The following is a 141,876-nucleotide window of genomic DNA, read 5'->3' as shown; positions in this document are numbered from 1 at the left end:
ATGTTCGCAATCAATGTGATAAACTGACATTTTATAAATGGAAATCGTGTAGTTAATGTCAATATGGAATTTTAAACTGTGACAAGGCTGGAAGCTTTGTGTTAAAAAGGATATCTCCAAAGCAGGTTTGATGTTTCCATTCAAGACTCATTATTAATTTTTAGTTACCTGGAATTTTTTTTTCATGAAATCAGTAGCAGGTAGGATATTTAAGCCTTTTTGTGATTTTCTAGACAGTACACTAAGGCTAAGATGCTAGATGCAAGGGCATTGTATGTACACACAGACACACATGCACACACTTGGCCACCAACATGCTCTATTGTGTATGTATCACGCTTCTCTACATGTTGAACACTACAACATCTGTTGTCATGCATAATTATCCAGTAATTTGTGATAACATTCATTTTAAGTGAGAGGTAGTTTCTGGCTTTTGAAATATTTTAATTGTCTAACACCTGTTACTTAATGTGACAAGGACAATATAAGAAGTATATTGAGTTTCATTTTCACTGTTGTTTTGATAATTTAGGAACAAAGCTAATTATCAATTTTTTTACTATATTAAAATTTTTAAATTTGAAAAATAAAAATATAATAATAATAAAAGAAGGATAGCTAACTGCTGATTTTTGACTTGAGATTTTTCAGAATTGCCAAATTCAAATGGTTTCTTCATTATTGAAGCAAATGGTGAGTTAAACTAGCAACGTATATCGGTACATTATAAATATGTTTCGGTATGATGGTTTTAGCAATTTGAAAATTAAGAACACTTCTCCTCTCTACCCCACCATAAATGAAGAAACAAGCTGAAAATATTGGTGCCAAGTATCTATATATGTAGGATATCCCTGGTTAGGAAATGGCTCTGTACAATAGTCTTATGTTTTCCAATGCGTGTTAGTTTGGATGCAATTATGCATCAGGGATATGTTTGTTTATAGTTATGCAGTAGCATTTTTGAATTATATTAAAGAATGTTTTCAAGCATTTTCCTAGGGTTTAGGGTGTCTTTTTTTGCTTAATTTTGCCACAAATATCTCAGTTATGATGCTTAATTTTCATGCAATCTGATAGTTTCTCTCCCTTTTCTTTTGCTCCTTAGTTCTCAAGATTGGAAAGCAAGGTTAAATGTACCCCCTCCTAATACCTGCTTTGAAGGAAAGGTATGCTTTCTATGCTTTCGTTATATTGTCTACATTCTCCATGCTTCTTTGAAGCTATATCAAGAGAAGCTAATTTCAGGTTTTATATCTTTAATTTCTATATTTGAGTTGTTTCTATCATATCATTTAGTATCCTTCACCAGTATGGTCAAAGCATGCTTAATTTGTTTTTCCTTTGTCACACCTGCTGCCCTTCTTTTCCTATTTTGGATTGTAGTGCATCATTATTTGTTCTGTGGATAATTATTGTTGAATTAAATTTTCTTCGGGAGGTTGTAACATGTTGTATGGCATGGTATTTTTATATATAAATAAACATAACCTTAGAATAAATAGATGTCAATACACATCATTTTTTGTTTTTCAACATATTTTTTTATATAAATATTAAATTTATCACTTATAAAAGATTTATTATATTGATGTTTTTACTTGATAAGGTTTTTAGATGTCCATTATATTATATATATATATATATATATATATATATATATTATGTACTCTTTTTCTTTTCAATACAAAAATGTAACAAAAATTCTCCTGCATATATCTTTTAATTAAAATAACAAGTTAATACCATTTACACAGATTAAAATAATTTTCATTTTAAATAATATCATGACTAAAAAAGCATGGTATATTAGATAATATATACTATTTATATATAATATTAAATTAATCTAATAAAAAAATCAACATGTAAAGAGCTATTGAAAAAAAGATAAGGACAGCTACAAGTTTACAATATCCCATTAAGAAATATGTTATGGTTTTATGTGTATGCATATAAATTGAATTTTAAAATAAATTAAAAAAATCAAATATTTTTACTAAATCTTTTATCAAATATACCAGCATGTATATATATATATATATATATATAATATGATACTGATTTGATCCAATATGTATAAAAAAATAAATGTAAAATGAAGAAATAATTTATGTTTTGATGTGTATATAAATATGTGCATACAATATATATATATATATATATATATATATATGATTTTCAAAGTAAATTAAAAAAAATAAATATTTTTGTTGAATATTTTATCATATGTGAGATGTAGTAAATTTTTTCACTTTAAATAATAAATAAATTTCTGTTAAATGGGCTGGACTTTTTTGTTAATAAATAATGGATTGGACTTACTCCAACTATTGCTTTGCATTAGCCTTTTATCTTTTATCTATTACGTTAATTAAAATCCTTGAATGTTCCATCACATATTTAATCTTCAACAGTTGCCATACTGGTGAGATCCACATTTTATGTTTCTTTTTTTATTTTGCCATACAGGTGTCAGGGGTTGTGGTATGGCATGCATTATAGTTATGATGACTTACAGTATGGTAAGGATGGAGTTGGTGTACTTTATACAAAATTTTGGACTTCATTATTGTACTTCAGAAAGGATTTTGACTTACTATGTAAGTAAAAATTTTGATTTATAATATTTTAAAGCCTATTTTCTTGGTTTTCAGTATTTAAATGCCATTGGCTTTTTTTCTTTTCTATTTTTTTTTTTTGTTTTTATTTTCAGCTTTTCTCTCCCCCTACTCTCTTTATCAGTGACGACAAAGAACCTGAGGATTGTGTTATTCACTACAAAATTGGTAACTTTAATTTTTTCCGTTCCTTTGTCTTACTACTTAATTTCCTCGTGCATTTCAATTCTTCTGTGAGTTCATGAATTTTGTTGTGCATGGATCTTTGTATTTTTCATTGCTTTTGTGTGCACATGCATATGATTTATATTTCAGTTCTTCACCCAATATCACATATTGATATATGAAAAACCAACATGTATTTATGTTAACAAAAGGACTAGCTTGTCTACATAGATTATCTCAAACATCCATTTTTTAAGAGCTCTAACAACTACCAGAGCATCCGTGTTCCTCATTCTATAGTCTTCCCTTATTGCATTATTTGTTTTAGAAATTGCAAAATGAAATGTAGCATATTCAACAACCAACCAAAATCTAAATAATAAAACTTTTTATGAACACCATGTAAAAAACAACTCAATATAAATTGTTGGCTACAAAATTTTCACACTTGCTCAAGTGGTGGTCCTTAAAATTAAAATAAGCTTTCCCTTTTGGCATTCTCCTACCCATCATGTCTCTTTCCCACACGTGTTAAAGACTTTCATTTTTTTGTTTTTTTTTTTTTTTTTGTCATACCCATTGTTTTTTTTTTTCTTTTTTAAATCATTAAACCAAAAGCTTTTTAATTAAGTAGAGCAAAAGTTGAGTACCCTCTACCCATGCCCAAAAACACACATCAATTCTTCTTCTTCTTCTTTTTCCCCTTTTTTTTCCCCATTATTATACTAAAACCATACTTAAATAAATGTTCTTAGCATTCACATAACATCTAATCATTTTAAAAAGAACCACCTTCAAAAACCTTGCTTTAAGATTATTCTCTTGTTCTATCCTTAAACCCCACACCATCAAACAAACATAACTATACAAGAATAATAAAACCCATTTTCAGAATTGAACAATATAATTTAACTAACCCCAACATTCATTAAAGCTCTAAACTCATAATTAACAAAACAATCCCTTTATCGGGTGGGAAAAAAAATAAAAAAAAAACAGTAAAAAAAAAAGAAAAAAGAAAAAGTAGTAGGAGAGCATGCAATCCCACAAGAGATCGTGATGGTCATTGTTTTTTTTTTCTCTCAGTCTAAAAAATAAATAAATAGTCAATGACTATGTCATCTATAATTTGGTTTATTTGATTCATAGTGATTTTATTTTATGTTTTTCTAAAATATAATATAGTAAAATGGTTAGAGAAGTAAAGCTAATCAAGGATATTCAAGCTCAACAAAGAGGTTGGACAGTAAAAGTGGTGGTTATTGAGAAAGCAATGCCACGAGTTTCTAAATCAAGTCCAAACAAATATCAAAGGTTAATCTTAGCTGATGAAGAAGTAAGTTTGTTTTGATAATATATTTATTTTGTATAATTTGTTTCATATATAACTCAATTTTAAGTCTCTTGTTGCTTTTCTTATATAGGGTAATAAGATCCAGGCTACAATATATGGTGGAAACATTCACATCTTCCGAGACACACTCATAATTGGAAAAAATTATTATATTTCTAATGCTTGGGTTAAAGAAATTGGTGCACAATATCAGATTGTTCAAAATAATTTGTAATGGACTATAAATGGTCGAACCATTGTGGAAGAAATGACTGGACATTCAGAGATAATTGTGCCTGCTGTTTACAGCTTTGTTCCGTTCTCATGACTACACACTTATATTAATTCTCTATCCCACGTCAGTATGTTTGTCTATATAGTCAATTTGTTCAGCTATATTTTTATAACTTTTCATTTATATTTAATTCATCATGTGGACAAATTTCTAATGATCTATAATATTTTAATTAAGTTTTGAATTTGTTTATCATCAGATGTGATTGGAATAGCGATTGAAATCAAGCCAAAAAAGGAGATAATCACGAATGATGGTTTAGAGATTGTCCAAGATATGACTTTGATGAATGATAAGTAAGTACTCCAAAAAAATAAAAATAATTATTAATTATTAATTATTAAATAAGTTAATAAACATTTTTCTGAATTTTGATTTTAATTTTATGGACAGTATGGATACTGTGATGCTTACCATGTGGAACCAATTTGTGAACAATAAATGTACTCAAATTTTGAATATTATGAATAGAAAACCAATCATAATTGGGTGTCGACTTAAAGTTAGCTCATATAATGGTATGTTTCCTTAATGACTACACTACAATTGATGTTATTTTTGAACAATTTTTATGTAATTAAAATAGTCAGCAATTTTCTAAATTAGTTTTTATTAATTCAATTTTTTACATGCATATTTGTATTATTTATATCATACAGGTATCTCACTTTCAACCAAATCCTCCAGTTCATTTGTTATTGAACCGGAGATACCACAAGCAGCTGCTTTATCAATTTGGTAAACTAATATTGGAGTTTAAATTTAGAAGAATTTTTCTTGTATAAAAAATAAAAATAGCAATAATTAATTTGAGCAATTACAGGTATAATGCTAATGCTGAAAAAGCCATGGACATAATATGTGGAAGGATTGGTCTTGAGACAAAGTCATTATCTACACTTCCTTCTGTTGAGGACATCGTTACCATTAAGATGATCGATAATCAACTTAATACGGTAAATTTCTTGACTATTATTTTGTTTATAATTATTAACAACTATAATATTAAGATATGTTTGTACTTTTCATTATGTAAACAGAGGAGAAGTTTTTGGATCAATGGTCACATCAAAGTGACAAATTTGATTCAACTTTTTGATACTTAAGCTATGAAAAATGCACAAAAGCAACTGGATATGAATTTGAACAGAGGTTTAACTGCCTGTATTGCAGACATGATCAAGTTAAAGCTATGCCAAGGTATGCACACAAATATTTGGTATTATTATTTTTGTTGTTATTGTTATTATCATCCAATTATGCAATCATCATTATATGATAGTAACTTACAACTACTGGATTTTTTTCCCTATTAAAAACACACTAATTAACTATGCATGAAAAATTTATAATCAATGATATTATATTTTTCATCTCAGGTGTGAAACATAAGATAAAGCTTTGATCTAAATGAATAGGACAAGAATAAAACAGAAAAAAGATATGATTATACCTTTCACTGATCGATTTGTACATTTGTTGAGCCCCATAGCAATCACCCCATTCTACAACTATCAAATATCTTTTTGGGGGGGGGAAGAAATTCAGCATACTTATAATCTTAGGAATTTTCATTTATAGTTTAGTAAGCAAAATATAGAACTCCATAAATTTTTGTTCTCTAAATACTTAGCTTATCTTTGTCATATAGATTATTACGTCATCACCTTTTGTTGTAATCCATTAGGTTAATGCCTCAATCTTTGCCTCTGCTCTCTCCACCCAGTGCCACTTCAATTTTGTATAATATGAAATACTTTATTCAGTTATTGTATAAGACATTTCATATTATTTATTTTATGATTAATTATAACCTCTAACTGGTAATTCTTCTTTTATTCAGGTGCCAAGTCATTGTTGATTTGATAGATGAGTCTTCATCTTTGAATGCTACATCGTTCGGAAATCAAGCTGAAAAATTTCTTGGTTGCACTGCATATGAGTTGATGAATAAATCTGATGGGGTAATATAATTCTTTTCATATGTGTTTGTGGAAATGACTGGTTAGTTTTAACTTGTTCTTTGAAAAAACATATATAAATATGTAAATGCTTATGTGAGTACTAACTGTGAATCTTTCTTTTTTTTAGGATTCTATTAAAGATATTGAAAAAATTGCCACATTATCCAGTAGTCATAAGCTTCTAATTCAAGTTAAAGCATCTAAACATGAATATAGTGATATTACAATATGGAAATACACAATCCTTTCTATTTGTGATACTATTTCAAAAGAAATCAACACATTAACACAAACGGATACTTCAAATGATGCTGAAGTTAGTCAAGTTTTAGAAATTGTTGAAGAGCAAAGTGGAAAATCATTAGGCATAACGAAATTGAGAGGTATGAACATGTTTGATACATTATATCCTAAGTGAAATTACATGAGCTTTTATTTAATGTTCTAATGCATATATATTACAACTTTCAAAATCAGATATATCTGGAAGTGTTGATAATGCTAAGATAAAGCAAATAAGCAATGAAGATAAAGTCCTAGCTGATTTGGTTTCAAAGCCTACTGCAAGAAACAATGCAACAAAGAAACTAAAACTGATGATTTCCAAAAGTGCAGGTGAGGCAGATCCAATAGCGCTGAATGTTGAAAGTTCTCATTTAGAATTTGGTGAAGGGGGTAGGAAGCAGTTTGCCGAGCTTAAAGACAATGCTTAATTTGTTATCATGGAACCATCTTTTTGTTAATGTGGACATGATAGATTACTATCAGTTCATAAGTAGATTATTATCAGTCTTTTTTGAACTTATAGCATATTTAGACTATACTATGATAGTAACACTAATATTATTATTTTGTACATTGCAAGATGTAATAGAAAATTGATTTAGGTATAACCTAATACATTTCTATTAAATCTTGCAATTTATCGTAGGAAAATAGCAATGATGCTAAGATAAATTCATCTATGACACAAGTACTTTATGAAAATTTTTTGTTTAACGAAAGTAAAATAGTAATTATGAGTTTTTATGATTGTACTTATATTTCCTATGATCACTTTTTATTTTTTGTGTTTCTTTTAGTTAATATAGAAATCCATGAATAAATTAAATTTCATGATAATGGACTAGAATCAAAATAAATTGTTTATGTTTTAATTAGTTTTAAAACTAATTTATTCTCACTAAATATCTAAAACATCTCAATATTGATTGGTGTATAAAAAAAAAATAAAAAATTGAAAGGCTGAAGCTAGAATCTAATTACGAACAATAATGGTTTTTGTTTTTTCAAATTTTCTGCTTTACTAGATTTTTTGTTCATCTAAGAGTTGGAAGTATTCTTACTTCAAAATTATATGATGCGATTTGGATATTAAATTTATGAAAAACTTGGGATAAAATGATTAATTTCTTTATGTTTGTTAATAATTTAAGATTAAATCCTTCTAAAAAAATTGAAAAATATTAATTAAAAAAACTAATTTAACCACTTTTTAATTCAAACTTTTCCATATTACTTAAAAGCTATTAAACATTCAAATTTTAATCCAAACCACGTGCATCGCACGTGGCCATACCTAGTACACTTGAAAAAAGAGAAGCGAAAAATAGGTTTTGGTTTTTAGAGTCTGCCTCCAAAAAAATATAAATAAATAGAAAAAGCAGAGAGAGAGAATAAAACAAATGTTTTAGGACTGATATATATATATATATACAACGGCTATAAATCCATTTGGAAAATATTTCTAAAGATTATAAATCATAATTAATTAAGATAGTCTAATTTTAAATGTTCGGAGATTGCCATATGTGCAATTCTATTTATGTGTAGTGGCTTTGTGCGCTCAAATGGTTTTGCAAGATTCTCTCTTTTAATTGTGCTATGAGATCGAGGGCTTCATTCAACGTTGTCCTCACATAGACAAAGTAAGACTTGATTTATTAATTAATCAATTTGGCCCCAGTTAATCCTTATAGAAACAATAGTTAGGAGCTTTATCTACATATATTTTTTGCCAAAATATAATCCATGTAGTTTTGACAAAACCCAAGAATGATAGGTGTATTTTGGGTATTTTGTCTAATTATTTTATATATACGCCCACTTGGTTCATGTCAAATTTGGTGGAAAAATTAAAATTTACGTTATTGACCTCGTAGATGTTATTATGTTGTTTCTCAATTCCCAATGAAAATTTCATCACAAGTTTGATACGTAAAAAGTAGGATGGGTTCGGTGTGGTTTGGTTTGGTTTTATGGATTTTTTTAAATCGAACCAATCAATTCGATTTGAGTTGGATACAAAATCTAACCGAACTGACTGTCATGTTCAATCCAAACCGATAGTCATTAGTCGGTTTGGGTTGGGTTAATGGTTTGGATCTCATATTGGGTTTTGGTCTAAATTTTTTTATTTATGCTATTTTGAGATAGAAATTGTAAACATTGGGTTCAAAATTGTATAAAAAAATTTTAGGCTTTTTTAATTATCAATTTTCAATCATATTCATGCATTATATTTTAAATTAAATATTTTTTTAAGCTATTATCTAAACTAAATAATATCTAAATTAAATAATTTTAACATATATTCACCTAGCAAAAATACCAAATAAACTAAATATTAACTACAATACAACATGAAACTATACAACTACAATACAAGTAAAATAATACAACATAAAACCATACAACTACAATATAAGTCTACAACTACAACCTAATTATACAAATACATCATATACCAACAAATAAATTCTACAACAAATTTACAACCATTATTAATTATAAAATAGAATACAACCCATATTTGAAATCTTAAATTTTAAAATGAACTTATAATTAAATAAACTAACAATACATAAAAATAAAAATTATTTTAAAAAGTTTTTTTCCATACTCTTCAATCCCATTCTCACAATAAATAAAATAATAGTTTTATTTTATAATTATATACTATATTTATATATAAAAATAAAATAAAATATTAGTTTAATTAATGATCGGTTTCGTGTGGGTTGGATTGGATAAAATTTCATCCAACCCACAACCCGAACGGATCGTTTCGGTTTTTTTATATATTTAACCAAACCAAACCAATTAATAAGTTAAAACTAATCTAAACCAAACCAAATATGTCGATTTGGTCAATTTGATCGATGCGATATAGTTTTTACCCACCTCTAATAAAACGCTTGCACACCTTTTGATTCGGACTAGTTTAGTTTCTATAGGGAAAGAAAAATCCAAACTAGTTGACTATATTAATACACTCCAGGCTAATTTGGGCAATGATTTTTAAGTTGAAAATCTCCTACACAATCTTTTTCGGATTAGCTCTTATTTATGTAAAATGTTTAATAGTTAAAAAGAAAATCAGAATAGAGAATATCAAGTACGAAAACGAGAAATTTCAAACTATCACACCTACTTAACTCACGAAAATCTTATAAAATTAAGATTTCCTAAAAAAAAAACGAATAACCAGTGATGGAATTCATAACATAATTTTTTTCTTAATTTTTAATTTTTAACAATGGGCTCAAACTCGAATAATTGTTAAAAACAAATAATGACTTTTTATTTCATCACTAGACAATCTACGTACGGATAAAGATAACATAATTGAGAAACCAGTGTGTATACATGAGACAAATAAATAAATGTAAATACAATCAAGTAATTATTTTCATTAATTAGTATAATATTAATATAAACTTTATTAATCTGACAAGATCCTTACCATATCAAATTTATATATATACTTATAAAAACTATAGAAATTAAACTTCAGTAACCTTTAATTTGTAGCTTGCTCGTTATGCTTTTACCCTAGATACGTAAGAATCGTAGATGAAAGAAGAACTCGTCTGGTTACTTCAAACTATCCATGCAGATGTACTTTAATTATTATTATTATTATTTTTTTTTTTTTTTTTTTGCCCTTTTTGTTGATATTAAACCACAATCACCGTTATTCTGAAAAGCTCAAATTTGTAAACAGTGGATCGTGGGGCTAGAACATGAAGTGTACCCTTCAATAGCGGGCTCATTATCTGAAACCCACATGTACTGGCACTTCCCGAACATGACAGAACCCACAAAGAAGGCTCAAACCTGAAAGGGGATTTTTAATTTTTGAAAATATGTAGAGATAGAGATTAAAACTAAAACGCTGTGCCACTTGTTTTAAAAGATCGAACTTGTAATAAGAAGTGATCAAAATTGGATTATATACTTTACAAATTAAGATGAAAATTCAATATTAGGATCTTTTACCAATGTTATTAAATAGGTTAATTACACTTGAGTACTCTCAACTTTTAAAGTTTTGTAATTTGATCTTCAATTTTTCAATTAACAATTTAGATTCTTAAGTTTTCAATTTGTTATAATGTTAAATCCAACTACAGGGTTTAATAAATATTTCATGTGATTAATATTAAAATATATCAATTTTCAAACAAAAAGGTATTACAGTTTAAAATTATTTTTAAAATTTTACATTTTAATTACTTTTATTTTTAAGAAAAAATTGATATAGGTCTCCTAAATGGTGTTAAACTATAATGGAATTCAAATTAGATGATACTAAAAGTATATATTTTTAAAACTAGTATAAAAATGTTGCACTTTATTATCTTATACTAATAATTCAAAACGGTTTAAATTGCAACAAATTGAAAAATAAATATCCTAAAATACTAAATCGAAAAAGTAAATCTAAAATTGTAAAATCTTAAAAATAAAAAAATATAAACATGCAATTAACCCTTATTAAATTGTCATTTGGTGAGATGAGACCACATACGACATATAAAAGGGAAAAAAAATTTAAGAATTTGATTGTGCTTACTTTTTTTTTTTTTTTTTTTTTTTGGATGAAAAAGAAATCATATATAGATCTTATGGTAAAAAAACGCCATTAGAGATTTAAGAAATTGATTGTGCTTACATTTATTTTTTTATGAAAAAATGAACCATATATATAGATTTTGGTTTTTTTTTTTAATTTTTTTTTTAACTATCTCCAATGAAGATGTGGTTTGTAAAAATATACACACCAAATAAGTAAAACATACAGTGATTAAAAAAAAATTCTCTCCAATAACAATGTTTATAATGAATGTTAAGCTAATATGGTTTAAATATTGTCGAGATAAATGTTTATTTTAAAATTTCTATGAGACATTTTTAAATTTCTTTTAAAAGCAAAATTATCCTTAAAAATTTATTTTTTTTAAAAAATAAAAAAATTATAAAATGTAATATTTATTAATTAATAGCTATAAATAATATTCTACACAAAATTATTAAAAGATAATTTTAAAATTGATTGTAGATTTATGGCACTTAAATTTATATAATATCAATTTTTATGGTAAACAAGTAATAACCTATATTTATCATTGAAGATCTTCTTATTTTAAAACTTTTGTATTCTAGAAGACAACTTTTGCCGGAATAGTAGTTTTGTCCTTGGAATACGGTAATTCAATACTCAATTACCATGTTAAAAAAAATATTTTAAGACCCGCAAAGCTCGTCCTAAAAATCTATATACAGGCAATGATCATAAACTATCATCATCATAAATATGACTTTCACATTGGTTAGAAACGGCTGAAAAAAACAAGTGCTATTTACAGTGAGCTTTTTTCACTAATTACAATGAGCTTCTTTCACTAATTATAATGAACTATTGAAAAAGCTCGTTGTATGTGCGAAATGTTATTTATTTATTTATTTATTTTGGATAAAGTATATCTAAAATGTTGAAATGAAGATGACGAGGAAGGATAAAGAGGAAGGACCGGACTAATAAGTCTTTAAAACCAAAAATTCAGTCTCTTCAAAACTCAATTTTGTTATAATGAATTAGTAAGTATCATAACAATAACACTAATTTAACTTTTTTTACAGAGCTCCTCGTATAATTAGGATGAAGATCGTGACTCGTGAGGAGTGTGAGGAATTAAATCTTCATAACTTACTCATGTAGACAGCTATATATGAAAAGCAATAATCTATTAGGAACAATTTCCAATTTCCAATATAAAATGAGAACGTGTTAATATGTTAAATGTTAATACTACCATATTGATTAATGATTTAAAACTAAAGCTTTAGTTGGATAAATAACATTAGCAATTTTCACGTCAATAATGCTAATATAAAGTAACTATATTTCTAAAACTCCTCTTTCTATATTTATAATAATTTTCTACAAGGCAATGTGGAATGTCTTATGTTGCTATATTCATGTCCAATTAATCTATTCATGTGATTGATCAAAAGAAAAAAATTAATCTATTCATGTGAAAGTTATTGTTCTCTCATAATTTAAAAATTATTGACATCAAATATAAAATAGACCACATCGGACAATAGAATAAAATTTTATATATATATATATATATATATACACAAAGTGATCATTAGCACTTAATTATATATGGAATATTTGAAGATGAGTTAACTCTTAATTTTGTCTCTCTGTATGTATATATCAGACAATAACCAAACAATCATATATAAAACAAAAATAGTGCCCTGGCATAAGCGTGAATAACCAGCAACTTACCAACAAGAAAAAATTTGGATCTCATATAAAAATTTGGATCTCATATTTATGGTCAAGATTATGATCGGTTTAATTAGAAAGAGTTTGCATGTCTAAGTTGTCAATTTCTTTAACTCCTTCCTTAACAGCATGTATGAAAAAATTTAAGTCAACAACATTTTGGATTTATATATAAATTTATATAGATGTATGCGACTTTACAACAAAACACACACCCATTTAAATCCGTGAATTAATAATTAATCCTTTTGAAGATTTCATTCCATGATTAAAACCCTCTTATAATTATCACAACGAAAAGGAGCACTTGGCCGCCTAACTAGTTAAGATCAAAATTTAAAAAAATAAAATAAAAAGCAAAACAAAACAAAAAAAAAAAAAAGGGGGGGAGAAAAACTCACTCTTTGACAAATCTAAGCCTTTTCTTATGTATCATAACTAGCGTAACCTTAATTGTCTTTTTGTCTGATTCAATGAGTGTGATTGATTTTTCTCATAAACATGGCACATATTGATGTAATCAATAGCACCAAACTCACCTCCAAATTGGGCACTTACTTCTAATTATATTTGTATTTATTTTTCCAAGTCTTGCTTGAATTTGGGGAGTGGTCAATATTAATAACGGACCTAGTTGAGTTCATGATCATAATAAAACTTGGATTAGCAGCTAATTTACCTTTGTGTTCACTGATTAGCCATGTTGACCAGAATAATTTTGATATTGTTGCACTGCTACTCAAGTCCAAAGCTTCTGAAGATGATGTGAGAGTCATCCCTTAACCGAACTATAGATGCTAGCTATATTAGTAGATAAACAAAAATAGTAATAGTTAGATTGAAAATTTCAACTGTAAATTTTATAATGTTTATTTTTAATAAAGATATAGCTATAGGTGAATTTGGTTTATTTTGTATTTGAAATATTATATATATATATATATATATATATATATATATGTAGCTTCATAGACATGATAGGCCATTTGGTCTGATAATTTTGACTCAAATTTTTATTTCAAAATATTATGTTTCTATTCACCACATATATAAGTGTCCCCTTTTGTACGGGTCAAATATATTTTAATTGTTAGGAGGTAAATTTTGTTTTTTTTTTTTTTTTGTTTTTTGCTAACAATTGAAATTAAAAGATGTTATATACTTAAATAAAAAATCATGAGTGACAGGAGAAGGGCCAGGTGTTATTATGATTTACCCTTTTTATGCAATTAATTATATAATGTTAATTTCAACACGACATGGAACCACTTTTTATATAAACAGCTTAACCTTACCTACTACCACATATAAATCAAAATTTAACCCTGCAACTGCAACATGCTCTCATAATCATAATCAGATCGTGAAATTTAATGTTTGGAATATAGTGAAAAACTTAATTTGGCCATTAAGGTAAAAGATGGGAATATCTAATTTAATCATGAAAATAACATGCCGTGTGATTTAGATGCTTTGATTAATGATTAATTAGAGGGTTAGAGACTTTATTAATGACCCTAATCATTTCTATCCCTGTCTTCGTCAAAGACAGACAGACAGACACACACAAATCAATATTTATGGTACATATCCATCTTTCTTAACATATAAGAGTTTGGTACTCGCAAAAACTAGTGGGGATCCAAAAAACGATAATTAATCACTTGGTTGATTAAAATTTTTATTGAAAATGAAAATGCCATATTCTCCAAACACTCTGCAAGATTCCAATTGAACTAAAGGTGAACAGAAATATCTGATCAAGATATATGGTTTTAGCAAAATTAATATGAGATCCTGATGGGTCTCGATTTATTTATTTATTTTTGCAGCTATTTGATGAGAAAACATAAAGATAAACAGAAAATTAATTTTTTTATTTTTATTCTTTTTGGATAAGTCGGAATAGAAACCAGATCTTGTTTAAAAGATTCTCTATCTTCGTACTAATTGAAAACCCATAGCCCAATAAAAAAAAAATAAAAATAAAAATAAAAACTAATAAAGAGCCTTCTTTAGTTTTTGAAGAAGAAGATGGAAAAACCCTTATAATTATGCATATTAATTTTATTAATTATTGATCAGGTCTCTAGAGTCTACTACGAACAAAATTTGATTTTAACGAAAAAAAAAAGAAAAAAAAGAAAAGGAATATGGAAAGAAAAAAGCCCAACATATAAACAGGACCGGTAGGAATACATGTACCCAGATGTAGCTAAATTGGACCTCGATTAGGGACTAGGTCATTGTGACATTGTGGACCATAGTAGCCCAACCCAATGGTAAGAAAACTGAGCAATACTGTCAAACCCATTCAAAGTAAAAATAAAAATAAAATAAAACAATAAAACGAATTTCTAGTATTATTTGATTGAATTTTAGAATTTGCTAAGGTTTAAGATGAATTGCAAGTAATTTAAAGGTTTTACATCAACTACACCCCCTATCACAAAATTAAGGTTTTATAGAACTCTAACTTAATTCACTACGTACCTTCATATTTGTAATATCCAATTAATGTACCAAACTTTGAGGAAATAGTACCATATTTGAATTTGGGCTTTTATTTTGCATGCAATTTTTCCTTTCTTTTTTATATTGGAGAAATGGATATCGAACTTATGATTATAATGTTTGAAAAAAAAAAAAAATACTTCACAGTTAAGCTAATTAATCCATAGACACTATATGCAAAAAATCATATAATATATATCATACTTGTAGGATAAACATCTTAGAAATAAGAAACAACTTAATTGGAGGAACTTCTTTTCATGATCATGTCGTCGACAATAATATTTTTACTTTGTCCCCTTTGAAACAGCCTAGTAGTAATGTTTAATATTGGCAAATTTTTTTAGTTCAAATTACCCACAATATAAATAATTGGTCCAAAAAATTAAGAGAATAAAAATTAAGATTTTTGTAAGGACAAAGAGACCAACTTATATCCAAAGAGGATGTACTATATAATTTAGTTGAAGTGAAGAAGGGGGTCCATATATACGATGAGGATTGAAGCTGGGGTTAAGAGGGATCACCAAATGAGGAAAAAAGAGGTCCATATGAAGATTCATGTAGGGTAGAGTGCCAAGATATGATATGCATATATGTCTTATACATATATATAAATATAGATAAAATTAATAATTTTTTTGATAGAATATAATAATTAAGAGAGAGAAAGCATATAATATATGGAAAAAAAATAAAAATAAAAACAAGGACCACATTTAAGTAAAGAGATTATGGTAAAGAGACATTTCATCCATGACTTATTGAGTTAACCAACCATGCTTATGAAGGCAAAGTCCCTATATCTTTTCTCACTAATCACTACTCAAAAACCCCATTTGGTAGGCCCAAAATGCCACTCCATTGCTCCTCCTTAAAGCTAAGAATAATCATTTCTCCTTTTCAATTCCTGCTAAAGGTCTTTTTTATAAATCATTTGTATATTACTTTCAAAGTTTTAGCTTGCGATCCATCCAAGCAAAAGTCACTTCCCTAATCTTCACATCAAATATGGTGGATCATTTCCATCATTCTACAGAAACCCCTTCGCTTTCCCTCTATCACTACATCTCTTTCTCTTTCTCTATCTATCTATCTATATTTTTTATTTCTATCTACGTATATTCATATATATCAACGTTAAAACACCATCTTATTCAACTATATATATATATATATATATATACAAGAAATTGATTAATTATGCTCATATATATATATATATATATATATATATATATATATACATATATTTGTGTTTCTAACTAATCCCTGGATTCATTACAAGTTAGACAATGACCCTTTGTTTCTGTACCACGTATTCAAATATAAACTAACTAATATATTATATTTGTACATATCTTAATTAAAAACTGTTATACAATAGCATATATGCCTACGGATTCGTATGTACATTATACATGTTGATAATGACAGAACCATGTTAAGTCAACAATTTCTAATATAAGATTACTCTAGCTATAGTACCAAACTTCACTAGGGGCATCCAAACTGGTTATTAAAACAAGTATTAATAGCATGCCATAAATTACTAACTAAATTCTGCTAGGATTAATATAAAAGAAAGGAAAATGCTAGAAATCCTAAATTTTGGGTTTCACATTTTATTTCTTTTCCAAATGACATGGCAATGCTATAATTATCATTTCACTGTATATCTAAGTTTTTAGTTTTTAATCATGTATTGAAGTGACAACAGCCTACAATTCATCTTCAAGATTTTGAAAGATGAAATTTGGGATCCTACTATCTTTCTAAAAGAAACCACAAACACCCCATTGCATGTCAAAATTATTAAATGGCAGCATCACAATAATTTATAAAGTTATTATTCTACTTTTTGATTAGTTAATAAGTTAATAGTTTATGTTCCAAGTAATTTATTAACAAAAAGGCAACTTAAATTAAGTCCAAGTGATTGGATATTACTAATGCCTATATCCAATGGAAAAGTTAGGATAAATTTGATATATGATTAATTTTTAAGGCATGTAATGGTCAAAAAAAAAAAAAAAATACATGTATGATTGGGTCTGATCAAGAAGTTGTTGTAGAACAAAGGCCCAATTGGGTTCGGTGATAAATGTCAAGCATGGTACGTATAAACGTCATTCATACACAAAGAGAAATTAATTAAATTATTAATTTCTTGTTAATTAAGTAAAGGCATATATATAAAGAAAACAGTCAAACAAAATTATAAGTAGTGGATTGGAATCACTGTGCTTTTTATTTACTTTCTTTTAAATTATGTAACAACAAACTATACATTTGTCTTTCTCAATGTCGACCAAAGATAAAGGATTCTTTTGGAAGACATCAGGAAAACTCACACACACACACACATTTTCTAATTTTAAATTGACAAATAACGTGTTGCAAACTCATGGTAATACTACCAAAATTAATGATATAAAAAAAAATGATATCAAAATTTATTAGAATGACATCATATAGCCACAGGCTAATGAACAGTTCAATTAATTCGTTTATACACATGAAGAATTTTTAAGAAAATGGAAAATTAATTAATTAAAATTAATTGACATTATATATATAATATAATTGATATTCGATTTCACTTTCATGATGCATACAAATGTTCCCTAACTATATGAAACATATCTCATGCTAACTACAAATCATTCTTCAGTTATGAACATTTTGTATTCCATATATTTCAGAATAACATACATACTTTAATCTACAAAAGTTAAGCAAGTTGGTGATTTGGGAAAAAGGCTTTGAGCAATTAAATCATATGTAGCTTGGTAGCTTGTAGTTGAAAGATCAAAGAGTAACAGCATGAATTAACAGTTTGTGAAAAGAACTGTGAAACACGATTAGAATTCATAAAATAATTTCAAATATAATTATTGGATCATTATCTTTACAACTAGCAGTATTACATATATAAATAATTAATATTGGGGAAAAAGTAGAAGGGCAAAACATCCCTTTTTTGCTCTTTTTTTATTTATTTATTTATTGGAAACTGTATTGGACTCTAGAAAACATAATTAACCTAAAAAAGAACAATAATTCATATTAGCAAGTTCGTCTATATAGAGTAGCTTGAGTTATCAACCAAGTTAACTGGTTCTTTGAATGTCCTTTAACATTTCGTTTTATTTATTAAAGATTGTTATATATATATATATATATATATATATATAATATCAGAGTGAAAAAATTTGAATTCAGAAATATTATTTGAAAAAATAGTAGTTTTACTATACATTGTTTGGAAAACTAAAATTATATCATAACATGCTATATAGTCTTCTTATAAGCATATTATATATAATTGATACCCATTAATATTCTCTATAATTGGTGGTTAACAATTTTAATTAAGCATGAAAAACCAAATTCAACACCCTTTGTTTTATACGTACACTTGTAACTAACATATATAAAAACATAGATTATAAAACTCTAAGTAACAATATTTCAAATAGCAAATAAATAAAAAAAAATCTAAAATTGACATATGAAAATTTTTACAAGGGAAATATCAGATTCCAAATCAAAAGTCCAAACATACATGCATCTGGATATATATAAGATTTATATATAATGATGATGAGACTCAAGACCCACCAAGAACGTCATATTACTAAAGTTTCCCAATTAGCAGATAATTGATCTTCTCAGCTTCTTTTATTTTTTTGTTTAATGATGAAGTTTTCTATATGTTACATTAATTTTGATCCACTGACTGATCACACAGAAGCTGTGAAGCGACAGGAGAGGGAAAAGATTGGGATTCACAATGCCCCTTTCGCTCTCCCAATTATTTTGTCCCAAATATCATAATACTATATTATTCTATGTTTTCGAACTGTCAAAACATGACGTGTCATAATGTGACTGGTCTAGTAAACTAGACGATAAAATTTACATGGCAAACAAAAAAATTTGAAAAAGAAAAAAAAAAAGATTTTTACAAAGAAGAAGAACAAGCAGGATACAAGTGTGTAAAACCACAGGCATGGAATTTAATTTTTTTAATTTTTTTTTAAATTTTTTTAATTTTTAATTTTTGGATACGTGGTTAGAGTTGGTTCCACAATACAAATGTACGTAGAAAATAGTAAAAAAGCTTTGGAAGAAAGTTTGATGGAATGTCGTTTTAGGGTTAGATGGAGAAGTGGGATCCACTTTATATGGACCCCATGTTCCGGTTGTAAATGTCGGCTCGTTTTGCTACTTTGCATTACATTTATAAGAGAGGAATAGAGAGATCCAATTAGCTCTCTTGCAATGCCCAATCTCTATTAATTATTCTCTCAGAAGAGCAAATTATTATACTAGCTACGACACAAAATCAAACAAATTAAGCAGAGAGAGAAAGCTTGATCAGCTTGAGGGCTTCAATATGGGTCACCATTCTTGCTGCAACCAACAGAAGGTAAAGAGAGGTCTTTGGTCTCCTGAAGAAGATGAAAAGCTCATTAGATACATCACCACCCATGGCTATGGCTGTTGGAGTGAAGTCCCTGAAAAAGCTGGTAAAAATTTAAGTAATTAATTAGTTAATTAACTTAGTATAATCTCACTCTCTCTCTTTTCTGACCATTTAACATATATATATATATAGCTCTTATATAGTTTCATGGTTTAATTTCAGGGTTTTTTTTTTCTTTTTTTTTTTTTAAAGAAAAAATTAATTTTAATTTTAGTTTTTTTTAATTCCAGGGCTTCAAAGGTGTGGAAAGAGTTGTCGTCTGAGATGGATTAATTATTTGAGGCCTGATATTAGAAGAGGCAGATTTACTCCTGAGGAAGAGAAACTGATTATTAGCCTCCATGGAGTTGTAGGAAACAGGTTTAATTAACCATCTATTTAATCATATATATAAATATATATATATATATATATATATATATTATATTAAATTAACTATTGCATTGCATTTCATCCTAGTTCTTTAATTAACTACAACTTACAATTTCCAAAATTAATCTTCTCAAAAAACTTGTTTTTTGGGGTTTTGGGGAAAATTTACTTAAAAAAAGGAAAAAGAATTGGTGAAACATTTTTTTCAATTTCTTTTTTCTACTCTCGAATTAAATCACGTGGGAATTTGGATTTCCACAAATTAAATACAAGGAAGAAAAGGTGTTTTTGGAAACAACGGAAGTGAAAATGGACTTCTAGCTAACCGAAAGAAAAAATATATATATATATTTTTCTCATTTATTAATATTATTATTATTATTTTTCCAAACAGAAACTTTAATATAAAGTTTTCTCGATACTTGTCGGGATATGTTTTCAAAATAGGCAGCCAACAATAATCAATCTTAATCACTGTTAAAAGTAATTCCCGAAAGCTGCAATTCCACCAACATATAAAATCTTCTTCTATTTTTATTCCAATATTTTTGAGCTTCTAATTAACAATAATTAATTAATTTTGTCAAATTCTTTTGCTCAATTTTTTTTTTTTTTTTTTAATAATAGATGGGCACATATAGCAAGTCATTTGCCTGGTAGAACAGACAATGAGATAAAGAACTATTGGAATTCATGGATCAAAAAGAAAATACGAAAACCATCTTCTACTTCTTCTTCAACAACTACAACTACTGCACCTAATAGCTCTGATCATCATCCCCAAATGTGTTACACTTCCAACCAACTAGATTTCGTAAATCAAGATTTGACGACCACGACAACCATGTCCAAGTCTTCGTCCCAAGACCATTCACTATTTTCTTCATCATGCCCTTTGTTCATGTTTGATACTGGTACCATCGAAGGTGCGGCTGAAAGCAACAATGTACGTCCGGAGCTATTTCAAGAAGTAGGTTTGAGCACCGAGGCATGGAATTTGAACCATCATCACCAAGTTCAAGCACTTCCTCAAGCGTTTTCGAACGGAATGGACACCAACTATTTGCCACCGTTGATAGAGAACATGGTTAATCCTGGTCATCATCATCATGGTCATGATCATCATCAACAAATACAATCATGTAGTATGGATGAAGAAGGAGATCAAATGGCAGGTTTGGAATGCTTTCAGAGACAGGAATTGAATGAATGGGTTGAATCACAGCAACAATGTTCGAATTTCCTTTTCTGGGACAATGTCATGGAAGGACAGCTTGTTGGTGGAGAAATTGCACCAACTTCTTCTTCTTCAAGTATGGGAGTGATTAACAATCTCTCTTCTTTTCCTTCCTCTTTATAAGATATTTTAACGGCAAGGAAAAATCTTTCTCTTCTCTTTCCTTTTTTTTTTTTAAATTTTTTTTAGCAAGAGTTTCGAAAATGGTCCATTAAGGGTTTTGAAAAAAACGTATACAAAGAAGTTTGTTTTGTTTATTTTGATGGGTGAGATTGTGAAAATATGAGGAGCGAAAAAAAAAAAAAAAAAAAGAAAATAAAAGCACGGATATGCATGCAAATGTTTATTGTTTTGGGGATTTTTTTTTTTTTTTTTTTTTTGGGGGGAGATGTTTGGAAATTAACATAAAGACAGGAAAAAAGAATAAAAGGCAACGTAAGCCCACCACAGCCACACAGCAGCTATTTTGGAAAGTTGATTATGAGATTCCCCCTACAATCATGGTTTCGAATGTTTGTCACACATGGTGTTGAATTATAGTCAAAGTTTTTTTTTTTTCCTTAATTTTTTTTTTATATGCCTTTTTGGATCTACCAAGCTTAATGTATAATGGGCCAAGACTTCTGATTTTTTTAATATATATTTATTTTCTTTTTCTCCTTTTCTTGTGCAAGATCTTTTTACTGTGCTGCTTGGCATCCATTTATATATAGTTGACGAGATATTTCATTCCAATTATATATAATCAGATCTATTTATATGTAATTGACGAATTGTATATAATCAGGCACCAGATATTCAACAAGATAAAATTTGCACTTGTTGAGTAATATATTATATCATATGAGTAATATGTTAATAGAGAGAAATATAAAAATTATGAAATAATATAAATGGGAAAAACTTAATTAAGGCCAACCCGGCCATATAATATGTAGATATATGATCTCTAAATATTATTTCTGGATTCTTGAAGCATCTATAAGAGAAATTGATAATATTAAATATTTCATGTTTCTTAAAACGAATGTTACTAATAAGCAGCTATCCAAACATGCATTTCTTTATTTTAATCTTGAAATCATACATATATATATATATATATATATATATATATATATATATATATATATTTATATATAAATATAAATTGTCGTCCTTTTTAATTTCCTGCACTGTCATTGGATCATAATCTCTATCAGTAAAAGGACAGAAAATATATTGTTGGGACAAAATGTAGACGTATAGCTTATGATCATAAAATTGTTGCAAAGCTTTGCATGCACAAGATTTAGGTACTACGTAGCCTTTAAAAAGCTGATGATAAAACATGTTTCTTACACATACGTCAACCTTTAGATGATAACTTCATAAACTATATATATATATATATATATTGGACTTTGATATATGCAATACTAATGTACCCCTTTTTTTATTTATTTATTTTTACTGTGAGAGTGACATATGGTTTTTGATAAATGTAGTGTGTATACACACACGCACACACACACTATATGTCGAACATCCAATAGTAATAGATCTCTCTCTCTCCCAAATTGAAGATTTTCTCTTGGATGATATCAAATAAAATGTTCGATTTTAATTAAAAAACTATATACATATATATATATATATATATATATTATATTATCATGAAATTCTGCTTTTCAAGTTTCAATTACCTCCATCCTTTGAAAGCCTAAGGACCATATGGTTTTCCACGTATTTTCTTCAGAAACTATTGGGACACAGTTGAGAGCCAGATCATCAAAATGGTTCAGAACTAAAACTATCACAAAAGGAATCAACAAGACCATGTTGGTTCTTATTCTAAAAACTAAAAATACAGTTGATTTTAATCATTTCCACCCTATCAGTCTATGCAATTTTGGCTACCAAATAATGGCTAAAATTATTGCTTCAAGATTAAGACCTTTGCTGGACAGAATTGTATCTCCTAACCAAAAGGCATTTGTTGAGGGAAGATGGATAGCAGAAAACATAGTGGTTGCCCAGGAAGTAGCACATAAAATCCGGAATCATAAAGGAAAAAATGGGCTAATGCTGATCAAGATAGATATGAAAAAAGCCTTTGACAGATTGGAATAGACTTTTATTACTAAAAATCTGAAGCTGTGGGGATTCTCTGGGGATTTCAAAAGGTTAAGAGGGATGTATTCAATTTAGAGTTTGATGGATTTAAAATGAATTATAGACTTTAAAGAATTTGATGGATTGTTATGGAATTCTACAGACTCCATAAAGATTTTGTAAGAATCCAATGAAATCTTTAGATTTAAAGGTGGATTTCATATTGAGAATTTTCTTCACAATTTTCCTGTTAAAATCATTTCAAATCCATTATTTTTTAAAGTCTTCTAAAATCAATGACTTTTTAAATACCACCAGATTTTAAAAGAATTCTATAAAGTCCTAATTGAATATATCTAGATTTTAATGGACTTTTATAAAATTCATCAAAATCTGAATTGAATATCATTAGATTTGTATGGACTCTTTTAAAATCTAAATCGAATACCTCAAAATTTTAAAAAACTTTTAAAATCCTTTAAATTCTAAATTAAATACACCCCCTAATTTTCAGCTGTATAAGCTCAATGGTATTCAATATTCTTATCACTAGCAGCAGAATGGATTCGGTCACTCTAGAAAGAGGGATTCATCAAGGAGACCCCCTCTCCCCTTTTATTTTCATTCACTACTTTGAAATTTTTTTAAGACTTGTGGAAAATAATGCCAACATTCAAGAGGTCAAAATCTGTAGAAGAGCACCAGCAGTCTCTCACCTCCTCTATGCAGATGAGAAAATTGGAGATTATATTTTGGGGTAATCTATTTTTTGGTTGCCCCTTTTTTGTGCTTAATGCAGGTTTATTTACCAAAAAACTTAGCAACTGATCAATAAATATCCTATGTAAATTAGAGATTCCAATTTAATGAGACTCAGTAAATTAATGAGATTTGGAAACCCAAAAAAAAAAAAAAAAAGCCTTGGGTCTTGAGAGTTGAAATTTTCCAACCATCCTGATATTTAAAGAAAAATAAATAGACAATAAATAAAAATAATAAATTAAAGGACAAGTATGGAGACCAATGTCCATGGGCCTAAGCTGAAAGAGAGAGAGAGAGAGAGAGTTTTAGAAGCCCAAACGAAGCCCAAAATCCAACGCTAACCCAGGATATAAACGTAACTAGGCTTTTAGGTTTTCCTCAGCAGGCGATAAAGAGTGAGTTTGTGTGTGTGGGGGAAAGAAGGCTTAAGATTTTCCGTTTGCCGCCGCCAACTCCTATCGCCGTCTCATTGTTTTCGCAACCATGGTACTTACTATCTCTCTTCCTCTCAATCTTCTTTCACCTTCTGTTTGTTTCCTGAGAAAACAGAGGAAAAGGAAAAAGAAAATGCCTCCTTAGATCTCGTTTTCTATTTTTTTTTTATTTTTTATTTTTCAGTCAGCTTTGATTTGTTTATTTATTTAGTTATTTATTTGTTTCTATTTCAGATCATTCCAGAGAAGAACCGCCGTGAGATCTCCAAGTACCTCTTCCAAGGTAAGTTGCGAAATTATCTTCAATTTAAAAAAAAACAAATTGAATTTGTTAGGTTTTTAAATTTTCTGATTAAATTTCGTAACCGTTAAATGAAAATCAGAGGGAGTTTGCTATGCAAAGAAAGATTACAATCTGGCCAAACACCCAGAAATCGACGTGCCGAATCTGCAGGTGATAAAGCTGATGCAGAGCTTTAAGTCGAAGGAGTATGTGCGAGAGACTTTTGCTTGGATGCATTACTACTGGTACCTCACCAATGATGGTATCGAGTTTCTTAGGAACTACCTCAACCTTCCTTCTGAGATCGTCCCTGCTACTTTGAAGAAGCAGGCTAAGCCCGCTGGCAGGTCCTTGGGAGGCCCACCAGGAGATCGTCCACGGTAAAGATTATTCTTTTGCTTATTTCTTTGTAACTGGTTTACATGAATTCATTGGTTTTTGTTTATAGAAAAACAATGAATATGTTCATTTTTTATTATGGTTTTTTTTTTAATTTTTTTTTTTTTGTATTGTATTTGAATTTGTATATATTTCATATTAATTTAGTATTCCTGGGTTGTGAAACAGTGGTCCACCTCGCTTTGATGGTGAGCGCAGATTTGGTGACCGGGATGGGTACCGTGGAGGTCCCCGCGGTCCTGGTGGTGACTTTGGTGATAAAGGTGGAGCTCCTGCTGACTACAGGCCTTCTTTCGGGGTAGGTTTACTTGGAATGCTCTTTTGGTTTCGGCACATTATGTTTTGTTGCTTTTATGGCGTTTGCTTGTTATGGGCATTGTACTAGTCTCTTGTTTATTTCATAACAAGAATGTCATACAAATTGGTTTGGCTTGGGAAGCTGGTAAATTGTCACATTTCTGTTGCACTGACATAATTGCCATTGCTGCTCTTTTCCCAATGACAATGAAATCTTGATATGAAATAAAGAATTATATAATATGGTAAATTAAAAGAGAATTCGAATTAAGCTTTGCTTCTTTTCTTCAGAGATGGAGGTATTGGGAATTCTGTATTTTTGCTTTTTGTATTATTTGGTTTTGACGTTTTGTTGAAAGAGTGAGTTTAGTTCACGAAATTGGTATACATGATAATCAGGCCATAAAATCTTGTTTGATAGTTTTAATCTTTGGTTGAAATTTATGTGTATTGGTATCAAATTGTTTTGAGTACAATTTGAAAGTCTCTTGCTCGCACCAAGTGGCTTCTTGTAGGTTTTGAGTGCGTGGCTTTAGTATGCAGCTAGTAGCTTGTTTTCAATTTATATCGAGCATGGTGGTTGGTTAGAAGCTGTATGCATTCATGTGTGATTAAGCATTGTGGTTAGGGGAGGGCATCATGATTCTAAGATCATGTGTGGGCATGACATGTATGTTTATAACTTGTTCTAATTCTAAGATCATTCATCTGTAAGCCATCAACTCGATTTCCTTTGCTTTGATGCATTGTGGTTCTGGAAAGTTGGAGATGCCTGATATAATCTTTTCTATGTTCGGTTGTTTGCTTGTTAATATTGGGCGGTGTCTCAATTGCATTGTTCAACCATATTATCTTTGTTAATAAAGTTGCATCAATATATGGAAGCATTCCTGATACTCTAATTTAGACAGAGGAAGAGAGAGAGACTTCTCTAGTCTGCAGTCTTTTATCTTACCTCATTTAAATTTGTAGGGTCCTGGTGGAAGACCTGGCTTTGGTCGTGGAGCCGGTGGTTTTGGTGCTGGACCAGCTAGCTCAAATCAATCTTAAGGAGTTAATGGCTGTCATACTGGTTCATTTTTTCAGATTTCATGTCCCACTAGGGGTTTAATAGCAGTTTTGTTTTCACCGTCGAAATGTAAGAGAGTTGTGGAATTCTGTTTAAATTTTTTTATTGTACTTTGGTTTTGTCGAATTGAAACTTTTAGGGCAAATTTCTACTTCCAGCGTTTATATATATCTAATCAAATATGGGTGCTCTATCGTCTCCAGTGCCATACTTTTAAGGGTGTTTGCTAGGTGCTTAAACGATTCGGTGCATGGTTGATCGCAAATGATTCTGAACTTGTTTCTGAGGTAATGATACAACATATTTAAATTGGGAGATTTATGGTATTGAGGCAGTCGTGCAAAATTGAGTATGGGTTTTCCTGTTTCGATTAAAATATGGGATTTCCTGTTTCGCTTAAAATTATATTTCATTTCGAGGACTTGGACCAAATTCAAATGTTTCAAATTAACGGTATAGCGAGCTGTCTCGTTCGTTAATGGATGTATTGTATTGCAGACAATTTTCGATCAAGTTTATTATAAAATTCAAAGAAAAAATATTTGGTAGGTTTCGTATTAGCAAGGCAAGGCCTCAAATCGGTATGCCAAGGCAGTTTGAGTCTTAGAATGGTTATCCTGTTACTTTTAGGTATCTAGTTTGCATCAATCACAAAGTGTTGATGAAATGGTAGGTTTTAGAATGCTGGTTGTGTTGTCACTTTTAGGCATCTAGTTTAAATCTACAAATGGTTTTTTGGTTTTTAATAATCATAAGCATGGATGAAATAGAGTTTTATATTATATCTGATCTGATATTTCATTGATATTTTCTTTCGGTATTGGAAAACTCTCTACATCAAACCTGCAAAAGCTACAAACCAGATCATATCTAATCTATTGCACTCCTTAATATCAGAAAACTTTTATACAAGATCTGACCTCATATGTCACTGATATTTTCTTTCGGTATTAGAAAACACCACCTGAAAAAGCTACAAACCAGAACCAAGGCAAATAACATACTACACTCCTTAATACCAGAAAAGTTTATAAAGTGACCGTGTAGACATTCAATGCTGCCTTTACTGTGCCTCTCTCTTCTCAGTCAACTTCCTCCATCTTGCTCTCCTCATTCCCAGCCTCCTCCAGTGGTGGCATATCTGCATCATCGTCTCCCGTCTCATCTTCAATGCTCAGACCCAGTTTCAGCATCCTGTGAATTCTTGAGGCAAAGGTGTTCGGATCATCTAGGCTAAAACCAGAAGTCAGTAGGGCAGTCTCGTAGAGGAGGAGGACCAGGTCCTTTACAGACTTATCATTCTTATCAACTTCAGCCCTCTTCCTGAGCTCCTCTATGATTCCATTGTCAGGATTGATTTCCATTGTCTTCTTGCTGGACATGTAAGCGCTCATACTGGTGTCCCTCAAGGCTTGAGCTTTCATGATTCTTTCCATGTTGGCTGTCCAACCATATTCGCCAGTCACCAAGCAACAAGGGGAGTTTACAATTCTCTCGGATACCACCACCTTCTCCACCCTATCTCCTAGAATGTCTTTCATGGTCTTGCACAAGTTCTCAAATGATTTCCTCTTTTCCTCCTTTTTCTTCTGCTCCTCCTCGGACTCCTCATCCAGCTTAAGCCCTTCCTTGGTTGCAGATACGAGTTTCTTCCCATCATATTCTTTCAGTTGCCCCACAGCATATTCATCTATGGCATCAACCATGAAGAGCACTTCATAATCTTTCTTCTTGAGCCTTTCCAGAAATGGAGAATTCTCAACTGCTTTCTTGCTTTCACCACTTATGTAGTAGATGCCCTTCTGGCCCTCTTTCATCCTTGTAACATAGTCCTTCAAGCTGGTCATTTCGTCACCACTCTTGGTTGAATAGTACCTGAGAAGATCAGCTAACTTTGCCCTATTCTGGCTATCTTCATGAATGCCCAGCTTAATATTCTTAGCAAAAGCCTCATAGAATTTGGCATAGTCCTCTTTGTTTTCGGCGATCTCATTGAACAGCTCAATGCACTTCTTAACCAAATTCTTCCTGATCACCTTGAGAATCTTGTTCTGCTGTAGCATTTCACGAGAGATATTGAGCGGGAGATCATCCGAATCCACAACACCCTTCACGAATCCAAGATACTCAGGGATCAGTTCCTCATAATTGTCCGTGATAAACACCCTGCGGACATAGAGCTTGATGTTGTTCATCTTTTTCCTGGTATCAAAAAGATCAAATGGAGCTCGCTTTGGAACGAAAAGGATGGCCTTAAATTCCAGCTGCCCTTCAACAGAGAAGTGCTTCCATGCAAGTGGATCCTCCCAGTCATTGGTAAGGCTCTTGTAGAAAGATGAATACTCCTCCTTTGAGATCTCCTCGGGCTTTCTCAACCAAATTGGTTTCTGCCTGTTGATGAGTTCCCACTCATGAGTCACCTCCTTGACCTTCTTCTTCTTGGGCTTCTTTTCTTTGTCCTCGTCAACATCCTGAACGTCACCCTCCTCTTCCTTCTTAGCTTCCTCATCCTCATCGTCGCTGATCTCCTTCTCAATGGTTTTCTCAGTCCAGAGATAAATGGGGTAGCTGATAAATTCAGAATGCTTCTTCACAAGGTCCTTCAGTCTCCTCTCCTCCAAGAACTCCAACTAGATCAATAGCAAGGACAAAATAAGCTACGATAATAATAATTATAATTATATTAAAAAAAACAAAAAAACATGTCTAATTACCGGCTTAGGCACGTTATTCTCACCTGGTCTTCCTTGAGGAATAGGGTAATCTTGGTTCCTCTGCCCAATGGCTCTCCATTGACATCCTTGGTGACAGTGAAAGAACCACCAGCCTGAGACTCCCAAACATACTGGTCATCATCATTGTGCTTGGTTGTGACAATAACTTTCTCAGCAACCAGATAAGAAGAATAGAAACCAACACCGAACTGACCAATCATGCTCACATCAGCCCCAGCCTGCAGGGCCTCCATAAACTCCTTAGTTCCAGACCTTGCTATAGTCCCCAAATTGTTCACCAAATCTAACACAAAACCATCAATTGATTTTCAAAGAAAAACTCAAACATCCGATTAAAAATGGTTAAAATTAAGCAAGATAGGTAACATACCTGCTTTGGTCATACCGACACCACTGTCAATGATTGATAGGGTCTTGTTGACCTTGTCAGGGGCTATCTTGATAAAAAGCTCAGGCTGAGTATCAAGCTTGCTCTTATCAGTCAAGCTCTCAAACCTGATTTTGTCCAGTGCCTACAAAATCAAGTACAGAAACTTCAATTATTTTCCCCAGTTATATTTCTCTCTACAGTTTTTTGAATTATTTCTCCAACCTCTATCATGCTTTTCAAACGCCGAATAAACCATTCGAATCCAAATCTGCTTCCCAAATATACATATATATACAAACATATGCAATATATGCATGCATCTATATGTGTTTGTGTGTTCGTAAAAGCTCAAAGAAAATGAAAAATTCTAACTCAAAAACAAGAAAAAAATAAAACCCAAAGCCTATTTATCTATCGGATTTCCTTTTTCAAAATCTATCTAAGCAACCAGAAGGAGCAGAATGAGATAATATGCAAGTTAAGAAAAGAGTCTTTAACATACATCAGAGGAATTGCTAATGAGCTCACGAAGGAAGATTTCTTTGTTGCTGTAGAAGGTGTTGATGATGAGGCTGAGAAGCTGATTGATCTCAGCCTGGAATGCGAATGTCTCGCTGTCAATCATATGAGTTTCCTCCATTGATGGATTCTGCTTACAAAAGCTTCCTCGTAAATCTTGATTGAAAAAGCAATAAGCAAATAAAGCAAAACTAAAAGTATCCAAACGGTGAAAAAGAGAGAACAAAAGCTAGAGCGCTATGTAGCAGCAATTTGCACCAACTATTCCTTTTGTTAGTGTTATGGACAGGTGGAGATTTGAAGAATACTTATAGTGTAAGTGAGGTGGTGAGGTGCTGAGGTGGAGGGTTTCTCTCTCTCTCTCTCTCTCTATCTAGACGATTCCTCTTTATGCCAGGTACTTCCAGAGGACCTTGGACACTGTGTCATGGCGGTTAACCAATTTTTGGCGGCTCCAGATTATTCCTCTTTTAATAATAATAATAATAATAATTTTTAAAAAAATATAAAATAAAAATTAATTGATTTCTTTTTTGTCTCCCTGTGGAGATTTCGCGAATTTATATTTGAATGAATATTAATATATTTTTATTTACTATTTAAAATATTTTATTTATATTTTATATTTTATATAACTTGTTATACGTGTTAGACATATTTTAATTAAATGATTTTTTTAAATTCAATAAATAACCCGTTTCAAAAAAAAAAAAATAATAAATAACCTAAAAAAAATAATAATAATTATTTAGTAGTATATTCATTACTCGATATTCCACATTTTTCGCCTTTTTTTAAATGATTTTTAAGATCTTTATACCATGCTTTGCTCTTCCTATGTACTTTCTATATCCAGAATTTTCCTAGTTTTCAGTGTATCTAGCATGTTTATGAATGTTGTTTTAGCTGAAAGTAGGATGAATTAGAGATTGCCTTTAGAAAATCCAAACATTTCATGGAATTCACCGTTTTCTTCCTTTTTTTTAATTTTTCTTTTTAGATGCAGAAAATATGTTACTTGCTAGGATTATTCTCTCCTCAGCTTTTCGGAACAAAATTCTACAAGATATAAAGTCTGACTGTCAAATTCCATTTTTTTTTTTTCTGATTTGTAATTAAATATAGTTTAGCTAATAGAATTTTATTATGTATAGAAATTTTTAATATGATCAGAAGAATTACTGTAGTGTTAGCATTAAGGATATTTGCCATGTACCATGACTTAACCATTAAGAGATCACATCGAAATTATTGTACACTTGTCAGTTTTAACATTTAAGCTTGACTCTTGGAAGATGCTCATTGGATAATAAAAGGACATTTAAGCTTGAATCTTGGAAGATGCTCATTGGAAAATAAAAAGGATATAATAATTTTCTTCATAGAACCATAAAAGATATACACTGTTTTTCAACTCTTGTGTTGTAAAACATCGAAGGAAAAACTAGACAACCATCAAAATTACACGGACCAACAGCTAAAACAAAAACATACTGACACCACGAAAGAAACAGGCAACACGGACCCACTAACAATGACTCAAAAACAGAACCATTCACAGCAGACTCATAGCAACCTGTTGGCACAGTTTTTGCTTTTGTATAGCCATTCCCATTTTAATCCACTTCCTCCATCTTGCTCTCTTCGTTTCCATCCTCCTCCAGTGGTGGCATATCAGCATCATCACCTCCAGTCTCATCCTCATCAATGCTCAGGCCCAATTTCAGCATCCTGTGAATCCTCGAGGCAAATGTGTTAGGATCATCGAGGCTGAAACCAGAAGTCAGCAAGGCAGTCTCGAAGAGCAGAAGCACCAGGTCCTTCACTGACTTATCGTTTTTGTCGACTTCAGCTCTCTTCCTGAGCTCCTCCATGATTCCGTTGTCAGGGTTAATCTCCATCGTCTTCTTGCTGGACATATAAGAGCTCATGCTGTTGTCTCTCAACGCCTGAGCTTTCATAATCCTTTCCATGTTGGCGGTCCATCCGTACTCCCCCGTGACCAAGCAACATGGCGAATCCACAATTCTTTCCGATATCACCACCTTCTCCACCCTATCTCCAAGAATGTCTTTTATCGTCTTGCATAAGTTCTCAAATGACTTCTTCTTTTCCTCCTTTTTCTTCTTCTCTTCCTCTGTTTCATCATCAAGCTTAAGCCCTTCCTTGGTTGCAGACACTAGCTTCTTCCCATCGTATTCCTTCAATTGCCCAACTGCGTATTCATCAATGGCATCAACCAGGAAGAGCACTTCGTAGCCTTTCTTCTTAAGCCTTTCCAAGAATGGTGAATTCTCGACAGCCTTCTTGCTCTCTCCGGTTATGTAGTAGATGTCCTTCTGGCCCTCCTTCATCCTTGTAACATAGTCTTTCAAGCTGGTCATCTCATCGCCGCTCTTGGTCGAGTGGTACCTGAGAAGGTCTGCCAATTTAGCCCTGTTCTGGCTGTCTTCATGAATACCCAACTTAATATTCTTTGCGAAAGCTTCGTAGAACTTGGCATAATCGTCTTTGTTCTCAGCAATCTCATTGAACATCTCAATGCACTTCTTGACCAGATTCTTCCTGATCACCTTGAGAATCTTGTTCTGCTGCAGCGTTTCACGAGAGATGTTGAGTGGGAGGTCATCAGAATCCACAACACCCTTAACGAATCCAAGATACTCAGGAATGAGCTCTTCACAATTGTCCATGATAAACACTCTGCGCACATAGAGCTTAATGTTGTTCATCTTCTTCCTGGTATCAAACAAATCGAATGGGGCTCTCTTGGGAACAAACAGAATGGCTTTGAATTCCAGCTGCCCTTCAACAGAGAAGTGCTTAACAGCAAGATGATCCTCCCAGTCATTGGTTAGGCTCTTGTAGAAGGATGCATACTCCTCCTTTGTGATCTCTTCAGGCTTTCTCAGCCAAATTGGTTTCTGTTTGTTGATGAGTTGCCACTCATGGGTCACCTCCTTAACCTTCTTCTTCTTAGACTTGTCCTTCTTCTCCTCATCAACTTCCTCAACATCACCCTCCTCCTCTTTCTTGGTTTCCTCATCTTCATCGTCACTGATTTCTTTCTCAGTGGTCTTCTCAGTCCAGAGGTAAATGGGGTAGCTGATAAACTCTGAGTGCTTCTTTACAAGATCCTTCAATCTCCTCTCCTCCAAGTACTCCAACTACACAAAGACAATTACAACAAAAAAAAAAAAAAAAAAAAAAAAAAAGGTTAGCAGCAAGTCATTAATCTACAATTCTCAGAGCATGTATAATTAGACCAATATTCATGAGCAAATAAGTTTCCAAAAAGTTAAACACTTTGTTTGACATAATGTGCTAAAATCTATTACTATTTCATCCTTAGATTTATGATTCTCACCTGGTCATCCTTCAGGAAGAGGGTGATCTTCGTTCCACGGCCCAATGGCTCTCCATTGACATCCCTTGTGACGGTGAAAGATCCACCAGCTTGAGACTCCCAGATGTATTGCTCATCGTCATTGTGCTTGGTAGTCACAATGACCTTCTCAGCAACCAAGTAAGCAGAGTAAAACCCAACACCAAACTGGCCAATCATGCTCACATCAGCCCCAGCCTGCAATGCCTCCATAAACTCCTTGGTTCCAGACCTCGCAATAGTCCCCAAATTGTTCACCAAATCTGAAATGCAGCCACAAATTCAATATCCATTAGAACCAAAAATGACAATGTGACTAAATTTAGTTGCTGTGTCAGAGTAGCATATATTGCATTAAAACAGGATGAGTAAATAAAATCGTACATACCTGCTTTGGTCATGCCGATTCCACTGTCAATGATAGACAGGGTCTTGTTGGCCTTGTCAGGAACAAGCCTGATGAAAAGCTCTGGCTGAGCCTCAAGCTTGCTCTTATCTGTCAAGCTCTCGAACCTGATCTTATCCAATGCCTATTAAAAAAAAAAAAAAGAAAAAGGATTCAGAAACTTCAATCCACAATCTAAAATTGAATCCAATTACAGCAATTTTATCAACATATACATCTAAAACCAATTTCTATCCCTCTTCGGAATCAAAGAAAACAAAATGTATACATACAGCTTCAAATATATTGCAGATCATGTTGTCCATCATTCTAAATCAAAGAAAATCCTCAACCTCAAACTAGAACAACTTGATTACTAAATTATATTTATAGAAGAAACAATCATCAACGGCAGTGATAATGTAACTAAAATCAAATTTCCATGTTTCTGTTTGGAATCTAAGAAAACAGAATACATAAATCGCCAAAAACAAAGAAAAATCGTTAAATCGTGTATGACGTCATTCCACATTCTTGAAAGTCCTTAATCACTACATATATATATATATATATATATATATATATATATCTATATAGATATATATATATATATGCAGAAGAAACAGACCTCAATAGCAGTGATCAAAGAAATAGATAAAAATACGATAACGTACATCAGAGGAGTTGCTGATAAGCTCACGAAGGAAGATCTCCTTGTTGCTGTAGAAAGTATTGATGATGAGGCTGAGAAGCTGATTGATCTCTGCCTGGAATGCGAATGTCTCCACGTCTCCCATGTTAACGTCCGCCATTGATTCCCCGACCACCTTCAGAAAAATCACAAACCACCAAAAACGTACACAAAAAGACTCCGAGAGCGAAAGTGAGAGAGAAAGAGCTCTAGATTTGCTTGTTTTGGAAATCGCAGATATCGAATTATGATTGGACTGAGAATAATAGGAAGGACGTAGAATTTTTATAGTGGAAGTGAAGAGGGTTAACAGAGGCTTATTCCAGGAGCTTCTCGTGGCTTCTTTTGCCAGCCGTTACCGTTTCTTTTTTTGAGCAACAAAATGCTGTTAGGAGTCGAATAATTTCGCGGTTCTAGACTCTTCCTTCTTTCCTTTTTTGCCCTTTTACTTGTTTATTAATTAATTAGTAAATCCTTTATCCAGAATTTTCTTTTTCTTTCTGGTAATAAATAATAATTCAAAAAAAAAAAAAAGACTAAAAAGTTCTTTTCGGGTATGTTTGAGTTAACTCTCAAACCAATCCAATGCTTCGCTCATCTACACATAATACCAATCACTTAAATAAAATTCTTAAAAAATAATAATAATATTAAAAAACAAATCTTCTAAAAAAGTCTTTTCCTTCCTTTCAATTGGATTTGAAATTCATTAAATTTTTTTCCAAACTCCATTGTGAAATAAATACTTTTTTTTTTTTTTCTTAGGGTGCAGAGTATTGTGCGATGGAGGGAATGCCAACATTTTTGCTCTTGAAAGAAGGCAAAGTGGTGGACAATTTTGGAGATTTTTTTTTCTTTTTTTTTTTTTTTTTTTTGGGTTAACATGGATGTTTAGTTGGTTGTGGCAAAGCATGCAACTGTAATTCTATTATTGACCTAAACTGTCAATGCTAAGAAAGTGGTGTTACCAAAATTTTCAATTTATCTAGGGGCTAATGGTTCTAATATAATATTGAGTTATTAGTTGGATCTTTTATCATCTTCAATGAGGTGTATTTTCTTGATTGTTGTTTGAGGAAATTTTCCTAAAAAAATGGCAACTCTTTGAAATTTTAATGTGAGTGGATTAGTATAATATATATGTACTTGTCTACCTGATTTTATCAAATGTGGTTGTCCAAAGTTTCATAGGATGAATTAGCTTTGGGTATTTTTGTGTAGGAGAAGTATTGGGAGGATCATTTCTAGTTTACCAAATCTCCTCTAGTTGATTGGGTTGCTTATAAATAGAATAAGTTATGATTGACCTTAAAATTTATTCTTATCTAACTCTTGTCCCTTGAAAATTATGCCAAGACTAAAGGAAATAAAAAAAATAAAAAATAAAGAAATATATATACATGCATATATTTATAAAGCCAAAATAAACAAAAAAAAGAAAAAAGAAAAAAGAAAAAAAAGAAAAAATCATAATAACCAAAAATAATAAATTATCAATGCATAATAGAAAACCAAATGATACGTTTTATCGGTAATTTTTTTAAATAATACTCTCTAAAAAAATTATCAAAGTCTATAATCGTGATTCTAAATGATATATTTGGTAATTTTCTTGTCAATTGTAGTGTATTTGTATATATATGCATTTGTGCTTGTTTTGTTTATACTCCATGATATTACCATTATTTATCTTGTGTGTATCACCATTAAAATTATATAGATACATTCAATTAGAACTTAAGGAAATAAACCAAGGAGAATATAAAAAAATAAAAAAATAAAAACATAACAGCTAAGAATAATAAATTACCAATGCATCATTGGTTTTTTCAAATACTCATTAGAAAATTTATTGTGCAAAAAATTATTGATGGGCATATCGTGATTCCCGATGGCATAATTGTTAATTTCCTTACCAATTCTTTAAGCAAAAAATAAATAAATAAATAAATAAATAAATTTCCTTACCAATTCGTTTTATGTATAAATATAACTTTTGTATATATATATATATATATACTCACTTATTTATGCTGTGTGTGCCATCATTAAAGTTATATTAATACATTCAATTAGAACTTAAAAAAAATAAAATAAACAAAAGGAAAAAGATATAATATATATATATATATATTGAACATAATAATCAAGAATAATAAACTACCAATATGTTATTGAGAATCACAATATGTATCATTAATAATTATTTTTGCCAATTTGTATATATATGTTAATTTTTTTAAAGTAAATTTATTATGGTAATGTTAATATGGTGGACCTTTATGCTGTAATAATTTTATTAAATCTAGGGTCACTGAGTCTCTATTTCAAATATGCTAATTTCTACCAACCAAGAACAACAATGTTTAGGTGCCAAAAGAATGATGTACTTATTCGACTAAATACAATATATTTTGAAACTGCTTTTACATGCAATTCTACACGTTCCATAGTTTTATTTAGAAAATAATATTATTCTAGAAAATTTATTTTTGTTCTTTTTCCAAAACCATGCTATCGAGAATACCAAGTACCAGTCAGTAATTGTGGTTAGGTAGCTAATTATGCATTGAACTTCTATGAACAACTGCATTTACCGATGGAGATTTAAGATTCTCAATGGAAGTCTTCCGGTAATTTTTTTTGCATAACTTTTGAAAATACCAAGTGAGTTTCCAATAACTTTTGAAATTGTTGGATGCTTTGGTAATTTGTTCAAGTAGTTCGTGCGTTGGAATTTTGTTCAAGGGGTTGGTTGAGGATGCTGGTGGCGTGTGTTCAGTTCATGATCCATTTGTTTGAGATTGCAGGTTTTGTTTGTTTTTTATTGTAGATGAATAGGAAGAGCCTTTGAGGGGGTTTAAATCAACAGTGGGTTTTATCTTATTTTTAATTTGAAGGCTATGATGGCGTCATGGTGGAGTTTGAGGTTGGCCAGGCCCAAGTAGAGAGCCTGGAGGAGAAAATTTTGAGTGCTATTCCAAAGGATCACTCTAGTGAAATAAAAAATAAAAATAAAAGAAGAAGAACAAAAAGTGTGTTAGTTGCATTACAGACATATTTCTATATGCACGTCCATAATTTTTAAATTTGAATAATATCCTTATTAAATGTTTTTTATTTTTTATTTTCTTGACTAAGCTTACGGCGTTCTTGCGGCACCAACAGCATAGCAACTAGTTTGAAATGATAAAAAAGAATAAAACCAAAATAAAATTTGAATTTTAAAAACTAAAAAACAGGAAAATACATTATAGATATTTCAATCATTTTAAATAATTATGGAACTGTTTTTTCATTGCCCAAAAAAAAAAAAAAAGCTACTAAAAAAAATGTTTTTTTGACTAATTTTTTCCTTTTATTAAAATGGTTTTTTATTATATATAAAAAAATAAAAAATAAAAAATAAAAAAGCACAAAAAACAGGGGCCAAATTTATCTCAAGCTTTGGGGTATCTGTGGTGCTGGCTTCGTTTGATAGCAATGGGCCAAATTCTCAAAAAATGTTGAACTTCACTCATTATAATGGGCTGGATCTAAACTTTTTTCAGCTTCTCTCATCAGAGCCCAGACTAAAAATTAGTGGGCTTCGTTGGCCAGTTTAGGCATAGATAGCCTACAACAAGAATAGATTGGATTATATATTGGATCATCTTTACTCACCAATGATCCAAAAAATAAAAATAAAAAAATAAATGCACCAAGAATCCAAGATCACTATGCTATTGATTTTGTTTAAATGAAAAAATATGTACAATAGCGTGTATGAATTTGACTTTATATAATATATATGGAACTAAAATTAAAATTTTTGCTTATGACATAACACATCCAATTGGCCAAAATGTATTTCTTGTCAAGTCATTGGTTGTGTTCACAGTTTTTTTTTTTTTTTTTTAATAATTTTAGGAAACACTAACAAGCAAAAAGTTTATTTAATTGCTTTCCCATTCTATTATTAAGCACAGACTTACAGAAATAATCACCAACATGAAACCGAGTCAAAAAAGATGCACAACTAAATGAACAACTTGATGTTTTTTAAACTAATTTATCACTTTAAACTTTATAAGATTGAAATTAGTTAGGCCATTTTGAGGAGGATAAAAAACTTGTTATTGAAAGAGTACAAATGGCTATTGAGTCAATAATCCAATGGCCTAAATAAACGTCAATAGAATAGTGAGAGTTGCTTGATAATTGTTCCTAGTGAGGGAAAAAAAATAAATTTAAAAAAAATAAAAAATGGAGGATTTGGATTGTTGGTGGTTTATTATTGAGAATAGACACTGGCAATGGGGTCCCTAGCAATTTTCTACAAGGTACTTCTTATTTTGACAATTGTGGTCTCCTTTTTATTTTGGTCCTCAATTGTGGTTCTTGTTCTAGCCCTTAAGTCTCTCAAAACAGTAATTGTTTTTATTTTATTTTTTTTGGGGTTTCAAGTATGTGTGGATATTTTTATTAATTTTGTTTTGAGATTTTTGAAAAGGGTGATAGATCTATTGATGTGCATATTTTTGTGGAAAATTTTAATTTTTGATTTTTCATTTGGTTACTCTATTGACTATAAGAGGATCTGGAAAGGGTGTGAGACTGAGTATTATTTGAAAAATGTTAATTAAATGTTTTGTTTTACTTAGAATTATGGTTTTCAATCACCAGGTTGTCTAAAAATTGAGAAAAAAACTTTTTATACAAATTCAATAAAATGTCACCACACATCCCATCACGTATACAAAATCTTCTTGACTTTCTATTCCCTGTTCCATTAAAAGGACAAACTCTAAGTCTCTTCTTCTACGTACTCATTCAGTTACTCCCCAAAGAAAGAAAGAAAAAAACTAAATAGTTTGTTTCCTATGTCTTATTAGGTGATTTGGCAATTCAATTGACTCTTAGTATGTATTTATTTTTCAATATAAATATTTGATTTTAGACAATTGACTGTTGGTATCTATTTATTTTCCAATATAAATTTTTAATTATAAACAAATTAAATAAATAAATAAAAGATTAATTGTTTGGCACAAGTCCAGAAAAGCATTGGAACAGTCTTAAACCATGAATGGATGGAACTAAGCATCGAGAAGCTTGCGTGCAATTTGGTGTGAATGACAATCACAAACATGAATTTAAAGAGAAGAGCCTTGTAGAAGCCCTTCATATTTCCCGTGACCTCACAACTACCAATTCCCTTTTTTTTTTTTTTTTAAAAAAAAAAAAAAAAAAAAAGGGCGGTTCCACATCCTAAGCTATACATGTATTTATTTTAATTATGTGTACATATAATTACATATCCATCCTTTGTTAATAAGATAATATTTTTTGAGAAAGAGGAATTAAACCATAATATTGTAAGCGACTAATCTAAAAGTTTTTTGCTCAAAAGTATTTTTTCTTTAATTTATAATATAAATATTGAGAGAAAGATATCTAAAAGCCCAAATAAATAAATAAAAGGAATTAGCGAGAAAATATAAAGATAAATAAAAAGCATTCAAAGACAATGGAAATACCGTGAGAAAAATCACTGAAATGATGGTGACCTTTTTTTGGGTGAATTGGATGCATGAGGGAAAGAGGATAGATTGATAAAAGTTGTGGTGAAGAAAGAGACTATAAAATGGGTGAGAGGGACATTGATGAGAAATGGGTTTCTACCAAAAACTGCTTTTAATCAAGTTATATCATGAGGAGCTTTAGTCTTAAAGATATAGAAAAATGTAGGTAAAGATTGGGAACAACTATATAATTATTATTTATTTGAGTAGTTGGATGGTACACGGATGGTTATGGAAAATGTTCTATCTTGGTCAAATGAAAATGAAAACTAAAATGAAAAATGTAAAATTGTTCTTTTCGCTTTTGATAAAACAACAAGAAGTTTTTGACCATGTTATGCATTGAACTTTTTGAGTGACTGACAATCACAAGGCCATTGATTGGAAGGGGTTTATTACCATATGGCCCAAAATAGTTGAAAAATTCAGCAAGATAATTTATTGGAAAGATCACTTTTTAAATAATTAAGAGAAGCATAATCTGTTATATTATTATAAGCTGCATATGCTATTAACCATAAAACCATGTACTTGTTCTATATGTTTATTTAGTTTACCTTTTCAGTCATAGCTTTGTTCAAAGCATGTGGTGGCTAACAATTTTGAAACTTTGAGAAATTCTAAGCAAAATGGAAGGCAATGAATGCCATTTGAAATTTTGGCAGCTTATTTGGTCGTCTTTCCACTCACATGGTCAAAATATTAGGACAAAAAACACATAGATTTATTACGTGCAAGAATTAAGGAGTAAAAATATTATTAAAGAAACGAGAGCTGGTATGGCGATTTTCCTTCAAACAAATGTAGAGTGAAAACGCGGTTTCAAGAAGCGCTTTTGATTTATGGTCTTCTAAATCTCTATTGCATTTCTCGAATTTGGCAAATGGAAATTGATACTAGACTCGTGTGATGAGTAACAGGCTTGCACAGAGGTAACCGTAAGACCAATTACCAGCCCTCCCAATAAAAAGCTTCATTTATTACAAAATTTAATTATTTATCATTATTATTTATTATTATTTTTTAGATTTTATTTTTCGTGTGGAAGGAAAAGTCTGCTTTCATTTCACGGATATTCAAACCGTTTTCAGATCAAAAAGTTTTGGTAAAAAGGTGGATTGAAGCGGGAGTGAGTGGCATATGGGCATGCAAAGTTTCACAGAAAACCCATTAATGGTTTATCCAAATTACTGACAATGGTCTGCCCACATACAGCGAAAGCTCTGCTAAATTTGTTCCCCAAAAAAAACAAAAAATCACAAAACAAACAGCCCCTTTAAACCCAATACAAACCCACTCGAGGGTTTTCTTCTTCAAACCCCAGAAGAGACCAAAAAAGGAAAAAGCATATCTTGGGCTGCTTTGATTTTCGGTCATGGCTGCCAAGGAGTCAAGCTCTGCTTCTTCAGGGGATAGTAAAGTTAAGGGGGTGTTCACCCATGGTGGTCGATACGTTCAGTATAACGTCTATGGTAACTTGTTTGAGGTCTCCAGCAAGTACGTGCCTCCCATCCGCCCAATCGGCAGAGGTGCTTATGGCATTGTTTGGTAAGTTTAATATTTTCAGAGCTTTTTGTATTCTTGGGTTTACTTCTTTTATTGGTTTTTTGTTTTTTTTTTTGGGGAAATTTCTGGGTTTTTTTCATTTTGTCTTTTTCTGCCACCTGCTCTATTTGTTTTGTTAAAAAATGATATTATAGAGTGGTTTTTGGTTATTGCAAAGTATAAAAGACAAAATATGTTATTCTAATCTGATGCAATATTTTTCTTCTTCAAGCGAGTTGAAATTTAAGCTTGTAAAACGGAAAACACGTACAGTATAGTTACCAAGAGCAGTAATATGTTATTTTGAGCTTATTCTGTTGATAAGTATTTTTATTTATTTATTTATTTTATTACTGGCTTAAAAGTTAATTGATTGTGTCAACAGGGATTTGGGGTTTTGATGTTTAATTTGGCTTAATTGTGAGTATTATGTGGAGGGTAAGAGGGGCCTGTCATGCGCATAGGAGAGTTTCTTTTCAATTTATTAAACCATGATTGCTTGATCCCAGCATATGCTTTTCTGTAAACTCTGATATCTATTCAGTAAATCCTACTTATATGCGAACATGTGGATAAATATTATATAGTACTTCATAGAAGGTTTGAATTTTGTTCGTGTTGAATCTGGTATCTATCTTTGTAAGCTTTACTTGGATCCTTGAGAAGTTAATATAACCGGGTTAGATGGATGATTGTTCTCTTTTTATGCTCTTAAGATCGGATAATGTATTTTCTAAGTGTCTGATTTGAATATTTTGTAGTTCTTATTTACTAGACAAATTTGAGAGTAGGAAAACAGAATTTTGGGTAACACAGTTTCTTCCTTTTCCAGTGCTGCTGTTAATTCAGAGACACATGAGGAAGTTGCCATTAAGAAGATTGGTAATGCATTCGACAACAGGATAGATGCTAAAAGGACATTGAGAGAAATCAAGCTCCTCCGCCACATGAATCATGAAAATGTAAGTTTTGGTTCATAATAGTAAGCATTACTGGAAGCACACTTTCTGGATTTACCAGAGGCTTATGACATGAAATTTGATGCACTTTCTTGCTACTAAAGTTTTTTGGTATCATGTGTTAAGAGTAGGGATAATATTGGGTTCCATGATCTGCTATATTAAGTGCCTCATACTTAGAACTCAGTAAATATATTGTATGAATTAATGAGCACATTTTATACTTATGACATAGCACACTTTGATTGCTTAGTAAAGTAGTTACTTTTTCCCCTTCTCCGTGTATGTCTCTTACTTGCATTGATCTATAGAGAGTTCTCAATTTCCTGCTCTTTTTTTGTACTTTAAGTATTGATCTAGTCATGTTTCAGAACCAGAAAACCAGACCATGCTCTTTTATCGATTAATCTTCAGTTAGTTCCTATTTTTGTCTTGGTGTGCTTGATTTTTCCCTCCGCAGGTTATTGCCATCAAGGACATCATTCGACCTCCAAAAAAGGAGACCTTCAATGATGTATACATTGTTTATGAATTGATGGACACTGATCTCCATCAAATTATTCGTTCTGACCAACAACTAACAGATGATCATTGCCAGGTATGCTAGCAACTATATATCACTGGAGATTTTTACTGTGGCATTGTGAATTGTAATTGTTTATTTCAAAATTTCAACTTTTTTTTTTCTTTTTAATTTTCCTTGCTAACATAATAATCAATCTATGTAATGCATAATTGGGGTGATTTAGCCGCTCTAATGTATACAACAAAGCAACAATGTCTTTTCACCATTTCCAAATACGTAGAGTTGCAATTATTTTATTCTTAGTTGGCCTTTTTCTTGATTAATGATCTGATAAAAAGGGATGGATGAGGATATATGTATGTTATTTGAGAATGTTCTTTCTTTTATGACTGTATGATGTTAAGAGAAATCAGATTTCATGATTTTAAATGTTTTTTTCTCCATGATTTTAAATTTTACTGCTACTATACTATGTTTAAAATTTTTGATTTGTGAGATATGTAGTTTTTTTATTTGTATTCTGCTGGATTTGTAATTGTTCATAAAATTTATATTTCATGGAACTCTTGCAGTACTTTCTGTATCAGCTGTTACGAGGACTAAAATATGTACACTCTGCTAATGTCTTGCACCGTGATCTTAAGCCCAGTAATTTGCTTCTAAATTCTAATTGTGACCTTAAAATCGGAGATTTTGGATTGGCAAGGACCACATCAGAGACTGATTTCATGACTGAGTATGTTGTCACTCGTTGGTACCGTGCACCTGAGTTACTCCTTAATTGTTCAGAATACACTGCAGCAATTGATGTTTGGTCTGTTGGTTGCATACTTGGTGAAATTATGACCAGAGAACCTCTGTTCCCTGGGAAGGATTATGTTCATCAGCTGAGGCTTATAACAGAGGTACTAACTTTTGGACTCCCAGCAAAATTGAATTCTTCTGAGATCGCTATTACAGGATAGGATAGTACTAAATCCCCCTAAAAAAGAAGAAAAAAGGCCAACCTAGTTTATAAACTGTTAAATGCCCTTGCCGCATACTGAATTGGTTGTAATGTGCTTATCACAGCTTAGCATCTAACTTATGGTTCTGCTAGAATTGAATTTCTGATATCATCTTTGTTAGACTTTGGTTTTTGAGGATCTTATACTCTCTTGCATGGTCTCTTGATCCCCCATTATTCTTTGTTGCCTTGATTGATTAATATAGTTATCTTAAATGTCTCTTTCTTATATTTAGAATGGTTTGTTATCTACGTATTTGTTAGATCTAACATTATAATGTTGCTGTTTTTTTTGGGTAAAGTTAATAGGGTCACCGGATGATGCTAGCCTTGGATTTCTTCGAAGTGATAATGCCCGTAGGTATGTGAAACAGCTTCCACAATGCAGGAAGCAACAATTTGCTGCTAGATTCCCTAATATATCTTCTGGGGCTGTGGATCTGCTTGAGAAAATGCTTGTTTTTGATCCCAACAAACGCATTACAGGTATGAAAAAATGTCCCCAACTTTTCAAGCTAAGAGTTCTGATGTGCACTCTTATATTGTGAGATTTTTTTTTTCTTTATTTTTTTTTTAATTCTAACTTTGTCTTTTTTCAGTTGATGAGGCACTTTGTCACCCATACTTGTCATCCCTTCATGATATCAATGACGAGCCTGTATGCCCCAGGCCATTCAGCTTTGATTTTGAGCATCCATCATGCAGTGAAGAGCACATCAAAGAGCTCATCTGGAGGGAATCGATTAAGTTCAATCCAGACCCCCAATCCATTAGGATATAATGATTTTACATATGCTGTAGAAATATATGGTGGACAAGCTTTTCCCTTGTATGCGGTGTATCATTCCCCGGATGATAGGAATAGATCCTGAAAAAAACATGTTTACTTGCAACTTGAGGTCATTAATGTGCAATGAACTGAAGGATTTGGTATTTGACTGAAATCAGCATGTCCCAAGTGGATGGTCAATGGTTCTTATATTGAGCTATATTTAGGTTCCAAAAGGGATGTTGATGCCCAAAACAAAAGTTGAAATCAGCGAAAAGATTGGTGCTGATCTTTTCATTGATTTACAACTTGGCATAATTGCAATGTTGCATTGCTGATGAATATGTATTTGTTCTTCTTAACAATCAAATAAAAAGGGTCTGGTGAAAGCTATTTCTGGTTCCTTTTGCTGTCTGAAATCTTAAGCATCTTAAATGAAAGCCTGCTTCTGTGCTTGTTTTTCCATCTTTTACAGTAGTTAATTGAGAATTTGCTGCATTATAAAATGGTAGTTTTTGCTAGGGATGGGCAAAATCCAATCTAACCTGTTTAATCCGTCTAATCTAATCTATTTTTAACTATTTGGATTGGATTTTTACATCAATTGGATTGGATTGAGTTTAAAATATTATAAATTGTATGGATTGTATTGGTTATGGAGTGGAAATATAAATTCAATACAATCCAAATAATATATTATATAATTAAAAAATTATATATTTTTTATTTTTTTCATTTTTATATATTAATTTTTAACTTTGTTTTTCATTTTTATATATCAATTTTTAATATATATATTTTTTTATATCCCCAAATCCCAAATCGATTTTTGAGTGAATGAATTTAGATGAATGTATTATTTTATATTATTTGTTCTAATAATTTTAATTTGATTTTGTAGGAGTGAGATGATGATATTAATGCTTGCTACTTGATAAATGCATGATGTGTATCATTTGCTATATTTTTTTCTTTATTTTCCATTGTAGACTATGTTGTATTATTTTAATTGTATTTTATGTTTATATAATTATAATTTATTATTTATATTTTATATTTGTATTATATATTTATAAATTAGTAAGATTGATCAACCAAACCAATCATAAATTATTTGGTTTAGTTTGAATTTAACGTTTTAATAATTTGATTTGAATTGCATATTAAAAAAATCAATAAGTATGCACTGGATTATATTTTAGTCCAAAACTAAACTAATCCAATTCATGCCCATCCTTAGTTTATGCTTAAAGTGCCAAAACCTCGTAACTTATCTGGCCCCGTTTATGGTTGTCTTAAACAACTGAGGAAAACTTTCCTCAAATCTGGAGCTTGAAAGTGTTGTGGTTCTCTGACCACTTTAGAGAAGAAATATGAGAAGAAAATAAAAGAATTCTATTAATCTCTTAAAAATAGAATACAAAAATAAAAACTTCTCTCATGGAGGATTCTCTCTTGGAACCTCTCTCTTCACTCTCCAATTCTCTCTGGAATTGCTCACTCTTCTCTCAAGTTCTCTCTGGAACTTAAACAACTCTCTCTCTTGGAGTTTTCTCTTGCTCTCTTGGCTTTATTTTCATGGAACGGGAAGGAGCCTATTTATAGGCAAGCATGGCCACAATCTTCAACAACTTAGCCCACAATTGTTGATCGGTGCAGCATGTCAACAATGGTGGCTGTCAACAATGGTGGCTGTGGTTGGTGCGGTTGGTGAGGTTGTGGGTTGGTGCGGCTGGACTTCACAATTCTCCCCCTCCAGCCGCATTTAAAACTGATGGTCATCTGCCATCTATTCCAGCTATGTCTCTGCATAGCTTCAGCTTCTCTTGAGCAACAACTTTTGTTAGCATATCTGCTGGATTCTCTTTTGTGTGGATCTTCATCAGTTTCAGCAACTGTTGATCTATTACTTCGCGTATCCAATGATAGCGGATGTCAATGTGCTTTGTACGGGAATGATACATTGAGTTTTTGCTCAAATCCATGGCACTTTGGTTATCACAATGTATCTTGTAGTCTTCTTGCTTGATGCCCAATTCTGTGAGAAAACGCTTTAACCACAACATTTCCTTACCCGCTTCCGCTGCGGCAATGTACTCTGCTTCAGTAGTGGATAAAGCAACACACTTCTGCAATCTTGACTGCCATGACACAGCTCCCCCTGCAAAAGTGTAGAGATAACCTGATGTAGACTTTCTATTATCAGGGTCTCCGGCCATATCTGTATCTGTATAGCCTTCTAAGATTGGATCACCTCCCCCGTAGCACAAGCACAGCTTCGATGTACCTTTAAGATACCTGAGAATCCATTTGACTGCTTCCCAGTGTTTCTTTCCAGGATTTGAAAGAAATCTGCTCACAACACCTACTGCATGAGCAATGTCTGGTCTGGTACACACCATTGCATACATCAGACTTCCTACCGCTGAAGAATATGGTACTGAAACCATCTCCTCTATCTCTTCTTTGGATGAGGGGCACATTCTCTTACTCAACTTAAAATGATTTGCAAGTGGAATGCTGACCGGTTTGGCTTTATCCATGTTGAATCTCTTTATCACCCGTTCAACATACTTCTCTTGAGATAGCCATAACCTTCTATTCTTCCTGTCTCAGATTATTTGCATTCCCAAAATTTGTTGAGCTGATCCTAAGTCTTTCATATCAAAAGACTTAGACAATTCTTTCTTCAGCTGACTAATCTTCATTGCATCTTGTCCAACGATCAACATGTCGTCCACATATAGCAAAAGTGCAATGAAGTTTCCACCTGAAAATTTTTGAATATAAACACACTGGTCTGCTGCAGTCCTTTTATAACCTTGACTTACCATAAACGAGTCAAACTTCTTGTACCATTGTCTTGGTGCTTGCTTGAGGCCATACAAGCTCTTCTTTAGCTTGCATACGAGGTTTTCTTTCCCTGAAACCTCAAATCCTTCTGGCTGCTCCATGTAGATTTCTTCATGTAAATCACCGTGAAGAAATGCTGTCTTCACATCCATCTGTTCAAGCTCTAGGTTTAGACTTGCTACTAAACCAAAAATGACTCGAATTGAAGTCATTTTTACCACTGGTGAAAAAATCTCATCAAAGTCAATTCCTTTCTTCTGAAGAAATCCTTTGACCACCAATCGGGCTTTGTGTTTCACCACCCTTCCGCTGCCATCTTTCTTGAGCTTGAACACCCATTTATTCTTTAGTGCCTTCTTTCCTGTTGGAAGCTCAACCAACTCATAAGTATGATTTTTCTGCAAGGATTCCATCTCATCTTGCATTGCTTGCAGCCACTTTTCCTTCTCTTGATGAGAAACAGCTTCCTGGAAACTCTCTGGCTCCCCTTCTTCAGTAAGCAGAATATACTCAGATTCTGGAAATCTCTTTGATGGAATTCGGCCTCGCTCAGATCTCCGAACTTGTAAACCACTGGTTTCAGGAGGTGTACCATCATCTGACCGCTGTGATGGCCCTGCAGCTGCTTGAGAGGATTGAGTCTCCCCCTGCTCATTATCCCCTTCTTCCTCCTGGTCTGCTTCTGGTATATCTTCATGCACCTCATTATCCTCTGTGGCTATTTGTGCTGGTGCTGGATTAGGACAAAAATTCTCGGCACTAGAACTACAATTAGGAGACATTCTGGGCTTTGCAATGTCTTCCATTTTCTGGTTTTCATGGAATACTACATCCCTGCTTCTAATAACCTTCTTGGTTTTCGGGTCCCAAAACCTGTATCCGAATTCTTCGTCTCCATATCCTATAAAGATGCATGGAGTAGATCTTGCATCGAGCTTCTGTCTGAGCTCCTTGGATACATGTACATAAGCTATACAACCAAACACTCTTAAATGAGAGTAGGAGGGAATCTTACCCGACCACACTTTCTCCGGAATTTCAAAATTCAACGGTACTGACGGTGATCTGTTGATTAAATAGCGGGCGGCACGAACAGCTTCTCCCCAGAATGGCTTTGGCAGCTTAGCCATACTGAGCATACTTCTGACCTTTTCCATAATGGTTCGGTTCATTCTTTCGGCTATTCCATTATGTTGTGGGGTACGAGGGACCGTCTTCTCATGTCGAATGCCGTGTCTTCTGCAGTAGGCATCGAACTCCTTGGAAGTATACTCGCCTCCATTATCTGAGCGGAGACATTTCAGCTTCTTTCCTGTTTCACGCTCTACCATGGTATGAAACAGTTTGAAGTAATCCAATACCTGGTCCTTTGTCTTCAAGAAATATACCCACACCTTCCGTGAAGCATCATCAATGAAGGTCAGGAAATACTTGTTGCCACCTAATGATTCCACCTCCATGGGACCACAAACATCAGAGTGCACCAGACTAAGCAACTCTGATCTTCTCAATGCAGAGGAACTGAAGGAGACTCTATGTTGCTTACCAAACAAGCAGTGATTACAAGGATCTAGCGCAGCATCCTTGCAAACAGTGATAAGCTTCTTCCTTGCCAAAGTGGACAATCCTTTTTCACTCATGTGACCGAGTCTCTGGTGCCACAGATTTTGAGACGCCTCTCCTTCTGCAATATTGAGGCTGTCTGCACATATCTTCACATGAGTCTTGTACAACGTTCCACAAATATGTCCTCGGGCGACAACTATGGCACCTTTCGTCATTTTCCATGTGCCTTTGCTGAAGTAGTTGTCATAGCCTTGCTTGTCTAAAGCTACTCCCGAAAGTAGATTAAGCCGAAGATCTGGAACATGACGGACATCCTTCAAAATGATTGTACAACCAACATTCGTTTTTATCTGAATATCACCAGTTCCCATAATCTTTGCGAAACTGGAATTTCCCATCTTTACCGTACCAAAGTCTCCTGCTTTGTACGTTTTAAAGAAATCTCTGTGTGGAGTGACATGGTAGGATGCTGCAGTATCGACTACCCACTCAACATCTTGGGTTGATATATGAAGGCATGTCTCTTCTTCGGTGGAGCAGAGCGCCACTTCTCCTGTACAAGTGACTAGTGTCTCTCCATCCTTCTTCGGCTGATTACCTTGGAGTCTCTGCTCTCTCAACAACTTTCTGCAGTTCTTCTTCATGTGACCCTCCAGGCCACAATGATAGCACTTATACGATGATTTTCTACCGTCTGTAGATCTGCCTCTGCTCTTGCTCCTGCCTCTCCCCCTATCTCGACCACCTCTTTGCTGTCTTCCTCTCTCTGTGACGAGGGCATGTGACTGATCCATGCCAATGTCCTTTCTCCTGGCCTCTTCATTAAATAGGGCATCCTTAACCATAGACAGAGTAAGTTTGCCATTCGGGGCCGAATTGCTGAGAGAGACTACCAATGTCTCCCAACTGTCTGGAAGAGAGCTTAGAAGTAGGAGGGCCTGATCCTCATCCCCTAGTTGGTAATCCACAGCAGATAGTTGATTTACCAAGCTCTGGAACTCACTGGTATGCTCGGCTACAGAAGTTCCACTCTGTAATGTTAGATGTACCAATCGCTTAAGCAACAGGGCTTTGTTCCGAGCAGTCTTGGCCTGGTACATGTCCTCCAATTTTGTCCAGAGGGCATATGCATCCGTTTCCTTCGCTACATGATGGAAGACACTGTGGTCGATCCATTGCCTGATCTGACCGATCGTTTTCTTGTTTAATTTCTTCAATTCTGCTACTTTGCTGGGATCGGGGTTTTCGCCTTTAGCTTCTATAGGATCAAACAGATCCTTACAATTGAGGAGATCTTCCATCCGAGGTCTCCAAAGTGTATAATTTGTGGCAGTGAGCTTAACCATAGCTCCCGAAGATGATTCTTCCATTGACATTATGGCTTGACCAAAATTGGAGCTGAATTTGGCAAAACGGAGTTAACCGTTGCGTCCGGAACGGCCGAAAATGGTGGACTTGACTCTTCCGGGGTCAAAATATAATTACCAGAAATTTTGGGGCAAAACTGTAATTTCACAAAATTTCTGGGTCAACCTGCAAATACAGAAACTTCAGGGGTCAATCTGTAATTTCCAATAGTTCAGGGGCTTCACCGTAATTTCAGAAAACTACAGGGGTCACTCTGTAATTTCCAATAATTCAGGGCTGTTCCGTAATTTCCGAAACTTCAGGGGCTGTTCCGTAATTTCAGAAAATATTGCTGACGTGGCAGATGGTGCTGACGTGGCACCACGTGGCAGATGACGTGGCGACACGTGGCAGATGACGTGTCGGCTGGTGTGGCAGATGACGTGGCAGGTGTGCTGACGTGGCTGCTGACGTGGCTGATGACGTGGTCGTCTTCAACCTCCAGACGGCGCGTGCGGCGCGTGGGCGCGTGAACAGTTGCAGAAAAATTTCAGGCGGCGCGTGCGGGCGCGTGGGAGGTCCGTTTTCTCTCCGGCGAACTTCGTTGTTCTCCTCTCGTCGGGTACTTTCACCTGGGATTGTCAAATTAATTATTTGAGCAACTTTCCGAAACACCAACTTGAAGAACAATGGCTCTGTTTCTTCAAATTTTGAACCCAAGCTCTCGATCTGGGGCTCTGATACCACTTGTTGTGGTTCTCTGACCACTTTAGAGAAGAAATATGAGAAGAAAATAAAAGAATTCTATTAATCTCTTAAAAATAGAATACAAAAATAAAAACTTCTCTCATGGAGGATTCTCTCTTGGAACCTCTCTCTTCACTCTCCAATTCTCTCTGGAATTGCTCACTCTTCTCTCAAGTTCTCTCTGGAACTTAAACAACTCTCTCTCTTGGAGTTTTCTCTTGCTCTCTTGGCTTTATTTTCATGGAACGGGAAGGAGCCTATTTATAGGCAAGCATGGCCACAATCTTCAACAACTTAGCCCACAATTGTTGATCGGTGCAGCATGTCAACAATGGTGGCTGTCAACAATGGTGGCTGTGGTTGGTGCGGTTGGTGAGGTTGTGGGTTGGTGCGGCTGGACTTCACAGAAAGCCATATTTTTCCTTAAAAATAACAGAAGAAAAAGAAAGAAAGTGGGTGCCCAAAAAGTGTTCCATGTCTCACCAAACGGTTCATTGTCATTTTTCATTGACAATTTTTTCTTGGTTTTCTAGAACTTGTGGTTTTACAAACATATTTGTTATATATATTTCCTCCTGAAAGAGCAAGACTGGACTTCAACATCATCAATAGGCGGTTTATCCTCTGGAAAATCACAAGCTGCTATCTTCTCTGGACCTTGATCTGGAAGGAGATGACAAGGCTTAGGAGTCGCTGCACTTGAAATCCCAGCAATATCAGTACAATTCCATGGCACTTTCTTTGCGTTCTTGGCTAGTTCAATAGTGACATTAGAAATGCAAATGCCGGTAAATGGATCACCAGGAATTCCCTCTAATCTAGCTGCCATTGTTACATTCTCAGCAACCATATCACGATAATTTATGTTCTGGATCACTGGGAGCGCATTAGGATCGAAGTTATTATCTGCATGAGAACCGTAATTTCCTGTCATCCAAAATGCCCATTTCATGGTCTTCATGGTCATCCCTCTTACATATATATCTTTCACAAAACCTCCTCTTCCTATAGCAGTTTTGATCCTGACTCCTGATTCTGAATCAATGGCAACAATGTCCTCTGCCCTCACATCCTGAATCCCACCGGACATCTCACTTCCCAGTGCAATCACAGCACTAAACGGAGAAATGCAGGTGAGCCTTCTGATCACAAGCTGCTTGGTTGGCATTCCAAAAGCAATACCATACTCATCCCAACCACTCTTCACAGCTACACAGTCATCTCCAGAGACGATGTAACAATCTTCGATCCTGGTATTCGTGCAAGAATCTATACAAGATAACATAAACAGAAAACAAGGCATTATAACAGAAGAATTGTGTGTATGGCTTTCAATGCTAAGAAGTTGAAACATGTTGAGCTCTGAAAAGCAGTAAATGTATATATATATATATATATATAAACAATGCTTACCAGGGTTGATCCCATCAGTGTTTGGAGATGTTACAGGAGCTAAGATAGTGAGGCTTTGAACAATAACATTGCTGCATTTCATTTTGGAATTAAAAAAAAAAAAAAAAGGTCAAATTCCATCCATTCTCACTGAGAAAAGTCTCTAAGCAGTAAATGCACCACAGAACAAAATGGAATTGGTAAGTAGTAAAACCTGCTGTAAACAGGATGGACATTCCATGATGGAGAATTCATCAAAGTGAGATTAGATATTTGAACTCTATCGGAGAACATGATTTCGATCAGGTATGGCCTGGTATAATTAAGCTCTCCCTTGTGGAATTTTTGCCACCATACTTCACCTTGCCCATCAATGGTGCCATTGTCCCCTAAGTGCAGAGCAATTTCATATGTTTATGTATCATAACTTTTAGTAACTTTTCTCTATAATATTTGGTTCAAGTTCAATTGAAATTTTCGCAATTAGTTTACCTGTTATTACAACATCGGTGAGATTGGTTCCAAATATAAGACTGCTGAATCTTCCACCTTCTGTGTCCCTTCCTCGACCATATGATGGTAGTGGGTCAATCAATGGCCATTCATTCTCATCCTGCAAAAATAGTGAATTTGCTGGAAGAAATAAATACGCATAATGTATGATTCTAGCACACATTAGCTCATTTTCATGTTTATCCAAAAAAAAAAAAAAAAATCATTTTCATGGAATAAGCAAAGTTCTTTAGAGCATAATCATCAATACTAGGAAGCTTACTGAAATACAAGAAGTTGAACTACACCTGTCAGAATTCATCTTATTCTGTTCAAATTATGAATTCAGTATAGAAATTCCACATGATTTTATTGGTTGCTTAAGGTTTTATTTACAATATCAATCTCCTTGATCATTTCAAGCTAAATCGGACTCTATTCCTAAGAAGGAGTGACGAACTACTGATAGAAAAGGATCTCCAGCCAAAAATGCCATAGAAAATGGTATACTAAAATGCAGTAAAAGCACACATATTTGGCCATATACTTCGGAACAATTTTTTTCGTTTAAAAACATAGAATTGTTCCTTAAAGGATGGTTCTCTGATTTTTTTCAAGAACCATTATTTTATGGCCATGGTATTACTTTTACGAACAATAATAAATAATATCAAAATAAAATATATAGATTTTTCAAAATAGTTATTAAATATTTAATTATGAATATATATAGTTTATCACATTGGATTTTTTCTGTAGTGCATATGATCTGCATGTAAATGTATTAAAAATTGATATTTTTTGAACGAAAATATCGATTTTGTTGTACATTGTACATATTAAAATTTTATGTTTTTATTCAAAAAATATCAATTTTGAATACGATCCGTATGTGGATCATTTACATGTAGAATTCTCCTGTATTAGCTATGCAAATACATATTGAATAATAATAAATAATATTGATAAAAATAAAAAAGTAATAATAAGGTTTTTCCTCCTATAGATCTAGAATCCTGATAGTCACACTCAAAACTGAACTTTACACGTTCGGACAGATCTATATTCACGAGATGGTTAATATCACATTAAAACAAAAAGTGGGACCCATCACAAGAATGAACTATTCAACATTTCCATCTCACTTCTTTAGTTGCATTATCAAAACAATAAAAAAATAAATAAAAAAAGACTTCTCTAATTGCCACTTTCCAAAGCAGAAAAACAAATCTGAATAGACCCATTTATTTAGAGTTTTTTTCTCACATGACTTGGCCTAGAAAACAAAAGCAAGTTTCAATTTCACCAAAAACAAAAACAAAAAACAACAAAAGCATATTTCATAGTTTTCAGTGCAATTACAAACATACTACTATAAAATTCTTAAAACGATTTTTTCTAAAAAACATATATATATATATACATTATTAGTTCATTAAAATTTTGCCAAAAAATGCAATAGATAATAAATTTAATTTACAAAATTATTATCAACCATGGATTGATAATGCAATTTTTTATTTATTTATTTTTTTTTTAATGATGCAGGATTGATGCATAGTGTAGCAGAGTTATAATTTGTCATTCTATAATATTCATGAGAAAGGGGTAAAAGTAATTTGTGAGGCTTTTTTAGTAACCTGAGAAGCAAGGAGGACAGCATTTTTATGGAGATAAAGAGTGAAATGGCTGGTGAGATTGAAACTGCCAGTCAACCATTTTCCAGGAGGAACAAATAGCTCAGACCCACCAAATGATGAAAACTGGCTTAGATGATCGATCGCTGTCTTAAAAGCCTTCGTGTTAGAAGTAGTTCCATCACCAACTCCTCCAAAATCTGTCAAAGATGCTCCATGTGCTCTGCAACTTATGGCGGAGTATTCAAAGTGGTTCCCAAATTTGGCTTTTCTGCTTTCTGCTCCGTTTGCGCTTATGAGCAACACAACTATCGCTAGCACTTCTACTACCATCTCTACTATTATATATCTACCTGGAGTTAAAAGTATAAAAACAGAGTCAGAGAGAAAGAGAGTGAAAGCAGTTTTTTTTTTTTTTTTTTTTTTGAAATGAAGGAATTGATTGATTCTTATATGGAAGAAAGATGAAATGGGTGAGTTTAGTAATTTTCCCTAGAAAAATGGATCAAAATAAGGAATTTTCATGTAAAACTGAATTAATCAAGAAAAAATAAATCAATAAATAAAGAATGACAAAACCCAAGAAAGAAAAGATGTCAAAAATCTATCTTTTTTACTAGTAGAAAAAAAAAAATAGATTGAAGATCAATGGGGTATAAATGGTGTGATAAGAGTCCTCTAATGGAGTTGAGAGGATAGGAGAGATTAAAAATGGAAGAGGAAGTTACCTGAGGAGTTTGGAGAGAAAGAGGGAGGAAATCTTCTGTTCGGCAGGAAAGATGATCAACTATATATATACATATAGCTTTGAGTTTTGGGTACTGTACTATCATCGGTTTATTTACTTATTTATTTTGAACAATTAACCACTTTTTTTTTTAATGATTTAAGAAAAAATAATTAGCTCTGATTTACAGTCTACACCCATTTTCTTAAAAACAACATTTTGATTGCTTGGGATTAAAAAAAAAAAAAAAAAAAAAAGGTTACATGGAATATATGAAAGTCCTTTTTTTTTTTTTTTTTTTTTTTTGGGGGGATGAATTGTGCAATATATGAAAAGTCATGATCTGTTTGTCCTTGTGGGTAGAAGTTTTTGACCTTGTGACAATCTAAAGCACTTTTAATTTACACAGACTTCATTTTCTATTTTGGTCTTCAGTAATTTGCCCAACCAGGGTAGTTGGAATATATGTCTCAGCTCTCAACCATATTTTATTTTGAACATCGTCAAGCGCCGCTGGGATTAAGTCAGCCTTGACCTTTTCAATATGCACTTTCGGTGAAAACAAAAAAAAAAAAATATATATATATATATATATATATATTAAAAAAGAAAAAAGAATGATATGCTACAGTGTGGAGGGATTTGATAGCTAACGGCAATCTTGAATTTACACAAAAACAAAAAATTAGGTGTATATGGAAAGGAAGTCCAACTGCATTCTAAAACTAGGTGTAAACAATGGAGGCCAAATGGGAAAGAAGAAGATATGTTTACCATTTGTAAAGGTGACCAATAAAAATACAAAGTGCGCTTCAAAGTAAGCATTTCCACATGGTGGGTTTCATCTTCTCTGTCTCTCTTATGTTGCCCAATTGATAAAGATATTCTATTTTTCCTTACCAACTTTTTTTTTTTTTTCCAAAAAGGAAAAAAAAATATTATATTTTCCCAAAATTTTGTTAAAAGCCCTGATGAGGAAAATTGTTTGAGAGTAAGCAATTCCATAGGAGGGCACATGCAAGGTTTAAATTGTTAGTCAAATTTTGAAGGTAGGACTAGTAAAGGTAGGTCTAGTACACTATTTTTTTTTTTTTTTCTCTTTTTTCTGTTTATTGTTGGAGAGAAGCCGCCTTGATTCTCTCCTCAATTTCGGATGATCCCAAAATTTTTGTTTTCTGTTACTTTCATTGAAATATTAAATCACAATGATCAGTTAATATCTACATATCTTTGATGCATTTAAAAAAGTTTTTTTTTCTCCAATGTTCTATAGGCTATCCTTAATCGGAATTTGAACTTATTAAATAAATTATTACATTACATATATGATTTACATAACCTTCTTAATCCTGGTTTTATAGATTTAATTGAAATTTGCAATATCATTCAAACTTGTTTATTATTGTTGTTGAAATGAATAAAACTAAGATATCCTCACCATGAAGAAGTGATCTAAATATTCTCTGCAATATATATATTTTGTATGGGACAATCTGAGAATGTTGACAACTTTTGGTGATTGGTAATAAATAAAAAAGAACAAAATGGAAGCAATAAAGTTGAGGTCTTTTTTCATTTTTTTTTTTTTTTTTTTAGCAAAAAAGTTGAGGCCTCTTTGGGGGCAGTCAGAGACTGATCAGCCAGTGGAAATGGACAGTAGGGAATGCTTGTGTTCCATAAAACACACACCATAAAAAAATAATAATAATAAATAAATAAAATAAAATTTAAAAAACAAAAATTAAATAAAAATATGTGATTATTATTATTATTATTTTTTTTGGGAAAGATAAAAATATGTGAGTTGGGCTAATGGATACACTAAAGAAACCAAAAACCTAAGGTTGAGAAGTGGATTTGGTTTGATTGAGATTGTGGAATGTTAAAATGGGGAAAAGAGGGGCCACATTTTCAATGTAGCTTGTCAGAACTTGCAAGCCATTTTGCCACCCGTGACCAAATTTTCTCTCTCTGTCACGGGCTATGCATTAACAATTTATTTCACAACAATAATATTCATTCTACTCTTTTGTTTTTCTTTCCACTTATAAGCCAAAAACAATAATTATTATAATAATACAAATACAAAACAAAACAAAACCATCACTTATATTGTACAGGTTGTGAAACTTGCCACAGAAAATTGCAGCTTTTAGGTAGCCAACAAGAGATAGAGATATATGAAATTAGCGGTGGTATTATTATTTTTGAGAAAATGACATTAATTTAATTAAGATGAATATGTTTGTTAGTGCATTTCCACGAATCCCCCACTTGGGTAGTTAATGGGATTTGCAGACATGAAGTTAATGGGTCATAATCCCCTACTACTGCCTTCTTTATTGGTCCAGCTGTGTTAAGCGTATTGACGTCTGATGAATGGGTTTCATATCAATCAGATTTGAAATTTGGGCTTTACCCATCTCATGCATATATATATATATGATTTATAATAATTTTTTGCCATTTGATATTTGGAATCTAACTTTATAAATATGAAAGTGAATGATTTTGATTGTCCAATCAAAATCATTTGATCGTATCTCATGCTTAATGCTTAACGTTACATGTGTTTGGATTTATTTTTGGCCTACCTAATTAAACATAATGATCCAATGGATCAAGCACTAATACATTTTTTTATATTATTTGGTATCGGTTTTAAAGTGTTTTTAAAAAAGAGTAGCTCTTCTAATCAAATATAGCAATGTTTCTAAAGTATCAAAACATATTTTTTTAATATATTTTTTTTAGTATTTGATGAAGTTGGATAAACCCCAAGCCTAGCCCAAAAAAAAAAAAAAAAAACGCTTCAAAAATCCAAATTGGGCTTAATGAGTGTAAAGCTCCAACTGACAGTCTCGGAGAGGTCCGAGAATAAACCCAAAATACCGCATGTTTTTATGGCATATGCATAGGTTTCCACAATCGAAAACTTCCCACACGCATACATGAAAAGAGTTTACCATCTTGTTAAGCTTATAAATGCATTATTTGTATATAAAATAAGTGAAAAAAATGCACCCCAAAAAAAAAAAAAAGTTAAAAATGATTTACATGTCACTTCATAATTGTTTGGTATAACGGCAATGAGGTTGCTTGAATAGAACAAACACACACAAATGCAAACATTTGTTGAGGAATTTTGTGTTTATTATTATTATTATTTTAATTTCAATTACCCTTCTTATAACTTCTTTCTAGTCCTCACAAATGTTTTTCATGGTTTTACATAGTTTGTTAGATAAAAAGTATAAAGGGTTAATTGTATTTCTATAACTTGTGACTTATAGAATTTTATAATTCACATACACAATTTTTTAAATAATGAAAAAAAGAAAAAAAAAAAAAAAGCAGCCACATAGACCAAATTGTTATTAATTGTTTGGCCAAATTAGGAATTAAGTCAAAAACCTTAAGTACCAATTAATATTTCGTATTATATATCGGTAACTTGATCGATACTAGCCAAGGTATATGCTATGTATATAAAAGTATATAAAAGTAGCACCACGTAATTAATTTGAGTCATGATGTTTTTGAAGCAATATTAAAGTCATTATATTTAGGGTTGAGGAAATTTTACTTAGATCAAAATTTAAACTTTAAACATGAATATGTATTTTCAATAATTTTATCATTTGACTAAACCTAAGAATATAATTCAAGTCATGAGATAAATAAAATTTCTTTGTCCCTGATTAGCTGATTATATATATGGTTGACCTCCATACGAAACAAATTAATATGGGGCCTGAGCTAACTCTATATATATTTATAAGAGAGATATAGTCATATAATAATATTGCTAAAGAATACCTATCATATCAATTTCTTTAAAGTTTTAATTTTAGAAGATAGGTTTAATCCAATTAAATAATATATCCCAAAAAATTACAATAAGAGATCTTAATTTAATATTATGGGGTTGACAAGAAAATGGTTATGTATATGTGTATACTCTATATATATATATATATATATATATATATAAGCAATTAAGAATGAGAAAATGTACCCTAGAGTAGAGGATAATTTGCCATAAGTAGGTCCTCGGTTTTTTTATCATACTTTTTTTTTTTTTGTTTGATTTGTTTAAAAATTTCCCTTAATTAAATACCACAAAGGGGAAGAAAAAACTTCTTTGGCAACGGCTTCAAAGATAAAGACTGTTTCCAATTAAAAAAATCTTTTAAAAATAAACGGTCATATAAAATAGGGAAACAAAGATTAATTAAGGCAGTGAAAATTTTGTTGCTTTTCTAGGTCATCCTAGCAAAAAAGCAAACTTGCAACAAATGAAACAACTTAATCAAGCACTAATATATATAGGTTCTAAGAACTAACTTCTATACATATATATAATTGAACAGACCTTATTACTTTCACTGCTTTATATGGACTTCTTCATCATTGAAGAGAGCGAATCAGCTTATATAGTTAACGTTTTTCTAAGATTAAGAAGAACTGTATCGGCAAGTAAAAAACCACTTCTTACATCTATATATTTCACACATGAAAAAGGCTTAATTGCCCAAACTTCAATTTATAAGCATTAATTGTAAACATGCATGCATTTAACAAAAAGTTCCAGACTAGAACAAACAATATGTAATTTGCATAAATTATGTATCATATGTATAGTCTATAGTAGCAAAGATCAATGTTGATGTGCTGTGCTTTAATTTAAACATTAAATTTCTTTACATAAGAAGTTTTGTTTATTCATTTAACTTAATTTTCAAACTTTTATAATCGATTCTATTAAGTCCCAACAGATAATAATCTTTGTATAATTAGCTTTCGTTACAGATAACAAATTTTTAAAGGCTATTTGGATAAGAACAAGTACACTCCATAGTTAAGCTGTACTTATAAGCAATACATGGAATCATCTCTTTTTTTTAAATATTAGTCCAAATAGTCCTTTTAATCTGGTGTGGTCTACAAATTTTGTATTTCTATACGGTACTTTTTTATATATGAACAAGGAAGAAAAAGAGAATCTATAGAAGAAAAATAAAAATATGAATAGATATGTACATATATTATCCTCTAGTATACTTAGTTTATGATTTTGAACACTGGATTTGAAATGGTTAAAGAAAATAAAAGGAAAAAATATATATATATGGACATGAAAACAAACCATAATAATCAATTGAAAATTGTAAAACAAATGCATAAATACATAGAAAGAGAGTAATATTCTATTGAAAATATATTTTCAACATAAGATGAAAACTTATTAATATATCCAATATTAAGGATACCACTTCAGTTAATAATTTAATACTAAAACTATAATAACATAAAAACTTGCCTCATTAATCCTTATTTTTGTATATATATAAAGGCATTTAGATAACCAAACAATGAGCAACTATAGTTTAATTCTTATTGTGATCTCTAGAGACAGTTCCACACAAACGACACACAGAAACAGAAATTAATAAAGAAAAAAAATGCAGAAATTAAGAGAAGTAGCGTTTCAATATTTATATTAATGATAAGAAAGGTATCCTCCAAACTAATGCTGGAAACTGTAAAGTTTATATGACTTTCCAAAATTTTGGTTATATATTGAAAGCTAAACCAGATGGAAAAAAACGTACCACAGAGATAACTGGAATAAAATCATACAATGATCATAAAAATCCATTTTTTATTATATAATCAATCTAGCTAAGACAAACTTAATTAGCACAAACACCATATAATGCCAGAAAGACCATTACAAATCCACCATATACGTATATATTCATAAATACATATAGGTGGGAACCCTGAATCCCTTATTAAACATTTCTTCCCTAATCCACACAAAAATATGTCCTTATTTCTTCAGGTTTAGATAACATAACACAGCCAACTATGCTTAATTTGAGTGTTCAGATTGGGAGATCGGAAAAAAAAAAAAAAAAAGGCATATCACTTATCACCAAACAAGTATCCAAGCGATGAATCTCCTCCTGGAACTGATTTAACTTTTGTTGATGGACGATCCTGATCAAGTATTACAAATTAACATATAGTACTATTAATTATATTTGGTTAAAGATCATATATAATAAGGTGCAAATTACTAAAAACACATCCAAGTAGTATATATGAACTTACAGTAACAAAGTTGCCCAAATTTTGGCCTTGAGCTCGCTGATAGTTGTTGGAAGCTTTTTGTTTGCCAGAAGAAGAAGAACCACTCTCCGGAGGCTTATCTATGCTGGTTTCAATTCCATATGGAGGCTCGATTTTCGGCAAAGATGGCGGTGCACTTGGTTTCTCATCTGACCCAAAAAGGTAGCCCAATGAGCTCTGCCCTCCACCATAGCTTCCACCTCTACTCATGGCTACTTTAGCTGCTTAATCAATTGGTTTCAGAATCTGTTTGTCAAGTAATTGCAGTCAAGGAGTGTAATGAAGGAGAACCCTTGTGTGTATTATATATATATGATCCATGAAAGTGTATGTATATATAGAGAGAGATCATGGAGATCTGTTTTCACCATTTTGGATGTTGATGAGGGTTATTCAGAATACCTAATTGACCTTTTTTGTTGAACAGTCAGACCAACTTTATGGATGGTTTATATTTATTTTCAAATTATATAAAAGGGGTATCCAATGGATGGATTAATTAATTAATTTGGTTCGACCGACAGTAATGTATGTTTGTATGTATATATTCATGTATGTATGGTATAATTAAACTGATCATATCATGATCAACATAAATCTCAGCCAAAAAAAACAAAATGTCATGAACATGAAAAAGTCACATATGGTAATCACCGTCCCTATATGTAGCTGGTAGTACCCATGATCATGTATTAGACGGTGACATATTCTAAATCAACTTTTCCTTTCTTCAACCCTAAATTATGCAAATAGAAGTTTATTTCCCTAGTCTCCTAAAACTATTACACGATAATTATATGAAAAGCTAGCTTCGGAAAAATAATTCATACTACTTTGAACAAAATAAATAAAAGAAAAAAAGATGTAAATTAAGACATTTTTCTGATAAATATAAAGTTTAAATGCACTTTACTACCTTTGGCTAAAGTTCATATTGGGGTCTCTAGAATTTTTTCATTTTTTCATTTGATACACACACACACACACACACACACACACACACACACATATATATATATATATATATATATATATATATATATATATATATTATATAAATTTGAGATATATGATGGATTTCAGTACACCAGATGCTGAACCTTTAAGTTCCAAAAGTTACATGCATATTAATGGTCATAAAACCAATTAATGTTAATGGAAACCTACTGGTTTAGTCATTTTTAACCTTAAATTTATTTTTTTCATTTTCTTTTTATTTTATGATCATTAATCCATCCCATATAATCCAAAAACTCATCAATTATTAAACAAAAAAAAAAGAATTAAAATTTAGGTTAAAAAAATGTATTTAAACCGTTAAAGTTCCATCTTATTTCACAGTTTTGTTATTAATTTGTAACATTTTGAAATTTAAAGGATATCAAATACATGCCTATATATATTTATATAAACATAAATTGATCATATAAAGGATAGTAAATGCATTTAACCCTAAATATAATCAAGTAAAAACCTACAGATATATATAAACTTTTACTTACGGACATATATAAACAATGATATTTGTTAAAAGTTTTTACTTTGTTAAATATCTTATTTCATGGAATACTGTTTTCAAAATATTGATAAAACAAAATTAAATTAACATCGATTAAAATTGAATATACAATTATTAATTAAGTTCTTACGATAAAGAGAATATAAGTTGGTTAGATGTCAAAATCAAGTTGGTTTGAAGTTTTAATGGCAAACTTCGTGAACAACAATGTTACTAACCATGATTAATGATTAGTGGTTTTTGATTAATCCACATTAGTAGGCAGTTTGTTGTGACAAACTATTGTTTGGGATGAGAGTTAATTAGCTATTCCCCACTCCTATTCCTAGCTACTAATAACTCTTTTTTCTTTCTTTTAAGCAAAAAAGAATGTCTTTTTCTTTGATTGGTTATTATAACCTAATAAGACAGTGAGACACATAATTATTAACTAAACAGAGGGGAACATTTTACTTACACCTGGCTACCTAGGACTTGGCGATCATTCAACACGAAACCCAAAAATATCAAGAGAGTTGATTTACATCGTACAAAATTGATGCTACCTGTCACTGTAAAAAGTACAAGAAAGTTAATTCTTATGGGCAATAAACGCTGTAACTTATGATTTTAACTGTGATCAATCTCGACAACCTCATGTGGCTTGGGCCTAAACCCAACATTATTATAGCTAAAGCAATGCTTAATTGGTGTTAAATCAATATTAACAAAATCAATGTAAAAGTGCTGAGAAATAATGGCTTTCTTGCAAAATGGACCCATATGAATCATCTCGTCATCCTCAAAATTCAAAAATAAAAAAAAAATAGTGGGCACAAGGAAAGAAAGGAAAGTTTTTGCTTATTTTATAATATAATACAATTCGCAATAACAATACTACAGAAAAAAGTTTCCAGTTATTTACCAAAAAAAAAGAAAAAAGTTTCCAGTTTGTGATAGATATAGTGTGGTTGGACAGGATCTTGTAGGCCACAAGGAATCCATCAAACCAATTATGGTAATAAGTGGTACCTGATATTCTCTGGCTCTAGCTAGTTTAGAGATAAGGAAAATATGTGACCGATCTTCATCATCCTTTTCTCTTTCTTTTTCTTGTTTTTTTTTTTTTGTTTTTTTTGGGGGGGGGTAATTTTTCATCATCCTTTACTTCTTGTAAACAGTTTGTGTCATTCGAGCTTTTGGTTCCAGATAAAGGAAAAAATAATAATAATAAATTGCTCGAAGAAACGATCAATAACCATAACTAACAACTAAGTTAGAATCCTGGAATGTTGGCAGAGATTGAACATATGGATATCATGTAGAGCGTCTTTATGTTAAATCTTTTGCAATAGTTGATGGAGCAAAAAATGATATCAATGGCCCTCAACACACTGCAAAAAGCTGATAATCTTGGAGGACATGAACAGAAAAAAAGCCATATCCTAATAAAGCATTCAATCGGTACTTTCCATAGGGTAAACCCTCTTTTGAAACAATGGTTTTTGTGGTGATGGGATTTGCCTTTAATGTCAAGCTTGCTACTTTTGGATATGAAAATATATATATATATATATATTATATTCTTCTTCTAGTTAATAATATAGTATATAATGCATGCCAACTCACTGGAATATTAGAAGACCAGATGAGACAACTACAAAGGTATTGAAGAATAATAGAATATTGCTCATAGTCATATTGGTTATAAGTTTATAATAGCCAGCTACTTTCATCATCATATAGTTTTTGAGTTAGAATTTCAGTAAACGGTTTAGGTTACATATTTTTTTCAAGCACATTGAGCACAAAGATGGATGGGTTTGAATTTGGATCAAATTGAACTCTAAAAGTAACTTGCTATGTATATGTTAGGTTAATATATATTTTATCCACATGACTTCTTATTAGCTTAGTTGTTGACAGTAAGATATATGCTAAGTTAACATATATAATTGCTGACAGGAAGATCGTGTATTAGAATTTTGATGCTCTTATTCATGTTAAGTAATTATTGAATACATCTAAGACCCAATTTATGCCATTTGTTAATAAGTGAGCCTATATATTAGAGGAGAAATAGAGAGTCGATGTAAGTCATGTATTAACTGTTAGGGCTGATACACAAATTAAATCAAATTAATTATACAAAACATATAGATCAATAAACAACAACACTATAGCACTATACTCCTTGGATCTATACACAATCAAAATACTGTATTTCAATTAGAAATATTTATATATTAAATTTACTAACTTTTAAAATACAGCAATTGATTTATCAGATCCTTTAAACTTTTTAATCTGCAATATAAAATACAAGATTAATGTCTAATGAGCACACTTCTCTTTAACCTTTCTTCTTTTGGTTTTTATCAAACACACAACATTAACGTCTTAATCTTTCTATTGTATGTATAGTACTAACTAACTGATAGCTTGTTCTCCAATTTATACATATGTATATTAATAATTAAAAATAATAATATTAATATATAATATAATAACATAATAATAAAAATAATAAAATAAAAAATAAGTGAACTGGACTTTAAGAGAGAATAAATCCTTCAGTCCAATGAATCAACTAAAATATTATAGAAAATGTATGTCCAACAACCCCTACTATAAAAATTAGTAAATAAGTCAGTCTTATTATTAGTATAAATAAATCCTATAAGTGAATTATATGATTATGACTAATCCACACAAAATACCTAGTATTAACTTTATATTCTTAACAAACTCCATATTTGATTGATATGACCAATATTATCATGTCACCCATTGAAAATGGTATTTTCCAAACTAATCATTAAAGCAGGTTTGTCTTTTGAACAAAAACTAATTAACGCCCGTTTACTTGCTTTCAAGACCCTACACCTATCTATATTATATGTGTAATTAACAAAATGTTTTAGCTTCATGTCTCCAGTATTAGCCATTAACAAAGTAAGTAGCCAAAAGTAGATGTAGAAATGTTTTTCTATACAAACTGATATAGCTCTTGATATGGGCAATTCGGATATAAATTTGTATATGTATAGAAAATTAATCTCATATGCATGCGCAAGGATTAGGTAAGGACATGAAATGAAAGTGATAGAAAATGTCAGAAAATATGTGGCTATGCAGGTAGGAATATCAATTGCAATGGAAGAAATTGAAGAGATTGAAAGAGGGAATTATGGAGAGGAACAAAATAAAAAGGGTTGTTATGTATGTGAAGGTGTAACCTCTTTATTGGACATGCGCGTAAAAATATGAAATGGGTCCAATTTAAGCAGAAAATGGAGCCCTTCTTAAGAGCAAGTACTGCAACATGATGGAGACCTTGGAAAAGATTGGACACACCCTTATTTTACTCTCCCACTTTGTAAAAATAAGACAAATTTACCTGTTTATCGACACTGACTCAACATTGTCCAATTGGAAATATGACTAAGATCACACATACATTATAGTTTAATCATGGTCAGCACTTTCATTGTCCCGGAAGATCATATTTGCGTGCATTAAACCAAACAGTTTGTATTTACCAAAATAAAATCAAACATTTTTTTTTTTTTTAATGAATCATCTAATTTACAAATTATTAAAAATCCCTCATCATCCCGTGTGATTCCACCCGATACTCTTATGTACAGAAATAAGATAATTACTAAAATTACCACCTTAATAAAAAATGAAAAATCAAACAGTTTGTATGTACTTTGTTTGCAATGGGCAAGGCTGGTCGTGCCCCTTACTTAACTACAGCCTAGCAATAATTCGTTAGGCCCTGTAATGTTTTAGCAACCAGCCCATTAGAGGACAATGACACAGGTGACCTGGTGCTCTTTATGGGCCGTGACCAAGTAACATTCTGGATCGTCATATTTAACTTTCTTATGGGCTCTCATTGGACCAATAGTTTGTTCTTGGTAAATAAATTCTTTGTTGATATCAATGCATTTAAGTTTATTAAATTATTAGCCATTAAAATATTGTCACGTTAATTGATTTCTAAACTTTTTTCCCCAAAAAAAAATAAAAAAAATTGATTTCTAAACTTTAATAAACATATTCAATAAATATAGCACGTACTTTTTTCAATACTAGGGACAAAAGGGTTTGTACTCCTTGCTCTTTATTCTTATTCTTATTATTATTATTACTATTATTATTATTAGTATTATTTTTTGCTAAAACTGACAGCACTAAAATTACAAAACGGGTATACACATCTTCTTATAACAGCAAAAGGACATATTTTAGGCCAAAAGGGATAAAGCTGAATCAATGTTCTTGAATATGAATCAGCCAAAGACCACAAAAAATCAGCAATTGAATTGCAAATCCTTGGCACTTGCTGTATATTATAATAACCAAAGTTAGATAGCTTTTTGTAAATATCCTGCAGCGCCAAAATACATTTTTAATGGTGGGTGATATACTTAGCTGATAATACTGCATTAATCACAACTTGAACCAACTTCCTCCAATTTTGAGAAACTTTCATATCAATAGCCCACTCTTAAGTATAACATTGAGCAAGAGCAACATTAGAGCTTGAAATTTTCTTGTACCACATCTTCAGAGCATTTCCCCAGTTATCCTTGGCCACCACTCCAATAGCTGAAGCATCTTAGCTTTTGTAGATAAAAAGAAATGACTTTATCATTTTTGGTATGTAATAGAAGATAACTTTCATATAAAAGTACATGCTACTTGTATTTGTCAACATTTTGGATATGAATTGCTATATATTATTGTTTGCATAATTAACGTCACACTTCATTCATTTCTTGGTAATGAGATTGTTGTCATTTGTCGGTTTTTGGCTCCTGGATCTTAGGGAGGAGAGAAATAGCCGAAGGGAGTGTCGAATGGACACCACTTTTGGCTCCATTAAAACCTTAGAGGATGACCTCTGTGTTGTGGCCAAACAATATATATATATATATATATATATACATATTTTGCTTAAAATTGGGGTTTTATAAACCAAAAAGGTGATGACCAGGCCATTGGCAAACAAGGCGGGCATCTCTATTAACACTCTTCCAAATCCAATCAAAGGAAATAGAATCAAAAGCAAGACAAAGATGTAAAATACAAGGACAAAAGTTTTCTGCAGACCAATCTAGAAAATTACAGCTTCGGTTGTTTTAAGCTTTAAATAACAGCTTTCGAATCCCTTTCGCAAGAAACTTGTCTCCAATCCTCGTTGATGGTCAAAGGATATCGTTATGTAATAGATTCTCAATTTATTTCTTAAGCTATACTTTTATTCTAGTTTATTTTCGCATACCATAATTTAGGTTGAATTACTCTATCAATTAACCAAAAAAAAAAAAAAAAACCATAAACTAAAATATACCTCTTAATTCTTTCTTCTTCTTATTATCATAACTAAAGGAAAGATTTTTACCAAATCAAAATACATTTTCAATAGTTTTTACCATTGAACCTACAAGGACAAAGTATGCCTCATATTTTGTAATAGCTCATGTAGCAATATAATAGTTTAAAATAAAAATTTAAACCTAAAATCTTAGTTAAATTAGAAATCATGGATAATTTATCTCACCTAAATATTTTATTATATGCCAACATTTTTTTAGTTTCGTCCCTTTTGAATATTGTTTACACGTGTTACGTACTGGTGTACACACCTGCCAAAAAATCTTCCTATAGTAAAAGGAAAACATTTATTTCTATATACGAGCCTATATTGACGCGTGCATCACATGATTTAACTTTTATCATGAAATTAATGCTCATGAGCAGCCGTTGCTTACTTCTTAGTTTCCTCCTCCTAACACTAGCCTTGTTAATAATAGACGAATTGAATACTGTCTCAATTCATTAAAAAAATAATAATAAACAATCTTAGAGATTTTTTTTTTTTTTTTTTTTTGTGGTTTGTTAATATGGATGATATTATCTGTGAAGTTTATATATCATGTGATAATTTTATTAATTAACCAAAAAAATTACTTTTAATTTGAAAAGTTAAAACATAATTAAACATTGTCAATTATCAATTATAAATATTAAAAAAGAATAATATTTAAGCTATTAAATTTTTTACTCAAAATTATATGATGATGTGAAAGCTAGAGTCATGTTTGTTAAAAATGGATTGAGGCTGATAGAAGAAATTTCTATATGAGTAGTTTTAATTGGAGAAACAATGTCTATCCAATGAGATGAAAATCGTTGCCTACTTTCTATTCTAGTTAATAAATGATGGGGACTGACTACTAGTTAGACATTTTCATTTTAGGCTAATCATTATCAGTTTATCACACGCGATTTGTTTTTCTATTTCACCAATCAACTTAGATGCATAGAGTCCATATGATAGAGATCACATTATTAATGTTTTGAGAGCCTCTCTTTCTACGCAGATACCTATCTCTTTTATGTAGTCAATATTTATTTATTTTCTTTTTTTTTGGGAAAGTAAAGAAAGTATTTCTTTCAAGGAGTTTCAATCTATGGTTTCCTTATATGGAAAATTAAGTTTCATAAATATTCATCCCATAAATGCAATAATTCAAAATTTGTTTAAGACTTTTTTTTATGAATGAAAAAAATAAAATAACCGTATATACTTTAAGAAAAAGAAACAGACAACCAACTTTCACTTACAGTGATATCACTCTACAGTCTAGACCTGATAGCTGTGCAAGAGCCGAACGTCAAATGGAGTAAAATTTCCAAATCACTTTCCCACGGCCAGATCTTGTTTATATTTATGACAGGTCGTTTTTTTCCAACTTTTTATGCTTTAGTAATGCTTCTCTGCTCCTGATAACCTTCGTTTTTCAGAAACTTCTTTCAAAGCCAAAGACTCTCTCTCTCTCTCTCTCTTTTTCTCTTTCTCGGAACCCCAATAACCTTGGGGTTTGGTGACTATATATATACATGCATAAATATATATATATATATATATATATATAGGTTAATTTGAGCTTAAACCTGAGTCCATGGAGACCGGAGTTTCAGCAGCTTCAGGAGCTTTAAAATGCAGTTTTAGCCGAAGAAATCGCACGGCTTCAAAACCCATATCTAAACCAACCCTTTACTTAGTTTTAACATCTGCAAAAACCCATCAGTGGAGGAGTTGTAATACTCATGCGAAAAACAGAGGAAAACGAACCACATGTTTATCTGCCGTGGACAAGAAAACAGAGGATACCGTACAAATTCTGAAATCGAAAGACACCAATGAATCCGAGACTCGGATTATAATTCCAAAAGCGGCAGAGAGATTGGCAAGAAAGAAATCGGAAAGATACACCTATCTTGTTGCTGCAATCATGTCTAGCCTTGGAGTTACTTCGGCTGCTATTATGGCTGTTTATTATAGGTTTTCTTGGCAAATGGAGGTAAATTATAAAATTTAGAACATTTTCTTTTCTGGGTCTGAAATGTAATTTACCATTTTTATATTTTTGCTATACCTTGTTAATGCAAAAAATTTATCAAAACAGGGCGGTGAATTCCCACTTGTTGAAATGTTGGGTACATTTTTTCTCTCTGTTGGTTCTGCTGTAAGTCTCTTTAATTTCTCTCTAATCTCTATAACAATCCGAATTCATTCATTTTTTTTTTTTGTGTTTAACTTTCAATTATAATTAGAATTCTGGGTGTTTTGCAGGTGGGTATGGAGTTTTGGGCAAGGTGGGCACACAGAGCTCTGTGGCATGCTTCATTATGGCACATGCATAAGGTATAAACCTCGCCATTGAAGACCTCTTTTAAGCTAATTTCCAAAGGCTAAAGGCAGTGTTTGTTTGGCAAATTTTTGCAGTCTCACCACCGACCCAGAGATGGTCCATTCGAGCTCAACGATGTGTTTGCGATAACGAACGCGGTGCCAGCAATAGCTCTGCTATCGTACGGCTTCTTCACCAAGGGTTTGGTTGCAGGACTCTGTTTCGGTGCCGTGAGTAATTCAACCTCTCTGTTTTATAATCCGATAATACTCTACTTATCATATCATTACTAAATCATGTATAAGATAACATAATAATAATTTGATTTATTTATTTTTTAATTTACTTTTTATTTAAAAATTCACTTTTTCACATTAATATATTTATTAATAATATTTCAATATTTATTATTTATTAAATTAATTTTGATAAATATTTTAATACTTATTATATCACTCCATAAAATATTTTCTTTTTTTTTTTTCAGTTTGTTTTAATTTCACATTTTTCCTTGCATGTGGTGATGACGTGGCTTGAGGAAATTGGTCAACACCAAAATGAAAGAAATTAATTTTGTTTTTATTCCTCAATTAATTGAGTTTTGGTTGATTTTTGGAACAGGGATTGGGAATTACGGTGTTTGGGATGGCGTATATGTTTGTACACGATGGTTTGGTCCATCGACGATTCCCAGTGGGTCCAATTGCGAATGTGCCTTATTTACGAAGAGTTGCTTCAGCACACCATGTGATTTAATTTTCACGTTTCTTTCATTAACCTTGCTTTGTAATTATGTATATCTAACTTTTATGATTCTCTTGAATTTTTATTTTTTTTTGCAGCTTCATCACTCGGACATATTTGATGGAGTGCCATATGGGTTGTTCTTGGGACCTATGGTAAGCCTACATTTATTTATTTATTTATTATATTTAATTGACTTTGTGTTTTTCTATTATTTTAAGTTTCAAGAAATTTGTATTTTATTTCAATTTCTTATGCCCATTCATTACAGGAATTAGAGGAAGTTGGTGGCAAAGAAGAACTGGAAAAGGAGATCAATAGAAGGATTAAAAAATCGAAAAGTTCATCATGATAAAGCCTATTGATTATATGATATTTTAGCAGGGATCTACTATATCTTTTCATTATTATTATTATTTGGTAAAGCAATAATTCTTTTGTACCATACATAAAAGTGTAGTTTAATTTTATATGTAAAAATAATTCGATATTTAATGCTAATTTAGTTTGAAATGAGTGGAAAAATGCATCTAGAAATGTGTAAAATGGAAATCAAATATTAATTTATAGTTAATTTATAGAACCACAAACCATGCCATTCTTATTCACCAAAAAAAGAAAAAAAAAAGAAAAAAAAGAAAAAACAAACCATGCCATTCTTATCTAATGCATGTTCAACCTAATTAGAACTTCTCTTAAGCACGTGGTCCTATAAGGGAATGTTCTCCTTTTACACCAAGAAAATGCAATCTAATTAATGGTACAAAATTTGATGGAGTATAAAAATAAAAAGACCCAACCAAAATGAAAGCAATACTTAATACAAAGTATCCAGAAACAATATCAGACATTTGACAAATGCCTTAAAATGTGACATTAGTCGTGGCTGACCAAGCAAAGTAGGTGAACTGCCAAACCAAGCATTTTTTTCTCCCAACTCATATTTAAATTAGGAAAATCCAACATCATCATCAATTATAAATTGCATTTTCCAACACTACCATATGATGTAAATATATGAAATAATATTTATGATTTCCTTTGCACAGACCCATCTAAACCAATATTCTATACTAATCTTTCTACAATATAGTGGAGAATTGGGATTGACCGATTGAGTACAATGGGTGTGTTTTTTTTTTTTTTTTTTTTTTTTTTTTTTTTTTTAACAAGATAGATAAAGATATAAGCTAACCACATATACATATATGCACCTTGTCCGGTAGCAAGGCCATGTGTAAAACCGTGGTCGGTCACAAAATGGACCTCAATCAGAGCATGCACTGCTCGTGGCCGGTCGTGGATGACTTGAGGTGTGCATATTGTGCCTAGCTTTTTGTTTATGGTATGATTAAAGTGCAATATTAGCTTATTGGGGTAGTTAAACATGGAATTAAAAAGAGAAAGGAGTAATTTGAAGACCAATGGGAAGAGTGGGCTATTTTCTCCAGCCAAAGTATAGACGTGCAAGGAAGTGAGTGAGTGCTTGAGTGTAAGATATGTAATCAAAAGGCAATGAGACAAGCAAAATAGTTTTGGATTACATTACCAAAAATATAATAATAAAAAAAATAAAGGTTTTGGACTATTGGCGTCAAAACCAAATTTTGTGGAAGCGTATAAGGAAAAGGAACCAAGCACCTACACGTGTACTCTTGGGGCTTTTACAGTTTAAGACAGTCAAAATTGGATATTACATATAATGCTAATTTTAGAACTCCTCTATTCTAAATCACTTTAAAATGATGACAAACTTGGTGCTTAAATCAAGCATCTTGTTCAATATTAATCAAAAAGAACAATGAATGAGACATTTTGCGTTTTTCCACTAGTTCAAAGTGCAACAGAGATTGAATTTTGACTCCTCTTGTTAGATAGGCATGGTACACTTTCCCAACCCAAACCAAAGTCAATGTACAATGACCTTTGCAAATGTACGTATGTATATATATATATATATTAATTGCGTACAAAGTTGGATACATGTATCCAATTTGACAGCACTATAATTAATATAATTATAAAATAAAAATAAAAATAGTCGAGATGACACAGGTCATTTTCGTTTCTAATTTAGTATTGGCTTCAGTCCAATTGTTGTTAATAATAATAATAATAATAATAAATTAAATTAAATTAAATTATGAATAACAAATAATAACAAATAATTATAAGATATAAATTAGACTGTCAGTTCGCTGAGTTTAAAGTTTTCCATATACAGTTTGTATAATATATTGTTATTTGGTAGTTCAAAACTAACCAGTCCAAAACTATGTAATTTATCTTTGTTTATGTATCCTAATAACGTTAGTTAGCCTACTAACATATGTTATGAAACTTCATATATCTAAAGTGATATTTGAGTTTTTTTTTTTCTTAAATTAGATGTATTTAAAATTATATTGACACTAAAAGTATATAAATAATTAAGGTCATTATTTATACTTGCCCAAAAACCAAAAAAAAAAAAAAATGAAAGTCACTATTTATACATGTTTGATATGCCTATCCATAGGCCAAGATAATATTTGCCCCAAAAAATTATTAAATAGTTTGGTACATAGATTGTCCTATCTATATATTTAATGGATAATGTAATGTTGCCCTTCTTGATGCGTTTTATATGGATCAGCATTGAACACCTATGCTAGCAAGTTAAATGAATTGGTACTATGCTTTGAGTAAAAGACAATATCGACCATCAAGCGCCACACCATAAATGTGTAACTATGTAATTATCACATGCATTGCTAGCATCACAAATGGAAAGCCATGGTCGGATGCAGCTGTTAAAAGAACCTTCCTGACCGACCTAAGCTTCGAAAGTTTGGTTATTTTGTAATTTTATATATTTTATTAAAAAAATTCTAATTTTTAATCCTCCATTGAAGCCCAAACTTTTGGCCCGAACCTCAAACCTATACTCATTAGCCCAAGCCATTCTGGACCCTTTTTTTTCTTTTTTCTTTTTTTCTTATCGATTTTGATGGGTTCTTCTCAGACCTACTCTATATGTATTAACAGAGAGAGGGATAGATATTGTTTACCGGGAGTGGGACCCAAAAAAGTAGAATGAAATCCCAAAGTGGCCACGTAGTTTATAACATTGAAACCTGAAAACTCCCGAAGCTTCATCCAGCATCCACATCCAGATAAACGCTGTGGATTTTCCTAGTATCCACACATAAGAGCTTCAGGCTTACCATTCTTTTCTCGGTTTGTTCCTCTTGCTTTTTTGTCGTGCTCTTCTTATCTCAGACAAGTTTTCAGATCGAAAACAGTTTTTTATTTTGAATTTGGCAGTACACTACAGGTTTATTTCATTTTCTTGCAACATCTTTTACTAGTTTCATATTTTTGCTGAACCAGAAACAGAAATTCCACAGCATTTGGATTCAATTTCCAATTTTCAACTTTAAATTCTCTGTTTTCTCTGTTTCTTTATATTTTTTTTGTATGATATCAGAATTTTTAGAACCATAACAACCTTTTTGATTCTCATGTTATGTCTTCCAAGTTGCTTTATCCAAAATTTTCATTTTACAGGCTGCAGTTTACTTGGTGAGGTTGTTTTTTATACTTTGAATAGAGATCATTATCAGCTAAAACAAGTTGCAAGCAGAAGCTATATGCGAGGAATAGCTGCATTAACACCTGCAAAGAACAAATTCAAGCAAATCTACCCTTTGAAAGGATCATGGGGTAAGCTCCCCCGAACCCAATTTTTGTTACCTTTTTATTTTCTCACAATTAATAGAACATCATAACCCCAATAGTATTCAACAACTATATAATACATATACTATGCTGTGGTAATTGATCAGGTAATGCAGCTACTTCAACACCAAAGAAACAGAGAAACAATGAGCCTGGGGAAGAAAGAGGACCAGTTACAAAAGAAAAGGATGTTCCTGTTGTTGCCTTTAGCCGACCTCCACCACTCCCGCCGGTTGTTGGGCCTTTGGTTCTTCTCTCCTTGCTGGAAACATGGTCTGGTCGCGATGGCAATGACAACTGAAAGGTGTCTGTAACAAGTCCTAACTCTATGCTTCTGGCTTGATATGAAACAAAGTTGTAGTTGTAGTTGATGAAAATTATGTTTTTACTCCTTGTTTAAAAACTTTGAAATGAAGACTATAACTTTAAATGCATAGCTTAGTAATTTAGTTGGGTAACTCCAGATTCTAAAGTAGCCTTCGAGAAAAGGGTTGATGAACATTGTAAAAGACATTGAGTGAATCTTTAGTATCCATTGTAGGATTTCATGTTGTCTCTTTAGGAACCCTGCAAGATATATGTATAGAGTTTGAAGCTGTGGTGTCTAATAATAAATTAACAAAGGCTTTGAAATGTAAATGGAAGTTTTAAACCTACATTGAGCTGTCGTTGGGAAATTATCAAAGATTGAAGTCACTGTCTTCAACAAAGTCTGCATCAATCAAAAGGTTACTTAAAAAAAAAAAAAAAAAAAAAAAGCACGATTGATTGCTTCTGTACAATGAAAACCCAAATGCATTTTGTTGAAATTTGTCATTACCAGCACTAGTATTCCTGGTTTGATTGGTGACTCAATCACAATTTGAGCTTTCCTGCGGAGAATCAACAACTGGTGAGTTTGTGTTATTGTAATTTGTCCAGAGGCCAGATCATACGGTAATTACTTGATAATTATTTTTTCTCCTTCTTTGGTGAATTCAAAGACACTGCAGCCTCTAGTGAATGGAATTTGCACCTTTTTAAATTCTGCAATGGAAATTGATTAACCTTGTCAATTAAATTTAATAAACAGATATATCCATTCAATGATTTGATGAAACCTTGCATTTCTGTTTGCGTTTTTTCGTTTCGGCATAAAGTGAGACGATATGCAAAATCAATCCTACCCAAATGCCAGTTTGCTGCTGCTGTTAGCTGATCATCTCCTTTATAAACATGTTTCACATTGAACCTGACATTCTGGCCCATGCTTACAGTAAGCTGATCAAAAAACTGCATTACTTCCTACAAGTACTCTATAGTCCATTGTCAGCGGCGAGAAAGCAGGAGGAAAAAAAACATATCTCAGGTCTAAGAGTCAAGGAGAAAGGTTGATTTACTGACCTTTTTGCCTTGGAATGGTGTGGGAAAAGAGCACTCATCGATGTGACAGTCCGCTGAAATGTAATTACCTAGTTGCTTTAACTTCTTCTCGTTGATGCATATGTAGAATTCTTTAACCGTATCAGATGCAGAGAGAGGGCTTGAATTCGTGAAACTCCAGCTTTTATTAGCTGATGCCATAATCGGGAAAAGCTTGCGGTGATGTAGCACTGCTTTGTTTTCTGTTTGTCTTCCCATACAAATGCTATGCTGTAATATTTCCATTTTGTGACGTTGACCAAATTGAGTTGTAAAAGGCAAGGATCCAAGGGAAGGCACTGTCTTTGTTTTCAGCCACATTGTCTGTCTTGGGGCTGTGCCCGAAAAACTGATGGAATTAGCAGCCATTGTCTTTTGACAAAGTCGAGGCAATTAGAGGGCATAGAAAGAGATATTATTATGCAGGATGTAGAATTTGCATTAAAGGAGCTATGGCGCACTGATTGATAGGATAGAGCAAGGAATAAAGGGGAATTTGTCGTGTATGCCTTTGGTTTGGGAAAAGGAATTTCTACTTTGTTACTCTTTTATGGTCATCTTTTTGTTTGGCTTTCAAATCTTCTTTGTGCCTTGTCATGAAGTCTTAAGAATCGCAACTCTAGGTTGTGTAAAAGTTTGGATTTTACAGTTGCTCATTGTTTAGTCCCTGTCGAATAAATTTGAGAGGATTGGAAGTTCATCTCACAAAACACCTTAAAATTTGGAGGATTAATATGCATGAAAGGGTTCAAAATTAAAGTTTGTTTTATTTGTTTGTCATTGGTGCTTTCCTTGGTGTAAGCCTGACTTGGCCAGTTTTGCTATACAACTGAAAGCTGAAAAGAAATAAACAAATAAAAGCCCAGAAATCTGGGTGGGCAGGGATGTAGAAAGCCCAGATGAAAAAAGTCCAACAAGGGTTAGCCGACCAGGACAAACAGAGTAAGGCCTAGATGAAGAAAATCCCAAAGTGTAGATGGAGAGAGTGAAGTGGGAACTAGCAAGAATGTTTGACAATATATAAAAATTAAAATGTGGGTGTACAGACTGATCTTGCATTAGTGCACTAAGAATGACGGCTAGGCAAACTACCCATCCTCCAACCTTCTCACTTGCAATAACAAAGCGACACAGAAATATATATATATATATATATATTATATTACCTTCATTTGGATTTACATTCGGCAAATATCAAATTAAGAACAAATTTATTTTTGTGACAACGATTCGGAAGAAAAAAAACACTTGGAACAACCTAATCTCTCTTTCTTTCAGAGAATCTATTTCTCTCATTAAACAGGGAAAAAGAATAAAAAGAATGCTAATTTGCAAGAAATTGTTAAAACATACTAGTAATACAAGATTGAGACCATGAAAGAAATGTTTATGATGGTCTACGAGGTGCAAGAGAGACTCCCCAGCAGGATGTGGGTCGATTAGGAGGCATGCCAGCCATTCCATTGTATGGATTAGACTCTCAAGGCCTTGGGAATGGTTGGATAATAAATAATAATAATAATCTAAAAAAGTCTATGAGCAGCGTTTGTTGGGTTATATTTGGTGCTGATTGATGACCTTAATTTGTTTTCTTCAAACAATAGCAATGATAATAACTTTATAAAAAGCAATTATAACATAATGGAATATAATAATAACAATAATACAAGCCATGCACGCAATCCCAGATGCTATAATCTCTGCAAATAGAGGCCTAAGGATTAAAAGAATCTTACTACAGTTCTTTCATGGTCTACAAACATTAAACTATTATCCAACAGCACATGGTTGACAAAGTGACAGAAAAATAATGGAAGATGAATATGTTTTCCTTTTTTCTTTTGTGGATTGTCTCGTTATGCACTATATGTATAATCTGTTTCTGAAAAAGCTATATATGTAACTCTGTAAAAAATGCTAGTGTCAAACATTATATAGTTTCTGTCAGAAACTAGTGAATCCTGTGATAAACAATAACAGAACTTCAAAGCATTTTCAATTTGTTGAAAATTTCTTCCTTTTTTTTTTTTTTTTTTTTTCTGTTGCATGAAAACAAATAATAAAAAAATAATAGTTGAATAAAAAATAAAAAAAAAATTATGCCCTATCGAGACTCGAGAGTCATCATATTCGTCATCATAAATCAGATTATTCGTCCAGGCATTCCAGTCTTAACAATGTGATACAGCATCTAGCATATATAATATATAGAACAAAGTGGTTGACATACCTGTGGGTGATAATACAGCCATTTGACATTGCCATTGGTTTATCATCCTCAAAACATGGACATGTTTTGAAAAAGAAAAAAATAAAATAATAAAAAAACAATATTAAAATTTGGTCTGCTCCCTGATAACCGCTCCAAATTGCACCTAAATTAATAGATTCACCAGCCACTCTATGCAGTCTCTATTATCTTGTAACCTTGTCTACCTATCCAGTAAACAAAACCAGAAATGGGCCACCGAGGACCATATATCAGAGCTCCTAGGTACCATTCCAACCCACACGTGTTCATGATCAGCCTGGCTTCAGACCATAATGCACCTTGAGCTATGGATCATATAATAATAGTCAATGATTGAACCAAATCATCCTACAAAATTCAACTTGTCTCAAGTTGAGCAGAAAAGAATCTTTGTACAGGCAGACAATTTGCTGGCAAAACCCCTCAACGCCTACCTCTCTGAAAAAAACCAGTTTTCTAGCTTTCTGTGGTCTTTGCAGATCAATTATCCACTCTGATTCCCCTGGTATTACAAACAGATTGAAAACCCTATATAAACTCCCAACCAATGAAATCATATCCACAATTATCAGATAAGAAGAGATTTCTAAAGTGAAAGGAAAAAAAGGTGAACTTTAATTACCTCCAATTACATAATGAATAACAAGGTTAGCCATGTACCTGCTGCGGCTGCAATCACCAAAAGTTTCCAGGGAAGATGGCCACTTCCGAAGAGGGGACAGGTCAAATCAAGAATAGCAGCACATGCTTTCCATTCCATTGTTTCTGTGCTATCCAGAGCCCCTTCGGAGCACAAACATCCCGGGAGGAGGACCTATTCAAAAGAAGCTTAGATAATTAGGATCAAAATAATGTCAATCGTACATTGTATGAAAATTTACATTTTAATGTATTTAGCTTTATGTCTTCCTTTCTCTTCTGTTTGTCACAAAATTCAAGTCAGATAAACAAGAACAACACTCGAACTCTATTCTTTGGCACGGTACTTTCTTGGCAGGATACTATAATAAACGCTTAATCAATTACGGGTGTAGGAATGTGCAGAACATAATTAATTGAAAGCTAACCACAAAACAGTAGTTAGAGCTAAGAAAATATGAGACAAGTTTATAGATAGCATCAAGTTGTTAAATATACACTGGAAAATGCAATATCATCTATAAATACCCTATCTGTTCTTATTGTATCAACTCTAGTGTTTGCTTGAAGATTTTGTCTTGCTCCATTTCAAGTTAATATATCCTCTAAAATGGACACATCAGTATCCCAAGAATACAATTCCAGTCGCGAAAGTGGATTTTCCTTGTTCTTTTTTTTTTTTTTTTTTATCATAAAGCTATAATTCCTCCTTCACAGACAAAAAAAAAAAAAAAAAAAAAAATTCTTGTTAAAATGACCCATATTTTTCCCATGAACAATATAAACTGACCTTCTGTGTTTCAAAGACCATAATGCGTCAAACTGAAACCATCTTTTTCCCATTTTTGCATCATTAACATATGCCCAGACAATCTCATTAGCTCCATATGAACTTCTTTACTGTCAGGATGTGATATGTCATCAGCAAAAAAGGAATGAATAGATCCTCCAATTTGAACCCAACTAGAAGCAGGTTCCTTGCAGAGTATTTTTTCTTTCATTTTCTTCCTCAATTCTGCAATACTACTCCACATGCCAGCTGAAGCATAAATATTTGCAAGAAGAATATAGGCAGATTCATTTCCAGGCTGCAGCTCAAGAAGATTCTTTGCTGCAAGTTTCCCCAGGTCCACATTTCTATGTATGCTACAGGCTGATAGAAGAATTTGCCATATATGAGCATCAGGGTCAACAGGCATTTGATCAATTGTCCTCTTAGCATCTATTAGGAGCCCAAGTCGGCCTAGTAGGTCTACCACACAGGCATAATGTTCTACATGTGGAAGTATTCCATGAAATTCAAACATAGAGTTCAAATGAAAACATGCCTCTTCGACAAGACCTGTATGGCAGCATGAAGTAAGTACTCCAAGATAAGTTATCTCATCAGGTTTCAAGCCAACTTCAGACATCTTGTTGAATAGTCTAGATAATTGATAATGGAAACCATGTTGAGCATATCCCATCATCATAGCATTCCAAGAAGCTAAATTGTCTTTAGATGTGTGCCGAAATGCCTTCTCTGCATCACCTATGTTTCCACACTTGCAGTAAATGTCAATAATAGAAGTTTCAACAAAGCTGTCCTGATCGTATCCAGATTTATGAGCAAGACAGTGAATTACCCTTCCCTGTTCCAAATCTGAGGTAGCACCACAAGCTTTAAGGATAGTACAGAAAGTGGTGCTGTCCACTTCAAGGCATAAGCACCTTGAAGTACGAAATAAAGTTAGGGCATCAGCATGACAACTGGCACGAACAAAAGTAGTTGTCATTGCGTTAAGAAGTTCTATGTTTGGCTTATAAACTTCAGCAAATACCCCTTTTGATTCACTAATCAAATTGCATTTTCCATATGATGTTACCAAGCAGGAAATTACATGATCATCCATCATGAAGCCCAATTTGATTACATGGCAATGAATTTGCGTTGCTAATGTTGCTGAATTGAAGTTGGACACAATTTCAAGGATGCTAGCTAAAGTATATCTATCCGGTGGGAAGAAATTAACCATCTGACAAAACATCTCAAAAGCCTGAGCATCAAGTCTGTTCTCGGAGTATCCAGCAATCAGAGAATTCCAAGAAACAGTGTCTCGGCAAAGCAGATTATCAAAGATGCATCTAGCATTGTCCATTTGCCCACACTTCCCGTACATCAAAACAAACACATTGCTAACAGAAGCTGCGTGAAAATACCCTGCCTTCAGACTAAGTGCTTGGATTTGTTCCCCAGGTCTTAACATCCATAACCCAGCAATGGCAGACACAACATTGATTATCGTATACTCATTTATTTCCAAATCTTCAGAGTGCAAAATTTTAAACAATTTCAAAGCTTCCGCATCATCATTAGCAGCTCCTATCCTTTCAGTCCACGAAACAACATCCGGTTCAATAATTTCATCAAACATCTTAAGAGCAGCCTGTTTACTCCCACACCTAGAGTACATATTCATAATTGCATTACTCAAATGAACCGAAGAACTGAATAACAAACCCATCTTAAAACCAATCCCATGAATTTGCTCTCCCTCCCTGACAACATGCAATGCACCAAGCACACCAGTCAGGCTAAACTCATTCAGCTCCAATCCCAAACCGCACATCCCAGAAAACACCTCCTTCCCCTTCTCAAACTCCCCATTCCAGACATACCCACAAATCATTGCGGTCAATACCACATTGTCCACAGCCAAACAGTCCCCAAAACACTTCTCAGCCGACCCAACATCACCATTTCTCGCATAGTTCTCAATCAACCCACTAACAAGATATGCGCTAGATCCAAACCCCAACCTCATACAAACACCATGGGCAATCTCATTTTCTTCCAAACAATTGCTTGCTTTCACCAAAGAACTCAATGTGAAATCATCAGGTCTCAGACCCACATGCCTCAACAAGTCGAAGAGCTCGAAAACGGGTCTGGGTCGGACAAAACGAGCGAACCCGGCAATGAGAGCGTTGTAAGAGACTGTATCGGGGAATGGAATGTCGAAGAGGAATCGCTGAGCACGAGACAAGTCGCCTAGCTTGGAGAAATGGGAGATGATAATGGTGGCAAGGAAGGGGTCGAGATGGTGACCTGATTTGATGAAGAGGGCATAGGTTTGGTCTGTGAGGTTTGGATTGGAGGGACTTGGAGATGGAGAGGCTAATATGGAGGCTTTCAGGGCTTGTGGGTAGAGACCTTGGCGAACTAAGGCTTTGAAGGACTGGTGGGGACTGCGAGTGTAAAGCGTTCTTAGAGTGTGCATGAGCTTCTTCTTCAGGCATGGCTTAATTTGCTCGATTAAGCTTTGGTTTTGTAGCAGAGAAGTGGATTCTGTGGAAACAAATAACTGTAAAAGGGCGCGAAGAGCTTAAATATATCTCAATCTCTAACCAATCAAACGTTGCCAAGTAATTCTCAATTTAAGGATTTCATTACAATTTGATTAAAACTAAGAAAGCAATTCTTATAGAAAGTAAAATGAAACTTTATTTATTTATTTTTTTTTTAAAGATTCACAACTAGTATTGAATTTTTAAAAGATAATATAACATTTTTCTCCTTGACCTTGGGTAAATGTTGGGATCTAAAAATAAGAAAATTTTGATTATTCAAATAACTCATTAAATAATTTTATTTATTTATTTTTTTTTTTTTCAGAGCAGAGGTGTTCTTATTGAGTTGTTAAAATTTTCTTGACCGTTCTTTCAAACATGTTGAATGTAAAATAAAATCTCATATGGAAAAGTTTTACAATATTTCAAGTCTTTTTCTATTGAAATTTATTTATTTAAATATGAATATTGTAAAATCAAATGGGAGTGTAAATGGCTTTTATCAATCGTTTATGGGAAAAGAATTTATTTAACTTTGCTTTATTTTTTTTATCAGCGCCATTGTCTACATTCCCATGTGTGAAATCGCGGGGGAAAAAAAAATTAATTGAAAAGCTGAAAAAATGTTACTTTTTTTTATTAAATCTTGATGTTTATTATTATTTATGATAATTATCAATTTGTGTAATAAATTTTAATTAAAATATTTAATTTTATTATTTTTATACTAAAGATAATATTTTAATTATAGATCAATTGCTATGGCGACAAATAATATATATATATATATATATATATATTTTGGTTTGGATCCACTGGGTTTACAATTTAGTATGACTTTGCCATGTCACAAGGAAGAGAACAAGTGATATCTATTTGAGAGTGACTTATGCCACTTCGCCCTTCCTGTCTATGAAGAGACCAGAAAGAAAAAGGGACTGAAAGTGCGATATGAGCAAACATTGACCGTTTGGTTTTATTATTATTATTATTTTTGTAATAAACCATTGACCATTTGTTCAAGTATTAATTGAGTGATTTGAAAATGGAAATCAATTGAAAAAACAATCTAATCTACTTCAAAGTCATAATAATTATGTGCAATTCATTGTAATTATTTACTAGTCTTTTTTTTTTTTTTTTGTCGCCTTTTACCTTGATATTTTCTTTTTTATTTAATCATATAGATAGCCAAACTATGAGGTTTAGAACTTGGTAAATTTCAGAAACAAACAAAATCCATCTGTTCTGATAAATCAAATGAAAATATATATTGAAAATTTCTTGCCGAAAATTTCATATCCAATTCATTGAACAATACCAGTTTATTGCTCAGTTGCTCTCTTCCACAAAACATAGTGCCAACAATTTCTAAAATATGGTTGAGCTTAATCCTAGTGTTAAGAAGATCATACTAATTTAAAATCCTATTCGACATAACTTCTGCTTTTGTCACTGTTTTTACTTCTCTTAAAAGTGTTTTCCGAGGAAATCATCCTCCACTAACTTTGGCTAGAAATGCCTCTAGAGGCCAGAAGCACTTCTTAAAAATTATTTATACACTCCCAGAATCAGCTTTTAACCTCAAAAGCTGTTTTTGACTTTCTAAAATAAATGCCAAACAGAGCGTAAATACAACCAATGCTACTCTGTCAGAGTCTATGCTTTGTCATTGTCTCTTTGATACCCTGATGATCTACAAAGCCAGAGAAAGATGATGAAGGATGAACAAGAAAGAAAGAGTAGAGGGAAGAAAATGGAATTAGAGATGGTATTATGCACCCTTTAAGTTGATGAAGGATGAACAAGAAAGAAAGAGTAGAGGGAAGAAAACGGAATTAAAGATGGCATTATGCACCCGTTTTTTGCATTGGCAAAACCAGATTAGGCTTAAGGATGATTTCTAAAGGTGATTTACAATTCCATATTCCAAACTCTAAAGCCTAGCTGAAAACCCACATATACAAGCGAATATTAACAGTTCCATAAGTTTAACACAAACTATTTCAAGCACCCACACTTGATTCAGTTTCTACATGTACATTCCAAAATGGGAAATTAAAAAACAACCAAATATCATAACACAATCTCAATATATACCAAAGTGTCAAAAGCAAATAACAGAGAAAAACACAGTGATCCAAATCAAAATAGTTGTAAAAATGGTCCACTTTTGACATACCCATTTGGTAAATAGGAAGTTTTACAGACACATTGGGAAGGGGAAGGGTACATTTAAGCATCTTCGGATGTGGGAAACAATTTCTCAAGTTCCTCAATTGTGCTTCGAGCTTCTTCAATTTCTGGGCCTTCATTTTGATTCGATTCCTCCAGCTCTGCCTGAGGGGAAAAAAAAAAAAAAATTGAATTGGGAATAAAACAATTTATTAGTATATTCAGGAAATGGAAGGTGGTCAGAGCTCAGAGATTAATTCAGTAAAGCCATGTTATTTATACGTACCAAAGTAGCTTTGAGATCAGCTATGGAGGTCTCCAAACGCTTCCGACAATCGGGAATCATCATCCTCGATTCCGCCAACACATTTTCCTTTTTTTTTTTTTTTTATTCAATTCCCCCCCCACACCAAAAAAAAAAAAAAAAAAAAAAATCAATTTTTGATGAAACCCTAAACCTAAATCGATGGTCGTGAAAATAAGATGAATTAGAAAGAGAGAGAGAGATAGAGAGAGGGAGTGTTAGGACTACCTGTTGCTTGAGGTCATAAGGGTCGGCTCCATCGTCCTTCATTTGGGTAGTTTTGGCAGCTTCTCTCTGAACCTCTTTCTCATAAGAATGAAGCTCCTTCACGATTCGCTTGCAACTGCTCGTCTTGATTTTCAAGCTTCTCACCGTCGCCATTGGAGATCGCTCTCTCTATTTAGCTCTCTCTGCTCACTCAGTATTTCAATCTGCAAAAGCCGACTCTTCCTTTTACCTTTCTCTTTCTCTGCTCCTCTCTCTGATCCGATCTCTTTCTTCACCATTTTCATTGTCTCATCCCTTGCTAAGCTACTTTGCCTTTTGGGCCTATTACGTATTGGGCATCAAATATTGGGTTTTGGATTTTTAGGCTTTGATTCCGCCTAGACCCAATTATTTTAGGAAATTTACCATCAATACAACTTTAATTGTACACACGGTTTAATATCGTACACTATATTTTTTTCTGACATTTTATATTTTAAACTTCATTTTTTATTCAACGTGTTGTTTTTAATTTTTTTTTTAATTTTTAAAAGAATTATGCACATAAAATTAAAAATGAAAATGCAAAATGTAATTTTGTAAAACTGAAAGTGCAAAGTATAAAAATATCTATATAAAAAAAATTAATTAAAAATAAAAAAATACTAAATAATACTATTATTTTTTAAATAAGTTAGTAAAAAAATTTTTTTAAAATTACAAACGTAATTTTTCAAAAAAATATTTACATATAATAGATATCTTAAAAAAAAATTTGAACATGCATTAAGAAATATTTTTCGGAAAAGTAAATATTTTATTAAAAAATACATTTTTTTTTAAAATCAAAAAATCTTATAAATATCTTTTTTCCAAAATGATAAATATGAATATAAAAAATACATGTAATAAATAAAATAAATAATTTTGTTAAGAAGCTAATAGAAAAAAAAGTGAGGGGTGCAATGTGCCCCAAAAAAAAGTGAAATTTATAATGTATAATGTCAGAAAAAAATAAAATGTAAAGTGTCAAAACATATATGATTTACAATGCATTGACGCCAATATTCCTAATTTTAGCACATATAATAACTACTTCAGAAGATATTTAGACAATTTTAGTTCAACAAAAAAGATTTTAACTAAATTTAACAAAGAATAGTTTTTTAAAAAGTTCTTGTAAAAAGTCAAAACCACAAAATATCCCAAGCATAACTTATATGTTGACAATCTACACTAATGCAAGTCAATTGTTTGGTAACAAGTGGCTTTCTAATCATGGAGTTATCCTCTATTTGTCTTATATTTTTTGAAAATAATATTTGAATATTAATTTAATACAAATATATAAGTTCTTTTTGTTGAGCATCTTCAAGGGGCTTAACCTTTTATCTATTACATACTCTTTATTAATAAAGAGTGCCTTAAAAACATGTTTTAATTCAATTGGTAATTTGATTTTTTTAAAACAATGAATGAGTTTTGCTCTTCAAATATGCATATTTGATACAGTATGTAATTTATTCTGTATATTTAATATTATATTAATATAATTTAATGTTAATCAAATTCCTAAATTATTATCTATTTTAATTATCAATTTATTGTTTACATAAATAAAAATAAAGGGAATAATAAAATAATAAGAGGGAATTTTAATTAAAAAAAATAAGGGAAATAAAAAAATAAATAATGTAATATAAAGAGTATTATTAGAGAACCTTTTAAGTTTGCACACATTATATTTAAAGATGTATTTTATTATAAAGAAGATGTTATTTATTTTTAATAAATTTTTTTAGAACGCTCAAAGACGATAATAAAATCTCAAGAGTGAGAAATTGATACTGCTGATATGATACTAGAAATGTATCTTTGATATGAGAGTTTGGTTAAGATCATGTAGAATGTGACTGCTGATATATATAAATTATGCTTTAAAAAAAAAAAAGACTAATTCATAATGTTCATGGCCAAACAAATTTAAAAGATATTCATGAAGAATAATAGGATACCAAAATATATATTAAGCATCAAAGTTAGCCGTTTTTATTACCGTTGCAATATGCCCCCAAAAAAAAAAAAGTTTAATTTAAGTAGTTTTTGCCAATCGGTTGAACGAATAAAATCTAGCATAAAGCAATAAAAAGTTATATATAGTGTAAGCAAAAGCTATTAATATTCAATATAAATTGAATATGAATAAGTTAGCTTTTAAATAGATAGGCAAGTAATATATTTAAATCCTTCTTTAGATCCTACAAAACAAGAATGTAGAAGACAAGGCCTAAGTAATGAAAAATGAAAAAAATAAATAAATCAATTTTAAAATAAAAAATGTTATGCAAACTAAGAAATTTAAAACCTATTTTAAAATTTCATGTTTCTTTAAATCTATACACTTATACTACCAATTAAAAATTTTTAATATATGTTATTTATTGTAAAAGGAATTATACATATATATTCAATCACCAATATATATATATATATATATATATCCGTAATGATACAAAGACAAAAAAACTTCATCAAAATTCTAAACCAAATCATATGGTATCTCATTTATTATTGGATGTATATTAATAGTATTTTATAATCATCGAATATAAAAATCAATAAAACAATATTAAAATTTTAATTAACAAATTTGATAAGTATAAGAATTATTATTCTATTCATATAAATATGGACAGAAAATTTTCTGGCCATCACATCACATATAATCATAAGTTATCACAAGTGTATGCCATGTTTCCTTACTCTTGATCTGCAGTATTATTGTTGCTGAAGTACTCTTGTTATATCCTTCTCGTTTTCAGATGGTTTTATCTCCTGGATTCCACATCCATTAACATTATCATCATCAAAACGAAAATCATTACCAAAGATATATATCAAAAAGGTCATCCAAATCACCATCAAAGGTGCTAAAAAAATCTTCAATATCATCATCAAAGCTTCTATCACATGACAATGGCATAGATTTAGAGACCGTGTTGCTTCTTTGCTTTTGTTGTAGTGGTTGATTGGTCTCCGGTTCTTGATTGCTGCTCTAAGTAGTAGTTTCTCATATTCTCCTCACTGATTATAGATGGCTTATTCTTCTCTATTCCACTGACTATATAATCAACATCATCAAAGCATGAGGTAAGGTCAACAAGATCATCACCAAAGCTCCTATAAGATGCCATTGGCAATGTTACTACTACTTCTGGTTCTTGATTGCTCAAGTTCTTCTTTTTCTTTCCTTTCTTGTTCTTTTATTCATTTTCGGATTATTGTTTCTTCCAGATTGGACACAAGACATAATCATGACCAGTACCACTACTTGGAGTACTATTATTCTTAAGTGAATCTGCAAGGCAATACTCAAACATAATCCAACTTACATTATTATTACGCTCACGATCATTAATGGTGTCCTTGTTCTCGTAATGGAATCGTTTCTTTAAACCGATTAGAATATTTTCATCCATTTCTTCAATATTTGCATAAATCTTTGTTCTTGAATCTTGACCATTTCATGTTCCGGAACCAATCCTTTGACAAATTAAAACGTTTTCCTTTGGCAGTTTTCTTTCTTGAGCTTAGTGAAGATATTAGATATCATCATTATCGTTATCATTATCATTATCAAGATCAAATATCAAAGACGATGATGATGGATTCATTATGGGTTGGTGAAACATTCTCTAGATTTCCCAAGGTTCTTGGTCGCCAAACTCATCGAAATCGTGGACAATTCCATGGCAAGGGAATGAACAGACAGTGACTTTCTTGAGGGGAAAGTAAGCCACTAGTTCATCATCAGTCGGCCAAAACCCATACATAGGTTCATAGGATGTGTCACGTACATATCATCACTTTTTTTTCTTTCCGCAAAAATACGAATAATTAGGGGATAGATGATTGGTTGAGCAAGGCAAAATTGATTATCAGTGTAAAATAGAAGTGAGATTGTATAGAAGTCAATTTTGTAGCTTCGAGTTGCCAGTGCTCCGGAAATAATGGCTCTACCAATCGAAGAGAAGCTGCGGAAATAAGGGCTAAAATTGCATTGGTGACTTGGTGTAGTGGTGCCATTTTTTTATTTTTTTTTTTAGTTAGTATGTGTAGTGGTGCCAGTTGAAGAGAAGTGTGTAATGCCTTTTCATATAATACAGTTTGAATTAGATTTAGAATTGGCAAAGAAGAATTTTATAAGCAATTACTAATTTTATATATAAATATATATAATCAATCTCAAATAAAATTTATCTTATTTTATTAAATTGAAGCTATCTTTAATGGTCATTGGATCACATAAACGGTTAAGATTTAAAATTTAAAAAGTAGTCAAATATATATTTGGTAACATACTAAAATTATTATTTAAAAAAATAAACTTTATCATAATCTAATAATTAATAAAAATAATTTTAAATTTCAGCATTTGATATAATCTAAAAACTGAAAAAGGAAGACATCATATTAATTCTCATATTAAAAACTTTTATTTACGTCTGATTATATATATATATATATATATATCAACAATTTTTAATTTAAAAAAACGAAGATGTGTATCAAATCTACAACATTATAAGTATGAATGTCTAATATACCAAATTGTTTTACAATTTTATTAAACAAATGATATGATAATTTTTAATTGGTTTGTTATTGAGTTTTGTCCGTCCATAATCTATTAATTAAGTGTTTACTTGTTCAAGTTACATGAATTTTCCAACACCACTAATATATAGCCACGTCATTTAACAAATCTTTTAATAAATATTTTGATACTTCTAGTATTATTAGTACCAAAAATAATGATTTTCTTTTTTAATGAACTTATCTATATATAGTTGAATATTATCAAATATATATATATATATATATAGTTGAATTAGATTAAGCATACCAAACAAAGAATTTAATAATTCAAATTAATGATAGTTTCCAAATTCATTTTTATGTGAGATCCTAGGTTCCAATAACCCTAATGATAGGGAAAAAAAAATAATAAATAATCAACTTATGTATATATAGTTTAATCAGATTAAGCAAACATATAAAAGAAGAATTTTATTGCAAAAATTAATTTATCTCTACACATGTATAGTTTGAATTAGACTAAGCATTACCAAAAAATTACTATTTTTTGTTAGATAGAGAAGAATGTTATTCCAATGAACTACGGATATATTATTGGGTTATTGACGATTTTTACTAGTTTTTCAAATAAACTAAAATTATTTATCAAATGACACATGTTAAGATATAATTAATTGGTATATTTATAAATGGATTAAAAAAATTAAAAAATAAACCAATTAAATATTCCTACATCATTAACTTATTAAATAAATTTAGTAAATATTTTTGATAACTTTAACATTATTGAATAAAAAATTATAAACAAAAACAAAAAAGAGACCATGTTACCAAAGGACACCTTAATATTAATTTATTCATATTTGCTGTTTTATTTTTTTCCCTATTTCTTCATTCTCTATTCTAATACAGCATACATGGAAGTGTAAAGTCTTTTTTTAATCAAAAAAGTAATACTAGAGGCCTCTATTTAGTTTACCAAGTGTATACAAATAATTGATTGGTTAATATTTAATCACATTTATCTTCTAAAAATTGACTTATTCATATTTAGATTTTATTAATATATTAACCAATCAAATAATGATATACATGAATTTAGTAAATAACATAATAGGCTAATTGATATTTATATTATTATTTTAATACTTTACATTACTTTTATATATATATATATATATAGGGCTTTGATTTGTTGGAAACATAATTCCTAACTAATTATGTTAAAAGCATGTCCCCAGCATAACATTACTCTATATGTTTACTAACAAAATGATTGGTGAGTTTATATTACATATCTTAAATTTCCCTCTATGGCACTCTGCACTTTACATATGTTACACAGAAGAATTTTTAGTTTTAAAATTTTCATTATAATCCCGCACTTTCATTTTATTGCACTTTATTCCTTTATTAATCCAACCTTTTTAGTCGACTAATATAAAATACACTTTTTTACTTTTTCTCTTATTTTTACATACAAACAACTTTGTTTTGTTATTTACTTTAATATTTTTGTACTGTTGTTTCAAAATAACTACTATAATTTTATTTTAGAATTATTTTAACATAAATATCGTTTACATACAAACAAGTTGTTTCAAAATAATTACTATAATTTTATTTTAGAATTATTTTAACATAAATATCGTTTACATACAAACTAGTTGTTTCAAAATAACTACTATAATTTTATTTTAGAATTATTTTAACATAAATATCGTTTACATACAAACAACCTTATTTTGCGATTTACTTTTATATTTTTGTATAATTATTTCTAAATAACTACTATAATTTTATTTTAGAATTTTTTTAACATAATTATTGTGAAAAACAATTGATTAGTTAATAAATAAATAAAACTATAATCTTTCGTTGTAAATGGGTTGCTTGTGAATAGATCTAGTAACATAGAACGCTAAAGTAAAAGCGAAAAATAAAGGTAGGGTGAAAGTACAACGACGACAACAACAACCACAAAAACATAATAAATTCCCCACTGGAAGATTGTTGTTACTGGAAATCCACGTGGCATGTGTTGGTCCATGATCAACAACTGTTGAGTTTGATCACCATTAACGTTCCACATACATTCAATTGCTGCTAGTGACATGGTAGGTTGGGTCGGATTTGATTACATATATGGAATTTTACGCATGGTGCATAGAATATCATACATGGCATTGAATTCACCATCGCAAAATTGTAAAGTAAGCCAACCTCTACCAATTTTTATTTTTTTATTTTTTTATTCCATTGAATAGAGAATGAAAATTCTGTTCAAGTCCAACCATAAAACCGGGAACTTCCAGAGAGGCCTTCACGTGTAGTACAATGTAGAATCAAACCGGGACACTACCATCAATTGCATTTAGAATTTAGCCTGTGCAACTGTGTTTTTTTTTTTTTTTTTTTTTGTTTTCACTTTCTGGGTATTTTTGATTTTTGGTCGGTCTTCCATGGCCACATTCATTATATCTTACATTTTACAGTTCGATTTTCGGCCACCGGTTTCCACCAACCTTATCTTCGGCGATGCAATACACGATAGAGCCGTTTGAAGCTTTGGAAATATATGCACAGAAGATCAAACTGACAAATCCAGCTAAAGCTGTCCTTTTAGATGTTTTTGGCAACCGACTTTTTAATCCCATTATTATTGCTTTCTTTTTTTTTGCGGTTGGAATTCAATTTTTTACCCTTCCTGAAGATGAAGAAAATAAACAATAATAATAGTAATAATATTGCTATTATTAATAATTGTGATAACTAAAGTATGGGAATTAGGGTTCTCACTCATTTCTATACTTGTGGCTCGCTTCAGGGTTGGGTTTTGGTGGAAAAAGCCTTTTGGCATCTACGTACTTTCCCAAAATTATTTTCAATTTTGTTTGTTGAGAATTTGAGATTTAGTGTGAAAGCAATCGAATAAATATACCCAAGCTTTTTCAACTATCACTAACTCCATTGACCACATCACTTTCATGTTCAACTTAGTTTTATTTATTTTTTAAAATTGTGTCCTCCAGTTCTCTCCCAGCTACTTTCTGCCTCCAAATGAAATATTATATAACGGCTTTACTTGCAGTTTATAAAGTTTATCTTATTTTTGTTCAATTATAGATAGAAATCTGAATAAAATGATAACGCCAAAAAGATAACTATAAAATGTATTACCCGATTAAAGATTTGAAAGAAAAACATGTAATTACATAACAACTATATGTGTTTTGTTCTAAAGTGAAGAATATTTTGTTTTTTGGGTTCTAAAGTAAAGAATATTGAAATTGAAATTGAACTTTTGTTCACGATAAGAGTTGGTGATTAATGCATATCTTTTCAAAAATTTTCCAATTCTGACTTTTTTTACTTAAATAGTTGGCTAATGATAGTTGATTTGATTGGAATTACCCAATTTACGGGACATAAAGATCAATATATATGGGATAATTTATTTATTTTTTCACATGAAAAAATATTGGATGCAATTAAAACTAAAAATACGGGAGCTGTATTTGTTGTTAGAGTTCCATTACTAAAGTACATGAAAAAAAAAAAAAAAAGGATTAAACAGCTCAAATTTTTAAACATTTAATGTTTAATATTCATAATAAAGCAAGACAATAAATTGGTTGGTGCTCATAAATGACATTGTTGTAATCAAAGAAGGCAAATTTATTATGGCATAGTTTTTTGTTATTATTTTTTTCATTGGAGAAATTTATGATATAATTAAGCTAAAATCTTTCTTTAATATGGGAAAGGAAATTAATTAACCAAAGGTGAGACAAATTGGGTTATATAAATGGTAGGTAGCATTGCATTACCTCTATAGTATTTTGTTCCTTTAGCCAAAAAACAAAATCATTTTCATAAAAAACAAAAGTCCAAAAAACGTAATCGAAAAAACAACTCCATTAATGAGATTTCTTAAAAAAATTGATTTTTGACAGGGAAAAGAAAACGCGGTGAAAAAAATCTAAAGAGTGAATAGTCAAAAAAAAAAAAAAAAAAGAAGAAGAAATTAAAAAAAAAAAAAAAAACACGGAAAGATAATTGTAGACCGTTGGATACCTAAAATCTAGTATATCACCGCCAAACTAGTGGGGCCACACAAAAGACCCATGAAAAAATTGAAAAAAATGAAAGCGACATCTCATCGAATCGGACACGTATGATGGAGTGGGACCCATGAAGCAAACCAAAAAGGTGTGAAGACGTAATTAGTCGGAGTCGATCACACGGTTGGGAGATATGAGCAATTTACACTGAAAAGATTCTTCATGGCAATTGCGAAAAACAGACAGAAGAAATTCACAAATAATTAAATATCATTAAAAAAAAAAAATAGATCTATATATATATAGAATAATTAATATAAATATTTAGGCAGCGTAGCTCTATTCAGAGGAGGAGGGAGTGCAACCTGGCAGTGATGCATGCTCTCTCATTGTCTCTCACCTTTTACCTCTTCTTCATCATCACCATCTACTGTTGAAAACTCGCTCTGTTAATTGTCTTAAATTTCTCAGTACCCGAAAAGCACAAATCTTTCACCTATTCTCTTTTCTGGGTTCGTCTCTTTTTATTTTCTTTTTCGATTGGTTGAATTAGATTTTTTGGGTTTCCTTTTGTTTTTGCTAATTAATTGGGTCTTAAAAGATTTTTTCAGAAATCCTTTTTTTCTCTTTTAGCAATGCACAATCTGTGAATTTTTTTTGTATTTTTTGTATTTTTTTTTTTGTTTGTTTGCATTTGGATTTGTTAAAAAAACGAAGAGTTGGGGGGTTTAAGGTGGGGATTTTAGGAACAATGAAAGTGACACAGAAAGATCCGGAGAAAGTTATTTGGGATCAGATGAGAAGTCCATCTGGGAATCCCATTTCTGTGCCTGGTTCACAATCTCGAGCCTTGCCCAAACTCATGGTCTGGCTCATCCTCTTCGTCTCCGTAACCTATGTCGTTTACACTCTTAAGCTCGTTTCCAACTCTCGCTCCTGCGACCACGAGCCGTTTTCCAGACCCCACCGACTCGCCACCTCCACCTCTTTGGTGCTCGCCGACAATGCCACAACCACATCCTCTCTCCAGTCGTCGATTCGCAGCAACAGGACAACGATGGCGGCTCAGATCCTGCGCCGCCGCGAAACCCACGAGACCTCCCAACGGGAGACGACGGAGCTCCGACACGTGGTTTTCGGAATCGCGGCGTCGGCGAAGCTCTGGAACAAGAGGAAGGACTACATTAAGCTGTGGTTCAAGCCCAAGTCGATGAGAGGGATAGTGTGGCTCGACAAGCCGGTGACCAATGACGACGACGAGGACAACCTCTTGCCGCCGGTGAAGATCTCCGGCGACACGTCGAGGTTCACGTATACTAACAAGCAGGGACACCGGTCGGCGATTCGGATCTCACGGATCGTATCGGAGACGCTGCGGCTGGGACTGAAAGACGTGCGGTGGTTCGTGATGGGGGACGACGACACCGTTTTCGTGACGGAGAATCTGGTGAGGATCTTGAGGAAGTACGATCACAACCAGTTCTATTATATCGGGAGCTTATCGGAGAGTCACTTGCAGAACATTTTCTTCTCCTACGGAATGGCGTACGGAGGAGGTGGGTTCGCCATTAGCTACCCATTAGCCAAAGCGCTTGTCAAAATGCAAGACCGGTGTATACAGAGATACCCAGGACTGTACGGCTCCGATGATCGAATACAGGCTTGCATGGCTGAACTCGGTGTCCCACTCACCAAAGAACTCGGTTTTCACCAGGTGCGTCGGTTTTCAATTCCATTACTCCATTATTTCAATGCTTTTTTTTGTAAAAAACAAATTGTGACTTGTTTTTGTTATTGACCTTTGTCGTTTGCGTTTAATTTTATTTTACTTACCATTTTGGAAGTTTGTTTTTGCTTATTTTTGGGTTTTTCACTTGTCCGGGCTTGTAGTTGGGTTGCTTTCTCTGCATAAAATCTCTCGTCGAGTCTCTTATCTTTTCGCAGCTGTATCATATATGCTAGCTGGGATTTTCCAAGTCTGGTCGGTTCGCCGACATTTTTGCCGACACGATTTAATTCATATTTGCTGTCCAATTATATTAGATTTTCTCACACGTTTTTAATCTGTGTATTTCTGATTTATTTTTGTGTTTGGTAATTGTGCTTTTGGTTCCTGGAAGACTTGGGCAACCAATTCATTGGCCAAGTTTTGTGTATCCTCTCGTTTCTCAAAGTATATCATAGAGAACTCTTTGGGATCTACGTGGATAGGTCGAGACCTGGTTTGTAGAGCTCAAATAGCATATAAAATCAAATGTCCGTCCAGCCAAGAATGTTGATATTTGAGTATTGCAGAGTAAGAAAGACAGTTAAACTAGCAGAACCAGGGCATTGTTCATGGTTCATTTCACATAATTTTTTTGACATTGATTGATGAATGCCCATCTTTGGCATCAGGTTCATGACTAATTGCTTACAGCTTCTGGGTCAGCTCGGTACCTTGATTTTTGCTTTGAATGAATAATAGATTTTAGTTTCCTTGGCTACTCCAGAGTAGATAAAATAATGAGACCGGAATTGGGAAGTTTTTTGGCCATTGCTATCAGTGGTAATCATTTGATGCGATTGGAGACAGCTGCAGTTTACCTACTCATATGCCATACCTGAACTTAGCCTGCCTGACAAAACCAAATTATGGAGCATTTATGTCTTTGGCAAATAGGGTAGGTTTGGGTCGTTTTAGCGGGGAATTTGAGAGTAAATTGCTCATCTTCCACTTGGTGGTTGTAGCCAAATGTGATTAATAGTGGGGCTAAGGGTAACACTTTTCAGCTTGATGTCTTGCAATTTTTTATGTTATAATCCAATTTGGTTTTGGTCATTGATTAAGAAGTCCTAGCAGGGTGCTTCTTTCGATTGTCTTTATCAGCTTGTAAATCTTGTGTTTAGCTTTTGTTGTCAGTATTTGTTATGAAAATCACTGCACTTATCTGATATTGACTGTGATTTTCTTTTTGCCTGTCAACCAGTATGATGTGTACGGGAATTTGTTTGGTCTCCTCGCAGCACATCCGGTGACACCCTTGGTGTCATTGCATCACCTTGATGTGGTTGAGCCCATCTTCCCCAATGTAACACGGGTTCAAGCACTACAGCGGCTAAATATACCAATCAGATTGGACTCAGCAGGAATAATGCAACAATCCATCTGCTATGATAAGTCGAAGAGCTGGACTGTTTCAGTTTCATGGGGCTTCGCTGTTCAAATTTTCCGAGGACTTTTTTCACCCCGTGAAATAGAGATGCCTTCGAGAACATTTTTGAATTGGTACAGAAGAGCAGATTACACTGCATATGCATTCAACACGCGTCCAGTTAGCCGAAACCCATGCCAGAAACCTTTTGTGTTTTATTTGTCGAAGGCAAAATTAAACCATACAATCGATCAAACCGTTAGCGAGTATGTCCGGCATCGAGTTCCTCACCCTCCATGCAAGTGGAAGATGCCTGATCCTGCTGGCATTGACAAAGTGGAGGTTTATAAGAAACCTGATCCCCATCTATGGGATAGAGTAAGTTCTTTCTCAATACATCTATTTACTTATCATAAACTGGTCATTTTCACCGTTCAATATCCTGGAATTTTGTAGTGTTTTTGCTTTAATGTTTTTCTCAGTACCATGAAAAATCGTGGTAGTATTATCTGTTTGACACAACTTTTTTCTGGATGATTTTGTGCAGTCTCCAAGAAGGAATTGTTGCAGGATCAAGGATTCAGGGAAGAAAGGAACCTTGGTAATAGATGTCGGTGTATGTAAAGATGGTGAAATCAGTGAACTATAGCAACATTGATGAGTTAGGATTGGGAACCAATTTCTTCTTCTTTTTTCTTCTTTTCCTTGTTGCTTCCTCTTGCATTTCTCTTTCTTATTCTTATATTATTTCTTAATTTGTTCTCTGCCAAATTTTTCTCTTCCCATGTTACCGACAAAGGACATTGCAACCGAAAAGGGAACCGAAAAAACAAAAGAAAAAAAAAGAAAAAAAAAAATCTTTTGTACAAAATTTGTACTAGATTTATATTTTTAGCTGTAAAAGCCGTTCACCATTTTTAGCGCGCACACACACACACATATATATATATAAATGTGTGTGTGTGTGTGTGTGTATGTAATTCTTTCCCCTGAAGGAGATCTTACTCCTTTGGCAGATGAGGAATCTATGTCCCAGCAAAAGAGCGCACATGCTCAACTTGGATCTCCAATAAACATGGCAACGTTTTACTCAATTCCTACTTCTATTATAGCACAAAAAAATAAAATAAATAAATAAAATCATTTTTCATCTGTCGAATTTAAATATTTGATTTTGATTCAAAGTGTACAATTATTGTTTTGTCATTCTGAAAGTTTTCTGGTTTTTGCAAACCGGAGTTGGTAAAATCTATAAGAAATGCAAAAAGCCTTATGGATTGGAATGGCAAAGATGTATGAAATTGAAATGTCGCTGGATCTGAGACTGAATCCAGCGAAAGCTTCTGCGACATCCTAACATGGGGTCTGATTCTATATCTCGGTTCTGTGACGGGGTAATAGCCTTTGGAGCAACAATGTGGTCCCTCTATGCTTCTCAATAATTTTCTGATTTATATTTACATATAGTTTTCTTTTTTTTTTAATATTTTATAGGTTTCGGTTAAATGAAAGGTGTGGAAATTGACATCAGGAACATGGTCGTGTTTAAAGGAAAATAATCATCGTAAAACCAAAATCAAACCTTGTATTATCCAGTCAACCCTTAGCCTAAATTATTTCAATTTGCTTTGCGAGTTGGTAGTTTCCGAAAGGACCTTTTTGAACAAAGTTGGATTTTGTAGGGCATCTTTCAAATTACACAAAATTCCAATCCCTCAAGCCAAAATTTGCAAGTTGGTGCTTCTTTTTTTTTAAAAAAAAAAACTTTCTTTTATATGTATAGGTATATGATTTCAGATGTGCGCTGTATGGTTTATATTCATGCTCATTGAAAGACCGAAATTCAACACATTTTTAATTTAGAATTTGCCAAATAATTTTCAATGCCTTTTGCCTTGGTTGATTAAATTATGAGGGAAAATTTGGTTTGCACCTGGGGAGGTTGTTTGGTAGTACATATATTAAGGGACCAGAGTATTAATTGTGCATGATTAAAAATAAAATATTATTATATATCATCAGTGGTGATTATTACCATTCTATATGGTAGTGGGTTCAATGTTAAAATAGTTTTTATACATATATAGAATTTACTATGAAGTAAATTTTTTTTATATATATATATATAGATTCACTATCATATCATATAAGATGATAATCCGCTGCCATATAAGATAACAACAGTCAATTCTGATGACAAATAATATTATAGCCATAGATTGATTATCTCACATCCCAAAGAACAAGAGAAAAAGAAAATAATAATAAATAAATAGAAATGAGGGAAATTACCACCCTAAGTGTCGGTGCACTATATGAAAAGTTTTTTTTGGTAAAAGTGCAATATATGAAAGTTTGATAATTGATAAAATGGATGTAAATATAAAAGGATTTTATATGTATGTATATATATATATATATATATATATTAACATTTGTAATCCGATGGGACACAATAGGAAATGAACTGCCAAGTGTTTGAGGGTCAAATATTTGATAAGAATTAGGTGGGAGGCAGACTTAATAGGCTTGGATGGGCCATACACCCAATTATTTCCACCAAACATGGCCATGGGCTCTGACATTTTGTCCTATAAAAAAAGCTTCTTACCTCTTGGAAGTGCATTCCTGTGGACCCCCATCACTCAGTCAGTGGACCAATATCCTTCCAACACATCATTACTTTGGTTACTACCATAATTGTTTTTAATATTTTATAGGATAATTTTTGTTTATAAATTTGATTTAAATATAATTTAAATTTTATAATTTTAAAAATATTATTTATCTTTTTCAGATTTTAAATAGTTTTCTATTTTTTTATTTTATTTATTTTTTAAAATTAATTTCATTTTTATTTTCTATAAAAATATCAGTTGTAATTTTTTTAATATCCAAAAAATTAAATTAAAATTAATACAAATCTAAATAATTTAAAATAAATGATTTTTCAATATATATTGTATTTATTTATTTATTTATTTATTTATCATTGTAACAAATCCTATTCTAATGAAAAGGGGGTGTGTCTCGAGCTAAGATTTCATTGATGTAAGTAGTAGTACGAGGCACATTGCTAATTAAGATAACTTCAATTGACAATCACAATTCGTATTCAACAATTCTTTGTTTTATAAATATTAGTGGATTCTGAGTTCTTGGCCAAAGCCGTGAAAAGCCTATTTTCTTGCATTATGTGCAACTAGCGTTGTCCTTGAATGGGTGAGAAGTCTGTTCGTTTGTTTGTTTGTTTGTTTGGTTTTTTTTTTTATTTTTTTTATTTTTTATTATTTTTTTTATAAAGGCAATTTCATTAAACTTTTTTCAGTTTGTCACAAGTACATTTAAAATCCTATGTTTTTAGAAAATAATTATTAATTTTATTTTAATTTTTTATATTTAACAAAATAAACATATTTATCAGTTTTCAAAAATGAATATTTACAATTAAAGGCCAAATAATGATTAAAAATTAATATTTTATAATTAAATAAAATTGTAAAAATACAATTATAGTTTTTAAATGTTAAATTTAATTGCTGAATATTGATAAATAAGATTTAAGGGATGATTTTTTTAAAATTATGGTGTCTAACTGCTAATTATGACAACCTGAAAGGATCTAAAAAAACATTTTTTTTTTTTGGTATAACAAAACGACAAGTTTTTAATTTGAGATTAATTTAGAATATGGTATAATTTGTGACAACGTTAATTTTGGTTTTTAAGGATCAAAAGAAAGTTTTTAAATTATTCACAAAAAAAAAAAAAAGAAAGAAAGAAACTTTTAAAAATTTTAGAAATATTTGAACAGTTTTTTTAAAAACGTTTAAAACTAAAACTAACAAAGTGATATAAAATAGAACGAAATAAGAGATGCAGAAAAAAATTTATTTATTAAATTTTTATTCGAAAAACAAAGACGCATAATTAAAAGTTATTATAAATTGAACCCTTGGTAAATTATACCAGAGTTTTATTGTCCGGTAGTAGTTGTTGTTACATTAAAGCGCGATGGGTTCACATAAATATCATTAATACTCAAATAAAGACTTTCGTCAGAAAAAAAAAAAAAAAAAAAGAAAAGGAAAAAAAAAGCGCTTAATAAAATTCATTCAGCCGACAAACTTTTGTAACCACAAAAGACTTTATTATTATTAGTAGTACGGAAAAAAAGAGGGTCGATGCATGCTAAATGTGACATGTAAAATTTTGAATTTTTACATATTTTTTTAAATATTAGAGGCCATCAAAACTCAAGTTGTTTGTAAAAGGTGACGGTTTTGTTATTAAATTGTTCCATATCAAATTTTATATTATATATATATATATATATATTGTTTAAATATTAAGATGGGTTATCCAAATTCAAATTTTTAGTAGAAATTTGAAGTAGAAAGTAATAGTTTTGTTATTAAATTATTCCATAAGAGACATCACGGTCAATTCACATAATTCTTTATTTTACCTTTAAATTGATAGTTGTATTGAATTTCATTTATATTTGAGCAATATGTTGTAATAACATTAGTTGATTTTTTGTTTTAGAGAAAAATTTCTAATAAAAATGTAAATTATAAAAATAAACATATTATATAAATTACATGAAAAATATTCAAAGAAATTACTATTCAAATGATAATATGAAGGTAAATACTCATTTTAAAAATTTTACTAGATATTATAAAGTTTTATAAAAAGTAAAATTGTTCATAAAAAAAGTTAATATTTTTAAAAATTAATATAATATATAATAAATTAATACTTATAATTAGTTTTTGTGTATATTATTATTGGATAACAATTATAAAACTGACTATACATTTTTACCATATTTAAACAATGACAATCTTTATACTACACAGAAAAATTCACGTGCAAAATTAGAGATGCTTTAATATCCAGAATTAGGTCAAGAAATTGATGCTTGCCGTTTTATTAACCAATTTAGCATCTTTCTTGTTACCAAAAATTTAATCATCTTTCTATTCATCAATAAGATCTATTTTATTAAAAAATAAATAAATAATAGCTCCATTTTTGTTTTTGCTTGTACACTTATCCATAATATATATATATAAATGGATAAGGCTACGGTGTAGATAGCCCACATGCACTGTAATTTCGCCCACATATATATATATATGTGTGTGTGTGTTAACGTGGATTATAATATATTTTAAACTAAAAGAAAAAATAGAATTTTATCTAAATTTAATTAAATCTAAGACATAGAAGTTTATTCTCAATGAATATGCACACTTAATCAAAGACTGAAGCCGCATTGGTAGCAATGGTTATATTTTGAGAAATTTTTTAACTATTTATTGTTCTTGAGAAAGCTTTTGTTTTTATGCAAAGGATTCACCATATCAAATATTATTTCTTACAAATTGGGAAATTTGGAAAATTTTACATTTTTATACCTTCCACTTAACTTTTCCCATTTATTATTATTATTATTTTCCCTCATTCTTTCATTTCTGTTTTTTTGACACCCAAAAAATTCATAACGCAAACTTTAAGATTATAGGTTTGTTCTTATTATTTATTTTTTTATGGTAGGGTTAACATCAAAAAGTATTTTGGACTGATTTAAGCTTTGAAAGACAAGGCCCAATACGAACAATAAAGGGCAAGAAAGTGTTTGTGAAGGTAAGCTGGATTCTTGGACCCCACTGATCCATGAAGATATGGGCTTGTCGGGTTGATGCCTTTTGTACTTATATTTCTCTACTCGCCACAAAATAAATAAAAAATAAAACAAAGAAAAAAAAAAACAAAGAAGAAGGAAAATTTGCAAGAGCTTGTTTAGTCGGTACCGACGACGGTGACAACTGACAGGTACTACCTACCCATGACTTTTAATGTGTGCCAATGTGATTTAGACCTTTACAGCTCCTTGATTTTGCCTTCAAATCTTCTAATGCTATCTATGGGAGATATTTTTCATCCACACAGTTCATGAACTATTTCTTTATCCAAATAATTATTTCTGATATATAAACGGCTTCTTACTATGTCAATATGATGATTTTCAACTTTAAACTTATCATATCAATATTTAAATTTGCTTTTAACATATATATATATATATATAAATCAAATCCAACAAGATTCAGAAATTATGATATTAAAATTACCAAATTAATATGATAAGAGATTCGTTATATACATTGCCAATATTCCACCAAGATTCATTAGATCCACTACTTAATCATAATTTTAAAAGTGTCACATCAATATGATAAAAGACTTATATGTTATTTCTTTTGGTCTATTTAATTCAAAGCAAAAACATAACGTTCAAAAGAAACAAAAAATTTGAATTCTCAAGTCCATTTCCGTTTAGTAATTGCATTTTTTCACTTTGGACAATTATTCCCTTTTCCTTATTATGTAGAAATGCGTGGGCCTCTATTAAGCCTCACATCAATTTGACAATTTTCCTCTCTCTCTCTCTCCCCCAACAAATTTGAATTAATAATACTAAAAGAAGATTGGGCTGACATTGGGCCCCATTTTTCTAAAGTGTAATCAGAATAGAAGTCAGTTGACCTGGATGGAAACAACAACATGGCCCATACTCAAACGCACTGAATGGCCCGATTGAGATACCCTAAGCAGCTCATTTCTTTGTTATTTATTTATTATTCTTCCCATAACAAACTTTTGAGGCAAAACTGATTAAATACAAAACCACCTATAGATATAGGTTCCTACCTAGCTACATGCATTATTGACATTTTTATTATCAATTATCACTGTTATTGGATAATACCATTAACTATCAATGATTGATAAAGCCACATTGTTTTGAACATTTTTTTTTGTTTAATTGGACGATTATTTCAATGAATCCATTTTTGTTATTTGAAAAAATAAAATAAAATTTGCTTCATTAATTAAGTTCAACATTGGTAAATAATCAAAACCATAAAATTTTTCTCATGGGAATTTTTAGCTTATCATGATTTATCGTTATCGGAAGGGAATTATGTGGAGGTGTTAAGATGATCTATTAGGCTAAGCTAAGTGCAATAATTGATTGCATTGGACTTAAAACACACCAATCCAGTTTAATCCAAAATAACAAACATGCCTTTATGGTAATTTTTCCATCTGGAAATACAAGTTTATTAAATATTAACATATTAGAATAGGGGTAAAGCCAATATGATATAGCTACACAAAATGCTTGCTATGAATTTAGATTAAAAATTTAGTAAGGAATCCCATATTTCCTTCCATGTTTGGAAAACAAAAACCATAAGATTAATCAGTATTCTTTTGAAAGTCTAGTCTTGAATTTCATGGGGAAATAAGGTTCCAACATTGTATAATAATATATTCAAGTATTCTTTTGGAAGAGAAAATATTAATGTTTGTTTGCTTAAGCCTTAAGTAAACTTAAAACACAAAGAACCCTAATTTGTATGCATTACTGGTAAATTAATTAGTGCGTTTGGGGGTTCCATGCACTTTAAAAGGTAGTCAATAACACAATTATTACATTTTTATACAAATGCATGATTGCTTTGTGACAATATTATTAATTAAAGAGTTGCTTTAATTTTGCATCTTGTCCAATCACTTTTTCCTTGAAGCATTATAAATTTACATAAATATGATCAATTAATTAGCTTTTAGAACACGATGTTAAATTTTATGATTTGATACATCTCTTTCTGGTATCTCTCCCATGGTTAACGTGGTTATACTGGTCATAAAACAAGATGAAAATGAAAGGGTAAAGAAACTCAGAATGTCAAGTACATTTATATATATATATATATATATATATTTACACGCATGCATTAATCTCTTTTTCACAATATCAATTCAGTATGAATGCATGCAATTTAAAACACTTGCCTCCAACATATATAACTATATCTTCTTCTTCTGTTTTTAATCTAAAAAATATAAGAATTCAAATTCAAAATTATTCTGCAAGTAAATAGTGTATGCATATATTATCTTAGATTTAGGAGGATTCTAAGTTAAAACTATTATGTAACTAAATAATGATTTTACCAATTAAATATAATGATTTTACCGATGAAAAGTAGACAATTAACAACATGCGTACTTGAGTCGATATTCAAATCACAAGTAAAAACTCTGCTACAATTCTATCTATCTACAAAACATAATAATAATAATAATAATAAAAGGAAAAAAAGAAGAAAATAAAGGTACCTTTTGATTTGTAAAAGCAAAAGCATAAACCAATCCCAAAGTTGACAAAATAAAAAAGCGAGCAAGTCTATTGGCATGAAAATATTATCTTCTTGAGATTGAATTAGGGACCACCAAACAACAAAAACGATCACGATATTTTGTAATATCTTAGGAAATGTCCTAATCTTTTTTAAATTTAACCAACCATTTAAACAATATATGCTGCAAAATTAATTTTGATTGTCTTTTATTGAGAGAGAAAAAAAAGGGATATATAATGGAAAAAAAATCTAGATGCAGCTGAGGCATCAATATAGTTGATTTCCACTTTAAACAAGAACCACAAATGATTCAATCACTTAGCTTCATCCAAAGATATAAAGAAAGAGAGATGCCGAGGTATTACTAATAGTCATAGGTTTTAAAATTGATAAAAAAACCAAAAAAAAAAAAAAAAAAAAACAAAAACAAAACAAAAAAAGAAGCAAAATAATATCTGTATAATCTTTGCACGAATCACTGGCTATTTTAAATTAGCCCGAAATATGTTCTTACAATCACCAAAAAAAAAAAAAAAAAAAGAAATTATCATAAATCTCCCATCCATATATGAAAAGCGATCATGTTAATGATCATATCTAACCCAGTATAGCTTTATGTTTGTATGATACTATATATATATCAAATCTATACCTAAAACCCCTTATCTAATACCGAAATATCGATCACCACTTTCACCATATCCTTTTGAAAAGAATTCCAGAGAGCCAATAACAAAACCTGTTGAAACTCCAATATGTGTGTGGCTTTGAGAGAGCAACCATTAGTTTTCTCAAATATGATCTTCTTAATTACCCTGCCAAATCATGAAGCAACTGAGCACCCATTAAATTCCTATAAGGCAAATTCTGAGCTTCACCATCTAATAAAGAGTACTGAACCGGTTGGCATTCATCAATATGATCTCTAGGGTAAAATAGAGAACTCTGTGAAGCAGGAGAGAATGCTAAGCTCACTCCACTACCGCCATGTTGCTGCAACCCTAATGTCAATGACACACCACCACCACCACCACCACCACCACCACCACCACCAACACCACCATTGAAGCTGTGGTTCGGATTTTCATTACCAAAAGAAAGAGTCCCGCCATTGGAATGATGGTTATACGATGAAAAATCCAACTCCATGGTCCCGAATGAATCAGAAACCCGGCCAAAGTTCTGGATGTGGTGGTTTTGGAAAGTCTTGGAGCTTCTTGCTGAGTCATTCTTGTCTGTGTTGGTGATGATGGATGATAAACATTCGGAGTCTATTCGGACAAGTTGATCCGGAGTTGGTTTTTGATCTTCGGGACGAGTAGAAGTCGAAGGCGGGTTGTTTCGATGATTGTGCCGGCCGTTATCACCGAGATCCATAGTAAAGCCGTCAGAGGAAATTGCCATGTTGTTGTTGTTGGAAATGTCATGTTCTTTTGTTTCTTCCGTGTACATTTCTTCAATCATGGGTTTCCATAGTCTCACCCTAGCGTTGATGAACCAATTGGACACCTATTTTTAAAATCAAGTCATATACATAACAACAAATTAAACCCCTCTTAATATAATATGATATAAAATATCATGTATGATTTGGTCTGGTTTATATAATTGAATAAACAAATGGGTGATACTAAGAAATATGCCCCTTGATTATGTATAAAATATTGATTTTGTAGGTAAAAGTGTTATAATATTATGAATTGAGATGTAGACGTGCCTGGCTTCTCGAGAGGCCTGTTTGACGAGCTAAGATATGTTTATCAACATCGCTTGGATACCTGCCAAAAAAAAAAAAAAAGAAAATTTCTGTTACTTTTATTATTATTTTACAAGGGATAAATAATTAAAACACCACTATGTTATACTTTTTACTTGTAAAAGTGGGAAAGAGAGGTACAAATGGTTCCTAGGAGAGCAAGAATGATGAGACCCACAGAAATATATCCAGAAAAGAAACTCAAATGATTGATAATAATATGAAAAAAAAAAAAATTTGGCAAAGGGAATCTGAATGGTGGTGGATAGAAACTACCAAGCTATACTGTAATGGGAATTTTTTTTTTTTTTTTTTTTTTTGGGGGAGCAAAAAAATGATTGAGACTATTTGATATGAGAAGTTGGGAGCACTACATATATAAACTGTAACTGTATTATTTTATATAAACAAAGGTGTTAAATTTTATTTTATTTTATTTTTTTGTTGTTTGTCTAATAAGCTGTTTGGCCGATGAGAAACAAAGAAAGAAAGAGATATATTTACGGGTGTAGAAAATGTTCAAAAAGCCAAGAACGAAGAACCGAAACAGATCTCTCAGGGAGACCACGTTGGGGTCTCCATGGATGGCTCTCCATCATGCTCATCTGCTGAAAAGCTCTATGCTGTCTAAGTGTTTGATCAAGAACACGAAGCCTCGGAGTTTCGCCTCTGGTGGTTCCAGGAGCAACAGGATCTTTCTCTCCCATGGCTTTCCTTGTAGCCTGAATCTGATTCACAATCCCATCTTTCAAACACCTGAAATGCCTCGACATGGCTTTCGATGCCAAAGCCGAATACACTGTTGCTGCCCCACTGCCTGCCACTGCTTCAAACGATGACACTACTGCTTTCATTTGATCGCAGTAGTGCTTGTATCTTCTTTCCACCTATATACACACGCAAATCCGTTACAACGACTATAAAATTTTATATATATCTATATCACTGCTCTATCACCGGTAATAGGATAAAATAGAAATTCCAAAAATTGACTGTTTGATCGAGTTCATAACTTGTAGATGGTGGAAAAGAAAAAAAACAAAAAACAAAAGCAAAATTTATGGCAAGTAAAAAGAAGAAAGTATAGGAGAGGGCTAAAAGATCAAAAGGGAATTTTTTCTTTTTTTCTGAAAGTAAATGAAAAGCCAGAATTGTCACGTTGTGGGCATTAATGAAAAAAGGACCCCAAGTCGCTTAATTAGTTCAATAATCAAGTCTCTCTCCCCCGACACTCTCAGAAAACATCAACCACCAGCGGGTTAAAAAAAATAAATAAATAAAAATTTGGAACTGTTTTTTTGAATGTTGATTTCATGTCAAAGGGAAAGAGATAATTTTGCTTTTATCTCCACCCTAAAATGAATTATAAAACTTTTATGTGAAAAGAAAAATAATAAAAAAGTAGAAGAAAACAGCCAAAAAGACAAAAAGAAAAACAAAGAAAAGAAAAGAAATGGGTAGTCATTAATGGAGTTAGATAAAAGAAAAGAAAAAAAAAAAAAAAAAAAAAAAAAGAAAAGTCGAATTTTGTAAACATATATACCTCTTCAAGCATTGAAAGTAGCTTGGTTTTTCTCTTCTGGAGTTCCATGAATTCCACGGAATAAAGAGATTGCTTTCTTGAAGAGCTACCACCACCATTATTATTACCATTATCATTATCCTCTTCCCACTGTTTGTTCTTGATCTGTTGCTTCTGCTTCTGCATCAGATCGGTCTGTTTAATCCCAAGACTGCAGAACTCGTTCAGAAGCTCCTGAGCAGGAACCAAATACTTAGAATTCCTCAGATGAAAATGATTATGATGAGGATGAGGATGAACACTACCACCATGTAATTGTTGTTGAAAATGATGATGGTGGTTTGAAGCTTGAATCTGGTGAAGATTTGGGGATGATGATTTTGCGAAGAAAACATCTTGATTATGATGATGATGATTATTGGAAGTAGTAGCAGCAGCAGTGTGTCTGAGTTCAAAAGACTGTAATCCAATAGTGGAAGGATCAGTAGAGCTAAGAGAGAGTGAAAGACCTTGACTTGGTCTCTCATTTCCTTCACAAGGGAAAACGCATCTCAAAGAAGAATCATCATCAACCAAGAACCTATTCTGTTGTTCCCAAGTAGCAGCAGCTCCCGCACTAGTCTCCATCAGATTCTGATCACTAGTTGTAGTTTCAGAAATCCCAGTTGCTGTGAAATCATGATGTTGTTGTTGTTTAATGTTGAACTGGTGGTGATAGAAATCACTTTTGGAAGATGAGGGACCCACTGTGGTATTCCCAGACTTATTGGCAAAGAAACCTTTCCATATAGCTGCTGCAGCTGCTGTATTATTGTTATTATTATTATTAGTATTGTTGTTGTTGTCACTAGTTGTAGTGCTACTCTGTTGTTGTTGAAGATTCTTTGAAAACCCTATCATCTCCATCCCCGTTGTCAAGTTGAACATCTCTGGGTTTGATGAGACAAATCCTTGGATCTGATTCGTGAACTGGGTTTCATGAATATTTGGATTGCTTGATGACACATCTGAGTAGCAGAAACCAGATTTTTCTTCACACACTTCTCTAGCAGCCATCATATATGTATATATATATATATATATATATATATATACAAACAGAGAGAAAGAGAGCTTTTTTTTTTTTCCTTGGGTTCTAACTGAAAAAGTCTGCTGCTTCTTCAAACTGAAATTCCTTCATCAGGATCTACTTTCGAAAACTAAACAAAAAAAGAAAAATGCAAAATTTTCCATTAAAATTGAATAGTAAAGAACAAAATTTGCAAAACCCAGATGTTTATTTTTGGTTGAAAAAGAGAGGGACTTACCAGAGATAATAAGAGGGAAGGATTTTTTGGGAGAGGGCTTGGGTTTGGTTTTGGAATAAGTGGAAGGCTTTTTTGGCTATGGTGGCGATGGTGGTGGTGGTGGGGGGAAGAGAGAGAAGCGTGGGTTGTGGGGGTGGGGGGTTTTGTGTATTTTTCTCAGACTTGTTCTGTTAATAAGCCAACATGGTATGCCATGGAAAGCCCAACCTCGGTAGAAAGATCAGATATATCTCCTCAGAAATAGAAGATCAGATAGGGGCTTGATGATGACCTCCTAACCATGTTCATCATTTCTTTTCTTATATTTGCCTCCTCTCTCTCTCTCTCTCTCTCTCTCTCTCTCTCTCTCTCTTTCTTTTCTTCTTCTCTCAAGTGGGTCAATGAACCATGATATAAATACATCCAAAATAGACTTCCTAGAAGGAAATTCTAATAAAACCCAACCCCTCAATTATTTCATACCCCAATAATAATAATAAATAATAAATTATTTTATTATTTATTATTATTATGATTATGAAAGTAAAAGAAAACTAGTGTATATATATATTTTTAATTAATTACACAATTAAAAAAAACAATTAGTAGAAGAACCAAACTTTTTTACTTTTCTCTCTATCCCTCATTCTTTGCAAAAGTACTAACTGATGGACACACCAGGAACAGCAGAAAGTAATGTTCGTCCTTTGCCTGGTACACTAACTACAAGCCGCCACATGACTTGCTCTCAGTTTTCTTTAATCATTTTTCTTTTAAACGCCCCAAAAAAAAAAAAAAAATACAACTTCTCTCTCTCTCAGACACAAAACACAAACACAAATTTTATATATATTTACATAACATGATAAATCCTTAGTTCCTTAAACAGCAGCAAACAAGACCCAAAACACAGAAAAATAAAAAAGAAATTAGAGAACCATAAAAAAATAAAAAAAAGGGGGTATTAGAAAGAAAAAGAGAGAGAGAGAGAAACACATAGAGATCTTTGTTGGGAGAGAACGAATCCCAATAAGTAATTCCTAAGTCGGAGTTGTTTCCAGGCTTTTTCAGATGGGTTTCAGTGTGATACTTCTTGTATGGAATGAAGGTCTAGTGGGTCCACTAGACCTGTCTACTCTGTATATTTGTATTATTATTATATTTTTCTGAACACAAAGAATTAAAAAAAGAAAAGAAAAAAAATTTTGAAATTTATGAGATAGCGAGAGAGAGAGAGAGAGAGAGAAAAGAATAGATGCGAAATGGGGGTTGGGGCAAAGTGTTCCCAAAACAAGGGACTGTGCGTGGGATTGAGATGAGGTGGTCCAATGTTTTTCTCATCTAATTCTCATTAATTGCTCTATTAAACTACGCCACCCATCCTCTTCTTGGCTTTCCTTTCTACTCTCTCTCTCTCTCTCTCTCTCTCTCTCTCTTTCATTTCTCTCCCTAACTCCCCCCCTCCCCTCCCCCTCCCCCCCCCCCCCCCCAATTTCTCTCCTCTTCTACATTGCATGGGACCGCATCATCTTTTGTTTCTATTTATGAGAATGAAAAATATGCTTCATTCCACGCGCCTACATAAGCCTTTCACAACTTACACACATCCACACCCATCAATCACCACATTTTTATGGTTTTTTTTTTATAATTATTTATTTTGTTTTCTAAATATACATGCTTGACCCTTCTTCACGTTTAATATTTGGAAAATTCTTATTTTATTATATTTTTCTTTGCATTTGACATTTTTTTTAATGTTGTAATAATTTTTTTTTTGTTTTTTTACCCACTTCTTTAAAACTTCCAAAAGGCCAAAAAAAAAAAAAAAAAAAAAACTAAAATTGTAGGCCATAGGAATGTCCTTGATTGTTTTTTGTCCCATGCCTTTTGTTTAGGGACCCTCCAATCAAAATTCCTTATTTCCTTAAAGCCACCTATAAAAATAAAATAAAATAAAATATTGAAAAACTTTCTGTTATCTTACTTTTTTTTTTTTCCCAAGTACCTTTATAATTTTCAAGTCATATTCAACAATTTATGGGTTTCTCAATAAAAATGATGAACCATAACTTCAAGTAATTTTCCAATATGTTATTTCAGATATGTTTCGCGATTCCTTCCTTCATTTTCTCAAAAGAAAATAAATAAAAGACTTTTAATTCATTGTTGCTATCAAAATGTACAAGAGAAAGGCCCTATTAAATTCATTCTATATTATTATTATTATTATTTATTTTTATTAAATTTCAATCCCATTTGAAAAAAAAAATTAAAAAAAAAAATGAGTGGTAGTTATACAATCCACACGCACCAACAAATGAGAGTAGGTGAGAGAAAGGGTCACAGCTTTAATATTTTGTCTGTTAAAAGCAGGTGGTCCTATAACGAAGCTTTCTCCGCCGCTTGCCATATTTTTCCATTTTCCTTTTTTTTTTTAATTTTTTTTAATTTTTTAATTTTTAATATATTTTTTTATCTTACTCTATGCTGACATCATCTTTCTTTGGCTTTCCTTGCTTGTACTTTCTCTCTCAGGTGAACACTACGCACCCCTGCATACGTTTCCAACACTACTAAATTTTATTTATTTTTTATTATTATTATTTATTTTTAACTATTTTCCCTTACGTAACTTTCATTCAGATTTTATATGTTAAATGACTTGAAACAAATCCATTTTGCATAGGATGGGAGGCCAAAAGGGGCAGTGCGTACTGCGCACCCTCCCTCCGACTCTCTCTCAATTTCAAGACCAAAACCCCAAGCAAGACCGTACGGCACAACCAGCTTTTTTTTTTTTTCATTGAATAGTCATTAAGTTTTTTTCTGTTGGGGTTTCAATTTTTTTTTTTTTTTTTGGGAGGTCAAAATTAGGTTACGTTTGGCAACCCAGAAAAGACGGGGGATTCTGTGAGAAAAAGGACTCTGTTTGTGACTTTATGTTCTGGGTTTTCATCCACTGCAGGGTACAATTTTGAACTGTTCTTTGAAACTTGTAACTATGGGTTTTCTAGCTTATAGCATATATAGTGTGGTCCATTTATTTATTTATATTGTTGTATAGGTAATTATTATTATTATTATTATTATTATACTATTTAGGATGGACCATCCTATATATAAGGTTATATATATAGTAACAGAAGCAGTTATGCAGCTTTTGCCTGTGATTCAAGTAGTGTGAGTGAGTTATGAGAGAAAACAGAAGTATGCAGATTGATCATTAACCAAAAAAATATTTAAATTAAAAAAAAAAATGTTGTTGATCTTCCCAAGTTGTGAAAATGAAAATCCCGCTGTCTCAGGTGTACAGTCGTCTCTGCATTTGTGGAGATAACAACATTTCTATTGTGTTAATAGTACGATATTCACACCTCCCTAGAGTTGTGATATCTAGTGGAAAAAGTGCTGTTTGAATCATTTTCAAAATATTTAGTTTACCTAGATACCCCTTGTAAAGTTGTGAAAGCAATTTGTTCTGTATTTACTTACAAGGTTAAGAAAATTATTGTTCGGGAAAATAGAAAAATTTTATTCTTAAACTGTATTTGATAGGAAGAATTTAATTAATTATTGTTGTTTTCGGTTAAACGTCAGAGATTAATGTAGATAAGCATGTTGATTTGCTGATGACAAGTTTAAAGGAAAATTATAATCAATTAAGCTAAGCAAGCCAATTAAGGAAACTAGGTATATGGATTACCTATACTAAAATGGGTCAAATATGATAAACAAGCCGAAATAATTGAAGAATGATCATTAAATTGTTAATCATGGAAGATCATGCTAACTAAATTGACAAAACTAGACCTTAAAGACTGTGGACTGTGGACTAATTAATATCTAATAATTTACTTAGTAAGAAAAGAAACAATTAAAAAAATGTTCCAAAAGTTTTGAATTCCAATGAAAGTACGGAACTTCAACTTTTTTTATTTTTAATTTTTTAATGAGACTTTCAAGTTCCCAAAAACTCATTTTCAATTTTTCATAAAATCATTTTCATATTAATCTGACATGAAAGCCTTGTGATACGATTATTTCTTTTTCCTTTTCGCTTTCCATCTTTCTTTTGGGTTTTAGCTTAATTTATTACCATCATTAAGTACCATATTTATGACTTTTCCCCGAGAGTAATATATATATATATATATATAGCTAGGTTGCTTTCATTTTCTTTCCCACCAACAAATGTGGAACATGCCCATCAAACAAATCCAATCTAACTTGTCCAAACATATTAAATAAATATACATATATATATATATATATATATATAAACAGATTTAGCTAATCTCATCTCTCTCTGCATGTAAAAAAATTAAAGGTGTGCATAGTTATAAACTTTATATATATATACATACAAATTTAATCTTTTAACAAGTGTGTTTCAATTTACAATGTAAGACAATAATGTGGTAAATACATGTTTTACATATAGCTAACCATTTTTTTAGTCTTAAATTTACTAATTGAGATGTTATACGTATGATTTATAACATTACCATGATATTCAATATAAGCTGAAATATAGATTTTAAGGAACAAAAAAACAAGTTACTTTATATATATACATATATATATATATATATATATATATATATATATATATATATATATATAAATATATAGTCTCTTTCTCGTGATTTATGCATTGGAACTGTAGGTTGAAAGCCATACCACCCACCTCACAAGAGGTTCAGCCAAAAGTGGAAGGGAAGAAAATCTGCTAGAGACCTCTAAATGTGTCATTGTTTTATATGTTACATTTAGCAGGTGGATTTTCCACCATGCATTAAAATATTCTTTCGTGGAAAGGAAACTATATATATAAGTTGGCCTTATCATGTTATTTTCATAGGATATAATTGAGTAATATATATTATTATATGTAATGACTATATACCATCAACATTCCCATATTATACAAATGAATCCCAATTATTCTGTTGACCTTACTACCATGGATTTAATTATGTCAATTTGCTCTTACAGTTTTTGGCTCCCTCTGTCCCTTTCTTTCCATAATCATCTTTTCCAAATCATCATTTTGCTCTCCATTGGCGGCTGTGATAGCTAGGAATCAAAGGCGCGAGCAGTAATTATCCCTAATCATTATGATAATCATAATTAACCTGTCAACAAAACTTTCTTCTTCTTTCCCTTTATTTGGTAGGAGAATATGTTTCTACCGTACTGTTTAGCGGTAAAAATCACTTTCTCTTTTTCTCGGACGATATTTTGAATTTGAGTTATTTCACCTCGCATTAAAAAAAAGAAAAAAAACAAAATTAGTAGGAGAAAGTGTTACATGTGCCCTATCATTACATAAGATTGTCTTAATTTTATAACTTCAATTATCATGTTCAACATAAACTAAATATTTATAATCATAAAGTCAAAATAAAATATACGAACAAATTAATTATTAAGAGTTTAATTATAAATAATTTATAACATTACGTTATTCATGTGCATGTTACATATACATTTTTTTAAGTGGATGAAACATTCTTTTAAAATTAACAATAATTTTCCCCTTTTTGCGTTTTGTTTTATTTATTTTTTTCTATCTTTTCTTTTTATTCCTACTTTTGTGGGGGACACTAACAATTCGACACAAGTGTGCTGTATAATACACCACACAAACGGCCCACATGGAAAATGTATGGTTCTGGTGGGCCAGCGTTTACATGAATTGTGTATAGTCCAAAATAAGAGTTAAAAAAGATGGCCAACTTTTTTAAATTTTTTTTTGCCATACCCGTTAAAATTAATTTCTGCTTGGATAGCATCAAAATCTTCACCCATTTTTGTTGTTGAATGGACTGTCAAGATCTGGTAGATGCTTTCTCAAACAGTAACCAATCAAAAGAGACGGTCTAGGGATGGAGATCAAATTAATTTGTTTCTAAAAAACTTGAAGGCAGTTCACGGACAAAAGGAAAGTTAGCTAGCTTCTTCTTTTTCTGATACTAATGAAAGTGAAATAATGGATTTGATATCTCATGCAATGAAATCTCTAACAACTTTGCTCCTTATAAAAGTTCTTTTTCGTATATAGTAGACACTATAAATATAATATTCATATATTTTGCAACTGTGTCTGATTAACATTTTTTGAGCAGGAAATGTATTAATTAATTGTTTAGAGAACTGAACATTTAGTTTTTATAATTATATAATTAATGATTATGAAATTTTGACAATTCAAAGTTGGAAAAGTATAGGAAAAGAAAATTCTTGATAGAAAGGATATCAATTAGTTAGATTTTTCTCCATGTCTTAATAATATATCATAAGCTTAGAAAAAGAAAAGAAGAAAGAAGAAGAAAAGGGGTATGTTTTGTTTTTCCCCCTTAAGAATACAAGCAATAGCAGCAACTATGTAGGATATGCAAAAGAATGAGAAGGCCTAGCTATTTGGCCAATTCTGATCTTATATATTTGCAAGAGCTTTTTAATTTATTTTTCTTTAATTTTTGGATTGTGAAAAGGTAAGTTTTAATTAAATGAGTAGAGTCTGATTTTGTGAGAAACAAATAATTTTAGGAAAGGCTAATTTTTATATACCTCTCTCAAACTATCATTGTCATACATCTAGAGTCTCATAGATGGCTCCCATATATTCCCATATCCGTAGCAAAACCCTTTTTTGTTATCATGACCACATGTTACTTTGAATTTTGTACCCAAAATTTTATGACTAGTAGCAAATAATCACGAGCTTTAGTGGTAGTTAGATAAATATTTCATCAAGGAGGTCGTCATTGTTGTTGTTGTCGTTGTTTCTTTCTTTTTTTTTTTTTCCTCCCCACATATAGCAGTGCTGCCATTGATGAAGCTTTAAAAAAAAAAAAAAAAAAAAGGGCATTAGAGAGCGTTGAAAGCTCGCTGGAGGTCTAATGGCTCGCCAAGCAAATTATCAGTTTTCTTCAGGCGCCGACAAGGTGATTTATATTTTAAAAGGAAAAAGAAGATATTAGAAAGACAAAGAAATTCAAAATGGGTATTTCGATAATTTAAATGGCTGTGGTACTATATAGAGTATTTTTTGCATGGGTAAAACAATTTCTCCTAACCAAAATATATAATATCAGTTTCTCCCAATATTCCAAGTTAGTATTTAATATTTTCTTTCTTTTTTATCCATTGCTATACCCAAATAATTTGTGCTCTAGACAGACAAAAAAAAAAAAAGGTGGGAACACCTAATTAATTTCATTGAATTATGTCCCCTTATTTTTAAAACTAAATCCAAAGAGTTGATTTGATAGATTTTTAATATGAAAATATTAGTTAAGTTTTTTGATTTGATCTATTGAATTTGATGACTATAATGCTAAAATTATCAAAATGTTCATCAAATTTATTTATCAATTGTTGTGACTGATTTAATTAATTTATTTTTTTACTTTACCTATCTATTTAAAGTTTTACTTTTTCATATTTAAGTCATATTAATATATCAATTAATAATATATTAGTATGTATTTTTGATAAATAAATTTGTTAAATATTTTAATATTTGTAGCATTGGATTAGGTTTATGTTTTAAAATTAAATATAAAAAGTTGATTTTATAGATTTATAGTATAATATTATTAGATCGAAGTTTGTTTTTTTTGTTTGTAATATTTATTAGATTGACTTGATAAAAGATTTATTATATGTATGTTTATAAGGGTTAATTGTACTTTGTTATCTTTAATTTTTAAAAATTTACTATTTAGATATTTAATTTTCAAAAATAGTCATTTAGACCTTTAATTTTTGAATTTATCGTGGATTAATCCAATATTTAATTTTTAACTAAATAAATAAGTAACACGGCCACTCAAAAACTTGTAACAGTATCTATGAGGAAAGAAATTAGGGGATTAATCAATGAAACGAAAGCAAACTATAACCAATTTGTTTGACTAGAATTGAATATTGAATTAATCTATAACAAATTTAAAAATTAAAAACTTAAATCATTACTTTTAAAAATTGAAAGCCTAAATTACAATATTTTATAACTTGAGGATACTAAAATATAATTAACAACTGTTTATAACATACGCAATGATCGGAGGAAAGGTGTAGTATAATCTGGACCCTCTAATCTCCCAGCTGCAGAGAAGGCGGGGTCACAGTCTTAATTGCTCCTTAAGGTAGTTAGTCTTATGCCTCAACATGTGTCGGTGCACAAACACCCACTTTGGCCTTAGGCCTTAACAATATATTTCAACCATGGAAGCTTTTATTTATTTTGTTTGCCTTCTTCCTTGTGGCTTTCTTATTCTACATATCCCATATATATATATATATATATATAAAGAAAAGAGATAGTAGCTACTTTAGCTACCTAGCATAGCTAAGCATGTGTTATATTGGTTTATTCGTCTGCCCAAGATTCTCCCTTTTTTATAATTTAAAAAAATGAATTATTTTAGTTGCTTTGGTTCAGCATGTCCTGCCAACAGTTATAAAGAGGACCAATTTAACTGCACTTGGCCTTCAAAAACACCATACATAAAGAAAGACTCCATCATTAAGGCAATGCTACAAAAGGCATTTTATCAAAAAGATTTAGGCAATCGATCAAAATATTTACAGTTGGTTCGGGATGATGGATAGTATTGAATTAGATTGAATTGAATTGGAGTGAATTGTTTTAAATTAATTTGGCCCAATTATAAAAGTTTTAAATAGTATACTCTAATACACTACAGTTTTATATTTCAAACGGGACTATATAGATTTTACATATTCTAATCTACAAATTGTATTAGGTTCTTTGAATTTCATATATATTAAAAAATTTATTATAAATGTGAATTCGTTTTCTATATGATATAGAAATTGATATTATCTAAATTTAAATAATAAAAATATATAATTAATTTTAAAATTGTTTTCTAATGATAGTGTGCATAAAAATTATTTATGTCTATTAGTTAATTATATAATATTATTAACATTTTTTTTTGAAAAATAGTAATTGCTTTTTAGGAAATTTTGTAATGTGGTTTGAATCCACAAATTTTCAAATATAAATGTAAATAATTTAATAATTAAACTAATCTCATTTGACTTTCATGATATCATTGGAGAATAATTTTTCAATTACCAATACATTTACGCCATCTAAAATCAATTGCCAATTTCCTACTCATCATTGGAGCTGCTGTCATGGAACGTAACACCCATATTTTACTCAAATGCAGGAATTAATCACTTGGAACCAAAATATCCAAAAAAGTATCACCGAAAGAAAAAAACAAACAAAAGTGATCAGAGTCAATAGAAAACAAAGTGCTTAGGGTATAAACGCATTTTTATGCCAAATGGATATTGATTTTTGAGACTTTAATTTGGACTGCAACTTATAAAGTGATGGATCCAGCTAGCCAAAAAATTGTTGTGTTTCCATGGGAATGAATTGAACTAATCTCTCTTACTTGGTCAAAATTTGCATTTAGTTTGCTTGAAGGGAAAATGGGCAATCTATTATACTATTATTAAGAAAATTGTCCTAATTATTTGGAAGTTTGAATTTTCATACTTTTTTGGCTGCTCCATCTGGACCAGTATTTAGTAAGTATACTCCATTGATCATGTAAAGGAGGAGAGAGAGAGAGAGAGAGAGAGAGAGAGAGAGAGAGAGAGAGGGAAGGTTTTGGGGGGTCGGACCTTTATTGAATAATGGCGATTCTACAACTTGAACGCCATGACAAATGGGTCACTACGCAAAATGTTGAATGTGTGGTTGGAGATTTTTAACAGCTATTTTTACAACGCCAAATTCCTTATTGTTTTGAATGTTCATTAACTTTTCAACTTCTATGTGAACGACCTAATATTTAATTGACTAAAACCATATATTCATTGTTGTTTGGTATATACAACAAAGTTCAAATCGGGTATATGTGGACTAATGACAATATTTTTTTGAACTCGAAATTTAAAAATAATTTATTAATTATTGGGTCAAGAAAAAGTTCATTTTCTCTGAACTTAATCCATATTTTACTATTTTTAAATTTTTTAATTCAAAAAGAAATAAAAAAAAATTGATAAAAAATATCAAACGTCTTAATATAAATAAATCGTTTTAATGTGAATCTGACTGTTAATATATAATATATATATATATATATATATATACAGAATTATTAATTCTAGTATTACTCTATTTTTATTATTTTTGTTCAGCATTTACATTGATAAACATCAATTTACCAGAATTTTACTTTGATTTTTTTAAAATAAAAATAAAAACTCATTAAAAAAAATTCCTAAATCTAGAGTAGAAAGTTTCAGAACTGGGATTTTTATTTATTGTATAAAAAATAAGGTTGTCACCGAGGAGACAATTTGACTTATTTACTAAGGAAGCCAATGTAAATATTCTTTTATTGTTACAAGGAAGCAAATTTCAAAATTTCATAGCTATAACTATATATATATAACAATGTTATTCTTGCCATGACAGAACGAAGCAACCAAGAAAAGAGAATCTCTAGAGGAAGACGAAAATTAGAGGTATATATCTGAATTTTTTAATTTGCTTTTCAAAGAAAAAATTTCAAACTTTTTTAAAAATACTGAATTACTATTATGATATATAGTGGAGTTAATAAAATTATACTGCATAATAATAATAGTTTTCATAAAATATAATTAACACACATACATAACTTTGTATATTTGACTTTTCTTTCTTGAAAAAAAAAAAAAAACTTTTCTATGTCAATATAATTGGTGAATAGTTGAACATTAATAAAATTGAAACTTCAACTCCCTGCGGAGGACTAGTCTAGCATCTTAAAAGAGTAGTAAAAGTTGCATTTGAAGTTTTAAAATGTCGAAAGATCGATATTAACCCTTAACCAAAATTTTCAATTTATAATGTAATGAATAATTATTTCCGTAGGAATTCATTTTTATGGATATGTGTATTTTTTTTTTTCTTTTTCGGTTAAGTATGGATATGTGCTTCTAAGTATAACTTCATGAAGTAGAAATTCTACCAACTAATGCTTCACAAAATAAACTTCAACCCGAGATCTTCACAACCAAGAAAATAAATTAATATATTTACCAAAAAAAAGAAAGTAAATAAATATAAAGATTTAATTGAGCCTAGAAAAGTACTATAAAACCAATTCCATATCTTTAAGATTTTATTGACTCCTTTTGATTTTCTTTTGGTGCTTCCAGAAAAAAATTATTTATTTTTTCATATTCATTCTATAAAATTTTGACATATGATAAAAGTGAATCGATATAATTTTAAGATATAATTTTAAAATGATTGATGTGATTTAATGTTTTTATTTTTTTATTATTATTTTTTTCATGTGTTAATTTAAAAAAAATTAAAATTATATAAAAATAGACAATTCAAAACCACTTGCAAAAGAACAATTGAGTTACTAAACAGAAGCAAAGTCAATATAAGTGACAAATAAATTAAAATTTTCTATTTTTCTTCTCTCCGTGTGAAATATCTGTACCTTAACGTGCAATTAACTTTTTTTTAATTTCTTTTCCTTTTTTCCCATTGCGTCAGTACTACGTACACGCTTTGTTAAGCTCAATTTTCCACTATTTTATTATATATAAAAGCTTCCATGCAGTCTCCTCAATAGAATAATACTTTTCTGTTTGGCAATCACAAGAAGTTTCTTATTAAAGACCATGCCAGCCTTCTTATTGGAGGTTTATAAAAAGTTTTCTCTATAAAATGACAAATCTATTGAAAGCAACTATTTTCTTGGTATAGTATCAATTATATTCTGGTGTATATATATATATATATATATATATATATATATATATATATATATTTAATTTTATAATACCAAGTGGGCAGCTTGACTAATGACTATTATGGGTCTTTGGCATTTTTGATGGAAAACAAATTAACTCACACAACATTTTGCATGTCTTAAATTCCATACTTATCAATTTAACATTTAAGTAAAAACAAACTACTTCTGATTAATTCTCATTTAAAATTCCATACTCGTCATGGATTAGGTTTAAATTTGAGCTATTTACCCACTTGTTCAGGCTATTACTTTCAAACAGCTTTATTTAATTAATCTCTTAGTTTTTGTACCTTTTTTATAGTTTGAATTTCTATGGAGTTTTTAACTTTCAAGCTCCTTAATTTATACACACAAATTTATATATATGGTACAAAATTCAATTTTCAAATGTTTATAGCCCTTTTTTTTTTTTTTTTTAAATCATATGTATAAGAGTATTTTTTTTATCAGGATGTTCTTATGGTTTTCCATCAAGATCTTACCTCTCAAATTTTGAATTATTTCAACATATGTAGCTTAGACAAGGTTCATTTTGCCCTCATTGAATTTTATTACATCATTCAACTCATTAATATATCTTTAAATTTCAGCTTTTAAAAAAATTTAAAAAATGATAAAAAAGATTCCGATAAAAAATCTATCATGATATTCTAATAGGGGACTGACTGTATATATATATATATATATAGCCTCAACTTGCTAATTGTCATTTTCCAATGTTACTTTTAGAAATTTCAAGATGTATATATAAATATGCTCAACTTGCTAATTGTCAATTTTCAATGTTAGTTTCAGAAATTTCAAGGGTTAACTCTATCACTTTACTCCGTCAAACACAAAACTTCTGAGTATCATTTTAAGTAGGAATCCTTGACTACATAAATGTATATTACAACTTATTCTTTTTAGTTTTTGCATACTTGTTCCTCAATATTATCGAGAATCTCTTTGTCACGAAGCATCCTTTATAAGCAAAGTCAATGGTTTGCGAAAGTTCTATCCCAAAAAAAAAAATAATAATAATAATAATAAAACTGAAAGTTATATTATAATGTATGCATGAAATTGTGAATGAACGAAAATTATTTAATGAAAACAGAAGGGCTTAAATGCTTTTTGTCTGGTATGTTGCAGAAACAGGTAATTATGGACAAAACAAGAAAAAAGAATGTTTTTGAAGCAAGAAAAAAGGAGGAGGATTAGTTTTATATCAACCTATTATTAATTTCTTGAAGAGGCTCATAATTATGAAGGGAACACGCTCTTTCATTGACCTTGGGCACTTTGCTCTCCTTTGAAAACGACATCAAACAAATTTTGTATAGACTGTTATTTATAGTACTGTTCAATGCGGTCCATGGGTATATATACAAAGTGTAAACTTTAATCCTCCCCATGAAGCCTCTGGCTATATACCTAGCTTCATCCGTTTTCATCAACATGTAGTTTCGACCTCTTTCTGATTGAATTAATTAAACTGAAAAAGTTCTTATCCAAAGCAAAAAGCTCAAGTAACATTTGATTCAAGAGGGCTGATCTTATGGCTTTTGGAAGTTTTTCCATTAAACATTTAGACTGAGCCCTTAAGATTATCTGCCATGTAAATTATATATCAAAGCAGTACTCTAATTCCATGAAGGTCTAACATGTCTTTTAGTGGAGAAACTTTTGTCATTTGTCTAAAGGATGAATAGAGTGAATTGAATCTATGGATTTGAAGTGCCAAGAAGACAATGTCTTTGAGAAAAAAATTCAGTATCACAAAATTATTCATGGGTGAGATGATATTAATAAAGCCCAAAATTTACTTACATTCTCAACATTTGCAGTACTTTTAATATGTGCTATTCATATAATGAAACTGTGATAATCTTGCAAAGTTGGGAGAAGGAACTTGTAAATTGAGCTGAATAGAACACGCCTACCCTGACCCATAAATGGTAGGCAAACCATATCCAAATTCTCAAGTCAAGCCCAAAATTATTATTTACTATTGCCGTTAGTTGGGTTGGAATTTTGTTGGATCACAACCCCACATGGCCACGCCACCAAGAGAACTGAACATGGACATGATATGGATCCAATTTCTTAGAGGAAATCATTAACGAGAAAGAAACAAGTTAGATATGGGTGTTAGAAATTCCTTATCATGGATAGGAAAATACTTAACCTTACAAACCTAGAAATTACATTTTTTGAATTCATGTGATCATGTCTTTTTCCTTGATCTTGACTTCTCCAGGAATCAAATGGACCCATTAAGGTGTATATATATATATATATATATATATTTTTTTTTTTTTCGGAAGTTTTTCTTGTCAATGTGCAGACTAAATAGATCTTTAATAACCACTCCTTTAAAGTCCCATGCCACAAGAAATTAATTAGGACCTAAGGCACAAGGAACAAAAGGTCCCCCCCATTGAAAAAGGACAAAAAATCTTATAAAGATAGGAAAAGCACCTTACCACCTACACCTTCATTTCCATGACTCCTACCATTTCCTTTGTCTTCTAGCAATGAATTTACTGCAACATAACAAAAACATGAAGATAAGAAAAACACAAAAATGAAAATAAATAAATCCCTTGTTTCTCATTTGAACCACACATTTTTCTTAATCAGAAAAAAAGTTCCTATTCACAATTTGGTTTTAATCCAATCTAATTAATTTGATTGGAAAAATGGAAACTTGACAGCTCCAGTTTTCTAGTATTCCTGGAAAGTGAAACTCCATCCTCTGACATGAAGACTCAAAAGGGTCTGTATACCACAAAAAAACCTTTCACTGTTCTTTCAGCAATCCGAATGGGGATTTAGCTCAGTATATCTTAAATCCTACATAATAGTAAATAAACACCTTCGGGGATGATTCAATTATACACTTTTTCTGCTTCTTTCTGAAATATTTTCCTACTTGCCCAACGATGACAGCTTTTACTGTTATACCCTCCCCTGCTTCATTTGTCCAAGTTTCAAACTTTAGAGTCAATAGCAGTAGTAGTAGGAGTAAAATCCATTGCAGTGGAAACCCAAGTGAGAGCATTGAACATGGTGATAATGGGTTAGCTGGTTTTCCCGAAAGGAAAAAATCTGTGATAAACCCAGGAATCATCAGAAACCCACCTCCTAGACCTCGCAGGATAATCCTGGTTCGACATGGTGAGAGTGAAGGAAACGTTGATGAGACTACTTATACAAGGGTCGCTGATCCAAAAATTGCACTGACAGAGAAAGGCAAAGCTGAAGCTGAAGAATGTGGAAAGAGAATCAGAGAGATGATTGAGAAAGACAATGTCCCAAATTGGAAGGTCTACTTCTATGTATCTCCCTATAAAAGGACACATGAAACACTGAAGAGTCTTGGTCGAGCTTTTGAGCGCTCAAGAATCGCTGGTCTTAGGGAAGAGCCTCGTCTAAGGGAACAAGATTTTGGTACATACATAGATAAACAAATTACAAAAGCCACTTTTTTTTTTTTTTTTTTTTTTTTGTGGTGAAAAAAGAATTAAAAAAAAGAAATCTTTATGTAATTCTTTGAAATTGGTTTTGATTTACATTTTCCTTTAAAGGAAATTTTCAGGATAGAGAGAGGATGAGAGTTGAAAAAGCTCTGCGTAAGATTTATGGCCGTTTCTTCTTTCGATTTCCTAATGGTGAATCTGCAGCTGATGTTTATGATAGAATTACAGGTAGACTTTTTTATTTTTGTTGAAGCTTTATTATTATTGATTAATTCCAATTAAAAGGCAAAAAGGGTGTTAATAGAAATAGGATTTTTGGGGTTTAAACAGGATTTAGAGAAACACTGAGAGCAGACATTGATATTGGACGTTTTCAGCCACCAGGGGATAGAAACCCAGACATGAACTTGGTGATAGTCTCACATGGTCTAACACTTCGAGTATTTCTAATGAGATGGTACAAATGGACGGTTGAACAATTTCATGGGCTCAGAAACTTGGGCAATGGAAACATGATTGTTATGGAGAAAGGTTATGGTGGAAGGTATGCTTCTTCTTCTTCTTCTTACCAAGTAAGACAGGAACAGGGCAAACTAGTTCCAAACAATTTCTGTAGTAAACTAAGACAAGCAGACAAATGCTTGAGATTGCTATTGGGATTCGAAAAAGGCCAAAGATTGTACATAAAAATGCAATTTCAACAGTACTCAAAGGATTATTATTGTTATTCTAGACACGAGTGTTAAAATTTACTTGCTACATAGCATGATAAATTGGGAGCTTAGGAAAATGTGGTTTCATTGCCCTTTAATATCTACTCTTATATATCTACAGGTACAGCTTACTATTGCATCACAGTGAAGAAGAGCTAAGAGAGTTTGGATTGACAGATGATATGGTGATTGATCAGGAATGGTAAGAAACCCAAATTCGTATCTTGCATTTTTTTGAATTTATATAACTTCTTACATTCGTATCGTTTCCTCCCTTTTTCTTTTTTTTTTTTTTAAATGATTTCCATTGAATCAATCTAATCTTTAACTTTTTATTGATTCTTATAAAGGCAAAAATTTGCAAAACCTGGTGAGCTGAACTATGATTGCCCAATGCTGAATTCCTTCTTCACCCACTTTGATGAAGAATGTACATGTACCAATCCTGAAGAGGTGATGACTATGTAACACGCATTTCACCTTGTAACGAAACCAAAATACTATACTAAATTATGTAATCAAAGTAAGTTACAACTTTAAAAAGATGCATGTTGTATTGTATCATAAAATCTTTGTCTCTCTTTTTCTTTGTGTATGATGGAATGTTGCCATTAAAAAATAAAAAATAAAAAAAAAAAACAAAAAAAAAAGGGAAAGCTGAGAAACATTCAATGTTTGAGTTAATTGATGGTATGTAGAGCAATATAAATGAAAACCCACATCAAGATCTGTTTGGACCAACCAAAGGGAAACAGGATCTAAAGTCTGTCAACATCTTTTGAGTAAATGAATGTTAGAGAAAGTAGGTGGTAAAGTCCGGCTTCTGAATGTGAAATTAAAAACACATTAAACAGACACAGAATATGATCCATAACCTAGAAATTGATTGAAGCAAATTGTGTCCACCATCTGAGCGCAAAAAATGGAGATGCGGGGTATCGATCCCCGTACCTCTCGCATGCTAAGCGAGCGCTCTACCATCTGAGCTACATCCCCATTTTAAGGGATCCGACTATTAATATTTATTCATTATGTTTTAATCATGGCTCCATCTTCTTGCTAATCGAACTTTGTGTTTCTTCCAAGTTGCTTGGCTCATTCTCTTCATATTCTTCAATTGCAAGCTAACAAATTTCTTTTAGAGAAAGACAAGGGCCACTTAACATTACCCACCTCTTTTTTATTTCTTTTTTTTCCAGAATTCTTATAAAATAAATTCTGATTGCTTTATATTAATCGATATCTTATTGCAATTTTCATAATTGCTATTTTCATTTTAATTTGATTGTTCCATATCATATTCCATTAAGTGTCACCACTGAAATTCCTTTTTCATGAGCTATCTCACTCACCTCTTCTTATCATGCTGCCAAATTTGGTGTTACATTCCAGCTGAATTCCTTTTCAAATTTTTTCATTTTTTTAGCCCAAACATATCCAATAGTCATACAATACAGATTCTGCATTGCTAGAGAGAAATCCAGCCCAAAAAAATAGGCAAAGAAATGAAGACAGAAAAAGAATTTAAAACACTTAAAAAAAATAAAAATAAAAATAAAAAACTAAAACATTTGTGGATTGTGTCGAGAAAAACAAATTACAAATCCCAATCTTTTTGGTGTCTCTGGTCCCTATGCATTTAAAAACTTAAAAGGGGATGCAAAATGGAGAAGAAAACATTCGCAATGGCCAGGATATTCTTGTTGAAAACCTGTAAAATGTTCATCATAAAAATAAAATAAAATAGATCCTCCTAATTTGTCCATTTCTCTCAGAATACACAACGAAGTCCTCCCTATATGCAAAAGTTTAAGCAGTAAAATGATGCATAACTTAGATTGCCACAAAGGGTAAATCCATAATCTGTTGTCATGAAGAACAATGAAGACCAAGATCATCACAAACGAAACAAACTCTATTCCCACAGAAAACCTGAATGATATTATTCTTTTTAGAATTACAAAGTTCAACATGTATATATGTGTATGTGTGTGTGTATATATGTATATATATAGAATTATATTGCAAACTATGTCTTTGAGGATGATGCTAGCTCTACAATCAAATCTCATACGTATCAGGCTAGAGGCTAGCATAATTTAAACAGCTGAGACAGTCTTTAACTTGCCGAAGGATAACAAAAATCTGCTTTCAGATATTCCTTTATCTTGGTCTTGGGTCAATTTCCATACACCCAACAAGACAAAAGCATTGTTTTTCCGATGAAGCTGCAGAATAAAGGTTAAGATGTTTAGGTTTGCATTCCAATATATAAATCCTCTAATCTCTTCTAGCCATAACTAACAGAAAAATTAAGTTCCGATATATTTCTTGGGCAAAATCTTAAACAAATATGAGTATATAAGTTTGTACCAATATTTTTTGTCTAAGATAATAAGGAAGCATCAGGAAAAATATCCGACATGGATTCGGAAAAACAAAACCACTTAGGCTTTAGAAATATAAGTTTTTCAATTATCTAACATCGGAAAAGTAAGAGATTTATGGATAGCTTCTCTTGTTATATATTGAAGCCTTATTTGCTCACTGAAAGATTTCAATTTCTATTATATCCTTTTTATAGTACAACACTTTTTGCATTTTAATTCTAGTTTTCAATATAAAGCATATTTTTCTGGCCACTTATTATTTAGTTTTTATTTAGTATTAGCCTTTAGACCACCTATCATTTAGTTTTAACCATTTAATTTTGTACCGGTCCTTAGGTTTTCTATTTTATTAGTATTAGTTATTATTATTATTATTTTCGTTTTTGGCATTGTTATTTTTTTTTTCTTAGTTGATTAAAATCCTTTAATCATAAAGTTATCAAAACATTCTTAATTGTTTGTTTTCTACAATTAAATACAACCGTATGATTTTATCTTATTTTTGCAATTATTATTATTATTATTATTATTTCTATTTCCTTCGATGTAAAAGGTGGTATGTTTGCACAATCAAATACGCCTAGTGTTGATTTTTTCCAATAGTACAAATACAAAAAATTCATTGAGGGAAATGCACAATGAAAGTCAAAATCTTCTAGCAAATATACAATTAATGCAAGATGCAAAATTCTCCCTAGTTTAAGTTTTTTAAAACCTAGACCCTTCTCAATTATATTGGCTTCTACATGAACTGAGATGGTGAAAATTAATGGTAGAAAACAGCACATTATTTAAGAGACAATTGTTCTACAAACAACTATGTAAAATGACCATGAATATATGTGCTAGGGTTGAGTTAACGACCCCTAACTAAATCGACAGTCCACGAATCTCATCCCAACGGCCACTTAAGTAGTTTACCAAAAGAGAAATGCTTGTACTACCTATAAAGTTCTTTTACATAAATTGTTTTATTCCAAGATGTGGCAAGCTACATACATGATTGGCCCTCGAATGGCGTGCAGCAAGGCAAACTTTTAATAACCCAAGCAAATATGGGGCTATGAACTTTAAAGTAATGATCTAATTAGCTTAATGGTCCATATAAAAAAGTCCAATTGAATTTTTTATAATATTAATTAATGTTTTTTTCAAATGATTGTCTTAATTAAATTGAATTATCTAAACAAATCAAATAAACTTTTTAATTTAAAATCAATTGACATTAAACCTATCAAAATAAAAAGGCTGCCAATTAAATTAATTTGGCATACAATCAAATTAAATGTCAGGTAAATAAAATTTTCTAATTAATTTTAGAGAACCATTAATTCACAAATATTTTGATAGTCCAATAAAATAAAAAGATTATTAAATATAACAACAATCAATAAAAGGGCTTTTAAAATTAATAATCATAACTAATAAATGACAGTTAAATAAATGTTACTAGTTGTTTTAAAATAAATAACTCTAAGTTTATTATTTGACATATAACTCAACTAAATTAAGAGTGTTATATAATAAATCCAAGAAACTAAAATAATTTGACTATTTCTATGAAATCAGGTTAAACAAATGCTAAAAAAATGTTTGTATATGCTTGAGACTTTGTTCTCATGATGTTAGTCTAAAATTTAATAAAATTATTCATTTAAAATTTTCAAATCAAATAACCTAAGTAAATATTTTTAGGTTATAAATCAATCAAAAATTTCAAATTCTTCTCATTGAACTACTGTGGACTTGATTTCACAAATGATATGTATGCAATTTTATCCAATTCTAAATGCTGTTCAAATTCTAAATAATCATCCAAATTTTCAAATTCTAAAATTCCAAATTAACCCAAATATTCTAAATTTTCTAAGTGAACAACAAAATTTTTTTAAGAACTACAAGTGGCTTTTTCCTTTTAGAGAAAAGTGTTCATAGACAGCTTAAGATCTCAAGCTAAATGAGTTGTAAAATATTTTTAAAACCATTTATAATTGGAATCAAATGGTATTCCCTTGTAACAAGCGATTATAATTAAGGTTTATATAGCTCCAAATGGGTCAAACCATAATTTTAATATTTTCTTAGAACCAAATAGAATATAGGTGAAATCTGTCCACATACGTATAAGATAATTCAAATCGCCAATTGTCTGTTTTTTATGACACTGCCCTTGCTTTTGTGAATGCTTTGTTTAGTATTTATTGTTTATTTATTTGGTGCGTGTTTGCGACTAATTTTTGGTTGTTGTCGTTTTACTAAAGAAGGTGTTATGGCCTTAAATTTGTTGCTACGATTTGGCTTTTTCTTTTTTCTTTTTTCTTTTTTCTTTTTATTTTATTTTATTTTTTGGCTTAAATTTGGTACCCCAATTTGGAGTTGGTGAGTTTGTTTCTTAATATTTTTTCCAATTAGCTTTATGGAGATTTGGATTTCGGTCTTGGTATTTTATTTTTCTTTATTATATTTTTAAACTGTGTTTATCGAGATTTGGATTTTGGTCTTGGTGTTTTATTTTGCTTTGTCATAATTTAAACCGTGTTTCTGTTTGTGATAAGAGGTTTCATTTTGGTTTTTTCAAGGGTTTTCTGAGTGTATATTTGCTGCCTAAGATCTGTTACTGTTAAGGTCATTTAATAGAGTTTTCTATATCTATCATTGTCTTGGGCAACCTTGTTTTGAGTCTTTTCCACCATGTCCATGATTTCAGGTAAATTTTCTTTACACTCTCTTTCTTCTTTCTTCTCTTTCTCTTTTTACTTTGTTGTTTTCAAATTTGGTTTTGTCTTCCGTTATTTCTACTTAGAAACCATAAAGCTCTTGGGCTATTGGCAATGAATCGGCCATACACTAGAATCGTGCAATTATTCACAGTTTTTGATAACCCTACTTTCTAGTATCTCTCTTGAATGTTGTTTTGAATCTTGGTTTAATTTTGTCTTAATAATATTATGATTAAGACTCCTATTGGACAGATTTGTATGAGAATAGGAAAGTTAATGCTCCCGTAGAATGGAAAATTTCGTCCAATCTACAGTATGATCGGCATCAAGTACTACCCTTTCTTTGGATGAGTTATATGCCAAGGACCAAAATGAATATTTAATTTTACATATATTTAGATTATTCTGAAACTTTTGCATTCTATATTGATATGTTGCTTTTGTTCTAGGGATTCAATTCCTTTATGGATCCTTTTTTCGCAGATTTGTGGTGGCATTAAACCATGCTTTATAACAAAGCGTGTGGAAGAAGTAACAGATTTCGCAATAAAAGAATATAATAGAAATGTAAGTAAAAGTTCTTTTACCACTTCGTTACATTTCTACATGACATATATATTGTTTTTTTGTGAATGTATGACATATATATTGTTGCTCCAAGGTGTAGGATTATCTCACACTTATAAATATCATAAGGGCAAATAGTCAACATGTGTATATTGTATTTAATATGTTAATGTATTGTTTGCTTGTTGATGTCTCTCATAGGTTGAAATGATGAAGAAATTGAAGGGAATATGTCAACATCGATGAAAAATGACTTTACATGGACTTATAATATGGATGATTTCTTAATCGATTCACTAATGGACCAAATGCATAAATGACAAAAAAAACTGATGGAAATTTTATTAAATTTTAAAAAGAATCCAAATTAAGTTTAAAAAAAAAAAGGTTAAAGTACAAGTAAGAAGGAGTGTTACGGTATAGTACAGTAAAACCTCTCTTAAATCTAAAAATTCCATGAAAGTGTAACATGTATTTTAGTGGAGAATTTTTTTATATTTTGGATCTGGAAGTTGGGGGATCAAAAAATGTAATTTTGTCATTGAAATGTCACTAAAGGGAAGTGGAGAGAATTGAATTTATTGATTTGAAGGCCTAAATGACAGTATCTTGGGGAAAACATATAAATTTATAAAACTCAAAGTTGGAAGAAGGGTTATGCAAATTGCGCTGCACAGGCTATGTCCACCTATAAATGGTAGGCAAACTAAATCTAAATTGTTACAATTCTCAAGCCAAACCCAAATTAAATATGGCCCTTGGTTTGGAGAAAACTTTATTGGATAAGAACCCTACATATGGCCACAGCAACATGAGAAATGAGCCTGGACATAATATGTGGCCAATTTCTAAGATGAAATTATTAACAAGAATGAAATTACGTAAATAGTTTACCTTACAAAGACAGAACTTACATTTTGTAAATCTATATAACAATGTCCTTCTTCTTGATCTTGACTTTTCCAGGACTCAAGTGGACACATAGTTTTTTTTTTTTTTTTATATATGTTTTTTGAAAAAAAAAAAAATTATCTTAAGTTTGTCTTGTCAATATGCAGACTGAATAGGTCTTCAGTAACCACTTCTTTTAAAGTCATACACCACAAGACATTAAATTGGGATTTGGGACCCAAAGGCACAAGGCACAAAGGTTCCGCCATTTCCAAAAGGACAAAAAATCTTGTAAGGATAGGAAAAGCACCTTGCCACCTATACCTTCATTTCCATGATTGTACCATTTCCTTTGTCTTCTATCAATGAATTTTCTGCAACATAAGAAAAATATGAAAAATAATAAAATAAAAATAAAAAATCCCATATTTTTCCATTTGAACCATACTTTTTCTCAATCAGGAAAAAAAAAAAAAAAGTTCCTATTTTTAATCCAATTTAATTATTTTGATTTGGGGAGGGGAAACATGACAGCTCCAGTACTCAAGTACTATAGGAAACTGGAACTCTTTCAAGCTGACATGAAGGCTTAGAAAAGGTCTCTATACCATCCACAAACAAGCCTTTCACTGTCCTCTCAGCAAAATTCTTAAGCCCTACTAAATAGTAAAAATATCAAACACCTTTGATGAATATTGCTACTTATAAAAATGATTCAATTATACACATTTCCTACTTCTTTTTGAAATATTTTCCTACTTTCCAAACAATGACAGTTCTTCCTTTTATACTCCCAGCTTCATTTGTCCAACTTTCAAATTTAGATTCTATAGTAGTAATAGTAGTAGAAGAAAAATCCACTGCAGTGGAAACTCAAGTGAGAGCATTGAACATGGTGATAATGGGTTAGCTAGTTTTCCTGAAAAGAAAAAAATCTGTGATAAACCCAGAAATCATCAAAATCCCACCTCCTAGACCTCATAGGATAATCCTGGTTTGACATGGTCTGAGTGAAGGAAACCGATATAAGACGGCTTATAGAAGAGTTGCGGATCCAAAAATTGCACTGACAGAGAAAGGAAAAGCTGAAGCTGAAGAATGTGGGAAAAGAATCAGAGAGATGATTGAGAAAGACAATGTCCCAAATTGGAAGGTCTACTTCTACGTATCTCCCTATAGAAGAGCACATGTAACATTTCAAAAGTCTTGTTCGAGAGCGCTCAAGAATCGCTGGTCTGAGAGAAGAGCCTCTTCTAAGAGAGCAAGATTTTGGTACATACTACATAGATTAACAAAACTCATTTAGTTTTTTTGAAATCTTTATGTGATCCTTTGAACTGGGTTTGAATTAGATTTTTACTTTGGGGAAATCTTTGAACTGCGTTTGATTTGGATTTTTCTTTTAGGAAAAGGGAATTTTCATGATGAGGAACACTGAGAGCAGACATTGATATTGGAAGTTTTCAGCCACTGGGTGATGGAAACCCAAACATGAACTCGGTGATAGCCTCACATGGTCTAAACACTTCTGACTGTTTCTAATGAGGTGGTACAAATAACAAATGGACGGCTGAACAGTTTGAGAGACTTAGAAACTTGGGTAATGGAAACATGGTTGTTATGGAGAAAGGTTATAGTGGAAGGTAATTTTCTTCTTCATCTTGATACTGAGTTATCAGGAACAGGGCAAAAGCATGCATTATATCTCAATTAGTACAAAATCTTCAAATATTCATACAATTATATATATATCATAAATGAGACGAGAGCTAAACTATATGTATAATGTTCTGTACACCAAAACTAGGTCCAAACAATTTCTGTGGTAAACCAGACAAGCAGACATGATGAATTATCTCCTATATCTGTTATTTTTCTTTTTGGGAGCTTAGGAAATATGATTATAGCTTACTAATGCACCGCAGCGAAGAAGAGCTAAGAAAGTTTGGATTGATGGATGACATGCTGATTGATCAGGATTGGTAAAATCCAAAATCATATCTTGCATTTTTCTGAATATGTGTCACTTCCTAGATACTTATCTTTTTTTATTATTATTTTTATTTCTAATGATCTCCTTTTGGTCATTCTAACCTTAAGTTTTTATTTGATTCTTATAAAGGCAAAAATTTGCAAAACCTGGTTAGCTGAACTATGATTGCCCAATGCTGAAATCCATCTTCACCCCCTTTGATGAACAATCTAAAATGTACTACCAATCCTGAAGAAGTGATATCTAAGTAACAAGGATTTCTCACCTAGTAATGAAACCTAAAGCCAATGCCAGATTTATATATGTATTAAAGCTAGGCTTACAATTTCAAAAGTAGACATGTTGTTCATAAAAATCTCGGTGTTTCCCTCTTTTTCCTTGTCTTAGATGGCAAGTTTGCTAGGAAAAGAAAGCTGTGAAACATTCAATATGTATTTGAGTTAATTGATAGTATCTAGAAAATTATAAATGAAAACCCACATGGAAATCTGTTTGGAACAAGCAAGGGAAACAGGATCTAAAAAGCCTGTCAACGTCTTTTGAGTAAATGAATGTTAGAGAGAGTAGGTGGTAAAGTCCGGCTAATGAATGTGAGATTAAAACCGCATTAACCAGACAGAATAAGACCCATAACTTAGAAATTGATTGAAGCAAAATTGTGTCCACAACAATTATTCCTCTCTTGATGTTGTTGGGCAAACAGGTTAAGAGCAAAACAAATTAAGCAACAAAAACAACCAAGACTATGGAGATGCGGGGTATCGATCCCGTACCTCTCGCATGCTAAGCGACGCTCTACCATCTGAGCTACATCCCCAAGTTGTGCATTTATCACCCATTTACAGTTTTTAAAAACCTTGATAAGATAAATATCAAGAAAATTCGGTGAGAAAGTAATAATAAGATGGATTACTTTGTGTTTCTTCCAAGTTGCTTAGCCCGTTCTCTTTAGATTCTTCAATTGCAAGTTAACAATTTTCTTTTAGAAAAAGACAAGGACCACTTAACATTTCCCTTTTTCTTTTCTATTTCTTTTTTTCTCCAGAACTCTTATGGATAATTTCTTATTGCTTTATATTAATTGTTATCTTATTGCAATTTTCATAATTACTATTATTCCAATAAAATCTATTTAGGTATATTCTTTACGTTCAGCATAACTTGATTGTTCCATGTCAAATTCCAGTAAGTATCACCACTGAAATTCCTTTTTCATGAACTATCTCACTCGCCTCCAACATCTTTCTCATCATGCTACCAAATTTGGTGACACATTTCAGCTGAATTCCTTTTCCATTTTTCACACCTTTTTTAGCCCAAACATATCCATTAGAATCCAATAGTTATACAATAGAGCTTCTGAGCTGCTAGCTAGAAATCCAGCCTTAAAAAGATGGGCAAGTCGTAAAAACAGAAAAAGCATCTAAAACACTTTTTCGAAAAATAAAAGAAACAGAAAAAAATAAATAAATAAATAAAAATAAAAATAAAAATCTAAACCACTATTTCATATGGGTTTATGGATTGTGTCAAGAAAAACACATTACAAATTCCAATCTTTTTGGTACCTCTAATCCCTATGCATTTGACAAGTTAAAAGGGGATGCAAAATAAAAAAGAAAACATTCACAGTGATCAGGATTCTTGTTGAAAGCCTGTACAATGTTCATCATAAAAATATAATAAAATAGATCCTCCCAGTTCTTCCATTTCTCACAGAATATACAACGAAGTCCTCCAAAATATGCAAAACTTTAAACAGCAAAAAGATGCATTACCTTTACCTGAAATGTTATAGAGGGAAAATCCATAATTTGTTCTCATGAGAACAATGAAGACCAAGACTCTCAAAAACGGAGCAAATTCTATTCCCACAGAGAAAACCCGAATGGAAATTATTCTCTAGAATACAAAGTTCAACATGTATATGCATATATAGAATTACATTGCAAAATCACACTCTTCATGCTATGTCTGTCAGCACAGTATAGGATGCTTTACAAACAAATCATACATATCAGGCTAGAGGGCTTGCATAATTTCAATAGCTAAACCAATTCGAGTTGGGTCATGATCTACTAACAATGATAGATCGTCCATCATCTTTGATCTTCACCTGCAACATGGTAGATGCTCCTTATTAGAATTGGCAGGTCATGAACCTTAACTGGCGAGAGGACCAGATAATGAAAACTTACTTTCAGATATTCCTTTATCTTGGTCTTGAATCCATTTCCACACACCCAACAAGACAAAAGCATTTTTTTTCTCAGATGAAGCTGCAGCCAAAAATAAAGGTTAAGATGTTTAGCTTTGCAAACCAATAAATTCCCATAGCTCTTCTACAATAACTAACAGAAAAAGTAAGTTCAAGATATTTCTGGAGCAAAATCTTAACAAATATGAAAGTATACAGACACAAAAAATTCATATAGGGAACCGCACAATGGAAGGAAAGTCTTCCAGCAAATATACTATTGATGCACGATGCAAGTGCTGGCTATTTTAAATTTTTAATACCTAGGACCAATGACATACATAACCTACTCAATTATATTGGTTTCTAAATAACTGAGGCAGTGAAAACTGAGGGTGGAAAACAGGACACTGTGTAAGAGATGTAATTGTTCTCCGAACAACTGTGTAAAATGACCATGGATAGATGTTCAAAGTTTTATTTAGCAACCTCTGCCTAAAACAACCAGCCCACAAATCTCACCCCAACAACCACTTAAAGTAGTTTACCAAAAGAGTAATGCTTGCACCTATAGAGTTCTTTTACATAAATCGTTTACTCCAAGATGTGGCAAGCCACATGCATGGCTCACCGTTGAATGGCAAGCTGCAAGGCAAGCTATGTAAGTAGCAAAACCATAGCGTAAGAAAAACTTCTCTAAGATTGGCTGGAAAATATATAGATATATATATCTCACCAGGATTATTGTTATTTAAGAGACTCTCGAAGACCTTCCTAATGAAATCAAAAAATTAAATTATAATATGATGGAGTAAAAAAAATAAAATAAAATAAAATAAGTGACATTTAGAGGACCAAATTGACAAGAAGCTGCTTCTGAGTTTACTAACAACAAAATTTGAAAGTTGCACCTCAATATTATTCATCTTCCTTCCAGACTAAACATTAGTACATAGAATTAAACTAAACACACTATACACCAATTAAAAGTCAACTTCTCCCTTACAAACAGCTTGTGTTGGTTTAAGAACTAAAAAATCAACCAAAAAAAAAAAAAAAAATCAAATAAAGAAGACCGGGCCATATTGATCAGAAGAAGGAAAAGGAACGCAGACATACAAGAGCACCTTTCTCCTGCATCCTGAAATATCATCCTCTACGGGTTCTCAATGGTTGCAGTTGTAATTCGTAAAGGTCGTGTTCTTTCCTGCTCACCACCGCGTCTCCAAAAGGCCCTCCTCCACCATACTTCAAAACCTCTTTGTATATTTGGGCAATCTTCACTGGAGTTCATGAATCGATTAAACCAAGCAAGCAATATTTCCTGTTGCCAAGCTAGCGGCAGAGTAAGAATTGTGTTGCTAAGACCATCCTCAATCAAATGTCTGTCAAGTCCCCTCGATGCTCTCCTCATCCACGCAAAATCGTCATAAAATGGCACCAACCATGTACGTAAAAGCAAAAATCTCACATCCTTGGAAGCTAATAGCTGCCCCTTCCCAATACCGACAAATAAGCGTGCTGTAACTCTGCTAACCTCATACCTATGAACTGCAGGCACTTTAGAATGTGCAGCAGACATTTCGGTTTGAGATGCCCATGTTTTCAAGAAATCCTCAGCAATCTGTCTATCAATCAAAATATCCAACATCCAATGCATATTATCAGCTTGCCTAGCAATCTGACCCACATTTTGCAAATCCGACTCTGCTGCCCGCAAAAAATGGTGGTGAAGCAATTGCAAACACCCGTCACAAGCCGAGTACAATGACTCTTTGCGAAGATCATTATGAGACGAATTCTCACGAAGCATCTTCAACACCAAACCTTTCATATCCCTCCTAGCTTTCTCATCTTTGCCTTCAAGAACTACATGTAAAAGTTTGAGAAGAACTTCTTCATTATCATTTCCTTCTTCAGTTCCATTATTAACTTCAATTGAGACCCTCTTCAGAACCTCCCCTGCTCCAACACCTTCAAGGTGAAGCTCGGACAAAAGCGAGGCCACCTTCTCTTCTTCGTCCTCAGCCCATGGAGCAGCTTCTAAGTACTCCAAACAAGACAAAACACCAGCATCGAACCCAATTGCAGCAGAAACCTAAGACATCAGATAGACAATTTCAACACCTCAAAGACAAGAAAAGAAAACGAAAACTTTTCATGGGTTTGACTCTGTCCATTTTCCAATATGTGTACACTCTGAAAATTAGTCTAGGAACAATGTCTCTAATAGTGAATATTCCTAAATTCATATATATACTGTATAAGAAATGCAATAGAAATATAGACAAATAAATAACTTGTTAATTAATCTTAAAATTCCTGAACAAAATAATAGACACACTGAGGTGTTTCTTTCTTTTACCTTCAAAATCCCAAGAACTCTAGGAACATCCTCCTTCATAAGCTTCTTCCTCAGATCTTTGCAATACATCAACCGCAAGGTCTCTATATAAATCTCAACATCATCACAATCAGCAATTTCCACAGAGTAAGGAGAAGGCGACGTCGTTCTCTGCTGCTTGGTCCACCTATCGGACAGCTTCACAGCGAAGAAACGACTGTGAGCGACCAGAATCTGACGGTGAACATTCATGGAAATACTAAAACCATCTCTCGAACTCAACGTAAGCTTAATGTCACCGGACGACGGGTCGTTGAACTGGTTTCCGGGACTACGAGAACCCAAAGCGTCGGCAATCCTCTGCATCATCAATGCCTGCCTGTCCTGAGCCGAAACCATCTGAAGCTTCTGCGAAGCAGCGACGGCGACATTGTTGGATTGGATCTGAGTCCTGGGATGGATATCGGGCTCATTGGCCATCATCTCGAAAAGAGTCGGGCTCGATCGGGTCTTATCAGGCGGAGGAGGCGGCGACATTGGGTTCAGAAGCCCAGCGGTGAGCACCGAATTGAACTTGCTGAAGCTCGAAGGGAACGAATCGTGATGATGACCCGAATACCCATTAGTCGCCACCACCGTACCATTAGCTGTTGTCGTTGCCGTTGCCGTTGCGGTTGCCGTACCATTAGAAGCCGAAGTGGGTATGAAATCCATCACCGGAGAAAGACTCCCCGGCGAGAAACGAATCCGGAAAGATGAAGACGGCGAAGAAGCCGGAGAAGAAGAAGATGGGTTAGTGGGCACAGGATCAGATTCTTGACTGTGATACGACAGCCCACCGTTCCTTTTGGGCTGAGCAGGTGGAGAAGGAGGTGGAGGAGGAGGAGTGGGAATGTGCTTGGAAGCAGGGCAACACCAAGAGTTGTCCGGCGAAACAATGGTGGGGTTTTCAAGAACTCTGCGATAATTGGGTGTGGCGGCTGCGGCGGCGGAGGTGGAAATGGTGGTTTCACGGCACTTGCGGCGTTTGGGCTTGGTGGGTTGGGTTTGGACTTTGAAGTGAGAAGTAGTTGTAGTAGTTGTTGTTGTGGTTGCTGCCATGAAATGTATGTGGGTTTTGAAGTGATAATTGTCCTTTAGCAATGGGGCATTGGCATCTGAGCTACTCTCTCAGAGAAAGTAATTGGAATTGACCAAAAAACGAATAAACAAAAAAAATTGATAATTAAAAAAGAAAAAAAAATGGCGGTGGAAACGAGACGATGAAGAGGGTTTTATTTTTTTTTATTTTTTATTTTTTGTAAAATTAAAAATCAGCAGTAAAAGACATAAAAACGGCAACGAGGAAACTCAGAAAAACATTAAATGTGAGAGAGAAAGAGATATAGAGAGAGAGAGAGAGAGAGAGAGAGAGAAAGAGTATGCATATGGGGTGAGATATCCTAAATAGTATTTGTCGTTCCTTTCCTTATGGATAGAGAAAGAGGAAAAAAGCTGAAGTTTTTATTTTTATTTTTTCCTTCTTTTTTTGTTTTTGTTTTCTTTGTGTTTTTTTTTTCTTTTTTTGGTTTTTGAGAAGTGTTTTTGGATTTGGGGAAACGAGGATGAGGTGGTGGTAGTGGTGGTGGGGTTTATGGTTTTTTATTTGGTAACTCCTCCAGAGAAAAGCTTTGGAAGTGTGTCAGATTAAAGGCTGGAGACAACGATATATACATGGAGAGAGAGAGAGAGAGTGATAATGCCCTCACATTATTTTTTTTTTCTTTTCTAGTTTTAAACTTTTTTTTTTGTTTTTTTTTTTCCCTGAGCATGCCAAAAATTAATAATAAATAATGATAATATATAATAATCAATCAGTGTTTTTTTTTGCAATTCATTGTTTCTGAAGTTGGCAGGATTATGTTGTTCCAGTTGTGTGCTTTGTTCTCTCAT

The 141,876-nt window shown here is 31.7% G+C and overlaps 17 protein-coding genes, 1 long non-coding RNA gene and 1 other non-coding gene across 28 annotated transcripts; 9 read left to right on the top strand and 10 right to left on the bottom strand.

Annotated features, from left to right (window-relative positions):
* Positions 1-3,978: 3,978 nt before the first annotated feature.
* On the top strand, positions 3,979-7,094 carry LOC107427562 (replication protein A 70 kDa DNA-binding subunit B-like). The gene is made up of 9 exons (XM_060817943.1): positions 3,979-4,125; positions 4,214-4,322; positions 4,617-4,713; positions 4,811-4,935; positions 5,077-5,155; positions 5,241-5,373; positions 5,568-5,617; positions 6,261-6,381; positions 6,888-7,094. Exons 1-9 carry the CDS (start codon positions 3,979-3,981, stop codon positions 7,092-7,094), a joined length of 1,068 nt encoding a protein of 355 aa, XP_060673926.1.
* Positions 7,095-19,776: 12,682 nt separating this feature from the next.
* On the top strand, positions 19,777-22,202 carry LOC107430208 (transcription factor MYB4). The gene is made up of 3 exons (XM_016041018.3): positions 19,777-20,016; positions 20,204-20,333; positions 20,973-22,202. Exons 1-3 carry the CDS (start codon positions 19,884-19,886, stop codon positions 21,703-21,705), a joined length of 996 nt encoding a protein of 331 aa, XP_015896504.2. The 5' UTR covers positions 19,777-19,883; the 3' UTR covers positions 21,706-22,202.
* Positions 22,203-24,769: 2,567 nt separating this feature from the next.
* Positions 24,770-27,111, top strand: LOC107430209 (small ribosomal subunit protein eS10z). Its single transcript, XM_016041019.4, has 5 exons — positions 24,770-24,924; positions 25,107-25,155; positions 25,256-25,535; positions 25,723-25,852; positions 26,824-27,111. Exons 1-5 carry the CDS (start codon positions 24,922-24,924, stop codon positions 26,899-26,901), a joined length of 540 nt encoding a protein of 179 aa, XP_015896505.1. The 5' UTR covers positions 24,770-24,921; the 3' UTR covers positions 26,902-27,111.
* A 676-nt stretch (positions 27,112-27,787) lies between these two features.
* Positions 27,788-30,877, bottom strand: LOC107430207 (heat shock protein 83). Its single transcript, XM_016041017.4, has 4 exons — positions 30,528-30,877; positions 30,026-30,167; positions 29,658-29,938; positions 27,788-29,550 (listed from the first exon to the last, which is right to left on the bottom strand). Exons 1-4 carry the CDS (start codon positions 30,663-30,665, stop codon positions 28,003-28,005), a joined length of 2,109 nt encoding a protein of 702 aa, XP_015896503.3. The 5' UTR covers positions 30,666-30,877; the 3' UTR covers positions 27,788-28,002.
* A 1,015-nt stretch (positions 30,878-31,892) lies between these two features.
* Positions 31,893-35,362, bottom strand: LOC107430166 (heat shock protein 83). Its single transcript, XM_048463471.2, has 4 exons — positions 34,989-35,362; positions 34,318-34,459; positions 33,912-34,192; positions 31,893-33,711 (listed from the first exon to the last, which is right to left on the bottom strand). The coding sequence occupies exons 1-4, from the start codon at positions 35,124-35,126 to the stop codon at positions 32,161-32,163; spliced, it is 2,112 nt and encodes a 703-aa protein (XP_048319428.2). The 5' UTR covers positions 35,127-35,362; the 3' UTR covers positions 31,893-32,160.
* Positions 35,363-41,289: 5,927 nt separating this feature from the next.
* Positions 41,290-45,777, top strand: LOC107430165 (mitogen-activated protein kinase homolog MMK2). The gene is made up of 7 exons (XM_048463474.2): positions 41,290-41,501; positions 41,661-42,117; positions 42,947-43,076; positions 43,534-43,671; positions 44,172-44,504; positions 44,908-45,091; positions 45,205-45,777. The coding sequence occupies exons 2-7, from the start codon at positions 41,945-41,947 to the stop codon at positions 45,384-45,386; spliced, it is 1,140 nt and encodes a 379-aa protein (XP_048319431.1). The 5' UTR covers positions 41,290-41,501; positions 41,661-41,944; the 3' UTR covers positions 45,387-45,777.
* Positions 45,778-52,364: 6,587 nt separating this feature from the next.
* On the bottom strand, positions 52,365-56,299 carry LOC107430164 (probable polygalacturonase). The gene is made up of 6 exons (XM_048463472.2): positions 56,137-56,299; positions 55,412-55,761; positions 53,772-53,892; positions 53,494-53,668; positions 53,301-53,371; positions 52,365-53,156 (listed from the first exon to the last, which is right to left on the bottom strand). Exons 2-6 carry the CDS (start codon positions 55,739-55,741, stop codon positions 52,447-52,449), a joined length of 1,407 nt encoding a protein of 468 aa, XP_048319429.2. The 5' UTR covers positions 55,742-55,761; positions 56,137-56,299; the 3' UTR covers positions 52,365-52,446.
* A 5,481-nt stretch (positions 56,300-61,780) lies between these two features.
* Positions 61,781-62,704, bottom strand: LOC107430198 (protein SPIRAL1-like 5). The gene is made up of 2 exons (XM_016041007.4): positions 62,256-62,704; positions 61,781-62,141 (listed from the first exon to the last, which is right to left on the bottom strand). The coding sequence occupies exons 1-2, from the start codon at positions 62,481-62,483 to the stop codon at positions 62,067-62,069; spliced, it is 303 nt and encodes a 100-aa protein (XP_015896493.1). The 5' UTR covers positions 62,484-62,704; the 3' UTR covers positions 61,781-62,066.
* A 7,717-nt stretch (positions 62,705-70,421) lies between these two features.
* On the top strand, positions 70,422-72,752 carry LOC107430190 (beta-carotene hydroxylase 2, chloroplastic). Of its 3 annotated transcripts, none has more exons than XM_016040996.4 (7): positions 70,422-71,153; positions 71,259-71,318; positions 71,426-71,497; positions 71,579-71,684; positions 72,105-72,230; positions 72,326-72,382; positions 72,499-72,752. In XM_016040996.4, exons 1-6 carry the CDS (start codon positions 70,752-70,754, stop codon positions 72,346-72,348), a joined length of 789 nt encoding a protein of 262 aa, XP_015896482.3. In that variant the 5' UTR covers positions 70,422-70,751; the 3' UTR covers positions 72,349-72,382; positions 72,499-72,752. The 3 variants fall into 3 exon arrangements, with proteins under 3 accessions (XP_015896482.3, XP_015896480.3, XP_015896478.3); XM_016040994.4 differs by having other exon boundaries at positions 71,579-71,713; positions 72,105-72,176; XM_016040992.4 differs by having other exon boundaries at positions 70,440-71,153; positions 71,579-71,713.
* Positions 72,753-75,290: 2,538 nt separating this feature from the next.
* LOC107430187 (uncharacterized) lies at positions 75,291-77,211 on the top strand. 3 transcript variants are annotated; one of them, XM_060818429.1, is made up of 4 exons: positions 75,298-75,543; positions 75,777-75,932; positions 76,055-76,251; positions 77,087-77,211. In XM_060818429.1, exons 2-3 carry the CDS (start codon positions 75,860-75,862, stop codon positions 76,246-76,248), a joined length of 267 nt encoding a protein of 88 aa, XP_060674412.1. In that variant the 5' UTR covers positions 75,298-75,543; positions 75,777-75,859; the 3' UTR covers positions 76,249-76,251; positions 77,087-77,211. The 3 variants fall into 3 exon arrangements, with proteins under 3 accessions (XP_015896471.1, XP_060674412.1, XP_048320053.1); XM_016040985.4 differs by lacking the exon at positions 77,087-77,211 and having other exon boundaries at positions 75,291-75,446; positions 76,055-76,381; XM_048464096.2 differs by lacking the exon at positions 77,087-77,211 and having other exon boundaries at positions 75,308-75,543; positions 76,055-76,381.
* Positions 76,333-78,076, bottom strand: LOC107430185 (uncharacterized). Its single transcript, XM_016040983.4, has 6 exons — positions 77,331-78,076; positions 77,114-77,231; positions 76,892-76,973; positions 76,768-76,819; positions 76,605-76,659; positions 76,333-76,514 (listed from the first exon to the last, which is right to left on the bottom strand). The coding sequence occupies exons 1-6, from the start codon at positions 77,715-77,717 to the stop codon at positions 76,333-76,335; spliced, it is 876 nt and encodes a 291-aa protein (XP_015896469.2). The 5' UTR covers positions 77,718-78,076.
* A 1,401-nt stretch (positions 78,077-79,477) lies between these two features.
* Positions 79,478-83,621, bottom strand: LOC107430192 (pentatricopeptide repeat-containing protein At2g13600). 4 transcript variants are annotated; one of them, XM_048464095.2, is made up of 4 exons: positions 81,029-83,621; positions 80,222-80,413; positions 80,034-80,101; positions 79,478-79,904 (listed from the first exon to the last, which is right to left on the bottom strand). In XM_048464095.2, exon 1 carries the CDS (start codon positions 83,496-83,498, stop codon positions 81,039-81,041), a length of 2,460 nt encoding a protein of 819 aa, XP_048320052.2. In that variant the 5' UTR covers positions 83,499-83,621; the 3' UTR covers positions 79,478-79,904; positions 80,034-80,101; positions 80,222-80,413; positions 81,029-81,038. The 4 variants fall into 4 exon arrangements, with proteins under 4 accessions (XP_048320052.2, XP_048320051.2, XP_015896484.3 ...); XM_048464094.2 differs by having other exon boundaries at positions 80,260-80,413; XM_016040998.4 differs by having other exon boundaries at positions 79,478-80,101.
* Positions 83,622-85,642: 2,021 nt separating this feature from the next.
* LOC107430191 (tubulin-folding cofactor A) lies at positions 85,643-86,557 on the bottom strand. The gene is made up of 3 exons (XM_016040997.3): positions 86,276-86,557; positions 86,030-86,116; positions 85,643-85,908 (listed from the first exon to the last, which is right to left on the bottom strand). The coding sequence occupies exons 1-3, from the start codon at positions 86,426-86,428 to the stop codon at positions 85,804-85,806; spliced, it is 345 nt and encodes a 114-aa protein (XP_015896483.1). The 5' UTR covers positions 86,429-86,557; the 3' UTR covers positions 85,643-85,803.
* Positions 86,558-95,242: 8,685 nt separating this feature from the next.
* Positions 95,243-98,822, top strand: LOC107430210 (uncharacterized). Its single transcript, XM_048464234.2, has 3 exons — positions 95,243-96,631; positions 97,887-98,429; positions 98,599-98,822. Exons 1-3 carry the CDS (start codon positions 95,669-95,671, stop codon positions 98,698-98,700), a joined length of 1,608 nt encoding a protein of 535 aa, XP_048320191.1. The 5' UTR covers positions 95,243-95,668; the 3' UTR covers positions 98,701-98,822.
* Positions 98,823-106,716: 7,894 nt separating this feature from the next.
* On the bottom strand, positions 106,717-111,921 carry LOC107430214 (homeobox protein BEL1 homolog). The gene is made up of 5 exons (XM_016041029.4): positions 110,862-111,921; positions 109,576-110,753; positions 108,537-108,919; positions 107,994-108,054; positions 106,717-107,785 (listed from the first exon to the last, which is right to left on the bottom strand). The coding sequence occupies exons 2-5, from the start codon at positions 110,611-110,613 to the stop codon at positions 107,087-107,089; spliced, it is 2,181 nt and encodes a 726-aa protein (XP_015896515.3). The 5' UTR covers positions 110,614-110,753; positions 110,862-111,921; the 3' UTR covers positions 106,717-107,086.
* A 13,427-nt stretch (positions 111,922-125,348) lies between these two features.
* LOC107430163 (phosphoglycerate mutase-like protein AT74H) lies at positions 125,349-127,411 on the top strand. Its single transcript, XM_048464654.2, has 5 exons — positions 125,349-126,100; positions 126,238-126,357; positions 126,460-126,673; positions 126,964-127,044; positions 127,193-127,411. The coding sequence occupies exons 1-5, from the start codon at positions 125,593-125,595 to the stop codon at positions 127,308-127,310; spliced, it is 1,041 nt and encodes a 346-aa protein (XP_048320611.2). The 5' UTR covers positions 125,349-125,592; the 3' UTR covers positions 127,311-127,411.
* Positions 127,412-127,765: 354 nt separating this feature from the next.
* Positions 127,766-127,838, bottom strand: TRNAA-AGC (transfer RNA alanine (anticodon AGC)). The gene has a single exon. It is a non-coding gene; the product is annotated as a tRNA-Ala (tRNA).
* Positions 127,839-133,847: 6,009 nt separating this feature from the next.
* Positions 133,848-135,667, top strand: LOC107430162 (uncharacterized). Its single transcript, XR_007238080.2, has 3 exons — positions 133,848-134,682; positions 134,817-135,392; positions 135,533-135,667. It is a non-coding gene; the product is annotated as an uncharacterized LOC107430162 (long non-coding RNA).
* A 1,581-nt stretch (positions 135,668-137,248) lies between these two features.
* On the bottom strand, positions 137,249-141,574 carry LOC107430184 (BTB/POZ domain-containing protein At1g63850). 3 transcript variants are annotated; one of them, XM_016040981.4, is made up of 4 exons: positions 139,966-141,574; positions 138,337-139,698; positions 137,602-137,682; positions 137,249-137,519 (listed from the first exon to the last, which is right to left on the bottom strand). In XM_016040981.4, exons 1-2 carry the CDS (start codon positions 141,043-141,045, stop codon positions 138,757-138,759), a joined length of 2,022 nt encoding a protein of 673 aa, XP_015896467.2. In that variant the 5' UTR covers positions 141,046-141,574; the 3' UTR covers positions 137,249-137,519; positions 137,602-137,682; positions 138,337-138,756. The 3 variants fall into 3 exon arrangements, with proteins under 3 accessions (XP_015896467.2, XP_060674617.1, XP_060674616.1); XM_060818634.1 differs by having other exon boundaries at positions 138,728-139,698; XM_060818633.1 differs by having other exon boundaries at positions 138,720-139,698; positions 139,966-141,573.
* Between the last annotated feature and the right edge of the window lie 302 nt (positions 141,575-141,876).

This window comes from Ziziphus jujuba, chromosome 6, assembly GCF_031755915.1.
Source record: "Ziziphus jujuba cultivar Dongzao chromosome 6, ASM3175591v1".
Taxonomy (NCBI): domain Eukaryota; kingdom Viridiplantae; phylum Streptophyta; class Magnoliopsida; order Rosales; family Rhamnaceae; genus Ziziphus; species Ziziphus jujuba.
Note: the sequence above shows the minus strand (reverse complement) of the source record. Positions and strands in the feature narration are given on the sequence as shown.

Coding starts and splice junctions, on each gene's coding strand:
- LOC107430208 (XM_016041018.3), top strand. CDS start 19,884: ATGGGTCACCATTCTTGCTGCAACCAACAGAAGGTAAAGAGAGGTCTT. Junction 20,017..20,203: donor TGAAGTCCCTGAAAAAGCTG/GTAAAAATTTAA, acceptor TTTTAATTCCAG/GGCTTCAAAGGTGTGGAAAG. Junction 20,334..20,972: donor CATGGAGTTGTAGGAAACAG/GTTTAATTAACC, acceptor TTTTAATAATAG/ATGGGCACATATAGCAAGTC.
- LOC107430209 (XM_016041019.4), top strand. Junction 25,156..25,255: donor CTCCAAGTACCTCTTCCAAG/GTAAGTTGCGAA, acceptor AATGAAAATCAG/AGGGAGTTTGCTATGCAAAG. Junction 25,536..25,722: donor CCACCAGGAGATCGTCCACG/GTAAAGATTATT, acceptor GTTGTGAAACAG/TGGTCCACCTCGCTTTGATG.
- LOC107430185 (XM_016040983.4), bottom strand. CDS start 77,717: ATGGCTGCTAATTCCATCAGTTTTTCGGGCACAGCCCCAAGACAGACA. Junction 76,974..77,113: donor AGCAGCAAACTGGCATTTGG/GTAGGATTGATT, acceptor TTTCCATTGCAG/AATTTAAAAAGGTGCAAATT. Junction 76,820..76,891: donor GGAGAAAAAATAATTATCAA/GTAATTACCGTA, acceptor GATTCTCCGCAG/GAAAGCTCAAATTGTGATTG.
- LOC107430166 (XM_048463471.2), bottom strand. CDS start 35,126: ATGGCGGACGTTAACATGGGAGACGTGGAGACATTCGCATTCCAGGCA. Junction 34,460..34,988: donor TTATCAGCAACTCCTCTGAT/GTACGTTATCGT, acceptor TTTTTTTAATAG/GCATTGGATAAGATCAGGTT. Junction 33,712..33,911: donor TCTTCCTGAAGGATGACCAG/GTGAGAATCATA, acceptor GTCTTTGTGTAG/TTGGAGTACTTGGAGGAGAG.
- LOC107430187 (XM_060818429.1), top strand. CDS start 75,860: ATGCGAGGAATAGCTGCATTAACACCTGCAAAGAACAAATTCAAGCAA. Junction 75,933..76,054: donor CCCTTTGAAAGGATCATGGG/GTAAGCTCCCCC, acceptor GTAATTGATCAG/GTAATGCAGCTACTTCAACA.
- LOC107430184 (XM_016040981.4), bottom strand. CDS start 141,045: ATGGCAGCAACCACAACAACAACTACTACAACTACTTCTCACTTCAAA. Junction 139,699..139,965: donor GAGTTCTTGGGATTTTGAAG/GTAAAAGAAAGA, acceptor CTGATGTCTTAG/GTTTCTGCTGCAATTGGGTT.
- LOC107430210 (XM_048464234.2), top strand. CDS start 95,669: ATGAAAGTGACACAGAAAGATCCGGAGAAAGTTATTTGGGATCAGATG. Junction 96,632..97,886: donor AAGAACTCGGTTTTCACCAG/GTGCGTCGGTTT, acceptor CCTGTCAACCAG/TATGATGTGTACGGGAATTT. Junction 98,430..98,598: donor ATCCCCATCTATGGGATAGA/GTAAGTTCTTTC, acceptor GATTTTGTGCAG/TCTCCAAGAAGGAATTGTTG.
- LOC107427562 (XM_060817943.1), top strand. CDS start 3,979: ATGGTTAGAGAAGTAAAGCTAATCAAGGATATTCAAGCTCAACAAAGA. Junction 4,714..4,810: donor ATGACTTTGATGAATGATAA/GTAAGTACTCCA, acceptor TTTTATGGACAG/TATGGATACTGTGATGCTTA. Junction 5,374..5,567: donor TCGATAATCAACTTAATACG/GTAAATTTCTTG, acceptor GAATTTGAACAG/AGGTTTAACTGCCTGTATTG.
- LOC107430207 (XM_016041017.4), bottom strand. CDS start 30,665: ATGGAGGAAACTCATATGATTGACAGCGAGACATTCGCATTCCAGGCT. Junction 30,168..30,527: donor TCATTAGCAATTCCTCTGAT/GTATGTTAAAGA, acceptor TTGATTTTGTAG/GCACTGGACAAAATCAGGTT. Junction 29,939..30,025: donor TGTCGGTATGACCAAAGCAG/GTATGTTACCTA, acceptor GTTTTGTGTTAG/ATTTGGTGAACAATTTGGGG.
- LOC107430164 (XM_048463472.2), bottom strand. CDS start 55,741: ATGGTAGTAGAAGTGCTAGCGATAGTTGTGTTGCTCATAAGCGCAAAC. Junction 53,669..53,771: donor CACCGATGTTGTAATAACAG/GTAAACTAATTG, acceptor CTCTGCACTTAG/GGGACAATGGCACCATTGAT. Junction 53,372..53,493: donor GTCCATCCTGTTTACAGCAG/GTTTTACTACTT, acceptor AATGAAATGCAG/CAATGTTATTGTTCAAAGCC.
- LOC107430190 (XM_016040992.4), top strand. CDS start 70,752: ATGGAGACCGGAGTTTCAGCAGCTTCAGGAGCTTTAAAATGCAGTTTT. Junction 71,154..71,258: donor GGTTTTCTTGGCAAATGGAG/GTAAATTATAAA, acceptor TTATCAAAACAG/GGCGGTGAATTCCCACTTGT. Junction 72,383..72,498: donor GGTTGTTCTTGGGACCTATG/GTAAGCCTACAT, acceptor CATTCATTACAG/GAATTAGAGGAAGTTGGTGG.
- LOC107430163 (XM_048464654.2), top strand. CDS start 125,593: ATGACAGCTTTTACTGTTATACCCTCCCCTGCTTCATTTGTCCAAGTT. Junction 126,358..126,459: donor TGTTTATGATAGAATTACAG/GTAGACTTTTTT, acceptor GGGTTTAAACAG/GATTTAGAGAAACACTGAGA. Junction 126,674..126,963: donor GAGAAAGGTTATGGTGGAAG/GTATGCTTCTTC, acceptor ATATATCTACAG/GTACAGCTTACTATTGCATC.
- LOC107430198 (XM_016041007.4), bottom strand. CDS start 62,483: ATGAGTAGAGGTGGAAGCTATGGTGGAGGGCAGAGCTCATTGGGCTAC. Junction 62,142..62,255: donor ATTTGGGCAACTTTGTTACT/GTAAGTTCATAT, acceptor ATACTTGATCAG/GATCGTCCATCAACAAAAGT.
- LOC107430214 (XM_016041029.4), bottom strand. CDS start 110,613: ATGATGGCTGCTAGAGAAGTGTGTGAAGAAAAATCTGGTTTCTGCTAC. Junction 108,920..109,575: donor TACTTTCAATGCTTGAAGAG/GTATATATGTTT, acceptor GTGTGTATATAG/GTGGAAAGAAGATACAAGCA. Junction 107,786..107,993: donor CAGGCCTCTCGAGAAGCCAG/GCACGTCTACAT, acceptor TTTTAAAAATAG/GTGTCCAATTGGTTCATCAA.
- LOC107430165 (XM_048463474.2), top strand. CDS start 41,945: ATGGCTGCCAAGGAGTCAAGCTCTGCTTCTTCAGGGGATAGTAAAGTT. Junction 43,077..43,533: donor GCCACATGAATCATGAAAAT/GTAAGTTTTGGT, acceptor TTCCCTCCGCAG/GTTATTGCCATCAAGGACAT. Junction 45,092..45,204: donor TCCCAACAAACGCATTACAG/GTATGAAAAAAT, acceptor GTCTTTTTTCAG/TTGATGAGGCACTTTGTCAC.
- LOC107430191 (XM_016040997.3), bottom strand. CDS start 86,428: ATGGCGACGGTGAGAAGCTTGAAAATCAAGACGAGCAGTTGCAAGCGA. Junction 86,117..86,275: donor CTTATGACCTCAAGCAACAG/GTAGTCCTAACA, acceptor AAAAAAAAAAAG/GAAAATGTGTTGGCGGAATC. Junction 85,909..86,029: donor CTGATCTCAAAGCTACTTTG/GTACGTATAAAT, acceptor TTTTCCCCTCAG/GCAGAGCTGGAGGAATCGAA.
- LOC107430192 (XM_016040998.4), bottom strand. CDS start 83,498: ATGCACACTCTAAGAACGCTTTACACTCGCAGTCCCCACCAGTCCTTC.